Source organism: Podarcis bocagei, assembly GCF_964188305.1.
Source record: "Podarcis bocagei genome assembly, chromosome: 7".
Taxonomy (NCBI): Eukaryota; Metazoa; Chordata; class Lepidosauria; order Squamata; family Lacertidae; genus Podarcis; species Podarcis bocagei.
Window position 1 is genome coordinate 65173321 of NC_138132.1, and position 140488 is coordinate 65313808.

The 140488-nt window shown below is 47.1% G+C and overlaps 6 protein-coding genes across 18 annotated transcripts; 2 read left to right on the forward strand and 4 right to left on the reverse strand.

Moving 5' to 3' along the window:
- The first annotated feature begins 1080 nt into the window (after positions 1-1080).
- On the forward strand, positions 1081-9533 carry LOC308592493 (polyhomeotic-like protein 2). The gene is made up of 6 exons (XM_081204033.1): positions 1081-1709; positions 1825-1960; positions 2594-2708; positions 3380-3521; positions 4795-5086; positions 5664-9533. Exons 1-6 carry the CDS (start codon positions 1407-1409, stop codon positions 5816-5818), a joined length of 1143 nt encoding a protein of 380 aa, XP_081060159.1. The 5' UTR covers positions 1081-1406; the 3' UTR covers positions 5819-9533.
- Positions 8234-40223, reverse strand: ZNF362 (zinc finger protein 362). 11 transcript variants are annotated; one of them, XM_081204015.1, is made up of 9 exons: positions 39972-40070; positions 27958-28192; positions 19088-19151; positions 18036-18282; positions 15799-16123; positions 13697-13921; positions 12957-13035; positions 11881-12039; positions 8234-11315 (listed from the first exon to the last, which is right to left on the reverse strand). In XM_081204015.1, exons 3-9 carry the CDS (start codon positions 19148-19150, stop codon positions 11199-11201), a joined length of 1215 nt encoding a protein of 404 aa, XP_081060141.1. In that variant the 5' UTR covers position 19151; positions 27958-28192; positions 39972-40070; the 3' UTR covers positions 8234-11198. The 11 variants fall into 11 exon arrangements, with proteins under 11 accessions (XP_081060141.1, XP_081060139.1, XP_081060138.1 ...); XM_081204013.1 differs by lacking the exon at positions 39972-40070 and adding an exon at positions 39399-39573; XM_081204012.1 differs by lacking the exon at positions 39972-40070 and adding an exon at positions 37044-39368.
- An 11604-nt stretch (positions 40224-51827) lies between these two features.
- LRRC47 (leucine rich repeat containing 47) lies at positions 51828-58691 on the reverse strand. Its single transcript, XM_081199982.1, has 7 exons — positions 57978-58691; positions 56910-57365; positions 56184-56300; positions 55512-55627; positions 54447-54549; positions 53498-53587; positions 51828-53013 (listed from the first exon to the last, which is right to left on the reverse strand). The coding sequence occupies exons 1-7, from the start codon at positions 58674-58676 to the stop codon at positions 52777-52779; spliced, it is 1818 nt and encodes a 605-aa protein (XP_081056108.1). The 5' UTR covers positions 58677-58691; the 3' UTR covers positions 51828-52776.
- Positions 58692-60760: 2069 nt separating this feature from the next.
- CEP104 (centrosomal protein 104) lies at positions 60761-89988 on the reverse strand. Of its 2 annotated transcripts, none has more exons than XM_081199981.1 (22): positions 89833-89988; positions 87928-88058; positions 87494-87667; positions 86817-86955; positions 79138-79200; positions 78602-78678; positions 76556-76724; positions 75347-75505; positions 74779-75012; positions 73750-73953; positions 72853-73020; positions 72457-72630; positions 71892-72068; positions 71332-71538; positions 70503-70619; positions 69196-69232; positions 68243-68324; positions 67622-67730; positions 66421-66559; positions 66191-66258; positions 65264-65360; positions 60761-64926 (listed from the first exon to the last, which is right to left on the reverse strand). In XM_081199981.1, the coding sequence occupies exons 2-22, from the start codon at positions 88038-88040 to the stop codon at positions 64790-64792; spliced, it is 2844 nt and encodes a 947-aa protein (XP_081056107.1). In that variant the 5' UTR covers positions 88041-88058; positions 89833-89988; the 3' UTR covers positions 60761-64789. The 2 variants fall into 2 exon arrangements, with proteins under 2 accessions (XP_081056107.1, XP_081056106.1); XM_081199980.1 differs by having other exon boundaries at positions 89829-89984.
- Positions 89989-91188: 1200 nt separating this feature from the next.
- On the forward strand, positions 91189-106366 carry DFFB (DNA fragmentation factor subunit beta). The gene is made up of 7 exons (XM_081199983.1): positions 91189-91611; positions 92222-92348; positions 100263-100451; positions 101001-101080; positions 101628-101798; positions 105191-105291; positions 105652-106366. Exons 1-7 carry the CDS (start codon positions 91504-91506, stop codon positions 105869-105871), a joined length of 996 nt encoding a protein of 331 aa, XP_081056109.1. The 5' UTR covers positions 91189-91503; the 3' UTR covers positions 105872-106366.
- Positions 106367-107825: 1459 nt separating this feature from the next.
- LOC308590212 (UPF0688 protein C1orf174 homolog) lies at positions 107826-111191 on the reverse strand. Of its 2 annotated transcripts, none has more exons than XM_081199985.1 (3): positions 111017-111191; positions 109706-110194; positions 107826-108543 (listed from the first exon to the last, which is right to left on the reverse strand). In XM_081199985.1, exons 1-3 carry the CDS (start codon positions 111029-111031, stop codon positions 108433-108435), a joined length of 615 nt encoding a protein of 204 aa, XP_081056111.1. In that variant the 5' UTR covers positions 111032-111191; the 3' UTR covers positions 107826-108432. The 2 variants fall into 2 exon arrangements, with proteins under 2 accessions (XP_081056111.1, XP_081056110.1); XM_081199984.1 differs by lacking the exon at positions 111017-111191 and adding an exon at positions 110895-111016.
- Between the last annotated feature and the right edge of the window lie 29297 nt (positions 111192-140488).

Genomic DNA, 140488 nt, shown 5'->3' on the forward strand with positions numbered 1-140488 from the left:
CTCCCAGAACCAGTGCCCCCAGCTTAAAGCTCTTTTTTCTTTTAGAATGAAGAATACACACACACACATACACAATTTTCAAATTTACAAACAATCATCAAGGAAGCTGTGGCGTTTGCCCTCCTAGGTGTGTGACACCATACTGGGTTCATAGGGAAAGGGTTAACTAATTATAAAATGACTAACCAATGGGAACCCAGGGGGGCAGAGTTAACTGGGTATAAGGTTTAAGCACAGAGGGGTTTTTTTGGGGGGGGGGAGAGTTAGAGTTAGGGTGGAGAAGACAGTCTGGAGTTAGAAGAGACAGATAAGATAAGTCTGTGGGTTGGGCTAGTCTGGTGTGAGAGGGAGAGAATTTGTTAAGAGGAGTCAGTCAAACAGTTGAGATCATCAGTCAGAAGGTATTAGGAAGGTATAGGCCGGTAAAGAAACTAAAGTTAAGATAGTGACAAGAATATTATCGGAGAAACCATAAACTTGTTAATGTCTCTAAAATAAACTTGTTTTTTTTGGTTCACTTTTAACAACTGTCTAGTGTTTCACCAGAGAGTAACTGGTTGGTGGCATCGGGGAAGTGAGCACAGTGGTGGCACACGGATCAATAGACCGTTAAACGTTCGGGGACCCTGTGTGATCGCCACAGAAGCACATCAACAAACATAAATTCCCATGGACTCCCCCCCCCCCCCGCTTTGTGGGTCCTTAGATTAACTTTTTTTCCTCCTGCATCTTCTCTGTTAATCCAGTTCTATTAAATCTCCATTACAACCACAGTCCAACGTTTAACAAGTGTCATTCCAATCCTACTAATTATTTTAATTGTTTACAGTGATTTTTAAGGTAAATTATATATATTTCCCATTCCTGATTACAATTTTGGTCTTCCTGATTCCAGCTTAAAGCTAATTATTATTATTATTATTATTATTATTATTATTATTATTATTATTATTATTATTATTATACTCCACCCATCTGGATGGGTTTCCCCAGCCACTCTGGGCGACTCCTAACAGAATATGAAAAACATGATAAAACATCAAACATTAACATTTACATGGTTGGGGTGATGCAGGGGAGCCCAGGGTCCCTCCTCGCAATATAAAATCTTACCAAGTCCCAAGCGCATTTCAAGTGCTGTGATGCCACTTGAAGCAGCCGTGGCTTCCCCCAAATAATTAGAGGAGCCGTAGATTGTTACAGCTGCTGCAAGTTGTAGGGGAGACTCCCTTATCCTCCCCAGCTACAGATCCCAGAGTTCCCTGGGAAGAGCTATTGATTCTTAAACCACTCCAGGAATTGTAGCTCTGGGAGGGAAATACGGGGTCTTTGAACAATTCTTAACAAACGGCACATCCCAGGATTCTTGGGGGGGGGGGATTCAAGGTGGCACCGTAGCGCTTTAAATGTGTTGTGTGGAATGTGGCCTCCGAATGCGCTGTTCAGAGATTCCTGACCAGCCGGGCCAAATCCACCCACCCACAGCCCTGCGCTCCCATTTCTGGCGCTCTTGTTTCCAAGGTGCATATAGCCAAGCGTTTCTCCCGCTGCAGCTGTCAGTCGAGCGTCCGCCCTCCCCTCGTCCTGCGGGGCCAAGGCCACCCGCGTCTCCCTGGAAGAAGAGAAGGGGGAGGGGGCTGCCTTCCAAGCTGCCTTTCGCCGACTCCCTTGTCGAAGCACCTCCCTCGCCCATCTCTCCTTCGCTGGAGGTTTGTAGAACAGAGGTTTGGATGGCCGTCCGGCAGTGGCGATTCCAGGGGGTTGGACTAGATGACGCTCGGGGGGGTCCCCTTCCTGCTCGACGTGACTGTGGTTCTTTGCCAGGTGGGGCGCTCTTCGCTGCTGGTGGGGAGCCTCAAGCAGAAGTATGCCCAGGACCTCCTGGCCGAGAAACCCCAGCACCAGGACAACAACACAACCACCACCACCGACTCCGAAATGGAGGACCCCTATCTACAAGGTAGGCCCAGCGGAAAGCCTAGGTAAGCAGAGAGAGAGAGGGACCTGGAGCATGTGCAGAGTGCCTTTCACTTGCTCCCTCAAGGAGCGTTAGGGATTGATGGGGCAGCTTCCCAGCAGAGAGGTGTCATATCAAAACGTGCAGAAAAGCAGAACAAATATTTGGCACAACCCTCTTCTGCAAAGGTGGAGAACCTGTGGATGTTTCTGGGCTCATAAGATCACCAGAAGAGGCTGCTGGATGAGCCTGTTCTCACAGTGGCTGACCAGTTGCCCCCGGGGGAAGCCAGACTGGGAGAGTCCCTTGTCTAAAACCCTTGAGAAACGCTGCTGGTCTCTGCAGGCAATAGTTAGCTGGAGGGAGAAAGGGTCTGCAGTTCCTGACGTTCCTGTCATGGGAGCCACATCTGGTGGCCGCAGGTTCCGCAGGTACCTGGCTGGAAAAACAGCAATCGACTGCTGGGGGTTGGGCTAGATGACCCCTGGGGTCCCCATCCGGTTCTGCCATTCTGTGGTTAAGAGGTGCCTGATCCAGCAGGGCTTCTTAAATGTGGGTGCAAGGGTTTGGGGGGCTTTGCTGCCTTTTGTTGCTTTGAGGTGAGGGGTCCTAAAAAACTCTGCTCTCCTTCCCCAGAATCCAAAGACGACGGATCACCCCCGAAGCTGAAATGCGAGCTCTGCGGCCGCCTTGACTTTGCCTACAAGTTCAAGCGGTCAAAGCGGTTCTGCTCCATGGCCTGCGCAAAGAGGTACCTCCCTGGCAGAACCGTCTGCCTGCCCTTCTCCTTGAAGGGGCCGTAGCTCAGGGCAAAGCAGCCGCCTTGCTTGCGGAAGGTCCTGATAGCATCTCCAGGCTGGCAGCTCTAGGAATCTCCCCTCCCTGAAAACCCAGAGAGCCACTGCCAGCCAGAGTAGGCAGTGTTGAGCTAAATGAACCCAGGGTTTGACTCCATTATAAGGCGTATTCCCACGTTCCACAAATTTTGTGCTGGGTAGCAGCGGAGAAGCTTTTATATAGCTGATTACACACACACTGGGCTGCACTGCTTTTATCGTCTGTATTTTAACACATGGTTGCTTTTTATAGTGTTGTGGTGCTGTTTGGGTCTGATTACTTTCTAGAAATTATTAATATTATTAATTGGATTTAAATTCCATCCTATACCCGGAGTTTTCAGAGCTATTCACAGAACGAAATAAAAACATAAAAACCACAAAATATACCATCAAAATAAAAACAACAACCCAATAAAATACCCTGTATGTTTTTAAGCTTTTTGTATTTTGCCCAGTCTTGTTTTAATTTGCGAGTTGGTGGGGTGGGAGAAGGAGGGGTAGAAATAAAAACAATCATAATTAATAATACAAGGTTGGAATGTTGGCCACGCACAGGCTTTGACCTTCTCTCTCTCTCTCGCAGGTACAACGTGGGTTGCACAAAGCGTGTGGGGCTCTTCCACCCAGACCGCAGCAAGCTTCAGAAGCCCAACACACCTCCACACGGCCGGCGTCGGACCTGCAAGGGCTCCCTTACCCCTCTCAGCAAAGAGAACAAGAAGCAGGTAAGAGCCTTCTGGAGTTATCCAGGGGCAAGGAACTTTTTTGCACAGCGGAGGAGAAATTTGGGAGCATCAGGTATCACTTTGTGTCTCCCTCCAGTGCACCTGCCACAGGCCCAAGAGGAGCATAGTGCATGGTTTTATCTTCTTCCCCAGAGTCCTCAGTTTCCGACCTCTAAAATGGGCCCAATTGGGGTCCTGCATGGAGGAACTGCCACATTTAATCCCCTCCTCAAAACCCTGTGAAGTAGGTTAGGCTGAGAAAAGGCAGTGGCTAAGTGCCCAAGGCCACACCCAGGAATCTTTATCCATGACCAAGTGGGGATTTGAACCCGGGTCTCATGGGCCACTTTCCCATGTTATCCTCACAGCAAGTGACTGGCTAAGAGGGGAAGCTAAGAGGCAGTGACTGGCCCAATGAGCTTCATGACCAATGAGTAGGGGACTTAAACCTAGTTCTTTCCCAGGTCCTAGTCCTGCACCCTAACCATTACACCACACTGTCCCCCCGGAACATGATAACAAATTGTTTGCTACACATGCTTGGAAGAAGAGTTCTCAGCTGCAGAGTGGACATTTGCTTTCAGGCGGTGCTGGGTTCATTTGTAATGATAATTTCTTAACTAAATTTTAATAATTGAAAGATCTCAAGAGTCAACTTCAGGGGAAAGGTATTATTCGCTGCATGTTAATCTGCCCATAATTTATGCAGAGATCCAAGGGAAAGATTTCCTTGCTGATGTGTGGGAACAGGAATGCCCAGTTCAGTTTCTTCTGAGCTGTCTCAGAAGTTCTTTTTGCACAGTCTGCAAAAAAAAGATTACAAAAGGGAGACGATATTGCTAAAGCGGGGTTAGCCAATGGTTCCTCCCCTTTTTTTTTCATCTAATGTTGCTGATGTTCGTTAATATTATTACTGCATTCGCATTTTGGTATATTGTAGTGTAATTTCGAAAAATTTCTCAATTTTGTTGAATTAAGTAAATAATTCCCGTTGGGTTCTGAATAAACGCACAATGAATCGTTCCTGTTCTGTATTTTATTGTGTGGTTACCTTCCTCTCATAAGCTGTGCAGACTGCTATTCTATGATCTTGTGGAACCAAAGGGGGCAGTGGCTCCAAAGAAATTGAGGAGCTCAGGGAGTTAGCGCAGTAAACATACAGATGTTGTAACTGAGCCCTCCAGACAGCAGCTGCCGGCCAGAGGAGGCAACACTGGGCCGGATGGGGCAATAGCACAGCCTCCTAAAGTGGGGTGCTCCTCTGTGTTTGCAGGCGCCGGTATCGCTGCCTCCTGGCTCGGGACCCATTTCCGTCTCTGGGTCTCTGCAGCTGGCTCACGCGCAGGAGGACTCCAGCCGCTGCTCGGACAACTCCAGCTACGAAGAGCCCCTCTCACCCCTCTCGGCCAGCTCCTCCGCCTCCCGCCGGCGCCAGGGCGAGCGCGACATGGAGCTGCCCGATGTGCACGTCCGAGACCTGGTGGGCATTGGGCACCACTTCCTGCCCAGCGAGCCCACCAAGTGGAACGTGGAGGACGTCTACGAGTTCATTCGGTCCTTGCCCGGTAAGGATTGGGGCCTTCCGCCTGCCTGCTTAGGAAGGGAACCTTGGAGCGGTCCAAGTTGGGCAGAAATGAGCCTGCCCCCCTCTCTCCCAATTCTCTGGTCTGGTGGGAAGCCCAATATTTTCCGGTGTTGCTACTTTGAGGAGTTAAGTTTATGGATGGATTTGATTTGGTTACGGAAATATCCCAGGGGTCATTTAGCCCTAACTTCCCTGCATTGTGGGAACCACAGCTGAAGCATCGGCCATCCAACCTTGGCTTAGAAATCTCTAACCAAGGAGAGCTCACCAGCTTCCGAGGGAGTCTGTCCCACTGTTGGAACAGCTCTTGGCATTGAGAAGTTCTGACCGTTTTCTGGTGATGATTAAAAACATAATAAAACATTGAACATGGAAAACTCCCAACAGAGGGCTGTGTTTCAGAACTCCTCTAAAAGTTGTGCCATCCTTAATCTGCTTGACGTCAGATGATAGGGCGTTCCACAGGGAGGGCGCCACTGCTGAGAAGGCCCTCTGCCTGCTTCCCTGTATTATCACTTTCTCGCAGTGATGGGGCTTTTCCTCTCCCCCTGCCGCAGGTTGCCAGGAGATTGCGGAGGAGTTCCGGGCGCAAGAGATTGACGGCCAGGCCCTGCTTCTCCTGAAGGAGGACCACCTCATGAGCGCCATGAACATCAAACTGGGCCCAGCCCTCAAAATCTACGCCCGCATCTGTATGCTGAAAGACTCCTAGAGGCCTTCAGGCCAGGGCGGGTGGGAGGCCCGGCTGGCAAACGGATGCTTTCTTTCTCGGAGGCTGGGAGGGGCTGGGAACAAAATGGACTCTGCTTTCTTCTGCCTCCCACTCTTCACAATGCAACTCGAGCACAGAGGCAACACCCCCAGCCTCCCTCGACGATGGGAGGGGCACGGAGGGACCCCGACTCGGGTGGGATGTCCGTAAGCTAAAGCCGTTGCGGGGCTGTACATAAATATGTAGCATTAGCTTCCCCCCTGCAGCAATGGAGTCATGCAACCTTGTTTTTTTAGTGGTGGGGGCAAGGACCCTCTTCCTCACCCTGGAAGCTGCTTCTCCTGCGTCCCAGAGACCCCACCCCCCAGGATCGGACACACCTACTTGAAACCTCAAAAGCCAAACAGGACCATTGCCTTAAATTTTTTTGTAGGCGTGTGAGTGTGTGCGCGCGTGTGTGGTGCCGAGTAGTGCCCTCTCTGTTTTCTCCTCCCTCCCTGCACCCTTTCCTCTTCTGCTATATCTCTTCCCAAGGCACAGTGGGGGAAGCAGCTGCCCTGATAGATCTCCTGATTCCAGTGGGGGATCATGCAGGAGCAGAAGGGATCTCCGTCCAGTCTCGCGGGGGTGTATTGCTCCCCTCACACTTTGGTTTTTTTAAAACAATTTTTTTTAAAGGGGAGGAGTAAGTAGCCAAGCGCAAGTCGTGCAAACTGGCTGGCTGACATCCAGGACTACTGGGGAGGCCTCTATTCTGATTTGGGACCAGGTCTGCAGCTGCCTTAAAAATTTAAATAAAAGGCCCTTTTGGCTCCTGCCACAAACACCTCACCCCCCCCCCCATTCTCCCCCTCCCATAATATCAAGGCAGGGCAGGAGGAGCCGGCTCTCTCCCTGGAAGATGGGGCTGGCCTCAGGATTGTCGAGAGTGGGCGGGCTTTTTCCTCGGGTGATCAGGAACTGCGGGGAGTGGGATTGCAGCTGAGCTGCACCCCCCTGCCCCTTTTGACGGTTTGTGTGTGGTGCCCCCCTTCTTCGTGCTGGCCACTGTCCACAGCCTCTGGGCTGCAAGCAAAAGGACTTTCTACTGTTGCCCCCCCTCCTGTTTTTAATAAACACCTTTTGGAATTAAAAAAAAAAAGATGCCATGTATTTTAAAGGCTTCCTTGCTATGGGGCTGGGTGGCTGGGGGCAGGTCCCGGGACGTTTTAGCTTCCTAGGGCGGAGAACGTTCAGCTGGATTCTCCAGCTGAATCATAACATCAAAACGACAGAGAAATATGTTTCCTCGCTCTCTCCCAAGACGAGAACTTGCAAGGCGAAAAGAAAGGACTTCTTCATGCAACACGGAGTTCAACGGTGGAACTCACTGCCACAGGAAGCGGTGATGGCCACCGGCTTGGATGGCTTCAAGAGAAGATTGGAAAATTGCAGTTGGAGGCAGCCGTGCTTCTGAATAGCTGTTGCTGGAAGCCACAGATGGGGAGAGGGCTCTTGTTCACGATCCTGCTTGCAAGTTTGCCCACTGTTGAGAGCGGGATGCTGGCCTGATCCAGTTGGATTCACCTTGTGTTGACAAGACAGCATCCTCCTCACCTTGGGGCAGCAGTCTCTCTTAAGGAGCACTGGGGGATGTTATGTCTAACTGCCCTCCAGTGCCTGCTCCCTCAGCGTCGGGGAGTCTCATTGGCTTTTAATGCAGTTGGGATGAGAGGTGGTTCCTAAACTGCAATCTGAATCTTTTCCCCCTTCATATTTTTCATTTCCATCCCTTTTTCTCTCTGCAAGAAGCTCAAGGTTATGTACATGTTTTTCTGCCCTCACAAACAACCCTATGAGGTAGGAGATGCTGAGATGGGGCGAGTGGTTCAATGTCACCTGTGAGCTTCATGGCAGAGCCAGGAAACTATGGTTTCCAGGCACATGGCTGACACGAGTTCTTGCTAGAGCAGAAGTTTTCGGCTTGGTATTCTGACATTTGCAAAATGCATCCCATTCCCCCTCACTTCTCCAGAGTGACTTTCCTTCCATCTGCCACCCCCTCTGGCACACACAAGGCTTTTCCTCAGTTGCTCAAGCGTAATTTCTGTCACCTCAGGATGCTGAGAAGTTCTTAAAAGATGCTTGTTTCAGCAGTGGCTGGCAGGCAGGATGGCTACTTTTTCTACCTTCAGAGGCAGTTCCTGGGAATCACATGGGGAGAATTGCCTGTGGGAAATCTTCAAGCAGGACCTGAACGCATCTAGCTGACCACAGGGAGCTGGATTAAGTGGGCTTTCTGTAAATCTTTAGCAAAACCGAAGTACTTCACAATACATGTCTGGTGTCCCAAATGCTCACCAAGTATCCCTGTTCATCTCATTTTTTATTTAAAAAACCCTTAGTCAGAAGACTGGTACGCTTTCCAATCCAGCCCAAGGTTGCAAAGACGCTTTTATTATCTTTTTTCCACAACAGAGAAATACAAAGCAATTTTTTATTTATTTTTCCTTCTTTCCCCCATTTCATTTCAAAACAATGCAAATGGCGTTTGGCAGCGAGGCAGAAGTTGCCTCCTCTCACCAGTCCCGGATTCCACAATGCAAGACTTTTCTTTGAAGGGAAGGGGTGGGAGGGAGAGACCCTTTAAAAAAACTCTTTTAAAAATTCCTTTTTCAGTTATAAGGTAATGATAATAACTAAGGATCTAGCTAGATGTGGCCTGGGCTTCTTTATATAGAAAAAAGTTGTTAACATTATGCATAAGAGTCCTATTTACACAGTTATTAACATGCGGATCAAAAAAAGAGAGGCTACAATATTGAATATCATACAACAATTCAAAACCGACTGAAAAGGGAACAAGGTTTTGTTTTTTAAAAAAAGGAAAAGATCAAATCAAATACAAACAGTAAAAGAAACAACTGATAAAAAACAAAATTATATATTTTTAAGGCTTAAAAAGTTTATCTTAAAAAAAGTTCGTTTTTGTTTTTTAACGCAACTGAAGGGTACATAATATAGAGGTGGTTTTTAAGTCTTGTTGTTTGGGGAAGCTTTGTGGCCCATTTACCTTGCACTTTGAGAGAAACTGCCAAGAGAACTTAGTTTGAGGGAGGTGCAGCACCACCTCAGAAAGCTACTTTCTCTTTTTGTGATGGGAGCCTGGGGCGAGAGCAGTTGGCATCATGCCACAGTCCCTTCACAGCTATCCAAGGAGCCACAGAAGACCTTAAGAGCCAGAGAGGGTGCCATCCTGTTGGCGCTTTGAGCTGTTCTTCTTCACAGCACCCAGGAGGCCATGGCCCCTCCTCAGCCACTGGGGTGGCCACAGAGAGATGACCGGTTGACTCATGGCAGTGGGGGTGGAGAGAGAGCTGGAGCTGAAGCAGTCGGGGACACATGTAGCATCTGGGAAAACTGGAAATTGCCAAAACATAGCAAGTGAAAAAGAAGTCCCATTTGACAGGCTCCCCCCCCCCCCACCCAATCAAGGGAAACTGCAATGTTGTCCTCTGCTTCCAATCTTGGGTAGCAAATCTAGTGTAGCAATAAAGCTTTAAAAGGCGTTTTTCCCATTTGACAGGAATTGGAGGAAAACAGCCTTGCAGGAGACGAGTCGCAGAGGATCACACCACACTTTCTGTGTTTCTGCGGTTTGCAGATTTTCTGAACTCCATGGACCCTTCCACTCAATCAATGGGGCTTCCAGAGACTACTTGCTTAGGGGAGGTTTTTGTTTTTTGGGGGGGGCATTCTAGGAGGTGCTCAGTCCTCTGGGGTCACTAGGAAGCTGACCCCTCTCAAGGCAACAGAACGTGGCTTTGCAAGCAAACGAGCCCTTGGGAACCCCAGAATTCTCTGGAATACTGGTGTGGATTTTTTAAAAAAACTCTAAACCCCCTAGATCTTGGTGCAAGTGGATCAAACCCCCTCAAATGACAGCAACTGGAGAAGGATGACAATTCCACCTATTCTGCAAATACGTGCCTGCTATGGCCATGTTCAAATGGAAATTGGAATGAGCAACTTGCTTATGTTTCTATTCTGGGGCTAGGGAGGAACCTGTGCCCCCCCCACCCACCAATGCTGTGGGCACGCCCCGGGAGAACCATAGGTTCTTCCAGCCCTGCCAACCAGTGCTGGAGACCTCCTTGGAGAGGTTGCAAGGTGGTGCCTTGATCGGGCTTGAAGGGTAGGGCAGCCAGGATCAAGAACCACCCCCCACCTGTCTTCTGCCCCAAAACACCCTTGGGGCTTCGCTTCTGCCAGCTGACAGCCCTCTGCAAAGATGGGAGAAATGGACTGGCACATCTTGCTGTGGGTGAGCCGAATGGCGGCATTACCCAGGAGCAGGTCAATGCCCACCTTTACTCCCCACAGAAGAGACCCAGCCCTCCCCTACATCCCCTCCCCTCCTTTTCCATACAAGGAGAGAGCAGGGCTGGAGGCTACTCATACACAAAGATGGCGCTGCAGGTGGGCAAACTTTCACACGGTGCCTCAAGATTAAGGTGATGGGCAGACAAAGCCTTGTGTACTTCTGAATGGGCATAACACTGCCAGTCTCTTGCCATCTCCCCCCTTACTGCAGTGTGTCTCCTAACCATATTCCGAAGGTGCCCCCCTCATCTGTTTCTAGGACAACCCCCCACTCCCTTCCACCTCCTAACTGAAGGTGTGGCAAACCCCATAGCCTCTGAGCATTGATGTAATCCTTTGCACCAACACTGGTGCAATGGGCCCTGACCGTGTGATGTTGCAGCATCTGAGACTCCTCACCTCCCACTGTGCCCACCCTAGCCAAAGGCCACTCCTGGGGTGCCTGTCCCCACCCCACCCCGCAGCAATAACCTCACACTGCCCCATTTTTGGCCAAGGAGGTCCTGTAGCGGCTCCAGAGAAGAGTCCAGAAGGGGGCTGGCTTCCCATTATCTGCATTGCAAATTCCTGGCCCGTTGGGTGACAAATTTCCTATGTGAAATTAAAGTGGAACAGGGATTTTGGAGGGGAGAGAAGTGGGGATCCAAAATGAAAGAAGGGGGGGGCCTGTGGCTGGGGCAGAGGCTCTGTTACAGGGAAGGGAGAGGTGTGGACGTCTTCAAAGTGCTCTGGGATTGTCTTTGGCTGCCACCAACTTGGAACGAAAAATATCTTTCCCCTCCCCAGTCTCCCTGGCTGCCAACAGGGCTCCATCCAGTCTCTCTCTCTCTCTCTGTCCTGACTGGTGGCGGATGAGGATCACCCCATGGCAAGAGGGGCGCTGCGGAGCAGGGACCGTGGGTTGTTTGACCGTGATGCCAAGGTGTCCTTGTCTTTTGCTCCCCGCTTCTGGGATTCAAGAGGGGGTGGCTGCACGGGAGCGGGGCCAGGCCAGGGGGTGGAGGCTGCTCCCCGAGATTCAGATGAGCGAGATTCGGACAGGGATACTGGGAGACTCCGTCCTTTGAGGAGAGTGTTGACTCACTAGATGTTCAACCACCGTGTGTTTTGACATGTGCTTCATCAAATAGGTCTCCTGGAGAGGGAGAAAGGGAAGGTCAGTTTCGGGGAAGCAGGAAGCGGCTGCCCCCCCCCCCGTCTACGGTGACGTAGATTCATTTCAGCATGTCTGGGTCCTCCCTTCACCTCCACCCTGACCTGCTCCCACAGCATGATTTGGGGGAGATTGGGGAGCGGCCTGATCCACAGAGGGGATCTCCTGGCCCGTCACAGGGCAACTGGGGGAGAAACACCTCCACCCCGCAATCACCAAGCAGAAAACTAAAGTAAGCTGTGCACCCACACCCCACAATATCCCGACTTGAGTATTGTCCTCACAACTATGGAACCTGGATGGCTTTCAAAGAGGATTGGACCAATTCAAGGAGGACATAAAGCTATTGATGGCTACTCTGAAGCGTTTTCCTCCTCACAACAGCTCTGTGAGCTGGGTTAGTCCCAGAGCGGTCAACTGACCTCCCCCCCCCAAGGCCACCCCCAGTAGACTTCATGCCCAGTGCGTGAGGGGATTTGAACTCGTGTCTCTCTTGCACTCCCCACCTGCCTTGCTTCCTGCCCAGCCAACAGCCCCTGCTACTCACTGAAGTGTAGGCCCGCCCACACATGCTGCAGCAGTAGGCCTTGGCGTGCTTGATTGCGTGTGCCGAGAGGTGGATCTGGAGCGAGGCAGAGTCCGAGTAGGCCCGGTAGCAGTTTGGACACTTGTAGGGCTTGTCCTTGTTGTGTTGCCGTTGGTGAGACTGGGTGGGAAAGGGGCAGGAAGGAACAGGGGATTGACATGGCAGCCCTCAGAAGTCCACCTCGCCACCAACCAAGGTACCCCCTTGCAACTCTGAAGACCCAAGTCCTTCTACACTACTACTTTCACTGAGATCTCTGCAAAATCTTTTATCAAGCCCTCCTTGCTAAATCTGCAGTAGGGCAGTCAGATGAGACTTGCACCCTTTCACCCAGCTCAGATCAAGATGCCAACCTTGCGAAGTTGCTTAGGCTGAGAGATACCAGCTGGCCCCCAAGGTCACACCCAGTGACTTTCATGGCTGAGTGGGGGGAGGGATTTGAACCTGAGTCCGGCACTCTAACCACTATACCACATGGGTTCTGGGCTGTAGCGAACAAAAAAAAATCACCAGGAACTGACCTCAGGCATTTTGTCATTTTCCTCTGGAGTCTGTGACACAACTGCAACTTTTAAAATGTTGATGCCAATTTCATTTTACTCTGTGCTACATGCATACATAAAGCTATTACCTGCCTTTCACCCAAAGGTCCCAAAGCAGGTAATAATGTTCACTGGCTATTCAGCAATTACGTGGAGCCTCCGTCTTTAGAGGGAATAATACCTTTGAACCTCAGAAGCCGCAGGACAGACAAGAGGGCTCCCCCTCTCTCTCTGGGCCAAGCATTTGAGCCCCCAAAGGTGTCTGCTGTTGGAAGCAGAGGACTAGGTTAGATCAGCAGACCATCAAGACAATTTTTTTGGGTGCTTGCAGCATAAGATACATAAATATTCAACATAGGAAAACCTCAGTCCTGTCTTGCCACACAGGGCACCGAATAAATGCACCCCAATTATCTCTAACCCTCAAATGCTTTGACCCACTCTGGGACTTCCAATTCACCTGGCACATACCACCCGAATTCCCAACCGACTGACCTGGAGATTTGAGAGCTGTGTGAATGCCTTTTCACATCCGGCGTGAGGGCACTTGTAGGGTCTGTCTCCGGTGTGAATTCTGAAAGGCAGCAAGAGCGAACGCTGAGGTGTTTTCCGCCTCTCCTCCATTGCTTCACTTACCTGACTCAGTTCACAAACCGCCTCCCGCAAAATATCACACAGCAATTTCATATTAGGAAATGGTGAAATTAGTGGTTACAAATCAGGACGGTTTTGAAAGGTATGGGCCACCATCTTGATTCAAAATGGCGCCGAACTGTACCCAAACATGCACAGAACCTCGATCCTAGGGTCCTGTCCTGTCCTGTCCTAACGCATAGCAAAGAGGCAACTTTCCAAAATATGTAGTAGATACATAAAACAATTCCATGTCTACAGGCATATTTAAAACCGTTTCGTATATGTTAAAATCCCACCCTAACCAAGTTTGAGAAATGCTGGTTTAATCTATCAAGTAGGAAACAAATCTTGGAAAATGTGCACCGTTATGCGTCAATTTATTCTGATGTTGCTGGTCAAAGAAGTGGGGGTGGGGGTGTGTGCCATTTGACACACACTCACTCAAGCCATGAGGACTAAAGGCTTGCTTTTTTACTTAACCTTGTTCTTGTTAACGAAAAGGAGGATTTCCATTTTCTGGTGGCCATCTTTGCTTCCCATGCTCACCCAAAATGGCAACCCAGTCGACTGATCCCAGCGAGCATAAGCAGGTCCCTTACCTGGTGTGTTGCTGGAGGTGGGAAAGTTGGCGGAAGGATTTCTCGCAGTAGGAGCAGTGATAGGGCTTGACGCCCAGGTGGATGCGCAAATGCTGCGCCAGGTAGGAGGCGTTGGCGAAGGACTTGGAGCAGTGGGGGCACTTGTGGGGCTTGGCCTCTGTGTGGGACTTGGAGTGGATCTGCATCTCCGACTTGGTGAAGAAAGTGAGGGGGCAGACTTTACACCTGGAGACGGTCAAGGACAAGAAGGGGGGGGGGAGCATTTCAAAGTCACAATTCTGCATCAAAACATAGTCACTATCATCATTTATTTCTTAACGATGTCTTTAATGTCCTGCAGTGAGAGGCTCGGAGAGGATAACCCTTGGTGTCCTCTCCAATTCTGCCATTCCACGATATTCTCTCTCTCTCTCTCTCTCTCTCTCTCTCTCTCTCTCTCTCTATATATATATATATATATATATATATATATACACACACACAGTGGTACCTCGGGTTAAGTACTTAATTCGTTCTAGAGGTCTGTTCTTAACCTGAAACTGTTCTTAACCTGAAGCACCACTTTAGCTAATGGGGCCTCCCGCTGCCGCCGCACTGCCGGAGCACAATTTCTGTTCTTATCCTGAAGCAAAGTTCTTAACCTGAAGCACTATTTCTGGATTAGCGGAGTCTGTAACCTGAAGCATATGTAACCTGAAGCGAATGAAACCCGAGGTACCACTGTATATATATCAATATCGATATATATAGATATATATATCTTCTCCCAAGTTGGGATTCTAGCGTCAGAAAACATCATTATAAAATAGAAAGTATTTTTTTAAAAACCCAGTTAAAACACATCCATTAAAATACGCCAAAACACATTTAGAACCAGCAATAAAAATGTAAGCTGCCCTGACACATCAGCCTAGTGGCCAGCATCACCTGCTCCTTGGTTTCTAATGTCTGAGGCCTGAGCAGGAAAGTCTTGGCTCATTACTTCACTGTAGCCTACTCTGACTGGCAGCAGCTCCCTAGCAAGCACATCCAACAAGTTGCCGCTTTTGTGTACAGCTTTTGGGCTTCTCTGGAGCATTTCCTCTCCACACCATGGGTGGGAAGCTATTTCCGGCTCCATGGGTCAGACCATCGTCAGGATTGGTCAAATTTGAGAGGTCAGCCGCCCATCTGTCAATGATGCAGCATGTTACTGCATCACATGACTGAAAAGTGGCTGGCCCCACCCCCCCATCAAAAGCCCATTGGTGGGAGCGTCTCCTCCTGCTCACTGATTGGTCCATAGAGCTCAGTATTATCGACTCTGACTGAAAGCAGCTCTCCAGGCTTTTTTTCAGGCAGGGGACATTCCCAGCCCTCCCTGAAGATGCCATTGCGGATTGAACCCGGGGCCTTGTGCTCCGCCGCTGAGCTGTACCCATTCTCCTATCTCGAGTTTAAACTGGCACAGTCCAAGAACAGTGACCCTATTCCTGACATAATTTTTATTTGATTTCACAAGTATAAAATTGTAAAAAATAACCTAACACATATCCACAATTTAGAGATTCCTCTGAATCTCTGACTTCCCACCTTACCTTCCCCTCCAGGGGTTCTGTTATTAAAACTTTTCCACTGCATCTTTTTCTGCACTCCATTTTTTAAAATAACTTCATCATCTCCACAATACCCGCTACATTACAAGTGTTATTGCAATTCTGCTAATGTTTTCATCTGTTTACAGTGGTCTCCAAGATAAATCATACATTTCCCCCATTCCTTATTAAAGTTTTGGTCTTCTTGGTTCCTGAGCTTTCCGGTCTTCACCTGTTCATCCTTTGTATGTCATTCCAACATCAATCTATACATTTTCAACAGTAATTTTATATTGTTTGCTAACAGATCGTATTGAAACCTTCAGATTTCATAACTGAAAACCCCTCTTTTTATCCATTTTGAAGATATCATTGACCCTATTTCTGTACACAGAATCATAGAGTTGAAAGGGACCTCCAAGAGCAATCTAGTCCAGCTCCCCGCCATGCTAAGGGGCCTGAGGTCTCCCCACCCCACTCCCCCACCCACGCTGGCGGCAGAGTGTTAACCCCTTCCCTCCCACACACCTGTACGTCTTTCCCTCTTTGCCGATGTCGCCCGAAGCCAAGATGGGGTAGGGCACCACCAGGACGGGGGGCCCCGTGGGGTTCTCCGCCTTGATCTTCTTGCGGCCGCGCTCCGCCTTGGGTGCCCCCCCCAGCAGGCTGTGACCCTGAATGGTCTTGATGGAGTCCAAGAGCGGGGGGCTGGTGATCCCTGAGATGAGGGTGGGCGAAGAGGCAATGAGACGGCTCTGCGTGGTGGAGGTGGGGGTGGAGGGGGTGCTGGTGCCCGTCCCAGCGCTGGATTCCGAGGTGCTGACGGCCGTGGCGCGGGACCCCAGACCCAAACCTGGAAGACAGAAGCCAGGGGTGGAGGGAGAGGACAGCTTAAGACAAGCACCAGAACATGCCAGGAAGGCTGAGGGGGAAGGTTTTTGGCAACAGCTCAGAGCAGCAGTGGTTCATAAGCATTTGCCAGCATGTGGAGGCAGAGCGTAGCAATCGTGACTGGCAGCCACCCATGGCCCTCTCCTCCATGGATTTGTCTCTTTTGAAACCGTCCAGGTTAGTGGCCATCGCTCCCTCCTGTGGGAGGGAGTTCCGTAGTTCAACTGGCAGCCCTGTGTGGAAAAAGTCCTTTCTTTTCTCTGTTCTGAATCTTCCAACATTCAGATTCACCGGGTGTTCACATATTCTGGTCTTAGGAGAGAGCCGTCTCCTCTCACCGGTAAGGCACAAGCTTGAGCTTCTGAATACAGCATGATCGCATCTTACCCAAACCACTGGAGCAAACCCCCATGGCTAGCAGGTGGCAGGGAGGGAGAGAAAGAGAACATCCAGCACTCCCAGAACCAGTGCCCCCAGCTTAAAGCTCTTTTTTCTTTTAGAATGAAGAATACACACACACACATACACAATTTTCAAATTTACAAACAATCATCAAGGAAGCTGTGGCGTTTGCCCTCCTAGGTGTGTGACACCATACTGGGTTCATAGGGAAAGGGTTAACTAATTATAAAATGACTAACCAATGGGAACCCAGGGGGGCAGAGTTAACTGGGTATAAGGTTTAAGCACAGAGGGGTTTTTTTGGGGGGGGGGAGAGTTAGAGTTAGGGTGGAGAAGACAGTCTGGAGTTAGAAGAGACAGATAAGATAAGTCTGTGGGTTGGGCTAGTCTGGTGTGAGAGGGAGAGAATTTGTTAAGAGGAGTCAGTCAAACAGTTGAGATCATCAGTCAGAAGGTATTAGGAAGGTATAGGCCGGTAAAGAAACTAAAGTTAAGATAGTGACAAGAATATTATCGGAGAAACCATAAACTTGTTAATGTCTCTAAAATAAACTTGTTTTTTTTGGTTCACTTTTAACAACTGTCTAGTGTTTCACCAGAGAGTAACTGGTTGGTGGCATCGGGGAAGTGAGCACAGTGGTGGCACACGGATCAATAGACCGTTAAACGTTCGGGGACCCTGTGTGATCGCCACAGAAGCACATCAACAAACATAAATTCCCATGGACTCCCCCCCCCCCCGCTTTGTGGGTCCTTAGATTAACTTTTTTTCCTCCTGCATCTTCTCTGTTAATCCAGTTCTATTAAATCTCCATTACAACCACAGTCCAACGTTTAACAAGTGTCATTCCAATCCTACTAATTATTTTAATTGTTTACAGTGATTTTTAAGGTAAATTATATATATTTCCCATTCCTGATTACAATTTTGGTCTTCCTGATTCCAGCTTAAAGCTAATTATTATTATTATTATTATTATTATTATTATTATTATTATTATTATTATTATTATTATACTCCACCCATCTGGATGGGTTTCCCCAGCCACTCTGGGCGACTCCTAACAGAATATGAAAAACATGATAAAACATCAAACATTAAAAACCTCCCTGAACAGGGCTGCCGTCAGATGTCTTTTAAAAAACAGATAGTTTTTATTTCCTTGACAACTGATGGGAGGGCGTTCCACAGGGCGGGCGCCACTACCGAGAAGGCCCTCTGCCTTTGAAGCTCTCTGCCTTGCTTGCATTCAACTTGCAGGATTTCAACCAGCTGGCCTTCAACCATGTATGGTTGAAATGGCGCAAGTTAAATGAGAATAAGATGCGGTTGTGCCGTGTGTGTGTGTGTACACATAATATCACAAGCTGCTCAAAAAGCACACACTTGTTCTGGGCTTGCAGAAAATTCATTGCATGTGCACAAAGAGGCCTGGACATAGCTTCCCGGTGCCTGCTTGCCCCCGGCTTACCTGTGACGGTGCTGGTGGCTGGGCGAGCGTGCAGGGCCACGTCGGGCTGGGGGACCGCCTGAGGGTGCAACCCGGGGACCTGCTGCAGCTTGGGGATAGACATGATGGACTGGCTCCCCTCGGCAGGTGAGGGGGGCACCAGCAGAGGCTGCTGGGAAGACACGGAAGTCGGGGGCAGGTGTGGGGGCCGGATCTTCTCTGCCATGAGCTGCTCCTTGATCTTGTTGATGAGAACTAGATTGTCCAGCTGAAGGGGGAAGAACAAAAAGTTATCGACCAGCAAAGGGAGCAGTGTGCGCTTTTCTTGTGGACAAAGGTGTGGGCAAGCAGGTTAGGGCAAGTATGGAGAAGGGCTGCAGCTCAGTGGTTAGAGCACCGGCTTTGCATGCAAAAGGCCTCAAGTTCAATCTCGGCATCTTGAACCACAAGGAGTAAGCGTAGACAATAGGGATGAGGAAGAAATTCAGTTTGGGTTTTAAAGCAGATCTACCTAATTTGCACTTCTTTTTTTTTAAACATCTTTACTGAAAGTTCAAAAAGTACATAATTATATGTGCGCTAAACATGGTGAGACGTAAATAAAAGAGAGAGAAAGAAAGAGAACCCGTGTACCCAATTTTCACTTCTTGAAACAACATGTGGGCTGTAATGCAGGGACTTCTTTGAAATTCCCATTCCTCCAAATTTTGTTCTCCAACAAAAAACGTACAAAAATTGTATATATTAGTGAACAGAACACACAAAAATTCATTATATTGGAGAAAACTGCTTGCAAAAACGAGCAATTCGCATTAAAATGCTGGTGGATTTTCAGGAGGACTTCTTAAAAATAAATTTTCAGATGGATGCATGAATGATGTGAACTGAAGACTTGAAAAATGAAAAAACAGAAACCAACAAATCTGTTTATTCTTCCCAGACAATACTGAGCTAGACCAACCGAGGGGTCTGACACAGCATCAGGCAGCTTCCTATGCGCCTCTGAAGATTTGGGGGTATGTGTGGACTAGAAACTTTAGAAGACCTTGCATGTTTGGAGAACAGGTCCTTACCTGGCTGGGCATCGTGGGAGGGGGTGGCCAGAAGTAGGGGTTGTTAAAGCGCGGCTCCGCCATCCTGCGGGGAAAGCAAAAGAAGAGGGAGAGAGGTGGTTATGGTGGGTTAGGACTGGCCGTGGTGGCAAAAGACATCCTCACACCTCTGGGAAGGAAAACACATTCCCACTCCCGGCTCCCCAAATGACAGGCAACTCAATCCTAGCCTCAGGCGAGAGCCAAAGAGGGCGATGATCCAATCACAGAGGAGGAGTAATAAAATAAGAAAGGATTAAGTCATTCTTAACACTTTCATCACTTCACTAACTTGATTTGGGGGTCAAATACTCTCCAGTTTAGTCACAATTAAAAAAACACAGAGATTAATTTAACCATGACTCCCGGTTCATGTAATAAACACACACACACACACACACACACACACAGAGAGAGAGAGAGAGAGAGAGAGAGAGAGAGAGAGAGCCAAGCCCCTGCTACTATCCCCCTCACATTAACCCCTCCCCAGCTTCCCTTTCCAACCCTATGTAGCTACTAAGCTCGCTTTTCACTTTCCCAATCCCATTTTTTTGGTGTGGAAATCCCGGATTGTGATGCAGGACTACAAATCTGCAAGTGGTGGCTGCATGACTACAGCCTTACACTTTTATGCATATAGGAAGATAATGACATTGTATTCAGCATGATTGTTTATGGAGCACAACTAGACAGGGATGGTATTTGGGGTCCATAATGACCTTGTCTTGGTGCCATTCACAGACCCCTAATCCCTTCCTCATACATCTTCCCCTTCAGATCAAAAACTGCTAGGGTATGGTCTGAAGACACACTTCTTTCTGACCACTTTGCCTGGGTCAGGTCAGTGCCTAAATGGATGACCAGGTCCTCCCTTTCAGTCTATGATAGAAGAAAGGTGGGATATAAATGTGAGAAACTGATGATTTAATGGTTAAGGTCTCTTTACCTAATTGTTTCAACATAATTCTAGTCGGTGTCAAAAAGGCTGGGGCCATTTCAACCTCCAACGCGCCTTGAATCCACAGTCAATTCCCCCACCTCACCCCGGCACTCATCTCGCTTTATTGGCCGAGGGAGCCGGCGTACAGCTCCCGGGGTCATGTGGCCAGCATGACTAAGCCACTTCTGGTGAACCAGAGCAGAGCATGGAAACGCCGTTTACCTTCCCGCCAGAGCAGTGCCTACTTATCTACTTGCACTGTGACGTGCTTTTGAACTGCTAGGTTGGCAGGAGCAGGGACCAAGCAACAGAAGCTCACCCCGTTGCGGGGAGTCGAACCTCCGACCTTCTGATCGGCAAGCCCTAGGCTCTGTGGTTTAACCCACAGCACCACTCACTGTATTAAAAAAAAAAAAAGGGAGGCAGTATCAAACAATTAACCCCTTTACTGTAGGAAAAATATAGTGTTATAAAGCAGCACAGACTAGGAGAAATTGCTTTGCCACTTTTTATTTGACAGAATAATAGTATCTTAGGTTTGGAAGGGAGCCAGGGGTCATCTAGTCCAACCCCCTGAAATGCGGGAATCTCAGCTAAAGCATCCTTGGCAGAGGATTGTTTTTAAGCTATTTATAAACCCATATTATGTGGGAAGACAAAACTATGGTCTGGAGACTGTCAGTGGTCCAGGTGGTCCCCAAAAAATGACAAGGAAGGGCAAACATCTAAAGCTGAATCAACAGAAGCTTTAGGCTGCATTCCTATTCACACTTACCTGGGTGTAAGGCCCACCGGTCTCAATGGGGCTTACTTTTGAGTAGACATGTACAAGCTTGCCCTGCCAGTTAAATACATGGTGGGAAGCAATTCATTTTAATCTGGGAGAACAATTTTAAATCAGCAGGGTTAAAAATTAAGGACACACTCGCCTATTTATTCAAATTTTTGAGACTCTTCTGGACTGTGAATTGCTCCCACAATAGCGAATTGATAAGTACAGACAAAGTTGGTCTTTGCTTCTACAATGGATGGCAGCTTAAAAAATGTATTATTTAATTGTTTTTGTCCCAGGGTCTGTTTGAAGGCCCACAAGGCCACTCCTTTGCTAACGCTAATGGCTGGATGAGTGCCCCACCTAGGAACCACCTGGGATTTCGTGAAGGGAAGAAAGGTTGGATTTCAATGTAAGAAAATAGAGGCTATATAAAATTATCTTGCGGTTCCTTCAATAAATATTGTTCTTTACTATTTATAAATATCGTTCTTTACTGTTTATATATACACAGCTTGATAGTAAAAAATAAATAAATCCACAAACCTCAAAGCAGCTTAAAAAATATAAAACAATAAAATTATCACTAAGAAAAATGAACAACAATAATTGAAAACTTTTGAAGAGTTAAACAATAGACTAAAAAAACCAATTAAAACTCACACAAACTTTATAAAACATCTAGACAGGCTTGTCTAAACACAAATGTTTTTAGTAGCTGCCTGCCTGATCTCAATAGGCAGAGAGTTCCAAAGTGCAGGTGCCGCCACACTAAAAGACCAAGTTATTGCAAATGCAGAATAGATGTTATGCAGCACTTGTAACAGTTCCACCAATCGAAGCTGCTGAGTGGGTTCAAATGGGGGAAGGTGCTCTCCCCCCACCCCAAAAATGTCACCTGCACTGAGATTTGATAAGAAGCAGCATTCTTATTTAACAAGTGTATTGTCTGGAATTAAACCTTCTAAAAATGCTTTAGTTGGATGATTCTCTAACTAAGCCCCGCTACAGTGGTACCTCAGGTTACATATGCTTCAGGTTACATACACAGCGGCAGCGGGAGGCCCCATTAGCTAAAGTGGTGCTTCAGGTTAAGAACAGTTTCAGGTTAAGAACGGACCTCCGGAACAAATTAAGTTCTTAACCCGAGGTACCACTGTATTTCCAAATTGTGATAAGTGTGCTTGAGGAGGGGGTAACTTAGGAGAGGAAGGTGAGGCCAAGGAGTTGTGGGGGTTCTCAGGAATGGGGTGGGAATACTGGCTAATGGCTCCTTGGTTCCGTAACCCTCCTAGTAAGTTCCAAGTCAGCAAACGCAGACTGAAATCCCAGAGGCTCAGCCAGATTATTATTATTATTATTATTATTATTATTATTATTATTATTATTATTATTATATACTTCACCTCTGTATTCTAATAACAGTCATAAAGATACGCAACAGAAACCACATACAAGTTTAAAATGTGAGATACCGGCTAACTATTACAGAAAGATGTTTTCTTAAATTGCTCGCATAAGCCTGGCTGCGCCCATCAGTTTTCAGCAAACGTTGAAAGGTTAAAACAGACCACACACGCTAAATCTTGTTGTTCCACAGGCCTAGGCAGACGACACTAAAGGCTCAGTTTTGTGGCGCTGTCAAATGTGCCCAATGAACCCAGGAAATGACCTAGGATCCTCCTGCAGATGATCTCAGTGATCAAGTTGGGATATAAGGGTTCAGGCGATCCCTAGGTGCCCTGGACCCAAGTTGTTCAGGACTTTGTAAATAGCAAACACAACCCCAATTTCCCAGCATTTGAGTCCAAATAAATAAAACAAGGGCTTCCAGGAGCTGAATTATGCACCCAATTGCCACATCCCATCCTTGCAGGACAACGGTATGTCGAAACAAAACAAAACACACCTTTCTCTAAAGTGGGATACAATTACAGTGGTGCCCCGCAAGACGAACGCCTCGCAAGACGGAAAACCCGCTAGACGAAAGGGTTTTCCGTTTTGGAGGCGCTTCGCAAAATGAATTTCCCTATGGGCTTCCTTCGCAAGACGAAAGCCCATAGGGAAATCTCCGGGACAGTGGGGAAGCGCAGCGCTTCTTCCCCACTGTCCTCGGACCTCCTCCAAAGGCTGGCGGTGGGGCGGAAAGCCCTTCTCCCCGCGCCAGCCTTCGGAAGGCTCCTCCGAAGGCTGGCGGTAGAGCGGAAAGCCCTTCTCCCCGCGCCAGCCTTCGGAAGGCTCCTCCGAAGGCTGGCGGTGGGGCGGAAAGCCCTTCTCCCCGCGCCAGCCTTCGGAAGGCTCCTCCGAAGGCTGGCGGTGGGGCGGAAAGCCCTTCTCCCCGCGCCAGCCTTCGGAAGTTCTCCTCCGAAGGCTGGCGGTGGGGAGAAAAGCCCTTTTCCCCGCGCCAGCCTTCGGAAGGCTGCTCCGAAGGCTGGCGGTGGGGCGGAAAGCCCTTCTCCCCACGCCAGCCTTCGGATGGCTGTCCTGAAGACTTGCGGTGGGAGGAGGGTTTTCCTTCCCACCGCCAACATTCAGAATGCTGTTCTGAATGTTGGCGGTGGGGAGGAAAAACCCTCCTCCCACCGCAAGCCCCGGGAACAGAGGAGAAGCGCTGCGCCCCTTCCCCTCTGTTCCCGTACCTGTCCTGAAGGCTTGCAGTGGGGAGAAAAGCCCTTCTCCGCACCGCCAGCCTGGCAAGCGGTTTCCATAGGAACGCATTAATTGATTTTCAATGCATTCCTATGGGAAACCGTGCTTCGCAAGACGAAAAACTCGCAAGAAGAAAAAACTTGCAGAATGAATTAATTTCGTCTTGCGAGGCACCACTGTACACTGCAATGTGTGAACATGACAATCTAGTACCACACAGATACGCTTCTGAAGCTGGCCTGGAGATCCCTGTTGCATGCCTATGTCATCATCAACCATGGAAGCCTGTTGCTAGGCAGACTCAAACATTTAAAATAAAATAAGTAACCACGGCTGAGGGATGCTGCTAGTCTGGGGGCCAAACGCTGTAAATGTGTGGAGACTTTACAAAACGCTTAAAATAATAGGGTTGCCCACCCCTCCGAAAAAATGCAACCATGCCAACAAAGTCTATTTTTGTCCCTGCTCAACAGTACAGTTTTCGGCGACGCCCCTTTAACGCAAACACCACTAGTATTTTGTTTGGAAGGTAAAATGCGGCCTCTACTGTTCCAATCCATGTTTAAAACCCAGTCTGAAAGCATCTAGACGAGCCCCATGCTCTTCAGATGCTTTTGACTACAACTCCCATCAGCCCCAAAAGTATTGGGGGGGGTGTACCAGGCTGAGAAAGACAGGTTTGAGGGGGAGGGGTCACAGGACAGTAGTAGGGGATGAAGCTGACTGGGAAAAAGCAAGAGACCCTTTTATTCCAATGCGTTCATAGCCAGAGAGGCAAAATGGAAGATGCCACACTGCAGGAAGGCAACTCAAAGAGAAATTACGGGATAGCAGGAGCCATTTGGGACATATCCCACCCAGCAAAGCAATCAAAGTTAGCAATGGGTCTGGGGTTTCATGGCCCCTGTCCAACCTTGCCAACTGCAGAGCACCGCAAATGCCAGTCTGAAAATAAATTCTTAGAAAAGGTAGCACATGTTCATTGTATACATACATATGTATATGTGACTATACACACACACACAGAGATGCAAATTTTGGCCAACTTTCAAAAGGAGTGAGGACATCCCCAAATTCTGTCTCTTGCTGCAATGGTTTACTGTGGCGTGCCAACAGGAATTGTGGGCCCCCGACTTTAATTTGTTCTGGAAAACTAAGAAAACGCCTGCTGCCCTTTAAACAAAGATTTCTTTAAAGGTTTTTTAAAAATAAATAAATGGGAGGAGGACAGCAGATTCTGGGGACCCAGGTCACCCTGTCAAATTGCCTTCCCAGAGACCATCAATTTAGTCGTTTTATAGCTAGCAAAATACGGTAACTCTTCTAGGACAGAGGTTGTGGGCAGGCTACAGGCTTGCAGACTCTGATTTGTTCTTTGCTAGAATCTTGAGGGCTAGCAACCGGAGTCAGGTAGAAAAAAATAATAAACTGCTGCCATATTTTGAAGAGCAAAAAAGAGGACACATTTGCCAACTTCTACTTTTAACTATGGATTGCTATGACGAAGTTTACACGCCCATGAAAAAGAGGCCATATCCCGGAAAAAGAGGACATAGGGTAACATATAGCCTAAAACGTAAGGAATAAAGGTGCCTCTGAGAATGTGCCCAGCGCAGGAATTTGTGATCCAAGCTCACAAGTCCTTTCATCAAGTGAAGTGCAGTGGAAAAGTTCCCCAAGCACAACATTTATAAGTTTATTTATTTAGCCGGATTTATATACTGCTTGGTCATCAAAACTTCTAAACTGCTTACATTAAAATTCCAATTTCTAAGCTCAGTTAGGAACAATTGCAAATATAATATTAGACAAGCATGTCAGTTTCAACACATTTAGCTTTGTTTACTAAACACAAGCAAACCAGACCTGCTAAATTCAATCCCTGCCTAAGGCTGGGCATCAGAACATTTGGATTCTACTATTCTATCCGAGGCAAAATAAATAAATAATAAATAAAATACTCTCCTTTGCACAGGAAAACGTTCCAATTCCAAATTCTCCGCGGCAAAATGGAAAGAATAATAATCCAATGCAAGTTACTGTCATTCGCATAAAAAGCATTTCCAGAAATGTTTTTCCAGTTCAAAACCTTCCAAGAAAGTCTCACCTTCTACACGAAACCCACTATTTTTCAGTAGCCTAATTTAGGAGGTAGATAGCATGTGACCTGGCAGACCGACGGAGCGACATGGGGGTGGGGCGGGGCGAGATCTACAGCATCCTCTGATCTGAAGCAAGCAAGACCTAGCAATCATCTGGTTAAGTCCTGCCTTGAGGACCCTTACAGCCAAGGGGCCTCACAGTCAGGTCAGCAGATATATACACACATAAAGAAAGATGCAATACAAACCCATTTTAGCTCAGGCACTATGACCAGGCCTGGCACTAAAGCCCAGCACCCTTGGGCAGCTACTATGCCTCTCCTGCTCTCATAGGGCTGATTGCTCTCGCCCACTTTGTGCTGCAGGAATTTTCTTATCGGGGCAAAGGAATTCAGCGCTGAGTTTGGCAGTTTCCCACTCCAAAAATGAAAAGTGTCCGTATGACAATTTTATTACTGATCATTTACTTAAATCATTTCTGTCCATCTCTTCAGCCCCCAAAAGCTCTGAGAGTGACTTCACAAATGCAAAGCAATGTGTGCTCCATGCTTAGAGCACCTGCATTGCATGCAAGAACCCTCAGGTACAATCCCTAGTATTGGCAACCCCAGATCTACTAAACAGTGGTGCCTCGCAAGACGAAATTAATCCGTTCCGCGAGTCTCTTCGTCTAGCAGTTTTTTCGTCTTGCGAAGCAACCCTATTAGCAGCTTAGCGGATTAGCGGCTATTAGCGGTTTAGCGGCTATTAAAGGATTAGCGGCTAAAAGGCTATTAGCGGCTTAGCGGCTTAGAAAAAGGGGGGGAGCGAAAAAAAATCGGAACACTTGCAAGACGTTTTCGTCTTGCAAAGCAAGCCCATAGGGAAAACCGTCTTGCAAAGCAGCTCAAAAACGGAAAACCCTTTCGTCTAGCGGGTTTTCCGTCTTGCGAGGCATTCGTCTTGCGGGGCACCACTGTATTAATCCAATTTTTTTACTGCCGTGTAGTGGGAGACTGAACGCAGACCTGTTTGAGATCTTGACCTCCCAACTCTAAGGCTTAATACTGATGGACAAACCGGCAATCCATGTCCGAAAGAGTCGATCAGGTGGGGAAGCCACTACTTTTCAATAAACCTTGCATGCTTTTATTTTATATGCAATGTCGATAAAACGTGGTTACAGGCCTCCGAGGACACACGGCAACTTGTGGAATGATACCTTTGTTTGTGGAAATGACCTATAAGTGAAATGTAATTCAACAGACATTTGGTGCTTCTGTGCAAGGTGGGTAGTATTGTTGAATTTCAATAAGTGAGAACAGCTGGGAAAATAATCCACAATTTAATTAATTTATTTTTAAAAAGTGGGAGGGCTCAAACTGGGGATGAGATTGCCACTCACCCAGGTTCTAATCTTCCATGCTAACATCTACTAGCCACAATAACTGCACATAACCTCTAATTTGCGGAAATGTCCTTTAGAGGAAGGGCAGTAGATCAATGGTGGAACATCTGCAAAGGGCCCCCGGTCTTGTCCCCAAGAGCATCTCCAGGTAAGGTATGAGAATGCCCCCTGCCTGACACCTTGGAGAGCTACTTGCCAAGTCTGTGCGGACCATACTGAGCTAGGATGGACCGGTGATCTGACTTCCACATAAGACATCTTCCTATGTTCTACATTCCAATGCAGTTATACCTCTCGAATACCAAGATACTTTGGGAAGAAACTATCCCCTTCCTACTCTGCTTGAGATCTCCTAGAAAGGCACCTCGCTTTGCCACCACGGGAAACAGAATCCCGATGGATTCCCAATCTCGGTTCCCCCTTCAGGTGTCCTGCATCCCAGCTCCCATCAGCCCCTTGTCAGTGTGGCCACCACTGAGGAACAATGGGAGCTGCAGACCCAAAAGATCTGCAGGGTAGCGGAAATGCTGGACAAGTGAGCTCCTGGTCTCAGTTGGCAATGCAACAGCATATCTGCCAGGACTAAGGAAGGTATTTTCGGCCCACAAGGCCAGGGGCCAAATGCCAGGGTGGGCAGAGGCAAAAGAAGGCCAGACGACACGTGCAATGCTTACATTTTAGCCATGCAAAAAGCTGCAAGTTTCTTTGTAGCCCATCTCTCTGTCCAGGCAAGCACAGAGGCCGTTAGCAGAGTCCCTGCCAGGCAAAAGCACTTTGGAAGGGCATGAAGCAGGGCACAGGGAGAGTCCTGGGGGGCAGATCAAGAGGTGTGGAGGGCCACATTTGGCCCATGGGCTGGACTGAGAGGAAGGACTGCTTTTGGGGGCCTGTTATACCAGGGAGAGGAGTCGTTTTCAAGGTTCACGCAGCCAGGGCAGGTCAGGGCCCCGCTGCAGCTCTGCAAAAAGGGAAGACATTAGCAGCGCCGTGGTTCGTACTCACAGGCTGGCCTCGGAAGCCCGGTGGCCGCAGCTGCCCGAGGAGACGTGAAGATGGTGCTCCAGGCTGGCGGGCGGCAGACGGTCCCCCGCTGGTGCAGGCAGGTACGAGCACCAGTGCCCAGGGCTGGCCTGGGGGTTTCACAGGCCTTCGCCAGCTCCTACCCAACTGTTGTTAAAACAAGCTAGGGCCCCATGTGGGACTGCTCTGCTTTTGAGGCCCCCTCTGTCTCGCCTTGCTGAAATAAAGAGAAATAAATAAGATGTTTTGTTTTTCCCCCACGCAGAAATGGCAGGTTCGCCGATGGGAAGGGATGCACTGGCAAACACTGCCCAACCCCTGGAGAGAGAACCAAGCTGAGCTTTCGAGCTGTGGCTGGTCCTGTAAGCCCCACATAGCTCAATGGAACCTCCAAGTCCAGAGGCCTCTCAAGCCCTGGGGAGCAGCAAATCGTGGAGGGAAATTCCAGTCGGGACCACCTTTCTCTAGTTTTGCAACTGAGTTGTTTTGACTGCAGGAAAAGACTTGATTCGAAATAGCGCTTGTGTGTATAGAACTGATGAAGAAAAAATGAATGGCGAAGGAGCCCACAGTCTTGGGTAGTGCCAATTTGAAAGGCAATGTGGTGTAGTGGTTAGAGGTCTGAGTGATGGACTACGACCTGGGACAGACCAGGGTTCAAAGTCCCCCACTCAGCCATGAAGCTCAACTTGGGGTCCTGTCACTGTCTCTCAGCCCAAGTTACCTCACAGGGTTGTGGGGTAAAGGCAAATAATTTTTTTTGTGGGGGAGGGAGAACTGTGCATGCCAGTTCAAGCTGCTTAGAGAAACAGTGAGATATAAACACAACACAGTGGTACCTTGGGTTACATACGCTTCAGGTTACAGACTCCGCTAACCCAGAAATATTACCTCGGGTTAAGAACTTTGCTTCAGGATGAGAACAAAAATTGTGCAGCAACGGCCCCATTAGCTAAAGTGGTGCTTCAGGTTAAGAACAGTTTCAGGTTAAGAACGGACCTCCGGAACGAATTAAGTACGCAACCAGAGGTACCACTGTATATAAATAAAACTTGGAGCTGGCACCTGGAATGGCAGGGCATCAGAAAAAAATTATTGCTCAAAAATTTAAAAGACTAAGCACAAGATTGGAGAGCAACTGGAGAGGAAAAGCGGTGTGGGGGTGGCGCTTCTAAAAGGATTAAGTAACAAATTAAGCTCTCCTGTCACCTCTCTTGTGAAAGGGAGCCAATCCCTAGAGACTGAGCCTTGGCCTGGAACTACAAATGCTGCCAAACTTAGCTGTGGATGGCAGCCCTGGGCTGTATCCAACCAAATCCTACTTAGAAGGATTTCAATGAACCTAGGGCAGGAATGTCCATTCATTTCAGCGTGTCTACTCTGAGTAGGACTATCACTGGCTCTCCCACGTTCCAGCGTGCTATATCATGTGTATTCATCAGGCTGCCAGTCTCAGAGCCCCCCCCCCAATACAATGTCAGAATAGGGTAACCAAAAGCATCTAAGGGAGATGGAGCGACTCCCCCATGAAGAAATGCTGTAGCACTTGGGACTTTTTAGGTTACAGAAAAGGCGAGTGAGAGGCAGCACGATATTGTATTTTAGTGTTCTGTTGGAAGCTGCCCAGAGTGGCTGGGTAAACCCAGTCACATGGGCGGGGAATTAATAATAATAATAATAATAATAATAATAATAATAATACATTTATAAAATTAAATGTGGCATGGAGAGAGTGGATAGGGATTGGCCTGATCCAGCAGGCTCTTCTTAAGTTTGGATAATGCCAAAGCCGGCGCAACAGAGAATGTGCATCCTCAAAACGTGTCAGAAATTTTTCTGCAACAAACAGGTGCTGCAGTTGCACACAAGCCTAGCCAACAGGTGCCCCAACAGGAAACCTGGAAGCAGGAGCCAAGTACAAGAGCGCTCTTCCCTCCTGTATTCCGTGAACCCGCTGGATCAGGCCAATGGCCCATCTAGTCCAGCCTCCTGTTCTTACAGATGGCCCATTGGGAAGCTGGACATGAGTGCAACAGCACTCTGTCCCTCTGTGATTTCTAGAAAGTGGTATTCAGAGGCATGCTGCCTCCGACTATGAATGCAAAGCTTAGCCTTTCTGGCTAATAGGGTTGTTACTAATGAAAACGAACCCTAAACATTCAAGGAGGGGGGGAAACACACACAGGGCTACAGTCCCAAGCTACTGAAGCCCAGATTCTGGACTCTGCTTCTGGATCACTTGTACTGCATCAGGCATTCAAATAGCCACTGGCCTGGTAAAAATCAGCTCCATTTGGAGGAAACTTACAAAAACTGTTTTCTACTCTCTCCTTTCCTTTCTTCTAAAAATTATATTGAATATACAACTCAAAGAGAGAATGAGCATAATGCAAACACAAGAAAATCTACCATTCGAGACCCGAAGTCGCATGAATCTATTTTCACCAATTCGATGAACAGTTTGTCAAGGTTATGGAAACTGCCGAATCGTAAACCCTGCAAAATAAATTATTTCTAAGGATAGAAAGGTTTTCCCTCTTCCAGCAGAAGCAAAGCTTTACTTTACCAGCGCCATATCATCCTAGTCCACAAGGAGCCCCCTAGAACCTAATGCAACATCTGGAATGTTCAACCAGCTAGCAGGTCTTTTCCTTCTAGCTACAAATCACCGAGATAGATAGGTCTGGGCACGTGCGTGAGTCATTTTTAAGGTCTCAAACTGCACAGCTGCCTTCGGTTCCAGATGTTGGCACAGATCCAACCTGCCTGTAATAACGTCTCCATCCATCAGCATCTTCCTATTCTTTGAGATCTGCTGGTGTCCCCGCTTTGCATGATTTAAAACCAGGTGGGGTTCAAGCAGAGCTCTCTTGGTGGTGGCACCACAGCTGCGGAACCTGCTTCCCAGGGAGGCCACACACAGCTTCCACCGCATCTGAGGCTGCACCTTTGTAACTCCCTCCCAGTAGAGCTGTGCTGGGAGGCAACTCTCCAAGCTTTATGGAAGCTCCTTCATTGGCTTTCCCCTGAATGATATTCTGTCCCACTGACTGGATGGAGGCTGGAATATGGTGGTGCTATCTGTGTTCTGAGTCTGTTCTTATTGTCCTTCTGTTTTATTCTTAGGATTCCTTCCTGGTTTAAGTTACGCTAATTTTTCTTTTTACTTGTCTTTATTGTGATGAGATGCTTCAGGTGGTCTTCCCCCAGAGAAGGAACATATATTTAAAAATAAATAAATGCAAATAAATAAATAAAGCAAGCATCCGCATTCTAAACTGCACGGGGCTTTAAATTTTAGCGCACACACCTTGAGTTTGGTGGCATATTGGCAGCCAGGTGGAACTCCTTTAGAACTGGTGTGACACGTCCCTGGCAAGCAGGCCTGCTTAACAACCTATCTGCTGATTTTTGCCTTGGCTGCAGCTTCCGAGCCAAGCAGACAGCATTGCAAAAGTCCAACTTTGCAGTTCCCAGAGAATGGATCAAGTAGTTAAACAATGGCATGTGCTGCCCGAGCTGCGTCACCAATTTAGGCGGCTTCAAAGGCGTGGAGGTAGGTTTCAGAGAAATTAAGGGAGGGGGAAAAAGGCTGTCAATGGTGACTGTAAGCTTCCAGCAGGAGCAGCCTATCTGATCCACCAGAATTAGGCAGAATTACTCTGAAAGGCCCACCAGCCACCTCAGTTTACCCTGCTGAGGAACAGGTGGGCGAGCCTGGCGTAAAAATAGCTGCTGAGGCACTAGGTAGCAAAATGTATGTTCTCAGGGAATGCCAAAAGGCAGCCTATGGGTTGTTCCCTAGAGACTTCCTGTGCTCTCTTCTGAACCCTTCCAGTGACTTGGGCTTGATAGGGAAGCCCATCAGTCGGTTGCTAAGCAACCACTCCTTCTGTTAACTCACCCTAGGGCATAGATGAGGAACCTGAAGCACTCCAGATCCCATCACCTCTAGCAGTTGGTCCTGCCCTCTGGGGCTGATGGCAGCTGGAGGCCTACCACATCTGGAAGAAGCCCTCACAGGCTCCCCACCTCTGTGTCAGGCTGCTGAGGTGGCTGCCTCAGGCAAATCGGCTGGGATGTCAAGTAGTCAGCCCTTTGATTAATTAATTGCTGCCAGAGACAGGATTTCTGGGATTTTTCTGCCAGGTGTCTAAATAAACTCAATCTGCTCTGGGTACAAAGCACTTTGGGTGATGCCATAACTCAGAGTAGGCTCACTGCAATCGGGGAACTTTAGGTCACATCCACACCATTCCTTTAAAGCATAAGGATGCCACTTTGACCAATTCCTGGAGTTCCCTGGGAAGGACTGTTAAACCACAACCACAAAATAACTTGCAACCATAAAAATAAGATGGGTCCTAAAAATATTTGGTTTGCTTGAACAATGACTTATGGTCATTACAGAAGAGATGTGAAAGGCCCTCTCTCTTTTCCTTCCTACTATATGGCACCCCAAATATCCTCATGTCACCCCATCTATTTCTTCATCCTTCCAATTAAATGTCACTTTGCTGCATGATGCGCTGAAGAGGCCAACTTCTTTTCATTCCAAGCCTTGAAATGAACCCTGAAAAACAGCTTGCCTCTTCAGCACGTGCCAGGAAAATCGCAATAGGACCCATGCTTTCTAGGAAGGCCTTAGAGCCTACCAGAAACTGCACAGTGGGCCACTTTTAGCCCCAAACCCAACATTTTAAGAGAAACTACCCATTAGCAGGGAAACAACAGGGTTCCCAAACTTATATCCCCCCCCAAAAAAAATTTTAATGCATGGGTAGGCAAGATTTACTGAATGGGAGATGGGTGCTTAACTCAGATGTTGAGAAAGTTGATGCAAGTCTTAAATCTGCTTTTAGTCTTGTTATTTCAACTTTCTGAATATCTTCAATTCTTGCCACCAGTTTTTTTTTTTTAGTTATAGTTTTATTCTTTCATCTTTTCTGTAAACTGCTTTGAGGTTTTTCTTAAAAAAAATTGAGCAGCTGAATATCAAATACTAGAGACTAGCAACATTTAACTAGTCTTCCCTAGTCTGTATGATTTATGCCGGAATAACTTGCAACTAACTAAACATTTGAGCTGGAAATATGACCCTGCAATTATTATTATTCATTTATTGTTTTGTTTATTAATTTACTGTTTGTTTATTATTTATTAATTGAATTGAGTTGATTATTTATTTATTAAATTGAGTTGCCAAAGGCAACTCAAAGCAACTTCCAACCAAATAAACAAACAAAACCCCACAGATACATTAAAACCAAAACAAACAAACAAACAAACAAACAAATTAAACTAATACATTAAAAATACATTTAAAAACATTCTCCCACACTCTAAAAGGCCAGACTTATAGAAGACCAAAGGCCTGGCTAAAGAGGAAAGTTTTTGCCTGTTGCCTAAATTTATGTAACAAGAGCCTCCCCAGGGAGAGTATTCCTCAAATGAGGAGCCACCACCGAAAAGGCCCCTTCTCGTGTTGCCACTACCCGGATCTCCCATGGAAGGGCCACACGAAAGAGGGGGCTCAGATGACGTATGCAAGACCTGGTTTGGTTCATGTGGAAAGAGGTTGTCCTTAAGCTTCTGAACTGCTCCCAATCCTGTTCCTTAATTCTACAGCTGAGAATTAGCTGCTTTTGAATCTGTACACCAGGGATGGGGAGCCTGAATGCCCTCTGCATGTGCCTCCCTGGACTCCCAACTCCAATCAGTCCCAGTCAGCAATGGCCAGTGAGCTGCAGAAGAGGCAGCCTACAGCAAGCCAACACCTAAACCTCAGCCCCAACCGCAATACAGAGAGGATAATACCAGCCAGCCTTACAGGGCATTCATGTACCTAAAACTCCAGGATGCTGCAAACCCGCTAAGCATCATCATCACATTATTATCTCTATATATTGGGAGAGGGGCTCAAGCTTCAAACTTCATGAAAAGCAACGAAGTGGTTCGTTTTGAAACCAGCCCATAGCTACGCTCCCAAGGAGAGTGCATCAACGCAGACAGCTGTGTGGATCTGCGACATAGAATATTAGATGGGCGACAGGTGAGCCTGTTGGAATTTGGCTTCAGCAAGGCGGGCGAACAGATGCGGACCTGGGATCACAACCTTGATCAGCCAGGCAGCACAACTGCAATGCTACACAGAATTATACCCATGAAACTTCCATGAACTCAGAGGAGCTCACTTCGGACCACATTGCTCTAACTTGTAGGAGGACACATTTGAGGACAAGCCCACTGGAAGCTGGAACTGCATCGCTGGAAGGAACCACAAAGGTCATCTAGGCCAAACTCCTGCAATGCAGGAATCACAGCTGAAGAATCCCTGACTGAAGGTCACCCAACTTTGGCTTAAGAACTTCAAATGAAGGTGAGTCCACCACTTTCTGAGGGAGTCTGTTCTGCTGTTGAACACACCAGAAAGTTCTTCCTCATGTTTAGTCAGAATCTCCTTTCTCGTCATTTGAATCCACTGGTTTGGTTCCCACCCTCTGGAGCAGCAGAAAACAAGACTGCTCCATTTTTGATGTGACAGCCCTTCAGAGATTTGAAGATGACCATGTCGGTCTTCTCCAGGCTAAATATGCGTTCTTTAACGTCTAAACAGAAATGCAAACCATCTCCCAAGGTCTTGCCATTTAAACTGCGACCATGAATTAGGAGCACGGGAACCGGCGTATATACGGAGCCAGACAACTGGTTCACTTGGCTTAGTGTCTACACCAATTTCCAGTCGCTCTCCAGGATTTAAGGCAGGCGACAATCACAGCCCAACTTAGGGACGCCATTTGGGGACTGAACCCAGGGGCTTCTGCATAAAAAGCAGATGCTCTGCCTTTTGAGTATCTCCTCCATTATTTTCCTTATTCTTCCACCCGCTCTACACCAGCCTCCTCCAATCTGCTGCCCACCATATATTGTTGAACTCTTGCCACCACCAGCCAGCATGGCCAAATGGTCAGGGATGACAGGCACTGTGGCCCCAGATTTTTCAAAGGCTGGCACAGACTGGTCTATACTAATTGGTAGTAAAACTTGAAAGCCTCATTATCATCTCATCTATCTGCCAGAACCAGGAGGGTTCATCTGTTAACCCTGGCACTCCAGCAGACATCAGCGCTCTGAGAAAAAAAAGCCCAGAGCTAAGTTCTTTCCACTATTCCTGCTCCACTAAATATATGATCAAAGGGAGATCATCTGCGGATCCACCTTGTATGAGCAGCAAGGGAACCATGCAAGTGTCACATGCAGCTTTAGAAACTCAAGATATAGTATCTAATCGCCAAAGGCATCTTAAACCTAGGTTATGGTCATCACAACAGAATGTCCAGGCACCATTTTTCTCCATTGATGTTTGTGGTTGTTGTTATAATTATTATTATTAATTTCATTTCTATATCGCTTTATATTTTAATCAACAGCTCTCAAAAACACCTTCAAATCAAACGATGCAGAGTAAAACAAATCCAAGCTTCAAGGAAAACATTCCAGATCCTTCTCTAAGTGACCTTTTGCTTTCCTCAGTCACCAACCTGCCCCCCCCCCCCGAGAGCTCTACATGGTCGCAAGTGGACCTGCGCCTGAGGCAAAACGCACCTGGCTAATTTCGAACACTGGTTGCCCCCCCCCCAACCAAGATCCCCAACGAGGTTCTGGTCAGCCAAGATGTGGGCGAAGGGCCCTAAACCATGACCACTACCCCTCCTCCAGAGGGTGAAATGGCTGCTAGCCACAACAGCTACAGTGGTACCTCGCAAGACGAAAAGAATCCGTTCTGTGATTCTCTTCGTCTAGCGGTTTTTTCGTCTTGCGAAGCAAGCCCATTGAAGGATTAGCGGCTTAGCGCTATTAGAGCTGATCGGATCAGCTGATAAGCGGGTTAGCGCTATTAGCTGCTTTTAGCGGCTTATCTGCTGATTGGATCTGCTGATAAGCGGCTTAGAAAAAGGGGGGGGAGGGAAAAAACCAGTAGGAACTCACAAGACATTGTCGTCTTGCGAAGCAAGCCCATAGGAGATTCGTTTTGCGAAGCACCTCCAAAACGGAAAACTCTTTCGTCTAGCGAGTTTTCCGTCTTGCGAGGCATTCGTCTTGTGGGGCACCACTGTATCTTCATGGCTGGAGGCAGTAATGCTTCTGACTATCAGCTGCTGGAAGCCACAGGAGGGGAGAGTGCGCTTGTGCATGGGACCTGCTTGTGGGTTTCTGCACCTGAGTGGCCACTGTTTGAAGTGGATGTTGGACTAGATGGGCCACTGGCCTGATCCACTAGAGCTCTCCTCATGTTCTTATGTTTAAATGAAAGGAACAAACGTCTCCGGCTGGCCCACATGCGCTCGGTCAACAACAACCGTCCTGTACAAGAATGATGCTGGAGCTGTTTCCTTGCTCTCATGCGCAACCCAGTCGCCCTTTCCCACAAGCCTGTCTCCCGTGAGTTCGGTTTAATGGCCGTATTCGGCGTGGCAATGCGCTGCTGTTTACTACATTTGCCCTCATCGACTGGCGGTTTTAGTTCACACCATCAACCATCCTAAGCATCTCCCACCAGGAAGGGGAACGCACAAGAAGCATTTCCCTCAAAATAAGTTGCTTTGCCAAGGCCTCTCTGCTGGAGGAGGGGAACCAAGTGCCCTTTCCCACAGAATCTTCCAGCAAGAGGCAAGACAAAAGGCTCCACCGAAGCCTTGGTTGCTGGTCACTCTCTGGAGGGGAGGGGGTGTGTTTGGCCCCATGGACCATTTTTGTGAGGGAAAAGAGGATGGGTGGGGTGTGGAGGTTCTCCATGAGGGAGCCCATCTGGGTCAAGTTGGGAACAAGAGAAATAACAGCAAGCACACAGCATGCAAACCAAACATTTCTTGGCTTTCCTACCAGTGTTATACCGGTAAATGGTGGAAAAATTAAGCGTTGCACTGAACACCAGGTCCTTCATTCATTTCCCTACAAATATATCCACGACCAGGATTAGGCCCAATTTGTTCACGAACGCATCGTTTGATACATAAGGCCCTCATTCTTCCCGCACCCCAAAACCAGTTTTTCTAAGAATTACGAACCCAGGAGTCTACTTCTGTGCTTCTGCATGAGTCACTGTTTGGGATGCGACTCCTGACTGGAAGCCTGAGGTGGTTACCAATGCAGAGATGCAACAGCCAGCCTCCTTTAGAGTGTTGGTGATTTTGGTTTCCAGTATACACTGGGAATGATCCCCTCACACCAAATTATGAGACTTTGTAGAGTTGCCCATCCCCAGGAAGCAAGGCCTGAGTTGTAAATAATGCAGAGACACAACGAGCAACCTCCTCCCTGGAGATTCTCATTCTTAGCAGCACATTACCGGTTCTCCTGCAGTAGACACTTTGGGAATTGCTGGGGTATTCTTTTGGCTTCTCCCCATAATCACATAACTTTAAGCATCAGGTCTGTATTTGTTCATGAATACGTGGTCTGAACCCACAGCTCCTAAACATGAAGGAGGGCCCAGTTCTCAGAGATGGAGCCCCCTCCCCCAAAATACAACAGCAACATGAACACAGCCAAATGAACACAGAACAGGAAATACCAAGCCAATTCCTCTTGGGGTAAGGAGTCCAGTATTATCGAGAAGAGCTCTTTGTGACCCGAAAGCTTGCAAACTCATACAGCAACGTTAGTCGGCCTTGCTTGAGGAAGAGCCAAAACCACATCATCTCTATCACCGAGTCTTACCTGACCTTCTAAGTTCCTATTCTCTGCCACCGACAAAAGCAACCAATGTCTTAAGATGCCAAATGGATCAACTACATGCACACACCAGGGCTGTCTGAACCCCTCTCTCAGCAATGTCCAGTCCAGGATGGCCCAAAAACTTGTGTGCCGCCTCTTAAGAATGTCTCCACCTCTTCTAAGGCCTCTCTGCCGGCCCGCTTCAAGAACAGCCACCCAATCCAACCTAACCCAAGCCGGCATTTGGGGGTGGGTGGGTCAAATTGTGGCATTTTGGGTAGAAAGTCTCCAAAAGGCAAACTGCAAATATTATAACTGAACAAAAGGACGTGGAGTTATGCCTCACAGATCCATGCACAGGGCACCATTCCACTGGAGGAGCAATAAATAAAATTTTAAAAACCAGCACATTTCCCAACCACTGTAGCCACCTCCCCACTACCGTCCAAAAATAAATCCATGCTTGTCTTAGGACACATTGCTTCTAAGTCCAATGGCAAATGAGCCCACACAAGATTCGGCCACCAAACATCTTAAAATTTAAGTCTAGACCAAACACCACATATACAGGGAGACAAATGCACATGGAGACATTAAATAGAAATATACGCACATACATATAAAAGCTTATGTTTCTCTGAAACTGCACAGACCTTTCTCTACCGAACTGCAAAAGTGGGGTAGGGGGGTGGGGAGAGAGAGACAGGATCTCCAACATTTTTTTTAAGCTGCAGATTCCACACCAGGAGAAAATACCACATTCCAATTCAAACAGCTAATTTCCAAACTATTCCTCAGCAAACGTGGCATTTGCAAAAGCTGTTTTAAGAAAGCGAGCACAATACCCCATTAAAAGAAAAGGCATGTAGAAAAAAGAAAAGAACCAACAAATTCAGTTACAACCCACCCCCCACTCCTTAAATATTCCAAAAGGGGGAAAAAGGAAAGAAAACTGTACAACTCCGAGTAACTTGGGAGAGAGGGGGTGTCCTTTTTTATGCAATATTTTCATAGCCAACTTTCGCATAAGTTAACTTCAGATCTAAAAAAAATAAACAAACAGCCATTTCTTTTTCCCCCTCTCCCCTTAAATAAAAGTGCAATCGACACGCAATTCACAGTGCAAGAAGCAAAAACAACAGTGCAACATCCCAGACTCACACACACAAAAGCAAAGCAAGATTGCAACAACGCCAACCCCCCTCCCCAAAAAGCATAAAACCCCAGAACAAAGCAAAACACCCCTTTTCAGGTGCCCCCGGTTCCCCCCTGGGCTGCCTCTCCAACACTCTCAAGACAGTTTTTTTTTATTATTATTAAAATTTGCAGACAAAAGGGGAAACAAAAATGGCAGCCTCGCTTATTTTTAAAACAGAAACGGGGACGCCATATTCTGCAGATCTGCAAAAAAGGGAGAAATCGGAAGCTTCGCCTGGACTCCGAGAGGGGAAGAAGAGAGGAGGAAAAAAAAAATTTCAGGCAGCCGCAAAACTAGAAAGTCGGAGGGGGGAAAAACGGGAGGAAAAAAAATTAAGCTCCTTTTTGCCCTCGCCTTTATTTGCATTAAATCATTGTTGGCCGGAGATCTTTTTGCACCAAAGGGGTGTTTTGTTTTATTTATTTATTTAACGTAATATTCTTAATAATCTTTCCCTCTTTTGAATAGCCCGGCTTTTATTTATTAAAAAAAAAGACACTTCCTATACCAATACACATGCTCCGCTTGCAAATTGCAACCCAAGCCAGAGATCCGTCTGCAAAGGAAGAAAATGGGCACCCCCGTTTCGCTTCCTCTTCCTCGCCTCCTCCTCCTCCTCCTCCTCCATCTCCACCCGCCCAACCTTTAGTTACGTCGGGGGGGGGGGCGGAATAAGGAGGAGGAAGAGACGACCGGGGAAAGGGGGGGGACACACACCGGGAAGACAGTGCCCCCCCCGCACGATCTCCGGTGCAGACCTGCTGCAAATGCGCGCATCGAATTTGCAAACGCACCCTCTCCCCCCCACCCAATTCTTTCCCCCCCTTTGCAATCTTAGCCTGAAACTGACATGCATTTGCAGAAAGCCACGGAAGGAGAGGAAAAAAAGCATGCAGCGTTGCTACTGAGCTGCAACATTTGCAATCTAGCCCCTTCTCTCGCCCCCCCCCCACTCCACAAGTTTAACCCCACCACCCTCCAACCTCGCCAATCCTTGCTTGGAGCTGGCCTGGGAGAGCGCGTCCGCCTCTCTGCCCTTTCCTCCATAATAACAGAACACAGTAATCGGAAGAATACACACCTTCGATTGCAGAGGTTTTGGCAAACGTGGGGCGCTTTTAATGCAAATAGACATGAGGCGAGAGTATAGATATCTAGAGATAAAGACGGGTAATAATAGGAGGGGGGCAAAAAGGAGTGGGGTTTCTTTAAACACTCCCCCCCTCAAAAAAAAAAAAAAAGGACAACACTCCCTACCAGGGCGATCTTGGGAAGTTCAGTCTCTATAGCTTGGGCATTTTTTTTCCTCCCCCCCCCCCTCCCCGCCGAGTGCTTATAAAGCTCAGTTCAAATCTTCCGGGTCGGCCTGGAGTTCACTTCTGGTTTTTGCAACAACCCAAGCCAGCCAGCCGGAGGGTTGCTTTCTATGAGGTCCGAGCGAGCAGCAGAAGGGTTTTTCCTCTTGCGACCGATTCTTCTTTCCGCCTCCAAAAATAAAGCAAGTTTTCTTTAAAAAAGCATTTTTTAAAAAAAACCAGAAAACCTCCCTATTCTTTTTGATCGTGTTATTTTCTTTTCCCCTTTTTCCTGCAATCTTTTTTTTCTTTCTTCCTTGGTAGTTGTGTGCTAAAAGATTCACTTCTTGCGAGAGAGTTTCCAAAAGGGGCAGATCCAGAGGAGGCGAGGGAAATGGGGGAGGGAGTTTTGGAAAAGAAAACATTGGGGTGGGGTGCAGAGGGGGTTTGGTGGGTGGCGGAGGGGGGGTGTCTTGTGGGTTTGGCTGGCTGCAGAATGTGCCCAGACATTGCTTGCTAGGCACAGAACAAGAGATGGGCTGGCTTACGAGCCTGTTTCCTCTACCCACTGATTTTTATTTTATTTAAAAAGCAGATTCCTAATCATCTCCCCCCCCCAAACACAACCCCCAGCCCCAAAGTTGCCTTAGGCAACTTTGAATTTCCAATATAAATTCATAGGCACCTCCCTCGCAGGGGGAAAATAAAATAAAGGATGTGCTGGTTAATTCAGGAAGGCCCGTGGCCCTGGAATCCCTCTTTATCTGGGAGCAAGCACCACCGCAAAATCAGAAGCACGGAACTGTAGAGTTGAAAGGAGTCCCCAGGGGTCATCTAGTCCAACCCGCTGCAAATGCAGGAATCACACCTTTGAGTTGCTTTTGTTTCTAATAATATGCAAAGGCTACTGCTTGTCTAGCCAGGCTTCTACTCTGGATTTGGGGTAGATGGGAGGTAAATCCTGAACTCAGGACCAGGTCATGTGATGGGTGTCATCTGCAGCTCCACAGGGTGCCTGGCTCTGCTGTCCCCTAAAGAGCACTTTGCTCTGTAAGTGTGCCTACTCCGGATGAATGTTGTTTCGTCTAGATTAATATACAGTACCTCCTTTGATTCACAAGATCTCAGAGTGCTTCACAGGATTAAAAATACAAAGTAAAAAACCAGTAAATAAAGCAAAAGCAGAAACAGTAACCCCTGTCCCACAAACACATTTTTAAATAATGTAGAATATTTAATTGGCCTTACAAAAAAACACACAACAGAAATACAAAATATAAATTAACATATAACACCTAAGAACAATTTAAAACAACCTCAGCCTTCCCAAATAATTCAGTTTTTTCTGCCAGATGTTCTTGCTGTCAGCTGAGACTTAAGAATAAAATTGCCAGGCTGTTAATTTTGGAAATAATACGTCCCCTCTTGCCCCCCCCCAATGCTATGCCCCTGTTGGGAAGACCGTTCCATAGAGAGGGAGCCACCACTAACAAGGCCCTTTTGTTAAAACTCCAGCTGCCATCAGCCTCAGCCAGCATGGCCAATGGACAAGGATGATAGGAGATTTGGTCCAAGACCTGGGGGACACCAAATTGGGATTATACACAACCTCCATCAGCTGTATTTCACCTCTTCCTGCTTTGTATGGGTCATTTCAAAATGGCAACAAGTGTCACTGGCTTCTATGAGTGGGATCCTCTCACCTCTCTGGGTCCAGAAGTGGAATTGGGTGGGGTGGGGGACACCCAATGAGGACTGGCCCATTTAATTATTAGGTGTAGTGGTTAGCGTGTTGGACTAGGACCTGGGAGACGAGCTTCAAGTCCCTACTCAGCAATGAAGTTCACCAGGTGACCCTGGGACAATCACTGCCTGTCAGCCTAACCTACTGCACAGGGTTGTTGAGTTCCTTGAGCTCCTTACAGGAAAGACAGGACATAAGCAAGCAAGCAAATAATAAGAGAGCTCAATGAATGCCACCACCTTGAGCTGGCACCCAATTCATGCTCTACGTTCTCAACAGCCCTGCAAGGTAGGCCAGCATTATCATCCCCATGTAGTTGACGAGAGATCAATGTCTTGCACAGGAGTGCCTTGCAGATGTCATTGGGCTCCAGCTCTCATCAGCCCCAGAGTTGACTAACCCTGGTTCTTACCTCAAGGCTTCCCTAATCAGTTTGGAGCTGGGCCGAGTTTTGAACCCAGGACTTAAGTTCTTAGCTGCTGCTGCTACCTCACCAAGGAAGACTGCTGCTTCATTTGCCCCACACGCAGATGTGGAAGAGAAAACATCTCAGCACGTGCTTCTGCTCTGCCAGATGTGCGGCCTGTAATTACGCATCAGCGCACTCTATTTGTGCTGATAAATTGCCATATGACTACAGTAATGCACCATAAATTAATCCCAGGACAGGGAGTGAGAGAGAGTGACCAGACAAGCTTTACAAGCTCATCCCAGAGACCTCTGCCAAAAGAACAAGAAGGGACCAGGCTGGGAATGGGTGGTATCTCTCCGCCCGTCTCTCACCTAGGCTCAGAGTCAGACCAGTTGCAGGCGACAGCAGCCTCGCTGGATAGATCATTGGCTTTGTACCAATCAGCTCATTCTCCATAATGGAGAAACCCATGTTCAGGTTTGAAAACAATGTCTATCTCACTGTAGTCTCCATCTTATTACAGCTTCAGCTCACTCTAGCAGCAACCTCAGGTGATAAAGCAACAATAGGGCTGCTGCTAAAATGGACCCCCCTGAGAAACAAGAGGGAACGATCCACACACACAAACAGCTCAATGAGCACTGGGTGTTCTCAGTACCCAGAGAGTGCTAGCTATCAGCTGGAAAAAGAAAACAATCGGAAGGCAGGATGGAACGGTATCCGGGAAATGGGCATGGCCAGCCGGCCGGCTGGCTCCCTGGAGTATTATTGTCAGGAGGTGAAAATATACTGCAGCAATTCATCATGCCTTGGGGCACATCCACATCACATATTTATAGCAGCACCATGGCATTTTAACCAGTCGTGGCTTTCCCCAAAGAATTCTAGGAGCTGTAGTTTTGTTAAGGGTGCTGAGGGTTGCTGGGAGAAATCTCATTTCCCTCCGAGAGCTACAATTCTCAGAGAGGTTTAACTAGGGTTGCTATATTTCAATAAGTAAGAACCAGGACACCCCAAAAATTGTGTCCGGGTGGGAATTCTAGCTCTGTGAGATGAATAATGGTTTCCCCACAACTCTCAGTAAATACCCTTGACTGTTAAAGGAGTATAAGAGTGTGGCCAGTTTTCTCTTCCCTTTGTCCTTCATTTGGTTTTGGAAAAGCTTTGTCCCAACATTTTGCTGAAAGCTTTTTCCTTACTTTCCTTACTTTCAGCTTTCCTACTTAGCTGGGTGCTTTGTTCCTCATTCCCCCTCTGCAATAGTCTGGCTTGTGCCGAGCCAAAAGTCAGGAGGATAGCTGTTCTTTGGATTTTGGATTGACTCTCTCTGTATGTGATCGTCCCATAACCCGGTAGCGGCCGTTCAAAAGCAGCTGGGCAAGTTCTATCTTAGCATTGGAAAAGAGCTACTAATTTAATAATGGATGCTTGGTTGGAATGAGTCCTCATGGAAAACTGTCAAAGCAATTTGAAGTTTTCTTTTCATTTTTTTTAACCCACAAAGGTCAAGGATGTTTTTGAGAAAACAATGGCCTGTGTTTATTCAATACACTAGAAAGGGCAAGGCAACCATGAAACCACCAGCAGTTCATGGTAGCCTCTCAAACCATCTATTCAGATGAGAAAAACAATCTTCTGCAACCATTTAACACCCCAAAATGTAAACTATATTACTACTGACTCTATATGCATCTAATCTGAACGCATGGAGGGAGGGGGGGCGTGCCTTAGGGAAGCAATCTTACATGCATTTGTTCACTTGTACCTTTGCAACGATTATGAAAAACACAAAAACAAAAACTATTTTAGTATTTATAAAAAAGAAAGACACCTCGGCAATCTGTGTTGTACAAAGCAGCGGACAGTACATTGCAAGGGGATTTCTCATTTCTGCACATGAAAATAGGCACCTGCGCACGAGAGACAGGGTGAACATAAGACCACCAGAAGAGCCTGCTGGATCAGGCCAGGGGCCCATCTAGTCCAGCCTCCTGTTGTCACAGTGGCTGACCGGATGCGTCCTGTGGGTGTGAGTTCCATAGTTTAACAATGTACCCTCTTTAGAGATGTAAATGTTTAGGGAGGCAGCTGAACCTTGACGTATGGGACCAGCTCTCACGGAGAGCATTCTAACAAGGGATGGACAAAAGGCCCAAACGAGGACCATGATCTACCAGGGACAAGGGCCTCCAGAATAGGGACAGCGTGTAGGGTTATGAAAGATGTGGAATAACAATAGGCAAACAGTCAGCTGTATTCTGCAGACACATGCAGCGTATCTTAAAACCACAAGAGGGAGCCAAAGCATAAGAAAATAAATCTGTGGGAATATTAGTCTGTAAGGAGATTTGTAAGATCACATCTTTGTTTTGTGTGGGTTGGTGTGCCTCTCTCTGTGTGTGTTCCCTACGTGCACATCTTTCAGAAGGTTTGGGAGGAAAATTCAGCTGGTTTGAACGCTGCAAGGGTGGCAGTGACAATCTGCATTTCCCCTTGCCTAAAGGAACACCACAGAGGGGCTTGGCTGATGTCACTAGGAAGGGAATTCCAAAGTGTAACACAGGCTTCCTCAAACTCAACCCTCCAGATGTTTTTTTGGCCTACAACTCCCATGATCCCTAGCTAGCAGGACCAGTGGTCAGGGATGATGGGAATTGTAGTCTCAAAACATCTGGAGGGCCGAGTTTGAGGAAGCCTGGTGTAATGCCTGAGTCCTGAGGGCCAGCTAGAGAAGTCTGGAGGGCCGCATTCAGCCTGTGTGCCCAAGTTTCTCCACGTCTGTCCAAGAGGGTGTTACCCTCCTCCAACTTTGGTTTCAAGAGAGACTCGACACACAACAATTGTCCCGCCATCTCATCAAAATACAACTCAGCAGCAGGGCAAATTTATTTATTTGGAGAGGGGGTTTTGTGTGGTAAATCTGCTGTTTAGCCCCACCCCCAAAAGTTCCCATACAATAAATTAGAAACAAGATGGTCCCTGCCCACAGGCTCACAGTCTAAAGGACACGACAGAAAATGAAAGAAGGAAGGAGGAGAGCATAAGAAAAGCGAAGCAAACGTGGGCACCAATTCTTAAAGTTGGTTTCTTAGAATGGCCAGCTGTTATGGAAAGAGTTTGAGGACAACAGGAGCCCAGTGGAGATGATTTTAGCGGCTTTCTATGAGGTACTGTGGCCAGTGGCGTAGCGTGGGGGGTGCAGGGGGGCCGGCCGCACTGGGCGCAACATCTGGGGGTTAGGGTTAGGGGGCGCAAATCCATGGATTAGGGGGCGCAAATTACTTGCCTTGCCCCGGGTGCTGACAACCCACGCTACGCCACTGACTGTGGCCCTGCATCTAAAAAGTGATCTCTGTTACTAGAGAAAAAGCTGCCTCTATTCCTATCACTGAAATGTATCTGCTTGGAAAGCTGCAGTCTCCAGGAACTCTGCAGAACACAAGAAGAGTCTGCTGGATCGGACCAATGGCCCAACAGATCCAGCAGCCTGCTCTCACAGCGGCACCCAGATACCCCAATGGGAAGCCCGGAAGCAGGACCCAAATACAAGAGCCCTCTCCCCTCCTGTGGTTTGCAGAAACTAGTATTCAGAGGCATGGCTGCTTCTGACTGTAGAGGCAGAGCAGAGCCATCATGGCTAGTAGCCATCGACAGCCTTTTCCTCCGCCAGGAATTTGTCCAATCCTCTTTTAAAGCCATCCAAGGAGGTGGCCATCCTTGCCTCTTGTGGGAGGGAGTTCCACGGTTTAACTGCGCACTGTGTGGAAAATTACTTTCTTTTCTCTGCCCTGAATCACCTGCCATCATTCAGTTTATAAGAACGTAAGACTGAGTGGATCAGACGGATGGCCCATTTACCTCAGCCTCCTCTTCTCGCAATGGCAGACCAAATACCTCCCCCAAGCAGGACTGAGCGCGAGAGCAACTCTCCCCTCCACAACACAGTATTAACAGACCCTCCAAGTGTCCCTGTTTTCCCCTGGATTTACAGAAGTCACCCTGGTTTCTAATTTGATCCCAGAATGTCCTCCTTTTCCTTTGGACGTCTCTATTTTCAACAGAGAAATGCTGGAGAGTATGGAGTCGAGGCAAGGAGATAAGTAACTATACAACCTTTAGTAGACATCCAAAGGTAGCCCTGTAGAGGGAGGTTTTTTTTAATGTTTAATGTTTTTATGTATGTTGGAAGCCGCTCAGAGTGGCTGGGGCAACCCAGTCCGGTAGGCGGGGTACAAATAATAAAATTAGTATTAGTATGGAATAGGGTGTTCCCGTTTTCATTGCAGAAATGTAGGAGGGTATGTACTAATAGCTGCTGCTCCCCAGAAAAAAGGTAAAAACTGGGGCACATTAACCAGGATCTGCTGAAGCATTGCTTCTGCCTCCTTCCCTGACTGCTTCCTCCAGAGGTGCAGTTGAAGAGATTGGGAATGGAAAAGAGGCGGTGTGTGTGTGTGTGTGTGTAAATGTTCCTGCCTTTAACCAGCTTCCAAAGAGGAGCGAATTCTGTGTGTTTCTGATAGGAGGGCCCCAGCCCTGCCAAAATAAACAGGAGGGGAGAGCTTGGCCGCCGTCCAAGAGTAGCAAGGGGCCCTCCGAGCTGCCGAGCCTCGGATGTCGTGCGGGCAGAGCGCGAGAGGAGTCCTCTGGGCAAAGCTTTGAAAACCGGCCCAGGAATGCGCCTGCCACAGGGCTCCCACAGCACAGCTGCGCGGCGTGTTTAGATAGCATCCTTCGCGCCACTGGAATGTCGGGGCAGGGAGCTAGCAGGGTGGGTTGCTGCCCTCTGCGAGGGGAGCACAGATCTGCCCCCACCAAAAGCACAGAAAGTGAGAGGCGGCCTTCTTTCGAAAGCTGGATGCAAACTTTTGAGTTATACTGGATTCTGCAGGCAGAGGTGTACAACATAGGGAGTTGCCTTATCCTGATCTGGCCCTGGAGTGTTCAACCTGACAGATTTAGGCTAGAAAGCTTTTCTGGTCTCTGATACTATTTTGACTGGAGCTGCCATAAATTTCACCTAGGTCCTTCTGCACTTCACTGTTTCCTGGTTTTTTTGAACCACCTCTTTAGAGACATAGGTTCTCACGTTCACCTTGGATGCAGCAGATCCTGACTTTTAAATGTGAGTTGCTGTCTGTATCACCTTTGGTCACAGAATCTTAGCTGGAAGGGGTTCCCAAGGGTCATCCAGTCCAACCCCCTGCAATGCAAAAATCACAGCTAAAGAATAGCCACCCAAACTTTAGAAATCTCAAACAGAGGAGAGTCCACCACCTTCTCAGGCAGTCCATTCCACTGTCAAACTGTTCTTACTGTCAGGCAGTTCTTCCTAATGTTTTGGGGTTATTTTATAATATTGTTTTATAAAATCTTTAAATATTTTAAAAGCCAGTCCCACCCATACAGGGCAAAGAGCTCTCTCTTTCTCTCTGACTCTCCCTCTCCCCCCCCTCTCCCTGAGATATTGTTTCCAAGAGAAATCCCTCTGTTCGTTCTACAAATTGATGTCAACAATCAATCAAATTGATAATCAATCACTGTTCAGCTGAGCATGATCAGCAGGCGCAAAGAGTTGTTTGGAAAAAAAGTTACAGCCAGTCAATGGAAGGAGGAGACTTACAGTATGTTACAGTGTAAATTCTGTCATTCAGGGCTTTCAAGCATTTCACACACACCATAACTTCCTGCAATCCTTACAATGACCCTGAAAGGTAGGTCACTATTATTCCCATACTGTACATGTAGCGTGGGGGAACTGAAGCTGAGAGGAAGTGACATGTGTTGCCAGCAGAGGCAAATTTCAAACGAGGGGGTTATCCATACACATCTCAGCCTAGACAATGCTAAAATAAAGAGAAACCTAACCAAACAACAACCACCACCCCAAAACTCGTCCAGCTGCATTTGAAGCAGTGAGGGTGTGAGGCGACGGAACAGGACTTCTGGAGCAAACTGAGTGAGAGAAAAAGTTTAAGCATGCCTCCAAAGTCAGTTTGCTGCTTGGAGGCCAAGTCTGGCCCCGGGGGATCAAGGTGGAGAACAGTGCCTCTCCCCAGCTTCAGTCCCCCTGGTAGATGATTTTGATGGAGGTGTCCGCCTCTGCTTCCTGCTTGACGCTGCAGCTCAGCGTTGAGAAGAGACAGTGATTCACTTCTTCCAGCCAGTCCAAGATGCGCTGCTCGGTCTCAGGGTCAAGCTGAGGAGGCCTATCCCGAGAAGAGAGACAGTCCGGCTCTTCTTCTGCCTCCGACGCCCGATCTCTCCGAGGCTCTTGTGGGCCGTGGGCCGTGTGGGGCGGCCCGGTTCCTCTGCGCCCGAGGCCTTCCCCAAGCAGGAGCAGCTGCCCTCCCCACACATAGGGTGCAGAGTGCCGCCCACTGGGCAACGGAGGCAAGAGGAGGCTCTGAGAGAGAGCGCCATGTCCAGGGACTCTTCTCACGTGATGGGAAGGAGCAGAAGAACCATTCCGTGCTCCTGGACTCAGCCTGGCAGGCTTGCTGCTGTGGCTTTTCCTTTCCTCTGCCCAGGCCTGGAAGGGCAGCGGTGGCTGTCGAGAAGGCCCTGGTGCCAGCAGCCCGCGGGCAAGGGGGGCACGCAGGCCCCGCCGCGACCCAGAGGCCAAAGACCTCCCTGCGATGGAGGCCGAGAGGCGATGGTCTCCTCCTCCTCGTGGCTTTGCCATCCACCTCCTGGCGCCTCTTCTCTCACCTTCTCTTTCGTTACAGAGCCTTGGAAAGGGAGAGAACGAACTCCACAAAAAAGCTCGCCTTGTCGTTCAGCTAAGGCTTCTCTTTTTTTCTCCGGATCACCCCAAGTGGGAAGATGTATCCCCTGGAAATCCCAAGCTCCAATAAACCGAGGTGGGGGACTTTCCCCGGCAATGCAGACACTCCGCAGGACCTTGTCGAGTTACAGGACTCTTGTGTGGTCTACGGCTGAAAAACGACACTGGCAACTGACAAGGCTGAGTCTTTCATTATGCAGAGATCGGCTGCATGGTTTTCTCGGTAACAAAAGTCCCCGTTCGCTCCAGGGAGGAGGAGGAAAATGCCTCGTTGCCAGCAGATCACACTTGAGTATTCCAGCAACGAGGACGGCAACGTGTACAGGACGGTCACCCTCCAAATTTGGCTGCCTAATTTGCAGCCGTACATCAAGTAGAAAAAACAAACAACAAACCAAGCTAGCGCAAGGGAAATTGCTGGATTAGGTGGGGCAATCAGATTCTTATTTTAATGATGTGGAAGTCTGCCCTGGTCAGACCCCACCTGGAGTCCTGTGTCCAGTTCTGGGCACCACAGTTTAAGGATACTGACAAGCTAAATGTGTGCAGATGTGGGTTGACCAAGGTCATAAAGGTGTCTAGAAACCACGCCTTATGAGGAATGCTTGAGGGAGTTGGGTATGTTTAGCCCGGAAAAGAAAATACTGAGAGGTGATGTGAAAACCATCTTCAAATATCTGAAGGGCTGCCCCATGGTAGCTTGTTCCCTGCTGCTTCAGAGGGGATGGCCCAAACCAATGGGTTCTAATGACAAGAGATTCCCACGAAACCTTAGGGAGAACTTTCTGCCAGTAAAAAGTGCTCTACGGTGGAACGGATGACTTTGGCAGGTGGTGGACTCTTCTACACTGGAGGTTCCTTAACTGAGGCTGGATGGCCATTTGTCAGGGATTCTTTAGCTGTGATTTCCACATGGGAGGGAGCAGGACTTGATGCTCAATGGGCTCCCTTGCATCCTTAGTCGTTGATTCAGGGATCTCTAGTATTCTTAAGCAAAAACTTCAAAACAATCCTATTAAGCCTGCCCTTATTTAGAGATCCTGAACCTTTGACTCTTGAATGTTATTGACCATAGGCTTTCAGGAGGCAGGGGCCGTTGGTGGAGAGAAGAAAGACCACACAAGATCCCGTATATACATGCACCAGGGTGGGCCGGCTTCAGGAGAGGCTGGAAACTGCTCTCTGTTAATATTAGGCTAATTTCTTTCCTCTCCCCCCTGACCCTCAAGGGGCCCGTGAAAAATCTTTTGAAGGTCCTCTGGAAATCTCACTTACATAAACATTCGCTGGGAACGCGTTAAATGCTCTAGTTTAATGGACCTCTCATTCTCCCACCCCAACACAAATCCTGGTTTTATTTTTAAATGGATCAAATTGCCATTCTGATGCCCTCCCTCAAACTACCAGCTATGCAGAAATCACGACCTTAAGAATAGCCGAACGCCTTAAGAGAGTGATGGGGAGCCTATGCCCATCCACAAAACTTTGTTGAACTTCACTGAACCCCGCTGGGGTTGATGGTAGTTAAGGGTTTCCCATCAGTCTTGAAAATATGGGAGCATCCTCCATTGCTAAACCAAATTCTGATTACAGCACGGTCCTTCAGCTTAATTTGGAGCCGAGTTCATCTCAACCCAGCGTAAGAAAGCTTGACACAGGGTCCAATGTGGAACGCCACACTTTTTTCTCTGGCTCTTGGGTCTTTCCCTAGAGACGCACCTATACAGGCTCTGCTTTGCACCCTCTGTGAGCGTTTTTGCCTTGCTGAAATGCCCTTAAATTCTGGGGATGATGATTAATTACATTTGCACCTCACCTTTTTCTCCAAGGAGCTCAAGGCGGATTACATAGTTCTCCCCATACTGTTCTCACAACCACCCTGTGAAGTAGTTAGGGCTGAGTGCAAATGGCTGGCCCAAGATCACCCAGCAAGCTTCATGTCTGAGTGGGGATTTTAACCCCCGTCTTCCAGGCCCTTGTCTGATATTCTAACACCATGCCACACTGGCTCAAAGCTTCTTACTTGCCTGGAGGATAGAGAGGGGCATAGAAACAAGCTTACTGTGCAAAGTCATGCCTGTTGCTCCACCCACTTTTGACCGTGGCCCTGGCCACTGCTGGCAATGTGGCCCCCAGAAGTCTGCTTGAAGAAGAATGTGGCCCTCAAGAGTGAGAAAGATTCATGGCCCCAAAGTAGCATGGACAGGCACTTCTTCTGGCAGGGCTCAGGTTACTCTCCTGAGGTTGTGGACTCTCCTTTCTTGGAGGTTTTCAAGCAGAGGTTGGATAGCCACCTGACATGCATTCTTTAGCCGAGATGCCTGCATTGCAGGGAATTGGATTAGATGGCCCTTGGGGTCCCTTCCAACTCTACAATTCTAAGATTCTACGAAGACAGCCAGCCCAGAAGGAAAGTTTAAGGGGGCTGGGTCAGAAATTAACAGCCACTGCTGCCTCTATCCCCACTCTTATTATGCATCTGAGTAAGATGATGGCATCCCCCGTCCCCAATGAAAACGAGCACAACTCAGCTTGATTACAGATCCATGATAAACACACTGGGAAGGGACTAGCGCCACAGAGTGGGTATGCGATATTACTGTGAAAACTGTTACGGTGTGACATGAAAAAAAATCTGATCAGGCCCTTTGGAGGAAAAGTTCAGCATAAACTGAAATAATGAATGGAAGTTCACACACTTGTCATTTTCTCCTTTATTTGTACTCTTTCCCCCCCGCATCACTGGCTGTTACATTTCCCAGTTCGTCCATGCAGTCAATGAAGGCTAGAAACTTGGACCACGATACAGGCCTTTTAGGCACAACCAGAGGGGTGGTGTACATGGTCCTGCGTTATTACCAACTTTTTGTTGCCCCTGTGGAGAGCAGCTCATGGCTCTTCCCAATGGCAAACCACTGACTTTGAAAGAAGCGTCAGTTTCAAAAACCGAGTTTTCTACGTGGCACGAGGGAGGAAGGGTGGGGTAGATGCTCCCCAACACACACAAGTCTGCAGGCCTGTTTGTATGGCTTCATGCTACTCTGCTGGCAAGATGTGAAGAAAAGCCAGCGTGGCATAAACTGAGAAAAACAGTTTGGGTGTCAGTGCAACCTCTCACATACTCTGCAAGACACCTGAGTGTCATGGGGAGAAGAGGACTTCAGAGAGCAGCAGCAGCACCACCACCACCCAGGTCAAGGTTACAAAGCAGGCTTCAGAGTCTGAAGCAATAGCAGGCCACATCTGTATTGCTAGAAAGCACAACACCTGATTAACAGTGGTGGAGGCAGGTGAGGGTGGGTGTGTCTCTCACACCCACAAAGCTTCCTACCTGGCCCCGATGCCCAATTATGCAGAGATGATAGAGTACCATTATGTCACGTGGATATTAGTGTGTCTCATTAAAATAAATATGATCCTGCACCTTTATTCAAGAGATCCGTGTGGATCCCTGGCTTGGGTAGAAGGTCTTTGAGTCTCTCTCGAGATCACAAAAACCCTGCTTTTAGCTGTCAACCAAGCCCTCTCCAAAGCACAGCATTGGATTTCTGGCTGACGAGTTAAAGAAACGATAAAATCCTGCAAGGGGAGGCTGCTCACAAAGGCTGTCTAGCGTGCCCCACAACAGGGAAAGGAAACCAAAGGCGCTTAATGAATCACCGTCATGAGGGACGAGACCATACTGAAATCAGTTTTTGATGGATAAAGGACTTTTAAGTTCCCGTCCTTGTCCACGACCCGAACCTGTTCCAAAACGAGAGGGAGGGTCTTGGAAATGCCTTCAAGCCTTGAATTCTCATGCCCGGCAGTGTCGTTTGATTCGTGATCTGAATCCAGGTCTTCGCCTGTATTCTCTGAAGTGGATCTGTTCAGCTCCGCCATTTTCTGTGGTGAAGGAATGAAGATTGCAACATAGAGAGTTACTCAAGAGATATGGCAATGTTCTCCCCAGCTCAGAACCTGAGGTTTCCCTTCAGTTATTATGGGACTGGAGGCCCAGGAGACAACATGACGCTGCTATGAATCCAGAATGCAGCATTTTAGGGTAAAGGCGGGCAGAAGATGCTAAAATGGAAAGTGGAGGGATATGAGAAGGCAGACTTCAAAACACAAGGAGGGGTGTGTGTGTGTGTCCTGCATGGACAACTAGGTACAGGTCCTGGGTGCAAGAGCTGCATATGTAAAGGCCACAGACCTGATGGACAGTGGCTGAAGAGAACCACAAAGAGGTGATTTGATTTTGCACATTGGGCTTTGCTTTTAAACCGTGAATCCCGTAACTGCCTCCAATAGATAAATCAGGACCCTGCAAGTGTGAAGTGTGGGTGCAAAATGAGGAGGAGAGGGCAGAAGCAGAGGGACTCCTTACTAAAATGAGGGTGTCCATCACATCCTTGCACGTCTGCAGGCTTGTGGCACTTGTCACTTCCAGAAGCACATCAGAGGTGGTTTTCCCAAGCTTAAAAAGAAGAAGAAAGGGAAATGCCAGATGGAACTGAGCTACGAAGGACAGCATCATGGAGTATCATTTTAGGTCAGTAACATTCACAGACACACAGTCAAAATAATTACAGGTGCCAGTTCTCTCTCTTTTGGTGGTTACTAACCCCCCTCCCTGGCAAATGTAGGTAAAAGTGATTTTTTGAAAGGCATGCTGTAGATTGAGAACCTTCTTGAAATTCAGCTTGCGGGGGGGGGGGATACTTTGTGAGAAAACAACTTTTGCAGAGTTAAGCCTGTGTTAACTTCCAAATTACAGAATATGCCATTTTATGGAGGATGAGGTTGTCACTGGCTACCAACCGCACTGACTAAGCTCTCCTTCCACTGTCAAGAGGCAGGATGACTCTGAATACCAGGTGCTGGGAATCGCAGCACTTAAGTCCTGCTTGTGGGCTTCCCAGAGGCATCCGGCTGGCCAATGTGAGAAAAGGATGCTGCTGGACTAGATAAACCACTGGCCTGATTCTGTAGGCATCTTCTTAGGTTCAGAAAAGCATACACCACTGTAACATGGGCACCTAATTCTTTTTAGGGTGGAACAGTGTCTGGAAGCAGATCTGCATTTGAAATTCCAGGGATGCGACAGGCAGTGGAGAAGCAGTAGGTGGGAGAGCCTGACCACCACTTTTCCTCTTGCAACAGCCCCTGCTCCTTCCCTCCGTAGCACAACAAGCACTTCACCCAAAACCTCAACTGGGAAGTATGAAGAGGGGGGAAGCAAACCCATCGCACCTCCCCAATTTATGTAGATCACAGAACAGACTTTTCCTAGAAAATGTACAGCCTGGCCCGCAATCAAGTCACAGCATCTGTACCTTTGTCTTCTCGCTGTTTGTGATTGGCGGGAAAGAAATCACAGCACCTTCGTTGTCAATCAGGCAGGGGTAATTCTCTTTCCCATCCAGTAACTGGAGGTACCTGATCAAGGGTAGAATAAGAAAATGGAAGCTACTTAGGGGATGGGGAGAGGAAGTGCAAATACACGTTAGGTTTAAAAATAAGAATTGCTTCTGACTCAATGTATTCTTATTTTTTTAAAAAAAAACACAGCTCTGTGAAGACACAGACAAGAAACCTCTGAAGATCAGTTGCTGGGAATCGCAAGTGGGGAGAGTGTCATGGAATTCTACTTAATATTGATCCATAGCAGAACTCTGACGTAGAGTTAGCAAAGAAAAAAACTTAAACACATTGCAGGATTAAAAAAATAGACCAGAGGCAATTAATATTTCATCCAGCAGAGCTTTACTGCTACTGAAGGCAAATGAGCATAATGGTCACAAATCCAAAACATTCAGGACTGGCACTGTCCAGTTGCAGCCTAGTAACACTATAGCATACAATGTACAGAACACCACATCAGAAGGAAAATAAAGAAAAAACAGAACCAATTTAAGCCAGCTGTACTCAGCTTCTCTGAAGGTATAAGCCAAATATCATGAACCTTCTGCTTGTTTCTTTCACACAGAGAAGCTTCCAGAACACTCTTGAATTAATAGGAAAGATCTCTACACATCAGATCAATACTTTCTGTAGTAAGAAATGCAAAATGAGAGTGCCGCTTACTGGCTTCTCAAAGGAATTTGGCTGGATGCTGTGAGAACAGGACGCTGGACCAGATGAGATTTTGGGAGCCCTTTCAGCTATAGCATAGGACATTAGTGATTTAAATAAAATAAAGAATGAAAAGAAAGGACTTTTCGGGGAGCCTTCTTGGGGGAGGGAGTTCCAAAGACACAGACCTCCTGCTCCCGCTCCAAACCATCCTGATTGTTCTGAGGACGCTTCCTGCTTCCCTTCCCCATGGACCCCTCCTGGCTCTTGCCTGCCCTCTGTGCAAGATTTCAAGGGCTGTGCTCTGCTTTAAGGTGCAGACTTACTTGTGCAGTCCGGATATATTCTGCCTCCTCTTCTGCTTCCGCTGCTCCTCGGCCTCCGACTGCAGCTGACGGAGGAGGTCCTTGGCCTTGATTTCCTTCCGGCCCAAGGGGATGATCTGCAACATGGATGCAAGGCCAGAAGTGTCTTGGAGTCAGTTTCTGTTGTTATTATTAATGATATATATCCCACCTTTTTCCCAGACTGGGACTCAATGCACCTTACAGGTAATAATTCAAAAACACAGATTAAAAACATAGTCATTAAAGAATTACAACAGTATAAAAGCAGATCTATTAAAATACAGATAGTAAAAAGAGCACAGCACTATTTAAAAGTTATTTCGTTAAAAAATACACTCTGTTCCCAAACAGTTGGAATAAGAAAGTCTTCAATAGCTGGTGGGAGGATGCCAAGGAGGGAGCCAGTTTAGCTACTCTTGGATGAGAGTTCCAAACCCTGGGAGCAGCCACTAAGAAGGCACTCTCCCGTGCCCCAATAAGCCTGCTTGTAAGGGTGGCAGGACTGAGAGAACATCTCCCCTGAAGATCTCAGAGGCTGGGCAGGTTTGTCTTTCAGATAACCATCATGCACAACAGCACCAGTTGCCTGCTGCTGTCCCTTTGTGGGGTATCATTCTGAAAGGCTTTCTAATCTTCGTGTTGTCAGCCTACCTTCAATTCATCTGGCGGCCGAACGTCGTAGAGAAGAGGACCTTTCACAAGCTGCAGGTCATGTGTGGCGATGGTGGCTGCTGTTCGCTTCTCGCAGATGTCCTCGTGGAGTTTGGTCTGAAGTGTAAGATGTGTCATTAAAACAAGGCTGTGCTGAAGAGTCACAACAACAGGCTTAACTTTAAGGAGTGTGTTAACAACAACAACAATTTTATCATCAGTACTCTGCCCATCTGACTGGGTTGCCCCAGCCACTCTAGACAGCTTCCAACATATAAAAGCAAATAGAACATTACACATTAAAAAGCTTCCCTAGACAGGGCTGCCTTCAGGTGTCTTCTAAAGGTTATATAGTTACTCAAATCCTTGACATCTGATGGAAAGGCATTCCACAGAGTGTAACAATCTGGCCCTTTCTCCTCTACCACACTGAGGGCAGACAAGGACCCCCAGGATCTACTTCTTTCTGATCAGGGGAGCCATACATCCTTAACTGTCCTGTGCTAGTGGGAGGCAAAGTTACCACCCGCATGCCTGGGCTTGGAGATGCCCCTTTTGCTTTCCCTTCCACCATGCTCAAAGTAGGGCTACCCCCCATTTCAGTTCTGAGAGGGAGGTTTATCTTTACTTGGGGAAACCTAATCTACAACTAACTGAATCAAAGGACATCCCCCTCTGAAGCTGGGCCATGCCCAGAAGCAAGTGGTATCGTCTTTCGAACCTTACCTGAACTGAAAGAAACCTCTTCAAAGCATTGCCGGGCTTGAAGTTCATGCCTTTCACTACACAGCACACAATATAGGGGCGGACGTCTTTGACACCAGGGCTGGCTTTCACAACCAATGGAGCTGGATTCTCAGAGATATGGAGAACTTTCACTAGCAGCTTCTGGGTTTCTTCCACCTCATCCTCTGCATCACTGCCTTTTTTCTTGTTTTTATCTCTCTTTTTCTTCCTCATCTCCTCCTTCTCAGCACCATCCTGCTTGCCTTTTCCTTTGCCGCCCCCTCGACCCCCGACACGCAAATATTCCAGGATAGATTTTGTTTGGCAACCATTTACCATCTTCTCAAGCCGTTTGTCTTTGAGGGCATTTCCTTTTAAATTGACTTCCTTCAGCTTAGGGCAGTCAGCCAACTCCACAGGGATTTCCGATAATTTGTTGTTGGAAACATCCAAAGTCTAGGGGGAAAAAGTATATTAAGTGGTTGTCTTCTAATTCAGACACTGGAAGAGTTATTTCAAGTTCTGTCTACTGACGGACAACAATGAAAAACATTTTGTGTATCAATAAAAACTCCCGAGCCAATGTGAGTACAGAAGCTGCCATACCAAATCAGACCATTGGTCCATCAAGCTCAACACTGTCTACATTGGCTGGCAGCAGCTCTCTGGTTTCAGACCCGAGACCTTTCGAGTGCAAAGTAGATCTGCCAATGAGCCCATTCCCTGCTCTGATCATTTGCTTTTCCGTATATTGCAGAAACCTCAGCGCTATTCATGCATTCATAATAGGGCTCCACACCCATTCCTGACAACCTCTGGATTTTTATGTGTGAATGGCAGCAGCAAAACAAGCAGTGCTCTGGGATGGACCATTTTCATCATCAACATCTCAAGAAACATTGATGTCTTGAACAGTCATCATTTTTCATGCATGCTGAATTATGTCTTGCATTGTTACTGTATATTAAGAGTTGCTTTTATTTGTAAGACTTTTTTTTTTTGCTTTCCATCATTATTCCTAGTGTTTAATTACAAAAGCAGAAACTGGGAAGCACCGAGGGCTTTTACCTTGAGGCAGGCCAGGCGGGAGATGTTGGGGCTCAGCTCCTCCAACTCGTTGCCCGCCGCCTCCAGGGTGCCCAGCAGTGCTAAAGGGGCGGCGCGGCGGGAGTCACCTCCGTCGTCCGTGGGAAGCAGCCCCCCGGGTAGGGAGCGCAGGCGGTTCCCGCCTAGGAGCAGCTCCTGGAGGGCCGGAGCGGAGCGAGCCAGGCCGGGCCCCATTTCGCGAAGGCGGTTGCGGCGGAGGTTGAGGAGGCGTAGCTCAGGCAGGGCGGCAGGGGAGCCCTTCTTGGCGGCCGCCACTACTACCTGGGGCTCCCCGGTCCCGCCGAGCTCCGCCGGCAGCTCCTCCAGGCCGTTGCCGGAGAGGTCGAGGGTGCGCAGCGTGGCCGGCAAGAGGCGCCCGGCCTGGGTCAGCCCTGACGGGCCCAGCGCACAGCCGGGAAGCGCCAGCGTCTGCAGCCCCGTCAGGAGCCCCAGGACCGGCCCCGGCTCACGCAGCGCCGCGCAGCCGCCCCCGCGCACCTCCAGCGACCGCAGCGCCGCCCCCAGGGAGCCCAGAGCCCGCGGAAAGCGGCCCCCAGCGGCCTGCACACGCCGCTCCAGGGCGGCGCCCGACTCCAGGCTCAGCTCCCGCCGGCCGGACTCTGTCACCTCCGGCCAGTCCTCGTCTTCCCCTCCCGCCACTGCTACCGCCGCCGCCGCCATCTTTCTCTCGGCTGGGCACAGCCGCTTCCGCTTCCGGCGTCAACCGCGCTTCCGGTCCAAGATGCGCTTCCGCTTCCTGTGCCGTCAATAGTGGAAAAAATGGAAAATGGCGAGATGTCCTATATAGTCTTATAAAGTGGGCGCAGAAAAGGGGACGGACGCGTGTGTGGCGAATATGGGTGATATCCTTAAAAAAGATTTGATGGTAATTTTAAATTTATTTCCTGCCCTTCAGCAGGCCCCAGCGCGTTACGTTTTCAAATGTCGAATTTAGAAGTAAAAATATTACATGAAAAGCATGTAGATAAGCGACATTCAGTTGCCGCTTCTGTTTCTCATTTGCATGGTAATAAAATGAAGAGGCCGCTCTAGCCCAATATCCAACTTTCATGGTATCTTTATGGTTGTCTGCATACCGTAGGTTGCCCCTCACCGGATGTAAACCGCCCTGTACTAAAAACTCTATGGCTGTCAATTGAACGGAAACGGTGCGACTTAAAGGCAATCATATCGGGCTTCCTGCATTTCCTTTTATGTTTGGTTGAAATTACCCGAGGAGCTGATTTGCAATTGCCATAACAATCAATTTAAATTAACCCTGTTTTTTAAAAATAGTTGAAAAAAATCATTCATTTAAAAGTGCCATAAGCACATTCTATGATTCTCTATATGGTGGTTTGTCCATATAGATATGGTCCGAGTGGTCTGCGTACTCTGAAGAAATGTCTGCCGAATGGTGGCTATCTGAACTGCCTCCCTGATGCATGCAGGGCCCAATTCAAAGTGCAGGTGATGAAACAACGGTTCAATAAGCCTGGATGTATCTTTTTAAAAGCCTTCAGGCCCATGTCCCACTATGTCAGGGATTGGGCAGCTATGGCCATCCAGATGTTGCTCCATTCCAGCTCACTCCAGCCTGATCACAGAGATACCAGTGATCCAAGTTGTAGTCCAATCTCTGGAAGACCACAGGAACACAGGAGGCTGCCTTATGCCAAGCCAGATAGCTTGTCCATTGCACATAGTTTTTGCTCTGCCTGGCAAAGGTTCTCTGGGATCTCCAGACAAGGATCTCTGGTTCCCAAACCTTTTGTCCTACCCATCCATTCCATCTTTTGAAAGTTGATGGGTGTTTCATCCGACCACTTAGCAAACTTTTGCTGTTGAGGTACACATCAAAGCACATGCATACATGTTATAAAGTTTACACCCAACTAATATTTTAACAACTAGTCTTGCCTTTCTAATGGAACAGATGCACCCCTTTTTAATGGACGAGAAACTCAGTTCTATAATGTACTATATGGGAGCAGATATTACCTTTCAGTTAACTCCATCCTGTGAAACCCTTACCAGCACATAGCTATCTGTGGCCAATATAATAATATAATAATGAAACTGGAAGCGTTGGCTAGATTGCATCCAATGAAAAACACAAATGCAGCTGACAGAATTTGACCAATAAAAACTATGTAATATACAAGTGATACCATTTAAAAAGCTGCAGATTTTTCATCTGGCTTAAAAACAAATATGTTTTTTCCTTAAGTGTTGGCATCATTGTCAAAAATCAGTGCCATATCAGTAGTCCTTATTAGCTTGAAATTTTGGCCCTGATCAACACAGCCTTGATCTTTGTTGTCCAGTACAATAAATCAAGTGCTGAGCCAAACACCAATGTTCTCGAATGTTTGCAAGTTTGTTGTGGACCACCTGATATCATCAAAGGTCCACAGACCACCTCTGCACTACCTGATCTGCACTATGCTATAGACTTCAACATCAGCTGAAAATGCTGCCCAAAGCTTCTATGCACAAATCAGACCCACGAGGCTAAGCAGAATTCTTAGCTGCTCTTCTCTGTGGAATTCCCTTCCTCTGGAGATCCACCCAAATCTGAGCTTGTGTGCCTTTTCTTTAAACAGTCCAATTTTTAATATTTTTATTATAGAATTGGGTTATGGTGGCAAGGACAGGGCAGAGCATAACCAGTACCAAATCTTTGGAATGGTGGACTACATATAGAACACGATAAACACAGAAATAAAGATATATTTCAAAAAGAGAGAAATAATCACTGCCACTCCTTGTTGAAATATAGACCTTTATTATCAGAGCAGTACAAACCTGTGTGCAAGTTGATGTAACAAAAGGAGTGCAAAACTCTGGAATCAGGCCTGCTATCCAGCAATTTGCTCATTTCCTACAAAACCATACTGCATGGCTAAGTTGCAACATGGCAAGCTATCCAACTTAAGTCTTGAAAACCCCAACTGAAGACGTGTTGGCGCCAGCTCCCTTAGATGAGCCTCTGACTGGAGACTGGCTTGGTGGGGAGTTGCAACAAACCTTTGCCCCAGATTGGGGAATCTGAAGGGCAAGCGCACGTCTTGTGCACCTAAAGATATCCTGCGTTGGAAGTTTTCTCCTGCAAACACGTTTCCCTCCTTAGAGGTAACTCGGTTATTTCTAGCCAAGGTCACCAAGATCCTGTGATTACACAGGAAGGTGTACAGGAAGGCATGTTAATGCAGGAAAAGGGATGACACTCAGGGGTAAAAAACCAGGGGTATTTAATCTGTATCCCACTGGCTGTTCTCCCAACCCCACCCCTCCACTGGCTTTTTTTACCTGTTATATGCAAAACAGGTCTGGTTTGGGTCAAATCAGTGAACGGGGGTTCTAGGTGGGCTCCTCGGCTGCTTCTCTCCTGCCCCAGTATTCCTGTTCTTCAGCAGACAAAAGGGTTGGGAACTTGCGTTTGCCAATGTAACTTCTTGTTCTGCCCTAAACAAGCCAAAGGACAATCCAGGCCTTTGTTTGGGGGAACATCCACCTCCCCCCCCTTCTGTGTTTCCATCTGCCCCTTTCAGCAGCAGCTCATGTGCATCATGACCCACAGCATCGTATCTGTGGCCTGGGATGGGCCAGGGCTGAGGGCTTCAAGAGGTTCCAGTACAAGGCCTGACTTATGGTAGCTTCTGGGGGGATGGAACAGGGTTGAGAGGGGCTCGGATAAGGAGGTGGAACGTGCAGGGCACGTTCCGCAGCTGTTACAGTGGCCCCCCAGACCCCACTTAAGTGGGCAGGAGAGAGCTTTTCTACGCAACTCACTCAGTGGGTGTGTGTGGAGTGATAAATACACCAACCTGTGCCTTACTCTTACTTGATGTGCTTGTGAGTAGATAAAGGGAATGCTGTGTGTGTGCGCCCATAGGCATGTTTGATTTGTGCCAGAAAGCGTGCAAGTGCTTAATGCCCACTTATGCTCCTCGTAGCACAGCACAACCATCTAAAATTGGAAGTGTCCCACCCCAATCAAAAGCCTTTCCTCCGCTGTGCTAGGTTTGCTGCCCTACCTGCGAGGACTAGAAAAGGAAGGCTAAAGCGAGTCTTTTGCAGAAGGAAAGGAATGAAAGCTCCCTAAGAAAAGCCCTGCTGAATCAGCCCAAGGGGTCCATCTAGCTTAGCGCCCACCAGATGCTTTCTAGGAGCCCCTAAGCAGGGCTAGAAGGGCAGCAGGGTCGCTTTCCCCACTGCCCAGTCTCTAGCTCTTTTAAAATTATTTTTTAATAAAGAGGTATGTTACATCTGCATATACACTGAGCCAGGGGCAGTGCATCCTGTTTCACCGCTTGAGGCAAAATGGGAAATGCTGCCTGACCCTGCTGTTGCCGCCACTATACCTGCTCCTGCCACTGCTCGCTGTGCCACCAGTATGTCTCCTACTGCATCTGTCACTGGCAGAGAAACAGCACTGCCATTGGCACTGATTTCAGGCAAGATCACACTGATTCAGGGTGAGATATTGCCCCAAATAGATGTGATCTTGCCTGAAATGGGCAGTGCTTCTCTGCTGCTGGCAGAGGTGGTAGGACACTGCTTTGGGGGCTTCTGCTGCCTAAGGCAGCGGCCTCATTCTGCCTAATGGCTGGCGGGCTCTGCACAGAGTTTCCACCTGACTATCTCTATTTTTTAAAAAGCCATCTAAGCTGGTGATCTCTAGACTCCTTCTTTCACCTCCATAATCCCTCTAGTCTACACAGTTGCGAGGCCGTAAAAAATAAGAAAAGGTTAACGTTCACAAGGGGTCATAGTAGCAGTTATGCCCTCTGTATCTGGCTACCTTTTCTTTCTGCTTGCTGAAGAGTTTGCACAATTCAAAATCCTGCAGATCAGACATTACACATCTTATAAGAACATGCAGAACAAGTTTGATAATGCTGTCCTTTCAGAAGATCCTTTAAAGTGAAGGATGGGATGGCAACTAAACCCTTTCATGACTTGATTAACATTCCTGAGGTTGTTAAGGATTTTCATTAACCTGATCCAGTGGTTTTCAAACTTTTCCATTACATGCGAATTTCTTTCCCATTAATGGATGCATTGTTTTATCATCCAAAGTGTTATGCTATCCTCTCTGAGGGAGGGCAACCTCCTATAGAGGTTGGAAAATCCCCGTTTGGGAACACAAGGCTGATATATTATTTAGATCTGCAAGAACTGCAACCACCTGTCAGTTCTCATTTCCAGAGTGCTTTGCACATAGCGAAGATTCTGGGTTCTCCCCTCCCCCCTATTGCTTCATAACATAATGTGCTGTGCCCACACATGTGCTGGGTTACTAGAACTGCCTCTTGAGCTCTAGAGAAGGGGATTCTGGTCTGCCCCATCTTTTCAAGCAGAACATGATCAAATAGGTCAAATGGGACAGCTCTGGTTGGACCTCAGTAGTTTAGACTGCAGGTAGGGGAATTAAATGCTTTGAAAATGAAAACATCCCAAGGATTCCAGGGATGGGGAGCCTGTGGACCTCCAAACGTTGTGGGCTGGGGCTGATGGGAGCTGGAGTCCCACAACCTCTGGGGTTGTACCCAAAGTGCGTCCCGTTGATGTTTATTGGCATAACTCACTGCTTTCAGTGGGTCTACTCTGAGTAGAACTAGGTTGGATACAACCGTTGGAGGGCCACCAGCTGTCCATCCATGATGTATGCAGAAACTCTAGTATGTCAAGGAGAAGGCCAGGTGAGAGCCCTTTCCTCTGACATTGGAGAGGTTTCTTTTTTTAACAAAGTATGCAAGCATTTAAGCATGCAATTCCCACTCCTACCCCCCACTTGAAAGATGAAATGGAACAGGCAGCCAAAAGCTGTACCCCCCCAGACCACCCAAATGGCACAAACTGGTTCTTAGGCCAATATTTATTGGCCCCTGCAGTTCTCTCATATGTGCATTTGGAGGTGATGGTGGATCAGCAAAACTTTCTAGAAAATAGGGTGAGGAATGTACCTTTCAACCAGACAGGAAGAGGGCAGAAAGGCCTATGGTTGGCAGCCCGGCTGCCTAGTTTGTGGGGCTTAAATCTGTGCGTTTCTTTTGTATCTGATTATGAACAAGGAACAGGCATGGCCTTCCTAGGGTGCCTCAGGTGGTAGGTTTTTTTTGGGGGGGCCCAATAAGAGCAGCAGAGTGGGAGACAGACACATCAGACTTATGGGGGGAACATCTCCTGCAGAAACCCCACAGAATCCAGTGGGGAATCTGCAAGAGCAGCAGGAGACGCAACAGATCCTAATGTGTAGAACACACCTCATGAGCAAATGCTTCAGGCTGAGCCTAGACTGTAAGTCACTGCCTAGAGAAATTCTTATGAGAACTAGGTAGGGCTAGGAGAACTAGGAGAAAGACTGGCATGGCAAATCCCACCAAATTCAGACAACCCATGTAACATAAGAACCCACCTCCTTGTGCCTGGGCCTGTAGTGCAAGGAGAAAGTGACCCAGAAACTAGAGGGTGTAAGAAGGCTTAGACAAGGCTTCCTCTTTCCCCTGCTTTTGTGCTGCAAGAGATCACAGTCAAGGAGTGAGCACCCACCAGATGGAGTTTTTGATGTGCAACTTCTCCACCTGTGTGGACAATCCCCAGGGAAGAGAGGACCAACCTATCGGAGCCAAACAATCATACAGAGACGCGATTGGCTTATAACTGTGCCACTTGGGGAAGGAGAGGAGTGTGAGGCAAGGTACCGCCGCTATCTGCAAGCAGAATCTTAGAGCGAGATACGTAAAGTGCAGCCGGTTGCGGAGCCAAAAGGAAAGAAGAGATCCGCGTCATCGCTTTGCATACGTTCTGCCAGTGCTTTTATTCATGCCTCCTCGTGGGGTGGGGATCTTGCTGCCAACCGATGGGGAGCGAAGCTTCATGCCCGTCGGCCCGGATCGATTGAGAGGTGCTCCGACAGGCCTGCCTGAAAATTTGGGGTGGGGGAGAAGAGTGTTTGAGTTTAGACAGAGACAAAAGCAGGCACCGTTGCAGGATACGCCTCGTTCACAATGCACTCTCGTTCATGCCTGTGGGGCTGAGTGTACAACCCCAGGTTCCCCAGGTGAGTGTGGAGATGTGTCTCCCACACAAAACATACACACATCCTTAGAGTCTCAGCTTCCCACGGTTTTTTTTTACAAAAGGGACACCTGTAGGTGTCCGGATGCTGGAAGAAAGCTGCCTCGTGCTCTGGAGAGGCAAACAGACACCACCCTGCTGCCTAAGCATCATCTGTGTGAAACCAACAATGGAGGCTGTACCGGCAACTGGCTGCATTGGCATGCTCTTGTTCAAGGACTGGGCCCGTCTCAGGTTCATGCGGCAGCCGTCTTTGCCCATGAGGTGCACCTTCCAGGCCTATGGGGAAAGGAAGGAGGGGAGAAGGTCAAAAAGGGATCAGGTCTTTCACACAGATAATGAAATCAAGCAGGCTGGGGGTAGGGAAGAGATGCAGCACGTAAGGTGAAGAACCTGGAAAAAAGAGCCTGCTGGATGAAACCAAAGGGGCATCCAGCCTAGCACCAATCAGATGTCTCTGGGAAATGGATAGACAGGGAGTAAATGCAATAGCCTCCCCACACCCAGGTAATTGGGACTGCATTGTGTCTAATATTGGTCAAAGGGCATGGTCATAATGACTAGGGGTCATTGACTGCCTTAGTCTTCTCTATGAGTCTACCCCACCTTTATAGCCAGGAAAGTTAGGGTCCATCTCTGCATCTTCTGGCAGCCAACACCACCGTCTAACTGTGAACTGTGTGAAAGAGTTGGGGTCCCTGCTTTCTGCTATGCTGCTCTCGTGACATCTACCTCTGGCCCACCTTGCAGGGTGGTTGGGAAGATAAAAGGGGGCCGGGAGAGAACCACCTATGGGGAAAGGGCAGGATCAAACGGACACAAATCAAGCAGCTGGAGCCAAATAGGAAGATGAATTCATCCCAGAGAGATGCTATAGCTGCATCGAGAGCACTTCTGTGGAGCTGCCCACTATGCTTGTTTCACACTGCCTTGCTGCTGTGCCAAGCTGCTAATACAACAAGACAGGCAAGGTGCTATGCAATTCTAGCTGGGTGAGCCGGACTTCATCTGGTCAACCAAGATTGGAGGATAACCCTTCTTGTAAGGTCAACCCTTCCTTTCCCTCTCTTTAAGCAGTGACTGGCCAAGTTAAGGGCGATGGCTCTCACCTCCTCTCCTGGCGTGAAATTCTCATGGCACAACGGACAGTGATTGGCCACTTTTTCAGGCTTGGCAGCTGGAAAGAGGAGAAAGCAGAGAGATGTCATTGCAGACCGCATGTCCCAATCTCATGCTGGCTTCGGCTGATGGGAGTCCAAAATGTCTGGAGGGGGCCTGGTTGGCGGAGGCCGCTGTGCCTGCTCCCTGCCAGCCCACCCAGAGCCCCGCTCTTCCTTACGATTGCAGGCCTTTCCCTTGACATGCCGAGGCAGCTCGTCCTTCGGCAGGGCTTCGCAGCAGCGCAGACACTTGTCAAAGTTGTCCTTTTTGTCGCACTCTGTCAGCAGGTGCTCCGTCAGGCTGGCAATCTCAACCACCTGGAAGGGGACCGTCCACAGTCTGAGGCAAGAGCCAAATGTTTCTCTCTCTCTCTTTTTAAAATTTTACTTATAATTTTCAGATTTATACATTTCAATAATTTCACAGTCATTTTAACATTTCAAAACTTGGCTTCCTTCCCTCTCTTTCTGTGGTTCCCTAAATTTATTTTTAATATCTTCTGCATACAGTATCCAAATTAACTTAATTTGTTCATTTATTCATCTACTTTAAAAATATACTCTTATTAAATTGCAGCTTATTACAATAATCTTGCCAATGTTCTTATCTGTTTACAATTTATCTGTAAAGATTCAATAAACCATTTCCATTCTTTTAAAGGAGTTTGTTATCTTGATTTCTTATTTTTCCAGTAAGTTTCGCCATTTCTGCATATTCCATAAGTTTTTTGTATCCATTCTTCTTTTGCTGGGACATCTACCATTTTGGGGCAAGTAACATTCTTGCCATTGTAGTAGCATACATAAATAAGTTTCTAAACAGTTTGGGTAGTTCTGTCCCTATAATTCCCTAAAGAGCCAAATGTTTCTCATGCCAAAGCCCTAATTGTCAGCACCTGGGATTAAGGGTGCAAGTGTGGATCGGCAGGAGCTCAGCCCTTTCACACCCTGCCACCCAATCACATCTCTGGTCTGGATGCCACGCCTTCTGCTGTTGTACAGAAGAGAGAGAGAGAGTGTGTGCGTGCATGGGCTGGAGTGGACCCACATTCTATGGGATGAACTCAGATACAGGATCAGAGGTTGCTCACCTTTCTGGGCCAGTAAGCACATTTTGGAGTTTTGAGAATGTGCTGCAGGCCCCAGTCCCAAAACAACTGCAGGACAGGGGCATGGCATGACACAAAATGACTGCCACATCTAGAGCAGCAAAGATAGACAGGACCACAACATGCTGCACCAAAGGGGAGCCATGTCTCTCTCCAACCTTTCTCAGATCTCTGGGCTGCTACTGCAGGGCTCACCAACACAGTCCCTGCTGTGGCACACATCCAAGGTCCCCTCAAAAATGCACAACGCGTGTTCGTGGCGGGGGCTCACCTGTTTGCAGAACTCGCACCTTGTCAGCATTGGGCAATGTTTCCAGTAGTGGAGATCCAGGCCTTCCTCCGTGAAGGATTCGTCTCTCTCCCCACAGAAGATGCAGAGGCTGGAGTTGGGGAAGAGCAACGAGGGGAGAGGTCAAGGCAGAGGGATTGAAGGGCCTCCTGCACCCTGGTTTGCTTTAGAATGAGGGACTCGGGGCACATCTATGTCCTGCATATCCCACTCTGTGGTCAAATCTCTCTTCCTACCGCTGTGTTAAGGAGGCACCTGCAGGGTGATTTATGGCAAAGAATGCAAACTGGACAAGCTAATGCATTGGCAGTCGGCCTATACAAATGCAAATGACTTTTGTCTAATGTACAATGAACACAGGATTTGAATCTGGGGTGCAGAATATAAAGAGGGATGCAGGGCCACCACTAGTTCTGCTGAGAAGACAGGTTTCTCCTTCAGTCTCATCACTTGGCAGCGGCCGTTCCATTAGGCTGCAGCAGAGGAGGGAAGCAGGGCAAAGAACTTTAAAAAAAATCCGGCCAAAAGACGGGCAGTTCTGACTTATTCAGCCCAATTTATCTGTTCTGGAACTAACTGCTCACCGATATTTTTCTTACTTACTTGTCGAGGTAATTTGCAACTGAAGTGTGATCATCTGGAGTGTCTGCTTTTGGAGGCTGTGGGGCTTTTTTCAAGAACTCGGCTTAAAAAGAAGGAAATAAAGGGAAGGTGGAGGGAAAGAAAAAAGAAATGAAATGAAATGAACCAGTGTTGAAATATATTTCCTGGTGAAAAAGGGCACTTTGTGGGGAGGGGTTAGCGGAGGATGCATTAGGACAGCCTTTCCCAACCCAGGGTTCCCAGATGTTGTTGGACTACAATTCCCATCATCCTTGACAAACTGGGCCATGCTGGATGAGGCCGATGGGAGTCCAGCGACATCTGGAAACCCAAGGTTGCAAAAGGCTAGCTTAGGGCATCCCTCACAGCAGTGCACCTGGTGGGAGGGTGTGTGTGTCACATCTTCTAAGCACTGCAGAGTGCAATGTATTTTATTGCTGGGAAGAATACAACACATTCATCAGCCTTGCCCACTATTGTTGAAGGCAGAAGGGCACTTGCTGGCAGATGAGAGAATATGCCACGTTGGAAAAGGAGAAAGTGAAATGAGCCTCCAATGTTGCAGCAATAGCCTTCTCCTTTCTACAGAGGGCAAACAAGGCAGTATCTGTGCAAAAGGATAAAGTAAGAATAAAATAAAAGTTGCTTGTATGGAAGGCAGGAATTTCACCTGCTCCTGAGTTAACTGAGTGAGGAATTTGGATGTCCCCACCCTCTTCCTTAGAATACACCACACAGACTACAATAATTTGGAATTCTGTTCCATCACTTAAAATAACTTGTAACTAATGTGTATCCCCATTAAGATCTGTTTACTGAACTCATAGCTTTCTGACTTCTTCTGACCCACGGCAATCCAAGACTCAAGATGAATTGAATATGCAGTTTTACAAATACGATTTATAAAAGGCATGTACTATGAGAGGATATTGGGTTTTAAAAAAAGTGCCTACCTTGAGCCTTGGACTTCTGAAAATCATTCTCTTTCTCCTGAAGAAGAAAAGTAGAATAAATTAAAAACAAAAATGTAAACGGAATCACAGTACATTCTTGCACTTGTTTATACAGAAGCCAGCCTAAAGTTCAGGGAAACTTGCTCCCAGGTAAGTGCTTATGCAGGAGGGAAGCTTGATGTTGTTGGGACTCCACCTCCCATCAATCTCAGCCAGCATGGCCAGGCATGATGGGAGCTGGACTCCAGAAACATCTGGAGCATCACAGATCAGTCCCCTCTCTCCAGCCGAAATCCTTTTCTTTGTTCAGCAACCGAGGAATTGAAGAAGAAATCTGGTTAATAACAATGAATTAAATAGAAGGAGAAGGAAGTGGCTGAAGCCATAGCAGAAGTCCAATGTCTGACAGTTGGCATATCTAGTAAAAGACATGTTCCTAAATGCAGAAAGCCACAGGCTCAGTCCCTGCCCTTTCCAGCCACAAAAGATATTAAATAACAAATCCCTCTGCTTGAGACCACAAAGAGCTATTGCTGTCGTGAGGCAGAGTTTGATTCAGGAATGGGTTTGCATGGAACCCTTCGCTAAAACAGAGGAAAAACCTTCGTTTCCACAGCACTTTGCACTTGACTTTCTTGGGATGTTGGGTGATTGGCAGGTGTGCGGCCCTGCCCAAGTGTCATTTTTTTTGCCCACAAGGCTGATCCTGATAAGGATGGTGGCCTGTGGAGTCAAAAAGGTTCCCTACCCCAGGTCTATACCAACTGACAGTGGCTCTCCAGGGTTTCAGACGGGGGTCTTTCCCAGCCCTACTTGGGCATATTGAGGAATGACCTTCTGCATGCAATTCACTTGGGCTTCAGTTCTTCCCCAAAGTTAAAAAATGGAAACCACTGGATAAGAATGTTTTGGGCTAGCCTTGTCTGGCTCAGTTTAAGGAAGCATGATGTTACTCATTCGAGGCTTCCAAACATCTCAGTGATGCAACAATCCTGGAGGAGAGAGGTTGTTATATTTTTGAACTTGAAGTTGTAGGATATTCAGTTTTTAAATGTTTGATGTTTTGTTGTGTTTTTATATATGCTGTGTGCCACCAACCAGCTTCCAGTAGTACATGAGGCACCACAAAAGCAGCTTGACTAGGAGGGACAGTGGTACGCATGCACATTCAGTCTCCAATGGTGGAAGACTTACACTATTTCAAAAGGCAGGGAGAAAGAATGAAAGAAACGTTCTATGACTTCCTTCTATCCGTAAGGATAAAGCAACGGAAGAGCATTTTAAGACCCTTGGTGGCCATCACATACCTTTACAGCCTGAGCTTCCGTCTGCATGTCCTTCAGAGCTGCCAGCTGACCTTGCAACACTTTGATCTCGTCTTTCTTTTGCTTTTCAGCTTCATCGGTAGCCGTCTTTCTCTGCGCCTGTCAAAACACACACAGTTGAAGGTTGCTGGGTTTGGGGCCCGAGTCACCAACAACACTGGCCTGATTGTCTTCTGGAACTAGGATTCTGCGAGTTCTCAGCTTACACAGCATCAAAATAAGAAAAGGAGGAACATTGAGTAAAGACAGGGACAACGTCTGAATGCACCTGTCTACCAACCTGCAGAATTTACTCAGTCAGAGAGCAGAGGCAGAAGCCAATGGTGACATGGCCACAAGATGAAAGCTGCTGCCTTCAAGGCTGTTTTCCAAGAGGGATTTGACAAATTCATGGAGAACAGGCTGTTTAGCTCCGAGGGAGTATACCTATGGATACCTGGCATCACCAACGAACAGTGGGAGCAGGAGGCCTGCTTTCTCTATGGCTTGCTACCTGGAGACATCTGGTTGGTCATTGTGGATGCTGAACCAGATGGCATTTTGGTCTGATCCAGCAAGGGTCACTTCGCCTTCCTGATGGGTTGAGCCTGACACACAGAAGAACGTAACAGCTTGCTGGATCAGCCAGTGGCCCATCTAGTCCAACATCCTGTTCTCACAGGGGCCAACCTGTAGGAAACTGGCAAGCAGGATCCTGGCACAAGTGCTCTCTCCCTTCCTGTGGTTTTCAGCAACTGGCCATTGTTTTCCTGCCTCAGTCAGCACAGCCTCTATGAAAACCACAAGACCTGAAAAAAGTTGCATTTCTTACCCTTATTTCAGCTTCTGTGAGTTTGCCGTCTATTTTAGCAAACCCATCAAAAAGCGTCTTGTACAGAATGTTCTTGCGTGTGTTGGCATCATCAGGAGGAAGGTAATCCAGGATGACGGCTCGGTGCTGCCGATACATATCCAGGATGATCCGGAGGGCTGTTTCCCGGACCTCATATACTCGATGCTCCAGAGCTCCCGTTGCAAACTAAGGGTGAAGAAAACATGCAATCGTTTTTTGAGTCTTATGGAGGTGGTTTAAGTGTACATTTGATGTCCTGAAAAACAAACGGGGAAAAATGGGTTCTACAGGTTTCCTGTGTGTTAGAAAAAAGCTGGCTGTGCAGGGTGCTAGTGGCTAATGCCTGCAACATCGACAACACACCTCCCACCTCCAAAGAAGTTTTTCTAAGTGATTTTACTGAGAAAGAAGGAGAGTGGGGTATGGATGTATAAGCACAATTGCAGAGTTTGTGCTGCACCTAGAGCAGGTGGCTTCATTAGGAATGTAGGAAGCCGTCTTAGACAGATTCAGAAACCACTGGAAGCTCAGCTCCCTACCCGCATGACGTTATCGACAGTAAAACCGGTGTTATCCGTCCCCAGGTCTTTCAGCAAGCGTTCCACTAATTCCACCTGGCTCATTGCAAGATGTGTAGGGGAATTTGGCTTCACAGGCTGCACCAGGTGAGCAGGTATAATCTGAAGAGGCTTCACTTCGTTACAGAGGGCCATTTCCTGGGGGGAGATGGAGAAGACATGGCACACTCGGGTCAGCGGTTAATGTGTGGCCCATAAAGGCACGACTCAGCAAAACAGAACTGCCCTCCCAAGCCCTGCAAGATTCAGCAGTGGTTTGAGCCTTACAGGTTTTACTTCAGAACTACACAAAGAAGAGGAGTACTTAGTAGTGACATAGATACACACAGTTGTTCCATACCTGTCAGCAATCATGCCACAGAATTCAGCACTAACTTGCAGCTTCCAGATCATGTGCAAGTGAAGCCCCGCAGAGAGCGCATTGCAGTAATGCAGTTGAAGTGATCAGTGCATGAACCTTGAATGTCATGTGTTCAGGCAAACACTTGCATGCAACTGCAAGTCTTTGTGTATTGACTAGACTGACCTGGATGAAGTTGGCAGCTGCTACACGAAGGCGGGCAGAGGAGTCCCCCGTCCTGGAGAGAAGGTTGGGAAAGGTCCTTTCCACACAGTAAGTGGTCTCTTGCTTCCCTAGTTTATGCTTGGGGATGTACTGCGTGATGATCATCTTTAGGAGCTTTAAGGAAGCTTGAAAAACCTACCAGAAGGAAACCATCAAGGTGGTTAAAATAGGAACTGTGGTCAAGAGGGAGAGAAATTTTGATTGCATGGGGCTGCTGCGTGTGGAAATCTTTACAACCATGTGAAACTGGGAGTCACTGGACCCTGCCGCTTTGTTCTCCCACATTCTCATTTAGAAGATATAGAAGAGGGCATTCACAGGGATGTTAGACCCGCCCCCCCACCCGATATTGCTCACCGAGGAGACTATGTCTTTTATGGCTCTCACTATGAGGAAGATGGCGCCCCGAAGGAGGTTCTTCAGGTCTTCCTTTGGCGTGTTTGTGGATACTTCCGTCATCTTTTTGTATATGGCGAGCAACGAGTCTTCGCGGTAGGACCATGTCTTGGAATAGGCCCCTGCAACCTGGCAAAAGGGGAATGTTCAGGAGCTGGAACAGCCCAGATCTGCACAAAAGCCGACACTTGTCATTCTTTCATCAGGAAGAGCCTGGCCAGTACTGCTGCAGGGGAGAGATGGCTGGAGCCACCAGGGGCAAGTGATTCCACCTGCCTTGCCCCACTCCCCTGCCTAGAACCCTTTAAAGGAGGCGCTGCTGTTTAAGTTATTATTCTTGCTCTCCATTTATGTTTTTTTTGGAATTACTCTGCTGCCTTTATGGCAGGAAAATGAACACATGTTAACGCTTCTGAAATGTTACGATTTAGTTTGATTTTTATGGTATTGCACTATATTTTGACTGGTAGGTTTGCATTTGCATTTATATTGCTTGTGAGCTCCCTTGGGATGTCTTTCTCGGCCGAAAGGCAGCATATAAATAAATAAATATCACATGCTGGCATGGCATGCTGAGGAGCAAAACCCAGGATGAGTTTATGCAGCTAGGAGCAGAGTTGACTCTCAGTGCCACCCCCCAGGTTGCCTGTATCGGGCTGGAAAGAGCCCCAGAGGCCAGACCAAGAGGCCTGGGTAGCTGATTTTGGCTCAAATAGGAACAATTTTCAATTCAATTTTCTTTGTACCATCTGCACCACTTATCCAGGGCTCTATCCTGCAATGTGCAAGGGTACTCTTTATACATGAAAGTAATGTGTTTGCCCTGCCATTACTAAGCAACGTTTACGAGGTCTTTACCAGGCCTTCCCCAAACACTTCAATGGCTGAGCTGGCCTCCCTCAACGCTTTCTCGGTCAGTGGCTCTGGCTCCCCGACGACGCCACTTCTTGGGGTGTCCCCAGGGTCCTCCTCGTTCATCTCAGGGTCCAAGTAGGGAAAGCCTTCCTCCTGCTGCTTACGAATAGTCGGGAGGGGCCTCTCATCGTAAGGTAAGAATTCAACCTAGCAAGAGAGATAGAGAAAGAAAGACAACGCTGTTTTTTAAAAAGTACTAGCTCCGTATTGTATACACTGACTGGCAGCAGCTCTCCAGTCTTTCAGGCAGGGGACATTCCAAGCCCTACTTGATGCCATTGAGGACTGAGCCTGGGGCTTTCTGCATGCAGAGCAGATGCTCCGTCACTCAGCTGTAGCCCTTCACTTGCTTCACTAGCCATGGGAGAACTAGTACAAAAATGGTGATCTGCTGCAACATCCCCCTTGCAAAAAAATGTTGGAAAATTGGGTCCAATTCAGGAAACGGGGTTAAGACAGATAGAGTGAGGGACCTCCAGCTTCCCAGACTTTCCCTGTACCTTCATCTCTATGCTGACTTCTCTATTGCTTTGTTATTTGAACTCATACATCTTAGGTTGCTTCCTGTTTTGCAACTTCCTCCTCACCCTGTTCTCTCAGACCTCAAGACGAGAAGTCACTTAGACCTATCCTCTGAAAACAAAGGACCAAGCATGGCTGCCTTTGCCTTCTCTAGGATGATAAACTTTTCTACCCAAGCTACGTACTTCCTACAATTCCTGTGTTATTTTTCTGACTCTGAAGGCATCACTGCACCTCAATTGGGAAGCATTCAGCAGCCCAAAGGGATCCCCAGCCTTAGATGGTTTACAGAAACTGCAACCAATGAGCCCAGCTGAACTGAAAGCAGGCACAATTGCTCTCTGCCCTCAGAACAAAGCAGGAAGGCAAAAAAGAGACCACAGAAATATCCAGTGTCAGCTGTGTGCAGAAGGGCGTTAATCTGCAGGACACATGGAAAACTAGGCTTACGTTGATCTTTGGAAAAGCCTCGGTGGAGATGGGGGCCTGGGCAGCGGGAGGAGAGATGGCCTGAGCTGCAGCGGGCTCTGGAGAAGGAGCTTCTGGTGGCTTTTCAGGAGGAGGTGGCTCAGGACTCTCCGCTTCAGTTTTGTCCCACCGGGGTGAAAGCAGAGGCCTTTTCTGCTGGGGAGAAGTGGTGGGATAAGCCACAGGTTCCAGAGGCAAGTCGGGAGGCCGCCGGATCTGAGAGAACGAGAGAGAGAAGAAAAGTGCATCAAGAGAGATTTTGCCATGCAGCAATTGTGGGAGACACTTCCAGATGTCCTGGGATGATAACTCACCCCATCATTCCTGGCCACTGGTCATGGGAGCTGGGAGTCCAACAGTATCTGGGGCCATCCCTGTTATATCGCATCTCAACATACAGTAAAGCTTTGCTGCAATGGGAGCTGACTTCAGTGATGGCTCCTCTATACCCTAATCCCAAACCTCCCTCAATACTTCTGAACTGCATGGCAGGAAGAGCTGGGCAAGGTCAATCTCGTCCCTGTCGTGTCCTGCCAGGGACGTTGCTCACCAACAGATCTGGGTCGAGGAGATTGTGCAGCTCCAGCTGCTGGTACACTTTGAGGCGGTACTCCTCCATCTGCTGCTTCTTCTGCTTGGCGAGGTCATAGTCCTCCCGCTCGACGGCGCAGCGCTTCTCCACTTCGTAGCGGCCCAGCCGCTCGCCAACCTGGAAGAAGGGGGAGCTCAGAGGTCACTGCTAGAGCCTGGAATGGAACAATGGGCTTGCAAATTCTCTGCAGTGGACACAGCTTATCCCAAAGCCAAGAAGAGACAAGGAACCTTCTTCTCTTACTGTCATGCTGGTGTTAAGAGAGAGCTGGCGGGCTCTTTTGTAGTTTCCTTCAGATACATCTTTTTGGTCCCTCCATGCTTGAAAAAAAGAGTCAGCTCCCTAAACAGAAATAATATCCTTCTCTCCTAGATTTGATATTTCAGATCTTTAGAGCGAAAAGAAGGAAATGTCCCCATCTTGAAAATCCTTCCGGAGGAATGTTCTCAAACTCCAGGTTGCATCCTGCATTAAGTCAGAGTAGACCTGCTGGAATGAATGGATATGACAAACTTAGGTCCATTAGTTTCAAGGGGTCTTCTATGAGTAGGATGAATGAAGGCCCCTTGAAACTAATGGACCTAAGTTGGTAATATCCATTCATTCCAACAGGTCTACTCTGATTTAATGCAACTCTGTTTCTTGGCCTACCTTCCAAGGAGGCTGAAACTCCTAGCACAGGAAGGTTCTGGGGCATAATTGCCTCTTCATCCCTCCTGCATAAACTCTACAGGTGAAGGAAAAATGCTTTTTTAAAGAGGAAGAAATGAATGTGGAGGGCCTGAGGGGAAAAGGGCTCTTGTTTGGCTGTTGCTTTTATTAGTTTATGGGTGCTGCGTCTAAACAAGGAGGGCAAAGAGCCCAGTGGAACCAACTGATTTATTTTTGGCAGAGGTGAGGAACCTTTGGTTCCTCCAGAGGTTGTTGGGCTCCAACTGCCATCAGCCCTGGTCAGCATGGCCAATGGTCAGGGTTGAGGACGGGAGTTGTGCAACAACTTCTGCTGGGCCACTTGTGCTCTTCATCAGGCACAGGGTGCGCAATCCTCAGCGAGCAGGGAAATGTGTGTGATTACGAGTAACTGCTGACACTCCGCAAAAACCTCTGCTGCAAATAATCAAATCAGTTGGCTGTGTGTGGCCCTTCCCTACCGTGCTCTGGCCCTACCTTCTGCAGGTCTGCAATAGCTTGCTTGAGTTTCTTGGCATGGTCGTAATGCTCCTGGCGCACTGCTTCGTGCTTTTTCTCATCCAGCTTGCGGATTATCTGCGCCACCTCAGGATCTTGGTACATGTCAAAAGCCAGGTCATCCAGTGGTGAAATCAAATCTGGCTTCCTGGGAAGGAGATAACAGGGGCTTAGGGGAGCTGTTTAAGACACAGGATTTTATTTTATTTTTTTATTTGCAAGGGGATGGGGGAAATGAAATTCTGGCTGATAGCTAGGACACAGTGTAAGGCAGCTTCCTATGTTTCCGAGCCAGACCACTGGTCCTTCACTGACTGACAGAGGCTCTCCCAGGATTCAGGCAATAAGTTTCTTCCAGCCCGACCTGGAGTTGATGGGTTATTATTTATATATTTTAAAATGTATTTATGTACTGTTAAATCATAAAAGGGGACGCAGGTGGCGCTGTGGGTTAAACCACAGTGCCTAGGACTTGCCGATCAGAAGGTCGGCAGTTCGAATCCCTGCAACGGGGTGAGCTCCCGTTGCTTGGTCCCAGCTCCTGCCAACCTAGCAGTTCGAAAGCACAAAGTGCAAGTAGATAAATAGGTGCTGCTCCAGCGGGAAGGTACCGTAAATTTCGCTCCAAAACACGCACTTTTTTGCTCCGAGAAAGTAAGGGAAAATGCCTGTGCGTGTTAAGGAGCGAATGCACGGATCAGAGCCATGGCTGCCGTCAGTCAGGCAAAGCGGGAGCCACTTACACGCTCTACGAGGCTCTCACTTTGCTTTCTTTAAAGCGACCTGGAGCCAGGAAGGAGGGAGGGAAGGAGAGCCATAGCAGCAAAGCCGGCAGCAGCCGCTTACACGGGAGGAGGGAGAGACGCTAGCAAAGGTCTGCGCGCTCTCTAAACAGAGCAATGAGGCTGCAGAGAGACGGCAGGAAAGATAAAATTTAAGCAACCAGCAGCAAAATAAAACCAACCTCGAGCTCTGAGCCACGCAGTGAAAACCAGGAAGTAAAAAAAAGGGCTGGGGAGGGCATGAGGGAGAGGGGAAAACTTCGCAAATCCCCCGCGTCTCAGCTGATCGGCTGGGATGGAGCAGCTTGTTTTCAGGCAGGATAGATTTGAGCAATGTCTGGGTCCTAGTGCCCCTACCGCTTTTTTGTGCTCCATTCTATGGCGAATCCCCTGGATTCCAAGTCCTCCTCACTTGCTCAAATCTATTCCGCCTCAAAACAAGGAGCGGAAGGAAAAGGCTGCAAACTGTTAAATGGAAAAAAAAACCGAGGCACAGGGCAAATACCTTAAGTATACCTTTAAAGCAACAGTGCTCTTTCCCTCCCTCCTCCCCGCGGAAAAGCTCCTTGTCCCTTGAGTTCTTTTCCTTCCCTCCCCACTTAAAACATGGTTACAAAGCACGGATCCACATGGATCCTCAGGATTTTTGCATTGGGCTACCCCAAACTCACTGTCAGATCACATGTCTGTGGCCACAGCATGAACCATAAAAATCATACATCCACTGTTTCATTTAGAATATTTTTTCCTCGTTTTCCTCCTCTAAAAACTACATGCGTGTTATGGTCAGATGCGTGTTATAGAGCGAAAAATACGGTAAATGGCGTTTCCGTGTGCTGCTCTGGTTCGCCAGAAGCGGCTTAGTCATGCTGGCCACATGACCCGGAAGCTGTCTGCGGACAAACGCTGGCTCCCTCGGCCAATAAAGCGAGATGAGCGCCGCAAGCCCAGAGTCGGTCACGACTGGACCTAATGGTCAGGGGTCCCTTTACCCTTTAATCATAAAAAAAATCAAAGTGGTTTAAAACATTAAAAAGATTAAAACCAAACAATAAAAGCATTTAAAAAAGCTAGAACAACTTAAAAGCAAAAAGAAGTTTTTTTAAAAAACAAGCATCAATAAACCATTGTGGAAGGATGAACTCTTTTCTGCCTGAAGAGGCCTGGCAGAATAGAAAAGCTTTCAACTTGAACTTGGGACCTTCTGCTGTACTACTGAGCTGTGGCTCTTCCTCATCCTTACCCGGTGTATGTTCCATCCAAGGCCGAGTCATCTGGGTTGTTCCCAAGGTAATGGTCGATCAGCTTCTCTCTAGAAGACTTCGGAAAGATAAAAGTCAGGGGGCATCCCACAAATCACAATCGAGCCTACATCCAGGAATGGCAAGTGGTACCCTTTTAACACTATGTATGATATAATTAGATCCTATATACATATATTCTATTAATCTTTACTTTTTTAAAATTATTGCTTTTTCCTATGTTTTTAGCTGTTTCTACTTCAGCTGTAAGCTGCCTTGAATCCCTGTCCATAGGCTCTCTCTCATTTGCTTTCGTTAAATGAATAACGAGAGGAGGAACCTATCAGGTTGCGATTCCCAGCAACCAATCCTGATCTGAGGTGTACCACGGTTTTGCTCTTTGTCTGAACCAGCAGACTACAGCTTTCACCCGCCTTCTAAAAACCAGGACCGGAAAGGCATTATGACTGAACCACCCCCCTAACCAAAGGTAAAGGTGGTCCAGGGTTTCCCTCAGCTCATTACTTCATAAACTTACATGATTAGTGTCATTGCTGGCATCTGCAGGCTCTCCAATGATATTTATTGCTACAAGAGCAACCTAAAAGGAAAAGGAAAAATGGGCAGGCTTCCTTCTATGCCTTTTAAAAGAAGTGAAATTCTGCAGCAGGGAAAGCTCAGTGCTGTGACATAAATAATCAATGCAAATTGGGCCTGTTCCTGCTATTTTTACCTATTTTGCACATTTTTGTCTGGTTTTGCAATAGGGCAAAGAGCCCCACTCCTGGAAGATAGCAATCTGGTTTAAATGGCTCAGCTCTACCTACTCAGGCTGGCAGCAGGGGGTCTTTGCTAGCCCTACCTGAAAATATTGGTGAATTGAAACTGGGACCTTCTGCATGGAAAGCAGATGCTCCAACGCTGAGCTACAGTGCCATCTCCACCCCCAACCTCTTGAAAACTTATTCATCCAACCCCTGGGTCCTAAGATTCCTTTAGGACAGGGCTGGGGAATCTGTGGCCTGACAGATGTTGCTGGATAATAATCACTGGCCACAACCTCAGAATCTCTGGATCGAGCACACTGCATTTCCAGCACCCTTGATTCTGAGAAGCAAGGGTGCTGGAGATGTAGAAATGCCTTCTTTCATTCTTCCTCAAACTATCAGAATTCCTAAAGCGTTTTCAATTTTTGTTCCTCATTCGCTAAAAGTCATTTCTTTCTCCCCCAATGCATTCTCCAGTGTATTGAGCTGATGTTATTACAGTTCCTTTCTCATCTTTTTGCGAAGCTTACATCCATGTCCGTCAACAATAGAACTGTACACAATAAAAGCATACGCCCTGCTGGTGAGAGATAATCTAGACAAAAGGGAGGCTGAGTGCTATTGTGTGTTTTATTTACAGTCATACCTTGGGTTACAGAAGCTTCGGGTTGTGTGATTTCGGGTTACTTCCGAGTTTCGGTGCTTGCGCATGCGTAGAAGCGCTAAATTGTGCTTTACGCATAAGTGCCGAATCGTGACCCGCATGTGCGCAGAAGCGCTGCTGCGGGTTGCGAATGCTGTGGGTTGCGAATGTGCTTCCCGCATGGATCATGTTTGCAACCTGAGCATTCACCGTATTGCCATGGATTTGAATAGTGAAATAGCACCATCATGCTTTTTCATAATGATACAGATGGATAGCCGTGTTGGTCTGCCATAGTCAAAATAAAAAAATTCTTTCCTGTAGCACCTTAAAGACCAACTAAGTTAGTTCTTGGTATAAGCTTTCGTGTGCATGCAAGAAATACATTTTTTGGACACTACTATAAAAATACAGGATGGACGCATAGACACCACCTTATACCGTAAACCAACTGACCGACAAACATATCTACATGCCTCTAGCTACCATCCCAAACATACCAAACAGTCCATTGTATATAGCCAGGCACTACGTTACAGCCGCATCTGTTCCAATTCTACAGACAGAGACTCTCACCTAAGAGATCTACAGCAAACCTTTTCAGAACTAAAATACCCAGCAGATGAAGTTAGACAACAGATCAACAGAGCCAGACTGATACCCAGAGAGAACTTGCTGCAAGACAGACCCAAAAAAGAAAATAACAGAACACCACTAGTCATCACATACAGCTCCCAAGTTAAAACAGTTCAACGCATCATCAGAGATCTACAACCTCTCCTGGACAATGACAGTTCTCTTTCTCAAGCTCTGGGAGGAAGACCTTTCATTGCCTACAGACAGCCACCCAATCTTATCATGGAACCTTTGGAGTGTCAGGCATAGCCCTACTGGCTTTAGCCCATACGTAGCAGAGTTTTCCTGCACAGCGAGGAAGCTAGTTGCGGCAGTAATGACTAGTCAGCTAGACTCAGAAGAACTATTTACAGGATTTATTAAAAGGAAAAATAAAACCAGCAGAGTTTCTGCATACAAATAAAAGCAAAATAAACCCTCTCTTTCTCTCTCTCAAAACCATACACAGCACTTCTAACTCCTAACACACCTCACACCAAACTGTGCTAGCAATCCCTAGATAACAGAGTTGAGTGCTGCTCGTTAACCAATCAGAGTGAGTAGTTTCTAGGTCAAGCAGACCTGGGCTTTCTGCCAAGAGTAAATTGACACCAGCTGGAGTTAATTGGTGAAGCTAGAATCTGCAAGTTTCTCACGAGAACCAATTAACAGAAACTGAAACCGAAACTGAACACCCCCTCACAGATTCTGCTGAACAATTAACACCAAATACACCTATGTAGGAGATTATTTTTCCAGCAAACCTAAACCCTTGCACATTCGCTTGTTCTTTATCTTTGCCAATGGTTTAGTTAACACATCTGCTACATTTTCTTCACTTGACACATAAGTACAGGTGATTACATTGTCTTGTACACAGCAACGTACATTTTGGTATTTTACAGAGATATGTTTTGAACGCGATTTGAAACCCTCTGTTTTACTTAATGTTATACAAGCTTGATTATCAATGTAAACTTGTACTGGTTCTCCACAATTTACATTTAAATCTGCCAACAAATGCTTGAAATAAATCACCTCGTTGCACAATTCACTCAATGCGGCGTACTCTGATTCCGTTGATGACACACTTACAACGTCTTGCTTGCGTGACCGCCAGCTGATTAAAGCTCCACCGACCATTATGACTAGTCCTGTGACAGATTTTCTATCTGGCAAATTTCCCCAGTCACTATCACAGTAGCAACTCAACATTTCGTCCTCTGAAGAATTTAATTGTAACATATAGCCAATTGTCTGTTTGAGATATCTCAGAACTTGTTTTACCCCTTTCCAGGCATTTAGTGTGGGTTTTGAGACCAATCTACTTAATATGCCTACTGCATAGCTAATATCAGGTCTGGACCACTGTGCTATATACAATAAACTTCCAATTACAGAGTGATATACATCAGGATGTTCAAATTCAGGACTCTCATCTATATGAAGTGTTTTTATGAAACCTGGATCCATAGGCACCGCTGCCCCTTTGCAATCCTGCATCCTGTATGTAGTCAGTAGTTGTTTAACTTTGTTCTGCTGACTAATTAGGCAGCTGCCATCTTGGGCCCAGCACACTTCCAACCCTAGATATGTCCTAACCGGGCCTAAGTCTTTTGCACACCCACCTGCAGCATACAATCTTTGCCCCCTCAGGCGCTGCCACTGGTGTAAAAACCTTGTGCTCATTCAGAGAGGACATCTCTTCCTCCATTGCCTGTTTCCAGCGCTCTGCCTCCTCTTTTGGTAACTTTAACACCTCCTGAAAACTCTTGGGTTCTGCACTTACACTAAACACATTTGCAGTATCTGGGGAAAAACGCACCGGAGGCACTCCTTTGTTTTGTCTTTTAGATCTTCTGGGAGAAAATTTTTCTTCTGACCCACTTTCCTCCTCAGAACTACGACCTCTCTTTTGTTGCTTAGCAACTGGTCTTCCACTTTCTTGAGAGCTCTTATCTGAACTTTCCTCCCCCTCAGACTCTGACTCCCTGTGTCTACCTTCAGAGTCATGAAGCTCCTGGGAAGGTTCAAACCAAACCTCAGTATTGGCATGTAGTCTCTCCCAGCCACTATGTTCACAAAAACTGGCATTCCTGGAGATCACAATGCCATTTGTCCCTTCAGCAAAGCGGAAACCTTTTCCCAGCTCCTGGTAACCCACAAACACTAACTGTTTGGTCTTAGGATCTCCCTTCTTCCTCATTTGTTTCGGAATTAATACCCAGGCTTTTGATCCAAACACATGCAAATGGTCAATTTTAGGTTTTTTCTGAAACAATTTAAAGTACGGGGTTGTACCTATTGTTTGATGAAAGAGCCTATTTTGGAGATAACACGCGGTGAGCATGCTCTCCCCCCAATAAGACATGGGCAAATCAGCATCATCAAGCATGGCAAACATCATCTCTTGTAAAGATCTGTTTTTTCGCTCTGCAACGCCATTCTCCTCAGGGGAAAAAACGTTCGTTTTTCTATGCCCAATGCCACGCTTTTGTAACCAATCTTTAAAGGCATTTGACATAAATTCGCCACCTCTGTCCGTCTGAATCCTTCTGAGTTTAATGGACAGAAATCTTTCCACAGATGCCACCCAGCCTTTAAACTTAGTGAACACGTCACCCTTATTCTTCATGGGAAAAACCCAAGAATAACGCGTGGCGTCATCCACAATTGTTAGTGAAAAACGCGATCCACCCCTGCTTACAGCAAATGGACCAATTACATCCATGTGAACCAGCTGTAGCGGTGACTCACTAACTCTGTCACTTCTGGGGTAAGAGACTCTGTGGGTTTTAACCTTTTTACAAACATTACAATCAAGGTACTTGTTACAACTCTTTAAATTACCCCCATCAGCCAATTCAGACATTTTTAGTACACTTTTCCAGCAAGCATGCCCCATTTTCCTATGCAATAAGTGCACACAGTTGTCATGTATAGCTTTGTTATTCACTGCAGGCTGAGATTTACTGACTACTGCTGCAACTTGAGATCCTGCTTTAAGCCAAAACAAGCCTCCCTCTGACTTAGCAGTGCCTAAAATCTCACCAGCCTTCTTAATAATGCAACTGTCTCCTTCAAAATGCACTTTAAACCCAGCTTTTAGCAAACAATCTACAGACATCAGATTGCTCCTTAATGACGGCACACAAAGTACATTTTGCAGGCACTCACGAAGACAAGGAACAAAAACTGCACCCCCCGAAATCACTTCGGAAGTACTTCCGTCTGCTAGAGCCACCTGGCTGCGCTGTGCTGAGTTCTTGGAAACAAACAATTCATCTGAATTCACGATGTGGCGAGACGCTCCCGAATCGACCACCCAGACCGCTTGTTTCTCATCAGCAATCTTGACCTCGCCGGTCACCAGCTGAGCCGACTGTTTTCGTTTGAAGAATTTCTTTTTACGCTGCTGCTGCTGCTGATCTCGTCTCTGCTCCTGCACCGGCAACTGAGACTTGACCAACTCCGGACATTGTCGTTTTAGATGCGCTGAAGACCCACATCGGAAACAACGCCTAACAGCAAACGCTGACTCCTCACCAGTACGCTGCTCTTGCTCCACCTCTGGCACGGCATGAGAACTCCTTCCAAACCGCCCACCTGTAGAAGCCTCTGCAGCCACCGACCTTTCTTGCCTCTTCTGCCATTCTTCAATCAAACGCCCAGTAACGTAACTGACTGATAAATCACGCTCCTGTATGCCTTCTAGAGACAAAACTAAATTATCCCAGCTTTCCGGGAGAGAACTCAAAATAATAGCCACCTTCTCCTGCTGGTCTAATGCACAGTCTCTTTCCTGTAGCGCAGTAAACTTTAACTGTAAACTGTGTAGGTGTTCCTGCATTGTAACCCCAGGCTGTAACATTGCCTTGTACAATGCCTTGCGAACGAACAGCTTGGAAACCGCTGTCTCACGCACATGGAGTTCTTTAAGTGCTTGCCACACACCTCTAGCTGTCTTGATTCCCCTCACATACGGCAACTGGGAATCTTCCAGCCCCAAGACAATTGTGGCCCTTGCTCTTTGGTCTTTATCGAGGTCTTCATCATCAGGCTTCGCAGGAAACTTACTCACCACTTGCCAGAGACGATCCCTCTGCAGCACTGCCTGCATGCGTTCCGACCACAGCAAGTAATTGGAGTCATTCAGACGCTCAAAAGCCATCTGACCTGGTTGTGAGGTCATCTTGAGAGCGATGTCCCTGGAACCCGGAACCAGCTACTCACGACCACCGAGAGAGAAAACAGGAACCACAGCACCCAGCACTCACACGCTGCAGCTGTTGTCCTTGTGTCCACTGCGTCACCAGCTCACCACGGTCAGGAACCAGCCAGAGAACAACAACTTCTGGAACTACTGGAACCAACGCCGTTGATGCTGACACCACCGCAACTCAGGCTGGCAGTACAATGCCCATAACCTCATGGAACCTTTGGAGTGTCAGGCATAGCCCTACTGGCTTTAGCCCATACGTAGCAGAGTTTTCCTGCACAGCGAGGAAGCTAGTTGTGGCAGTAATGACTAGTCAGCTAGACTCAGAAGAACTATTTACAGGATTTATTAAAAGGAAAAATAAAACCAGCAGAGTTTCTGCATACAAATAAAAGCAAAATAAACCCTCTCTTTCTCTCTCTCAAAACCATACACAGCACTTCTAACTCCTAACACACCTCACACCAAACTGTGCTAGCAATCCCTAGATAACAGAGTTGAGTGCTGCTCGTTAACCAATCAGAGTGAGTAGTTTCTAGGTCAAGCAGACCTGGGCTTTCTGCCAAGAGTAAATTGACACCAGCTGGAGTTAATTGGTGAAGCTAGAATCTGCAAGTTTCTCACGAGAACCAATTAACAGAAACTGAAACCGAAACTGAACATCTTAAACAACTCCTAACCCACAATAATACTACAACCAGACTTAACACGGACACTGGCACCAGAGCCTGCAATAAACCCAGATGCCAACTTTGCTGCCACATACACCCGGACAACACCATTACTGGCCCCAACAACATCACACATACCATCTCGGGACTATTTAATTGCTCATCGTCTAACATTGTGTATGCCATCAAATGCCAACAGTGTCCTTCAGCTCTCTATATTGGACAAACAGGCCAAACCTTACGCCAAAGAATAAACGGACATAAATCTGACATCAAGAATCACAAAACAGAGAAACCAGTAGGAGAACACTTCAATCTCCCAGGACATTCTATACAAGATCTCAAAGTAGCTGTTTTACTACAAAGGAATTTCAGAAATAGACTGGAAAGAGAAGCTGCTGAATTGCAACTCATTACCAAACTTAAAACAATGGAGAGACCTGGTCTGAACAGAGACATTGGATTCTTATCTCATTATACATGACTAAACCATTTCTCACCTTCCCACCCCTTGCCTTTTCCTGTAAGACCTATTACAGTCGTTAAGAGTCGTCAACAGGCTCATCAGGCTCATCTCAGCTATCTGCCAATCTCCGATTCCCACCACCCTTCTGAGTAATACCCCTCCCCACCTTCTCTATATATAGAAGGATCTGGCAACTTCTGTTTCAGTGTATCTGAAGAAGTGTGCATGCACACGAAAGCTTATACCAAGAACTAACTTAGTTGGTCTTTAAGGTGCTACAGGAAGGAATTTTTTTATTTTCATAATGATGACACTGAACTCCTAAAATCTGAAGAGAAGTCCTGAGTCCTTTGAAAGTCTGGCTGCCAGTATTTTAAAAACTAATTCTGCAAAAGTTGCCATCTCAGGTGTTGTGACCTCATGTGATCCTCCACACTGAAGACCTCATCACAGATTTTGGAGTGGGCAACAGGCAGGTGGGGTTTCCCATGCAATTCTGCGGACGTTTACTCAAAAATAAACCCCACTGTATTCAATGGGGTTTACTTCCAGGTAAGTGTGCAAGGCAGTGCACTTTTAGTCAGACAACACTCAATGGGTCAAGCATTGTCTTGCTGAAAAGAGGTTGGGTGGAGGCCTTGCATGAGGGCAAGCATTAGCCATGAGAGCTGTGCAGAAAAGCTGGGATCTGCAAACAAAACAGCAATTGGCTCCCAAACAGAGAAATCGAAACCTCACAGCTACTTCAAAAGCTGTGCCTTCCTTGGGTAGAGATTCATTTTTCAGAAAGACGAGTAAAACATGAAGTACCCCCTCGGCCTTTTGGTTCATTTTACCTGACTGTACAGGTTGTACCTATTGACATAGTTTTTGTGGAACGTCAACTTTAGGTATTGGCCAACAGCATCTACGTAGACCGATTTCAGTTCTCGCGCCTTGTAGCCAGTTTTCTCATTATTTGAGAGAGACACGTAACTGCGAGGGGTGGGCGGAGAAAAAAAAAGACAATATTATACGTGATCACAGTGATCACATTTAAAACATCAAGGACAGACATCCTGGTACTGACATGTGCATTGTGCGCCCCAAAATAAAAACACGGCGAGTCCAAGACTTTATTCTCTGAATAAAGGTGTGCCTGAAATGAACAGCAGCAGAAAACAAGCTTGCTCTGTATGGTACAGCCCTTCTAGAAAGGCTTATTATCCTGAATCCAGATGCCCCCCCCCGACACCTGCCCTGTGATCAGAACCCTAAAACCAAGAGTGAAGAAAATGGAACTAACTTGCTTGAACTTGTGTGTGCTTCCACGGGGTAACTTGGGATGTGTAAGAAACATTGATCCCCTGAATGGATGTGGCTTATTAGAAAACCCTGTAAGAATCCACGCAGTGTCCCTGCTGCTTCTGCCCAGTAGAAGCTCACCAGCTCCTCTACCTTAAGAAACAACTTGCTTGCCCCAAGCAAACAAGGAACTGAGCCTTGGCTCATCTTGCAGAGAAGGGAGACTTACCCGAGCCTTCGGAACCTCTCTGATTTGTATGGTGCAAAATATTCAGGCAGGTTCTCGCTGATGTAGAATTCAATCTTGCTAGAAATCATGTACTGGTGAGCCAGCAACTGCAGTTTTCGAATCCTACATCGCTCCACCATCTGAAGGACGATTTCTTGGGGATACTGGCAGAGCCTGGAATGAAAGAAACGTCCCAAGCGCTTCAGCACCCCAAGCCAAAGTTCTTATGTTCCCGGCTCCTAAGTAATCGTTCCCTTCCCCCCATGCAGCTCAACTGTGATGGACAGAAACTACGCTCTTAAAATCAAAGGCGAGGGCCTCAGGATTCTAGCAAGGCCCCATCTAGAGGTGCCAGGGAAACTGCATGCAACCCACAAGCCTGACAATGCTAAACCTGGCAAAGTGCTTCCTAAAATTTCTGTCACTTACAGTACCTTGGTGACCTCCAGCCATTGATGGTTGGGGCGTGGACCATCAGTTCTTTTGCACTGAAGCCATCCTCATGCCCTGATGAACTTACAACAATAAACCCAATCTTGTGCGGCATCCTGCCCTCTTGAACTAACTGGAAAAAAGAAAGATGCTTTATAATTATATGTATTTTTGCATGGCACGGAGAAAGTGGTTAGATTCCCCCGCCCTCCTTCTCCCGTAGCACTAGAACTCAGGAGCATCCAATGAAGCTGAATGCTGGAAAATTCAGGTCAGATCAAAGAAAAGTTATTCACACATTGCGTAGTTACAAACTACGGAGCTTGCTTCCACAGGAGGCAGAGGTAGCCACTGACTTGTGGGTGGATTTGAAATATAAGATAAAACTTACAGAGGAGAAGTCTACGAAATATTATGAATGGCTACTAGGCATTAGGGCTATGCTTTTCTGTCACTGTCAGAGGCACCATGCCTCTGAACCCTAGCTGCTAGAAACCACAGGAGAGTGCTCTTGTGCTTGATCCTGCTTGCAGGTTTCTTACAGTTATCTGTGAGATCAGGATGCTGGACTAGATGAGTCATTGGCCTGATCCAGCAGGCTCTTCTTATTTTCTTAAAAATAATTCAACATTCTTTTAGGGTAAGACATGCAAAATTATGGATTTTTAACAACTGAAGTTTGAGATTATATTCTGCAAGTTAAGAATGCAAGAGCACCACTGCCAGATGAGACCAAAGGTCCACATGGTCAAGCACTTTGGCCAACCAGTTGCCTCTCAGAATCCCAGAAGCACAAGACAAGCTTGCAGGCTATTAGGAAGCATCAGGCTAGCCAATTTGGGCAGTGGGATGCTGAGTTAGGTGAGCCTTTGCTCTGACTCGGCAAGGTTCGTCTTACATTCTTATGAATGTTTAGATAAACTAATAAAGGATACAGCATAGTCAACTGACCCTCAAAGCCAGATCTTGTGGGTAGACAATTCCATGGGCTAACAATGTAAAACCTGAATATGTTTTAAAAGAAAAAGTTCCTCAGGGGTACAAAATGTGGCTTCTGGATTTCCAGATTGATTGACAATAACTTGCCATGCAGCACAGATGATAAACATCTGTGACCTCCCCCAGATATTGTTCCATCACCTTGGTCATGTTGACTGCTGGGAGTCCAACAGCATCTGGGGAGCCACAGGCTCTTATATGACTTGTTCACCCAGTATATGTGTATCGTAAGTTCTTAATCACTGTTGCACCTGTGAGCTGCATTTTGCATTTCTGGGAGGCAAATAATGTTGAAACATGCCAGGAAGGCATAAACCATGAGGCAGTGTGGCGTAGTGGCCAGAGTGTCAGGCTAGGACCTGGGAGAGACCAGGATTCAAATCTCCACACTTGGCCATGAAGCTTCCAGGGTAACCTTGGTGAGGGAGGAGGCAGTTGCTGCCTTTCAGCCTAACCCACCTCACAAGGCTGCTGTGGGAATAGCAGGGGGGGGGGGGAAGGAGACCCATAAGCCCGGGTTCAAATCCCCACTCATTTATTGGCTGTGCATGAAGCTCCCTGGATGTTGCCCTGGGCACTTAGCCACTGCCTCTCAGCCTAGCCTACCTCGCAGGGTTGTTGTGGGGACTAAATGAGGAGGGGGAAAACTTTGAGCTCCTTGGAGGGAAAAAATGTGGGATATAAATGCAATGAAATAAATATATAAATGCCCACGCACATTTCACCCCCAAACCTCTATTATGGTCGCCTCCCACCCCCACCCCCACCTAAGGATGAGGGAGGGGCCGACACCTTCCTCCCCCTCCCCCAAAGGGAGGGGCCTCTAAGGGGAACAAGAAGCGCGGCCTTCCCTCCCCACCCCTCTTCGCTTTGTCTCTTTCTTTCTCTCTTCCATTCTTCCTACCTACTTTATTCCGGCTCCATCACTAGGGCCACTGCTCTCCTAGCAACCACTTGGACGCTACTGCGCAGGCGCGAGCCGAGCGGCGGGGCGGAGACTAAAAAGAGATCAAGGCTATCCGAGGAAGCCGACGCGCCAAACGGAAGTTCCGGTGAAAAACAATGGCACGCGGCCATTGGGCTCGCCAGCAAGCGCGGTCTCGCTCTCTTTAGCGCGGCGGCGCTCTGCCCTTTCGCCTCTCTACTGCTTCGCACCCTTTCCGCCCCTGCGCTGTTAGGTAGAGGAAGGTGCTGCGGGAACACAGAAATAATAATAATAATAATAAACAAATCAGTTATGGTAATGTACTCATTTTATTTATTTAGAACCATTTATATCCCGCTATTTATTTATTTTTTAATCGAATTTCTAAGGGTGTACACAGTCTAACGATCAACACACGCACACATTCACACATACACGAAAGGCTTGTTTTGGAGACACTCCTTGCTTCAGAGCAAGGACTCAGGCTAAAGCAAATACTGTATACTATTCTAGCAGAAGACCGCCTGATTATTCCCCCCCACCTTTTGCTGGAGAGGAAGGAATGGGGAGAAATCAAGCCCCAGATACTACGTAAGGAAAGTAACATTTCCAGTGGCAGCAAATTTAAATAGAAACCAACTATCGATATCAAATTAATAGGGACCTGAGCTATTAGCTGTCTGCTCTTAAACCTGCTCAATTTTATACATGCTTCTCAAGCAGCAGCAATGATATTCTTTGAGACATTTTAAGAGCAAAGCATGCTCTCTAGTGCTTTGGTATGGGTGTTCGTTGTCAACATAGAAACAAAAAAAGAGAGAGCCTGCTGGATCAAGTCAGTGGCCCCTCTTGTCCAGCACTTGTCATCACAGGGGCCAACTCCCATCTGATGTTGACACTTGACCTTTACACCAGCCTCCCCCTCCTCCTTTGCCCTCTAGGGAAGAATGATACTCATACACTGGACAGTCAATGCATTACTTCTCAGGCTGATCTAACTCACGGGGTTGTTGTGTGAACAACAAAAAAATGTAGTGGTGATGGGGGACCTACAATAAATATTTTCTGACTTTGGGATGAAGTAACTCATAAGGAGCCTCCATAACCCAGCCCGCGCATTGAATTTAAAAGCTCCGAGAAAGTATACTTGGCAGTACGACTCTAATATTTTCTATCTCTATGACCAGCTGGGGGCGGAGCTTTTGATCATGCCCAAAATACATTTCCACGCATGCGTTGAAGGGCTGAACCACTCCTTCAGCTAACATGGCGAAAGCTTGCGGCAAAGGAGTGAGCATGCGCATTGCGAATGACCAAGCCCGGCCGTTTTTATTGAGGCGGGAAAGACCCTTTTGCGCATGCGGCTTAAAGAAAACGAATAAAACAGATTTGTCATCTTAGATAAGGAAGTACTGTATTTGGTGCTAAGGTAGCATTGTCCTCAAAGTAGACAATTAACCATTTCCTTAAACCTTTTCTTATCGGTCGCGGATCGATGTTGACCAATAAAAATAATCTCCTATTCCTTTAAGGGAGGACAGAGGCGGGTCCTAACGCTTGACAAGCACTTATCTCGACTAATCAGAGCCCCGCTCCTTTCGGGGCCGAGACCCGGAAGGCAGGACCTGTGGGTTCGAGCCCCGCCTGCGGCGCGATGGCACCCAAAGCGTTCAAAATCCGTAGCCTCGGCAGCGATCGAAAATTCGGAGTGGCGGCAAGAAGCCTGAAGGAGTTGCTCTCCAAGGCCTGCGCCTTCCTGCAGGTGCAGTTGAAGTGGTTGGGTATGCAGCGGGCTTTAGGACCGCCGCGGAAATCAAGTGCAAGCAGCGGCCCCTGCTGGCGCCGCTGAGCAACTGCAGGTGCTCAAGTTGCTTGTTAATAGAATCCCAGAACTGGAGTTGGAAGGGAATCCGAGCGTCATATAGTCCAGCTCCCTTCTTTAATCCAGTGAAGCGGGGTAGTTTTTCCCAAACTTGGGTCTCCACAGTTTTTGGACTACAACTCCCATCATCCCTAGCTAGCAGGACCAGTGGTCAGGGACGATGGGAATTGTAGTCCCCAAAAGCCAGGGACCCAAGTTTGGGAAACACTGGTTTAGAGCAAGCAAACTGATTTAGGGTGGCATCTGAACAAAACCCCAGTGCTCTGGCTTGGATGAGGCCACCTCCTTGCGGAAGCTAAGCAGGTTGGGGACTGAGGACTGGATGGGAGTCCACATACACTCCACCTTGGGTTCTATGGCGGACGAAAGGCGGGATATAAATATAAGAAAAGAATAAAAGTTGGTCTGGGGAGAGGGCTGGCTGGGGAATCTTCCTGTGTCTTGTGACGGCTGCCCTGACTCCATGTGCCTTGTGTCACCTTCCCAACAGCTCCCTTACACTGACTGCCGGCTGTGCTTATATGAGGACGGCACAGAGGTGACGGAAGGGTATTTTCAGCATATTCCAGATCATTCGGAACTCATCTTGCTACCCCCAGGAGAGAGCTGGCATGGCTGTGAGTAGGACAGGGAGTTTTGTTCTATTCCTCCGCCTGAAAACATCCACCGACCTCATGCATTTTGAGTGTATGCACATAACTGTGATAGGAATTTTATGGTCTTAGATATATGGTAATGTTCATAACTGCACATACATAAATCAACACAGGAAGACCATCCTGGAACCATTTTGATTCCTAAACTGACCAAATGCTTTCTCTGCAAGGTTAACCTAAAAAAGCCTCCCCATTGTCTCAAGGATATGTCTGTTTGAATAAGGTGTGAGCCTGTGACCTGGCCCAGGAAATAAGTATTTTAGCACTACAAAAGAATGGCCAGGCTCCCCAGAAAATCCAATCAAGTAACCTGCTAGACAGGAGATAAACAAGGACAAGAGAAAAACAACATTTAAATTTCTGTGATGTAGGTGGGATGTATCTGAGGGGTGGTCTTAGGTTACACCCCTTCTGTGATGTATGCATAATGTTTCTGGGGGTGGTCCTGATCTAGAGAAGGGGAATTTCAAAAGTCTTTATAAGGCCTTGCAGGCTATTGTTCTGGGTCCTCTTCCTCTCCTGCGTGTGAGGGGAGTACCCTGTTGCAACAGATCAATAAAGATCAAGCTTACTAGCTGCTTTGCTTCTCAATATTCTCTGGTTGGCCTCTGTTATTTTCTCCTACCAATAGGGAACCTATGTAAGGACTCTATATGGGCTCTTGGATACCCCATAAGGGAAAAGGGCATATTTTTATTTACAACAGATGGCGACCACGCACGAAGGGACTTTTGGTTACCCGGATTCTGGAAGCGAGGAAGGACTGGTTATCCAGCGCGCACCAGGCAGTTTGCCAGGAGGAATGGCCAGTCTTCCATCGGTCCCAGGGTCTGGCAATAACTTGGAGTTCAGCGAGGCTAACCAGGGGAAGCAAAGCTTGATCAGGCCGGCCTTAAACAACCAGTCAAGAGATCCCAGAATCACCAGGACAGCGCTTGCGAAGTGAGTATGAGTAGGAAAAATGGGTAGTGGGGTGGGATTCTGCAAACCACAGCAAACCTATACTTCTCAAATCCTTACTTCTTTCCTCACTTTAACTCTTGAAAAAAATTGCCTTCTACTCCTTTCTGTCCCCTCGATCTCAACACCAGCCTTAGCCCTTCGGAGTATGCCCAGGCAAAGGTTGTGTGTGATTTCTTCCACTTAACTCTGTATGCCAACCTATTCCTTCGGAGTTTTGCCCAGAAAGGTTGTGCAATTTCTTCTGCACTGAAAACTATAATTCCCAAAACTATAACTCCCAGGTGTAGCCGCACCTCTGCCATGGCGATCTTTGTTAGAGATGACCTGTGAGCGGAGAAAGCAAGGGCACCTGATTCCTTTCCTTCTTTGTCATTTCTGAGTCTCAATCTGGCATTGCAAGTGTGCAAGCGTTCAGTAGGGACTCTGAGTTAGATTGTAAAAGGCAGGGAGGTTGCTGTGAGTTGTAGAATAGAGATTTGTCCAAGTATCCCCAGGTTTTTTCCCTTGGATCCCCAAGTTTTCCCCTCGGAGATTTGTCCAGGTATCCCCAAGTTTTCCCTTGGATCCCCAAGTTTTCCCCTCGGAGATTTGTCCAGGTTTCCCCAAGTTTTCCCTTGGATCCCCAAGTTTTCCCCTCTGAGATTTGTCCAGGTTTCCCCAAGTTTTCCCCTCTGATCCCCAGGTTTTTCCCATCGGAGATTTGTCCAGGTATCCCCAAGTTTTTTCCCAGGTATCCCCAAGTTTTTTTTTGTCCAGGTTTCCCCTTTTCCGGACCCTTCGGAGTTTTGCCCAGGTCCAAAACCCTTTTAATTGAAAATGGGTGCACCTCAGTCAAAAGAAAAATAGTCCCCAGACCCCTGGCGTGAAAGAAGCCCAGTTGGTGCTTACTTCCCGCCTGGACTCTGACAGTCCCCTTCAATTTGTGTTTAAGAAACGTTTTTCCTGTGTTTAAATTGTACTTAGGTAACATCCAGCAGCTGCTTATCTTAAATGTGCCATCTAAAATAAAAATGCAAGCTTGCTCCAAATTCTAAATCTAAGGAAGCCATGTTGAGCCTTATCAATCTTAAAGCAAGACAAAATGGAGAATGGAGTGTGCAAATGTTTGTTATTTGAGAGAGGCTCTAAAAGAGTTTTCCTCCCAAGTGGTAAAATCCTGTATACGTGCTACTTGTGTTCTGAAAGGGGAATTACCCCACCTCCTTCCTCTAGTTTAAGTGAGGAGGGCGATTTAAGTCTAATGGTAAATGTTTTGTTGTAACTTTTGAGTTTGCAAGTATACCTGTGTTCCAGTCTAAGTTAACCTAATGTTTCTGCTGCAAAAGCCTAGTTGAGCCAACTGCTCTCTCAAGCTAAGATGCAGTGTATGTATTTCATTAAGCATATGCCTATGAAAGTATGGTGTTCCTTCTAAGAAAAATATCTGAGTCCAGTTTTAACTTTGATCTGGTTGGACAGAAGAGTTATTGTAAGGCTCCTGGTATCAGTCTCTATAAGACGTCCTGGCCTCTTTTCTTAGAAAATGCCCCCCCTTGTTTCATTCTGTCTCTTTCAGGGTTTTTTCCCCTTCTCCTTCTTATTCTGTGCCAGGTAAATTTACTCCCGAGTAAGCTTCCTTTAAAGGAAACTGCAAAGGGGGGGGGCATAGATTAGGCTTACTATTCCTCTGCAAGTTCAGGAAAAATTGTTCACTCTTGTATTCCTTTTAAATCAAATCTATGGCTGTTTAAACTATGCTTTATAAGAGATCCTCTCCCTATCTTAGGAAAAATGTTCACTTCAGTCTTTAAAGATAATTTATCTAGGAACTTTCACTCTTTAGTCTAAGGAAGTAAACACTCACTCAAACTAACTTCAAGATCTGCTAAAAGGGTTGGGTACTTTTATTTTCCTCTTCCTTAGTACATGATAGGCGCATGGCTTGTGATCTCTTCTCCAGTTGTGTCTGTGTACATAAGTATGTGTGTGTCTCTCTGGTAGTACAAATCTTGCTATGAACCCTGTATTTTAGGGTTGGACTAGATGACCCCAGGTCCCTTTCAACTTTCCCAATTTGTGGCTGATGAGTTGAAATCCAGCCCAGATTTGCTCTTTGTTTTTAAAGGTGAGAGGTGAATGTGTGTGTTTCTGGTAGTACAAATCTTGCTATGAACCCTGTATTTTAGGGTTGGACCAGATGACCCCTGGTCCCTTTCAACTTTCCCAATTTGTGGCTGATGTGTTGAAAATCAGCCCAGATTTGCTCAAATCTTGCTATGAAACCTGTATTTTAGGGTTGGACTAGATGACCCCAGGTCCCTTTCAACTTTCCCAATTTGTGGCTGATGAGTTGAAATTCAGCCCAGATTTGCTCTTTGTTTTTTTAAAAGGTGAGAGGTAAAAGCCATGATGTTTTGAAGCACAACTGGTAATATCAAGCATTTGAGTGATTACAGTATTTATCATTTTGTCTACTATTTTTTTTTAATCAAACTTAAAAGTCAATTCAAAGTTTAAGCACATACAAATGAATAATCAAGTACAATTAGCCTTGGCCATTCCTGTAAATTAAGGCGCAGAAAATAATAATATTAATAATAATGATAATAATTTTTTGTCTGCAAATGGTAAGGCTGAAATGGCTGAGAATGTTAAAAAAAAAAAATAATAATAATCCTATGAATTCTAACTCTGGCCATTTTTACTCATAAATAAGAGAGCGGTTGATTGTTCCGCGAATGGCCAGAGGGATATTAGCCCTTTCCTGTACATAAAGGAAGCAGTCTCAGTTTGCTTGGGCTGAAATTGCTAGCTTTGGTGAATACTTAAATTGCTGAGTTTCTCTTTTTGGTTCAAAATCAAACCCTGTTTTCAAAATCTACTCCTTACCCTTCCTTTCCCTTATTCAAATGGTAATTTAGCCAAAGGATGCAACATTTTCAATAGTATAAAAGGTTTGCTGAGGCATGAACTCTGCACATGCACAGAGGATAGATCAGCTTACAAAAGAGAGAGAGAGAGAAAGGAGGGGGGAGAGAGAAGGTTTGGAGAGCCTGAAACCTATACAAATTTCCTTATGTAAAATTTGGAACCATTGAGGGAAATCACCCTTAATGTCTTGCCCCAGGGGCTAACAAAAGGTTCGCCTCCCAATGGAATTTAAATTTTATAAGTTTTTGTTTTTTTGTGTGTGTGTTTTTTTTTTGGTGTGTGTGTGTGTGTATGCCTATGCATTTTAGGAACAGCACTTCCTGACAGACCTCTCACATGAAATAATTTTCCCTTTTAACAGAGTGTCCTTTCTTTTCTCCCACAGCACAAATGATAATGAGGGGATGCAAACAGTGATTTAAATACTCTATAAAAAGTAATTGCATTTGTTTCTCTTTTGTCTTTCTTCCCTAAAAGCCAAACAGCAACTTTCTTTCTGTTCTGTGAAACAAGTCTGAATCCCTGCTGTATTAGTGACCTCTATCTCTTTGTGCCTTTGACATTTTTTTTTAAGTTACAAATAATCTGTTTTCATTTATTTAATCAGTTTCTCCATGATGTCTATGAAGTTAATCGAAGCACAACCAAACATTGTTTGTGGAATGGTATTTGTTTACCTTTTTGCCTGAGCATTTCTTATTAATTCTGTCATTTTGGCTAGTGCAAATTACTTGCACAACTTTAAAATTGCCATTCATTTTTTTATTGGTATTAACTCATTTCCCAGTATTCCGCTATTAACATTACAGCTGATGTCACATCAAGAAACACTTTTATTTTCATTTGGGATGTTAGAATGCCAAAACAGATTACTTCAGGTTACTTATTAATTGTGTGTCTTAGCATTTATTTATTTTTGGTTCCTCATAGCTCATTTTGTGTGTTTGTGTTTTACTTTGGGGACATGTTCATCACATGTTGAAAGTCAGTCTCATGAAGTTCTTTTATTGGATAGCACATGGTGAATTTTAAGTTTTCCCCATTGTTTTCCCATTTTTTTTTCCAGTCCAGTAGTAATATGTGTGGTTTTGATAATATCTTTGTACTATTTAATAATAGTTATTTTCTGAATCTGATGTCTTTGTGTCAAGTCTGTTTTCATCTAACTGGTAATCTAATTTTTTGCTTTCTTTTGTATTTTTTAACCTTTGTATTTTTTTTCAGTCTAGTAGTAATCTGCGTGGTTTTGATAATATATTTAATAATAGGTCTTTTCTGAATCTGATGTCTTTGTGTCAAGTCCATTTTCATCTAACTGGTAATCTAATTTTTTGCTTTCTTTTTATTTTTTAACCTTTCTTGTATTTTTACAGTTCTCTTTCTCTACATGTGGAGTAATTTTTTATTTGATAATATGAAAAGAACAACAACAACAAAAAATTAAGTGAAGGAAGCAAACAAACTTAGCAGATAATAACAGTAATTATGTGGATTGAAATAAATAAAATGCTTAATATGCTAAGATTTGTTATTTGCAGCTTCCCATGGAAACTGGAGGACATCCTTTTTGCCTTTTGCCTCTTTCTTGTCTAACTGTGTTTTTAAGTCTCCCCAAAACCCTGCCCCCTTACAGGATATCACTTCTACAGATGTACAATGATGAAAAGCAGCAACAACCCCTTCGCCATCACAAGACCTGCAACGCCAGAGTTTTCAAAGTGCCCACAGCTATCTCTTTCAAAGGATATAGACTGACGGGGGGGGGGGGGCTGACAAAGGGGGGAGGAGTTGAATTGCAAGGACATTTTTTTCACTTGAACCTCAAGCCTCTGCTCCAGGATTCAAAAGATACATACGTAAAAGATCACAATTGTGTCAAGATATGCAACAGATATTTAATTATTTTGTTTTGTATTATGTGTTATTATGTAAGAATGTTGAAATGTGTCTGACAGTGTGAATTCCACAAAGGGGGGCAATTTATTGTGCGTAACTGTTTTTATATTTAATGTCTTATTGCTTACACACCAATGGAGAATTCTCATGCATTTTATACTTTCTAATAGCTCACACTATTGTGTAGTCCAATGTTTAGATCAATTTATAACCACATTGTTCCACCTGGCACTCTGCCAACTTTCCCTATCCATTTTAATATGTGTTAAACCTCTTTTTGCCAATGACAAACTTCTGGATCCATAAAACACCAGGTACATGAAGGTGGATATGCTTTGGTTTAGCAGGAATGATCCCTTATAGACTTAAATTGACTTATTTGGACAACTGCCCTTGTTAAGAATGGTTTTCTTTTAACAGATTGGTTTGAAGAGTTGAGAACCATGGGGCAAGATAAATTCAAATTGGACTCAGTTTGAATTGGGCAAGTGTATCCAGGCTGCAATTAGCTTTTTGGTCCTTTAAGTGCAAGTGAGCAACTTCTCATGAGCCCAAGACCACAGCCTATAATAAAATCCCATAGCTAAAGGCCAAGGCGAAGACCTCTCCCTCACGAGATGCCCAAAACCTGTGCCAGCTATGGTGAATGCCAGGCGACATGGTTAAATGAAAGCCCTGAGGGGATTCAACAGACAAGATGTGTTGCTGTAGCACTATGTCAGTGTGAGACCACAGAAGAGCTACCTTGACACCTGAGAACACTAAAATGGCGGGGGGGAAGCAAACTGCACTTTTCAGTCATTAGTGGACCTTACCTTCCTGCTAGGTGTAAAGCATAGAACACTATTGAGTAAATGGTCTCTCCCAAAGTGTTAGAATGCCACAAGTAATTTAGTAGCAAAACGCAACATGTGTTATATATTCATACAAAGACATCCATTTACAACATACGATGTTATTATTTGTGGGGCAAAAATTTTTAAGAAAAATTCTAGCCCCAAAGGGGGGAATAATGTGATAGGAATTTTATGGTCTTAGATATATGGTAATGTTCATAACTGCACATACATAAATCAACACAGGAAGACCATCCTGGAACCATTTTGATTCCTAAACTGACCAAATGCTTTCTCTGCAAGGTTAACCTAAAAAAGCCTCCCCATTGTCTCAAGGATATGTCTGTTTGAATAAGGTGTGAGCCTGTGACCTGGCCCAGGAAATAAGTATTTTAGCACTACAAAAGAATGGCCAGGCTCCCCAGAAAATCCAATCAAGTAACCTGCTAGACAGGAGATAAACAAGGACAAGAGAAAAACAACATTTAAATTTCTGTGATGTAGGTGGGATGTATCTGAGGGGTGGTCTTAGGTTACACCCCTTCTGTGATGTATGCATAATGTTTCTGGGGGTGGTCCTGATCTAGAGAAGGGGAATTTCAAAAGTCTTTATAAGGCCTTGCAGGCTATTGTTCTGGGTCCTCTTCCTCTCCTGCGTGTGAGGGGAGTACCCTGTTGCAACAGATCAATAAAGATCAAGCTTACTAGCTGCTTTGCTTCTCAATATTCTCTGGTTGGCCTCTGTTATTTTCTCCTACCAATAGGGAACCTATGTAAGGACTCTATATGGGCTCTTGGATACCCCATAAGGGAAAAGGGCATATTTTTATTTACAACATAACCCAGCCAACAAATATCACATAGCGTTGTATGAAATTAATAAATTATGAAATAATATTGTTAACTGGGAAATTTCTGTTGTTGGTGAGCATGGACATTTTCTATGAAGTAGAATTTTTCTCTTTCTTCCCTTCCTTTCATGAATTACTGTAATTAGTCGCACCACAAATATAACCATGTTGACTCGGATAAATCTAGGTTTGATGCATTCAGATTAGTCAGATATTGCAAATGCTTTGAATGCTTGAGAGCTTTTTGAAAACGTTAAGCGTTTCATTATTGCTGTTAATACTGATTAAAAATTAATGCTAATTACTGATTATTTTCACAACCATTAATAATAATGTAAAATATTATCTTGATTAAAGCAGGAACAAGCAACCCCAAATAATTTTGCACACACCCTCCCCCCACTCTAACAACCTTGCAGATGTGAGCGAGATCCAGCGGTTTCTTGATGCCTTTTCCAGCCGAACGGACGATGTTATTCGCGCAGCGCAGGGGCTGCTCTCTGATGAGGAAGCCCCCAAGAGACGGAAGCTGCTGGCTGACCTCATTCAGACTCTCAGTGAAAATATTTCAGGGGAAAGCAGAGAGGAAGATGGGAGATGGTTCGAAGGTGAGCTCTGCCTCGGTGCCGACACGCCCCTTAAGGAGGGTTGTATTCTTATTCTTTGCTAAACATTACACTTTTCATATAATCAGAGATTGGGAGGCAGCCCCAAGGGTCATCTAGCTCAACCCCCTGCGATGCAAGAATCACAGCTAAAGAATCCCTGACAGATGGCAACCCAAACTCTCTTTAAAAACCTCCAAGGAAGGAGAGTCTACTACCTTGCAAGGGAGTCGATGTTTCATTTTGGGTGTGTCCAAAACCCCTTGGAAGAGGAAGCCCAACACAAAGCATTGATTCCTGCACACCTCTCAATCTCAGCTCATGCAGAGATAGTGACATGATCTTGAGCCAAAGGCTGAAATACTCAGGCCTGGAATACATAATCTGGGACTCTAACCACTGCACCACACTGCCTGTACAGGAGTAAGATCAAATAGGGGTTCTTCGCCCCACACCTTGGGTATTAAAAAGGCTTCAGAACTGCTTTCAGAAGAAGGGCCTGTTTTATAGATGTGGGTAGAAGGTTAATGGGGTTTCCCCCCTCTCTCCTAGGGGTTGAATCTCGCTTTAAGACGAAGTCCAGTTACATGCGCTACAGCTGCGAGAGCAGGATCCGAGGTTACATGAAAGAGGTAATGCATGTTTGATGCAGCCCATAGTTCACCTTTTAGATGCATCAGTTATCACAGGGAGGGCCATATGGAAGAAACTAGTAAAAGTTTCAAAGGTCATATTTAAACAGTATTATAATGATTAAAAATGGGAAGTTGCTGGGGAGTTACACAGTAGGGGACCCTACTGGACACAGGACTGTCTGATTACACACATAAATATTTAAAATCACAAGTCTGAGGGGGTCTTATGTGGCACAAAAATATTTTTTTTAATGATTTTGGGGGCAGAGGGGTTAGCTACCCGTCTTACACTTTCATCTGCATTTTTCTTTTAGTCAGTGGATTCCACTCAGCTTAGTTGTACTTAGAGCAGCCTCAGTGTAGTGAATGAACATGACTAAACTGGACCCATTCATTTCAATCGGTCACCTCTGAGTAAAACTTAGTTGAATACCACCCAATGCATTTGTGAGCCACCTTGAAGACCCATTGAGCCAAACCATAGGGTACGAATCCTCAAATACACAAAAAAGCCACAGCTTGCTTTGTTTCATTTTAAATAAAGGTCGGCAACTATGCTTCCGCACTCCACCCGGCCGTCCAAGCTAAATTCAAAGAGATTGCGGAAGAGATGCTGTTGAAATTAAAGTCAGAGAGGTACAATGGCTGTTATTTTGACAGAAGAGAAGACAAGAAGGTCTGCCTTTGCACGCCAGAAGGCTGGTTCTCTTGTCAAGTAAGTTTCAAACTAGTTTCTGGTGTTGCAAAACTGTGTGTCCGTATCCGGTTGTCTTAAAAAAAAGAGAGTTCTAACAGACACAGGGCAGGGATGGGGAACATTTTCCAGGCAGAGGGCCACATTCCCTCCTAAGTTACCTTTGGGGGGCCGTATACAGTGGTACCCCGCAAGACGAATGCCTCGCAAGACGGAAAACCCGCAAGACGAAAGGGTTTTCTGTTTTGGAGGCGCTTCGCAAGACGAATTTCCCTATGGGCTTGCATCGCAAGACGAAAGCCCATAGGGAAATGCTGGCGGTCAGGAGCAAAGACTTTCGCCCACAGCCGGCCTTCAGAAGAGGACCTCTTCTGAAGGCCGGCGGGGGGCAAAAGTCTTTGCTCCCCCCCGCCTGCCTCCCCCCCCCCCGCCTGCCCCGGGCGATCTTAAAATGCTGGCGGGCGGGAGCGAAGCGTTCGCTGCCGACCCCCAGCATTTTAAAATCTCCCCGTGTCCTGGGAAGATTTTAAAATGCTGGGGGTCGGGAGCGAAGCGCTGCAGACCCCCAGCATTTTAAAATCTCCCCGTGTCCTGGGAAGATTTTAAAATGCTGGGGGTCGGGAGCGAAGCGCTGCAGACCCCCAGCATTTTAAAATCTCCCCGTGTCCTGGGAAGATTTTAAAATGCTGGGGGTCAGGAGCGAAGCGCTGCCGACCCCCAGCATTTTAAAACCTCCCCGGGACACGGGGAGATTTTAAAATGCTGGGGGTCGGCAGCGCTTCGCTCCCGACCCCCAGCATTTTAAAACGCTGTTCCGAAGTGGGGAGGGGGGGTGGGAACACCTGGCCCCGCCGCCCCACTTCGGAAAGCTCTTCCGAAGTGGGGAGGGGGGGCGGGAACACCTGGCCCCGCCGCCCCACTTCGGAAAGCTCTTCCGAAGTGGGGAGGGGGGGCGGGGACACCTGGCCCCGCCGCCCCAATTCGGAAAGCTCTTCCGAAGTGGGGCGGGGGGGCGGGGACACCTGGCCCCGCCGCCCCACTTCGGAAAGCTCTTCCGAAGTGGGGCGGGGGGGCGGGGACACCTGGCCCCGCCGCCCCACTTCGGAAAGCTCTTCCGAAGTGGGGCGGGGGGGCGGGGACACCTGGCCCCGCCGCCCCACTTCGGAAAGCTCTTCCGAAGTGGGGCGGGGGGGCGGGAACACCTGGCCCCGCCGCCCCACTTCGGAAAGCTCTTCCGAAGTGGGGCGGGGGGGCGGGGACACCTGGCCCCGCCGCCCCACTTCGGAAAGCTGTTCCGAAGTGGGGCGGGGGGGCGGGGACACCTGGCCCCGCCGCCCCACTTCGGAAAGCTCTTCCGAAGTGGGGAGGGGGGGCGGGAACACCTGGCCCCGCTGCCTCACTTCGGAAAGCTGTTCCGAAGTGGGGCGGGGGGCGGGAACACCTTCTGAAGGCGGGCAGGGGGCGAAAGTCTTTGTCCCCCCTGCCTGCCTTCCCAGGGGCTTTTAAATCGCCCCGGACAGCGGAGAAGTCCTCCGCTGTCCGGAGCGATTTTAAAATGCCGCCCGCCAGCATTTTAAGATAGCCCCGCACAGCGGAGAAGTCCTCCGCTGTCCCAGGGTTTTTTAAAATGCTGGGGGTGGGAAGAAAAGCCCTTGTCCCCTCCCCCCAGCCTTCAGAAGAGGTCCGGGGACAGACTGTCCCCGGACCTGGCCTGAAGGTGGTTTCCCTAGGAACGCATTAATTGATTTTCAATGCATTCCTATGGGAAACCGTGCATCGCAAGACGAAAAAACCGCAAGACGAAGAGAATTGCGGAACGAATTAATTTCGTCTTGCGAGGCACCACTGTACTAGTAGGTCAGACTTCCCCTTTCCCCCAGGCAAGCAAGAGGCCTTATCACAGTTCAAGGACACAGTTCAGCCAGACAAAAACACCCAAGGAAGGTGCAGAGCAGAAATCAGGGGGCCAGATTGAGAGGCTTGGAGGGCCACATGTTCTCCACTCCAATATAGAGTTCCAAACCATCCAAGAAAAACACTGGCCACCAACAGCCAGGGGTTCTGACCTCTGGGCCAGCTGCCTAGACTTCTGATGAGGTCAGCAGATTCACCCGCATGTTCAAGCCATACCCCTTAAGGACCCCTTTTCACAGGTTCTGGTGGGCTTCAGACCCCCATGTCTGGGGGAAATGAGGTCCTAGTTCTTTGGGGTCCAAGGCAGGGACAGGCAAGGATGGTGTTTCAGAAGCAGCAACTGAAACAGTTCAGAAGAGTGGGAAGGGAATCCATGGCGGGCAAGAGGTGAACCTCCAATGGCAGCAGCGTGAGTGGGACAGAGATGGAGACAGAGCAGGCGCCACCCTTGGAAGGAATCTCTCTTCAGCCTCTGATTGAAACCTGGCCTCCGAGCTTCCCTTTGTAGGGCTGGACAGAGCTGGATAGGCCCTTGCAGTGTCCCACCTGGCTTAGTTCTCAATTGCATTTCTTAGAGCAGAGGTTTAAAACTTTTTCGAGTCCACAGCTCCCTCGATCACCGACATTCTTTCTGTGGCAACCCTGTGGGGCTCAGAAGCCCAGTTATGTCTCCCCTTGCCTGCAGAGCTGGCAGCCTCTCATGCTTTTTCAAACATCCCTCCCTTGTGGAAATTCCCCTTGGTCTCCTCCTCTCTTCTTGGGAGTCCTCCGGGCAGCTGCCGTCACTGTGCCTGGTCTCTTAGCTGTCCCCTCAAAGAGAGGTACCTCCTCACACTGCCCCACAGGGGCCTGGGACTTGTCTGTCCATTCCCAACAGCAAGGGCTGGCGGATTGGCTGGGTGGGCTCCCTCACCTGCTTGCTTGCTTGCTCCAAGGCCCCAGAGGCACCATTCACCTGTGGAACTTGTAGCCAGGGCTGCTGCAACAAGCAGCTGTGCAAGCCTTTGGGAGGCAGAGATGTGAGAGGGCACCAGGAGGGAGGGAAGGGGTTCAGAAGCCAGTGTTACCTGTGGTACCCCTGAGCATCATTCAAGGCACCCCAGGGTGCCAAAGCACAATGATTGAAAACCACTGCCTTAGGGTTTAGGACTCAGGAGACCAGGGTTCAGATTCCTCCACTCGGCCTCAAAGCTTGCCGAGAGTTGCTGCCTCTCAGCCTAACCTGCTCCACAAGGGCACAGGAGGGAGCTGTGATCCTCATTCCATGACACCCTGTCCCCTTGCAGAGATTTATTTAAACTTGTTTATTTTTATGTAAATTTATGTATTCCCTTTTCCCCATGAACTCTCAGCTTCGGTTTTTATTTGGTTTGATGTTTTTATTATGTTTTTGGATATGCTGTAAGCTGCCCAGAGTGGCTGGGGAAACCCAGCCAGATGGACAGGGTATAAATAATAACATTACTGTATTATTCTTTCATGCTGTCGTCTTTCCTCAGGGCCCTTTTGATGCAGAAAACTGCCCTAGCCAACACTCTATCAATCCGTATGGGAACAAAGAGAGCAGAGTCCTCTTTAGCACCTGGAACCTTGACCATGTGTAGGTACAAGTGCAATATCTGAACGGGCATTTCCTGCTGTTTTGGAAAGGCAAAAGGCACCGGAAGGCAGACTTGATTTTTTCTTAGTTTGGGGTTGGACAACCTATTCCAGCCCAGGGACTGTGTTGCTAAGCAGGCAGCCTTCTGGGGGCCACATTACAATGCTGGGTGGGGCAATGGGTGTTACTTTAAAATGAACTTGAAAAGCAACAGCCCTGAGATTCAGGACTCAGAATTCTGCCACTTCCCCTGGGTTTGCACAGAACTTGCACTGCCCTGGGCCCCCAGGAAACATTTGTTTCCAAGTTCTGAAAAGGGCTCTAGATATTAACATCCATAGGGCTTGCTTTCTGTTTCAGAATCGAGAAGAAGCGGACGGTCCTCCCGACGTTAGCAGAAGCTGTAAAGGGTCGAGACGGTAGGGAAGTGAACTGGGAGTACTTCTACCAGCTGCTGTTTACCGTCCATAATCTGAAACTGGTGCACATTGCCTGCCACAAGAAAGCCTACCACAACCTCAGCTGTGACAAGAGCAAGATCTACCGAAAACGGAAAGGGGTCCACAAGATCCGGAAGTGACCCCCCCTCCATTTGCCAAGGGACTGACTTCTAAGTTGTGGGTTGATGTAACTTTTTCCTGAGCACTTGGGTGGGTGGTCTGGCAGACGAGCCTTTATTTTGTGGAGTCCCAATGCCTTCTTGGCCCTTGACCTCAGTTCCACGTGCCCGTCTCCATCAGGAGGAAGGGCACACATTTTTGAACTCTCAAATGCTGGCGACTCCATTGATTTCCCTGATGTGGGTGCCTATTGGCCAGGGCCCATGCCGTCACCCAAGTCAAACAATGGATTCTTCTTCACATCCTATGGGGATTTTGCAATGTTTAAATGGAAGGCTCACTGTTTACCTATATGAGTACTCGTGTGGCAGAAGTTCCACCATGCAAAGCACGGGGAAGCTCTAAATCAAGTAGTAGAAACAGAAAATGGCTTCACTGCCTTATGTTTTCTGTGCCATTTTCAGCCTGGCTTATCCTGCATACTGCAGAACGGAACATGAAAAATAAGAAACCAATCACATATGCTGGAATCCTTCATTTCAAGCCCAGAGCCTGTAAAACCCTGATTTTATTTCTGTAGCATATCTAGCTCTCCTGTCTAGTCCTAAGCATGTCTGTTCAGAAACAAGTCCTACACATTTAGGACAACTGTATGCTCCCCCCACACCAACTTCCCCTTCACGCCAAGCCCTATTACCTCTTCAGCTTCCGAACCTCCTCCTCCCAGTCTTCTTCCTCATTGTTGTCCCACCAATCCCCTGCCTCTCAGCCTTCTTCCCTTGGGGATTCCCCAGCTGGTTCCTCCCACTATTCCTCTGTGTCCAACAAGTACATGAGACCAGGACACAAGGAGTGTATCACATGCAAAATGTTGGTTGCTAGCCACGCAAATAGAAAGGAGGACAGGGATTAATGCAATGAGCACTGTGATGTCACACAGACAACTGGTTCTCTAAGCAGTGTGGGATAATGCTTAGAGCGACCGGGGTCAAAATCCCCACTTGGCCCCTCTGGCTGACCTTGGGCCAGTCGCTGCCTCTCAGGCTAACCTACCTCACAAGGCTGTTGTGGAGATTGAATAAGGAGGGGGAGAACCATGTACACCACCTCAAGCTCTTTGGAGAAGAATCTGGGCTATAAACACAGTAAATAAAATACCTCCCAATTACTTTCGGGGGGGGGGGCGTGCAGGAAACAGGTGGTTTCCTTTCAATTTGACTCTAAATCAGGGGAGGATACCCTAAAGCCCTCCAAATGTTGAGACCCCAGCTCCCAATTTAGCTTGTTTGTACAACCAATTGTCAAGTATGCTTTGAGTCCAGGAACGTCTGGAGGGATGCAGGTTAGCCTAACTTACTATAAAGAGCTAGGCAGATTAGTGGAGGAAAGGATTATCAGCTGTAATTAGCTAAGGCGACCAAGAGGAGCTAAACTGTGAGAATGCCGTCGTTTCCAGATGCCCATTTGGAGGCACCCAACTTGCTGCTGTAAGACGTTTGAACAGAGCAGCCTTCCCCAGCCTGTTGCCCTCTAACTGTTGGACTACAACTCCCATCATCCCTGATCCCTTGCTGGGTGGTTACTGGGAATTTATAGAGCCCACAACATCTGGAAGGCTGGATTAGATGACACATCTATTATCCACCAGGGCTCTTCTACTATTTCTCAAAATCCTCTGCAACAGTCTAGGCTTCTGTGGCAGATCAACTGGGGTAGAAGCTTCCTTGAGGTAGAAAATTTGGTAACACCCCCCTCGCTGCCCCGCTTAGCCCTGTGGCTCCTCAATTTCTGCACCGCTCCTCCATGCTGTGTTTTCCTCATGTGCAATAAAAATTAAATAAAATCCTGCCAACACAAATAACACTGTCATTTGGGAACTATCCGACAGTCTTCTGTTCATTAAGAGCAACAAAATCCAGAGAGCAGATTTCTCTTCTCTGGCATCAGCCGCTTTGCAACATGAACTAACACAACTTAAGGGCTCTATAAATCGTTTTTAATTAGTTCTCTACTAAGCTTCTGCCGTTCCAGGCCGCTGCCTCGCAACCTGGGTGATCAGCAGTGCAAGAAATACTGTAGGCAAAGTGGATCATTACCTCTTTGGAAAAGGAGGCTGGAGGGGATAGTCATTCATACTGGAGCTAGCATCTCTCACTGTGCCCGAGAGATCCTGCAAACCCTCCTCCCAAGCTTGCTGGTGCGACCCCTGAGGTCTAAGAGCCTGCAGGAAGTTGCGAAGTGACCCCACAACTCCCACCTTCCAAGCTTGCATTCTCACAGGAATCAAGATACTGACTTGTTTCCCCCACACATGCTGCTTCTGGGAACTCTTTGCTCTTCTCCCCTTCTGGGAGTCAGGAGTTGTTCGTAACAAGTGCTGTCAAAACTTTCTGCTGACTTTCTGCCTTTGCCTCGCACGCAGTCTGTGACTTTGCCTCCAACATCTTAACTGGGAGGGTTAACTTTTTCAGAAAAGAAGATGCACTTCTCTAGAAGATGCAACAACGGTGGTGAGATGCACATTTGCGTCAGGGAAAAAGAAATGGCAGCTACTGAAGGTGACCGGGTCAGTGCTCGGTGCTCAAGCGACTTCTTCCTTTTCATCGTCGTCATCGTCCTTGGCTATGAAGTGTCCCTTTCTCAGCTCTCGCCTGCTGGCAGACACCCGGGAGAGAGGATGGGCTGGGAGGTCCTAGGAAAGGAACAAGCCAAGAGCAGACTTAATGCATGGGCCAAGGTTGCTTCAGACAGACCACTCGGGGCTCTGTGTGACTCCAGCTCCCATCAGCCTCAGCTAGCATGGGATCATGGGAACTGTAGTCCAACAGCATCAGGAAGGTACCATGTTATTCCTAGAATGCATGAACACCCAGGACAACTGATTAGACATGTAAAGTTTCTGGAAATTGTGAAGCTGTGGAAAAGAACTGTTCCCCCTCCATTCTCTCCCTCCCTGGGAAATTTGGGGGGGGGGGGAGGGAATTGAAAAAATATGCATTTTTTTAGCACCCTTAATGGATCAAAAGTCACTTTGTTACTTTAGGAACATAAAATGTCTTAAAATATATAAATTGGTTTGCCATTAAATTATCATGTTTGATATACTAAAAATGCAATTTATTCAGTCAATGATTACAAATTGAATTTACTTTTTAATTTCCTGAGAAAAATAAAAGTTAGAAATGGAGCTACAAGCTGCTGAACTGCAAAGAAACTCTTTGGCATCTCTTTCATTCTGCTGGTTTATGAGAACCAGGCAAATAAAAACAAAAACTTGATAAATCAACAACATTTATAGTAAAACAAGAAAATAATTATCTATTCTTGGTTGTATTCAGCTATGTCATAGTCATGAGTAGATCCACTGAAATTAATTAACCTAAGATAACCATTCAATGGAACTACTTTGAGTAGGACTAGCATTGAACACCACTTTATGTCTCCCTCAGCCCTTCAGTGTCAAACAGACATAAAACATTCATTTCCATCAAAAAAGGGAGCAGTTAAGTGAATGACAGGTGGGCAACCTCACCCATACTTAAAATTTAGCTCATGAGACTAGATCCTAATAAGGAGCCAAAAAGCTCCCCTACCCAAATTTATTAGTTGTCTCAGAAGTCCTACAAAGACATATATTTTGGGCACCCTTGAAATTATTAGCTGTGATGACCATGTGACTGTTTTTAAATGTTTTTATTTTTTAAAATTGTTTTTCTTTCTCTGGTTTCTTATGGGCAGGATATACGTTTAATAAAATAATAATAAATAATAATAATACGAGAGCTTCCTAAATGAGTGAGATTTGGGTTGCAGCCATAACCCCAAGCTTCCTTCTGCTGACCCCCTTCCCCTACCTGCATAAACGCCACACTGCCAAAGAATCGGTCTACTGGCAGTGGCTGGTTGCTGTCCTCATTCAAGAAAATGCTGTTGTCCAACTTGAAGCCTTGACTCAGCACCTCTGGCTCCATCTCAGAGTCATCCGACAACTGAGCTCCACAGCTCTCCTCTTCCTCTTCTTCTTCCTCATTCTCTTCCTCCACATTCTGGACACGGGGCTGGAAGAGGGCTTTGCCATCCGTACCTGGCGCTGATGGCTTCACTTCAGCCTCCAGCATCTCTTCAGCCATCTGAGGAACCTCCTTCCCTTCGCTTTGCAGCATCATCTTGAGGTGCGGAAACTTCACGCCTGAGGCGGCTTTATCGGCTGTCTCTTTTGGGAAGAGAAGGTGGCTGGTGCTCGCACAGAAATTGGCTCCTTGTATCTCCCGTTTGGCCAGGCTTTTCTTTTCACATTTTAGCTTCTTTGAAGGACGTTTGTCAGTTGCTTTGCGTGAAGGACCCTGTTTGAAAAAAAAAAGCAAAGCCAGAGACTCAAACCTCCACATCAAATTGATGATAAACAGAAAAATGAGTTTCAGTTAGCCCCAGAACAGAGATAGGAAACTATTACTGAACTCTCAGGCTCAAATCCCACCCAGCTCAGCAATGATGCTCACCGGGTAATTCTGGGCCAGTCCCTCTCAGCCTTGTAGGGTTGTTGAGAGGATGAAAGGAGAGAGAATTCCATATGCCCCTCAGAGCAATTTGGAAGGAATGATGGGATATCAATGACAAAACAATTTTTTTCTTACTAACCATCATCTCTACAAAGAAATCTAAGATTCTGCAAAGCAAATATAACAGATCTATCTATCCAAGTTAAGCCCATATGAAAATCCTGAAATCTTATTAGAATGGAGTGGTGGACTTAAAGAGACAGCAACACAATAATTGGACTTGGACGCCATAAGGCCTGGGTTCAAATTCCCCTTCAGCCACTGACACTCCGGCTGATCTTGAGCCATTTTCTCTTGGTCAAGCCTACCTCACAGGGGTGTTGTGAGAACCCTTCATTGGGAGAGGGGTCACCCATGTGATCACCTTGAGATATTTAGGGAAACGATGCAATAAGAACACATGAAACAAAACCTGTGTATTACTAACCCGGCGACCAATTCACACAAACACGTGACAATTATTTGCATAAATTAGCATACGCACAACGGGCAGCCCTCTATGGTGAAGCATCCCTAACGGCCACCGCCAACCTGCAACTATTTAAATGTATCTATATATTAGCATATGCAAATCAGGGTGGAGCAGAACCTCCACCTTCGACTCACACTCCCGGCCCGCATGGAGAAGAAGGTCTGTCCGCAACCAGGTCAGGTCTGCCAGGCACCATCACCAACTTCCGGCGGCACGCAGAGCTACTTCCGCAACCTCCCCGCAGGGAAAACAGCCAATCAAGATCAATATTCGGGCTCCTTCGGAAGTCACGGCCGCTATTTTATTCTGTGCGCTACGTCACTCCGCCCCCAGGAAAGCGAGATCATCGCCATCTTTGTTTAGGGCAGCGTTGCTCAGAGACAAAAATCAAGCGTCTCCAGTCTTTTCTGTGTTTCACCCCACTCAGAACTTATAGAGATGCCGCCTTACCCTCGCCGTCCGTCTTTCTTTTACTACTATTAACGACGAAACCAGGACTTCAGGAAGTCACACTGAGGAAAGAACGGACATCTTTTTCGAGGGCAACCGTGATGTCTGGTGACGATACAGGAAACACAGAGCCACAAAAAGTATAGAGAGACACGATCTGAATCTCACGTTTCACAAAGACCCCTTTCTAGCCCGCTAGTGAGAAATCCTAGGTTTTAGGCTAGGTGTGCTATAAGAATTCTAAGGTCCCACATATAAAACAAGCATTCATAAATGTACGAGGCAAACACATACGTACATAAGTATATAAGGCACGTGTCTGAAATAGTACAGGAGAACAATCCTGGAGTCATTTTGACTCTCCCAAACCATTTTGACTCTCACAGTAACCTCAAATATTTCTCTGCAAGGAGGATGGAAATGGGAAAGCCTCTCCATTGTCTTTTGCTTACCTGTCTTAAGGGCATATGTCTGTATGAATAGGGTGAGCCTGTGACCTGGATTCAGGAACTAAAGTATTTACCATCACAAAAGAATGGGCTGTCCAGGTAATGCCTGACTATTATCCGGTATTCAGTGACTATTATCATGTATTCTGGCAGACAGGATTTTTGTTGTAGACCGCCTGTTTCTGTGATGTATGCATGGTTTTTTTGGGGGTGGTCTCTGGCTACAGGGTGGGCAACTTCAAAAGTCTATATAAGGGCTTGCACGCCATTGTTCTGGGTCCCTCCTGCCTCCTGCATGTGGGAGTGAGCACCCTGTTGCAACAGTTAATAAAGATCAAGCTTACTAGCTGCTTTACTTCTCAGTATTCTCTGGCTGGCCTCTGTTATTTTCTCCTTCCGATAGGGCAGTGTTTTTCAACCTTTTTTGGGCAAAGGCACACTTGTTTCATGAAAAAAATCACGAGGCACACCACCACTGTGTGCGGAGAGGGAGATGTCAGAGCCCCGCTGCTCTCTATGGGGAATTGGATGAGAGCAGACCGCCTGTCCGCTCTCATCCGATCCCATCCGATCTGATCCCCACCCAGGACGGATGGGAAATAGGGTGGACACAGTCCGGCGCCCGCCTAGTGGGCGAAAAGTTGACTTTTTTTTTTAAACCTTAGGCTTATTTTTACTCATGACAATATTTGTTAAAAATATTACATCTGCCTTTGAGAAGAGAGAGTATCATATTTTTATAATGTGGAAAAATAAACTCTACAGACATCCCAAATTGGCACACAGGTGCTTTAAAATAACATCCTCTCACAGGATAATTCCAAAGGGGTGCTTTGCTCCCGCCCTGTTTACCCAATTATTCTTTAAACACACTGGACTGCATGAATGGGTATAAGACGAGAATACCTAAAAACAGTAAAATGTTTATTTTCTTAGAAAAAAAAGGGATTCAAACTGATTGTGGTCACAACGTCCATCTGTTTAACCTTGAAGTCCCCCCCCGCGCGCTCTCCTTCCTTGGCGCCTCTCGCTCCCCGGAGAGGCCGCCCAGCGCGGGGCTCTCGCCGTCTGCCTGCCTGGCTGCCTGCGAGCTCGGCGGGCAGCGCCTCCGTCCGCAGCGCCCGCCTCGCGGCTCTCGAGTGGCGCTCGCCTGGGAGGACACGCCGGAGCCTGGGAGCTTCTTCCTCCGCCCCCCGGAGCCGGAGCGCCGCTTGGAGCGCCGAGGAAGGAGAGCGCGCCGGGGGGGGACTTCAAGGTTAAACAGATGAGAGCCGCGAGGCGGGCGCTGCAGATGGAGGCGCTGCCCGCCGAGCTCGCAGGCAGCCAGGTAGGCAGACGGCGAGAGCCCCACGCTGGGCGGCCTCTCCTCGCCGCGGCGGCGGCACACCAGGCAACATCTCACGGCACACTAGTGTGCCGCGGAACAGTGGTTGAAAAACACTGCGATAGGGAACCTACTTAAGGACTCTATATGGGCTCTTGGATACCCAATAAGGGAAAAGGAGCAGTTTTTTTCTGATAATAGGTGGGATGAAGCAGCAGGTGCCCTCTCCTTCCAGAACAAAAAATAATCGCAGAGCACCTGCTTGGCATGCAGAAGGTTATCCCCAAAGGCATCTTCAGTTAGGGCTGGGAGAGAACCCTTCCTGAAACCCTGGAGAACTGCTGCCAGCCAGTGTAGGCAATACTGAGCTAGACAGGGCAATGATCTGACTCAGTATAAGAAGTCACAAATGCCTGGTTCTTCCCTGTACTTGTTTAGCACTTCCGTTTCCATGTTTTCTCAGCCATGGATATTTGTTGCTATTCTGCTATTTGCTGTCCACCCACTTGGCATACTGCCTCTCCCTCTTTTTTTGTAGGGGACCATATTCTGGAATTAAAATGATCCAATTGTTCTGCATGAACAACTGCTCCTTGGTTACATAGGTTAAATATCTTGTGTAACTAAGGAGAGCATATAGAAAGGAGAAAAGGCTCCTGTGTCTTCAGCTCTGAAGAGGGAATATTGGCAGGTGAACCTTCTCATGTCACAGTACTGTAGGGAGGTAGCTGCATCTGTAGAAATTCTTCCTCTAGCTTTTAAACACACAATAGCCTTTGCTGGCCTCATTTGCAGCTTGCTACCCTCCACAGTGGTTGGCGCTGTGGGTTAAACCACAGAGTCTAGGGCAGAAGGTCTGCGGTTCAAATCCCCACTACGGGGTGAGCTCCTATTTCTCAGTCCCTGCTCCTGCTAACCTAGCAGTTTGAAAGCACGTCAAAGTGCAAGAAGATACCACTCCGGCAGGAAGGTAAACGGTGTTTCCGTGCATTGCTCTGGTTCGCCAGAAGCGGCTTAGTCATGCTGGCCACATGACCCAGAAGCTGTATGCCGGCTCCCTCGGCCAATAAAGTGAGATGAGCGCTGCAACCCCAGAGTCAGTCACGACTGGACCTAATGGTCAGGGGTCCCTTTACCTTTACTCTCCACAGTTAATACCAAGCCTAACAAGAAAGGAAAAACAAACGAACACATAAAGCTGCTTTAAAAAAACCCCAAAAACCTGAGTTAGGCCATTGGCTCAGCAAACCCAATTTTGTTTACTCTGACTGGCAGACAGAGTTCAAGGAAAGACAGACATTCTAGTTAGGCAAAAACATTCAAATAGGCCAGTTTGGAGATATCAATGTTGTGCAGGTTGAAGAGACTGGATGCATAAAAACTCACCCCTCTTGGAAATAAACATTGTCCAGACCCATAAAAATATTTAACTTTGACACACAGAACTTTCTTGAAAATCCACAAGCATCAAAGATACACCCAAAATATCCATACAGTCTCTTGTGCTGTCTAGCACAGCTCAGCATCATAGAATGGGTAATATTTTTTATGTTTTTATATATGCTGGAAGCCGCCAAAAATGGCTGGGGCAACCCAGTCAGATGGGCGGTGTACAAATAATAAAATTGTTGTTGTTAAATATGAAATAATCCAAACAGACCTATAAGAAAAGGTCTCTCTCTTTCAGCATCCATTTTGCCTGGAGCTGTTTTCCTGGAGAGCTTCATTTACACCTTCACAGAGTTTCAGAGAGACCAAAGAACCAGCCACAACCCTTAAAACATGGTGAATTTGTAACACGCAGGAAACTGCTGTGGGGGGGGGGGACACACACCATGTCAGCAAAACTCTTTTAGCCATTCTCATTTCAGTGTGAGTTAAACCAATTATACTTAACAGGCCATGGAGCAGGGCTGTGGAGAAGGGGTTGAGAAAACTCTGGGCTGGATGTTTCCCACGCTGAGCAAAACTTCTTCAAATGGAACAAGAAAATGTGCCTCCAATTTGGCTCTCTGAAGTTTCAGAAACAGCAATTTGACTACTGTACAGTAATTTAAGAACACGGTGCGTGTGTTTGTGCATCTCTAACCTGAAAAAAAAACCCAGTGTTTTCCAAACTCTCAGCCACTTGGTGGCAACCTTCGCCAGGGAATGATGTAGTTCCAATTGATAAAACGGCAGAGAGTCAAATTTCCGTACCTGCGTCTGTCTATGCAGGACCCCTCCCAATTCAGGAAAAGCCTGTGTCTAGTTTTGGCCAAACTAGGTCAGCTTGTGGATATTTTGTAGTCATGAGTGGCTTGCAGGATGGATTGCACAAGGTGCTTGTCAGATCCCAAAGGTCCCAGAATTAGGACTGATGAAGGTGTGACACCCAGATGTCTGTGATCAGCTCTCCCTTCTGGTTTTATTTAAAAAAAACATTTTAAATAATAATGGGCTGTAGCCTGCAAAGCTTTACTCAGAGTGGACCCATTGGAATAAATGGACCTACATTAGTCACGTCTGTTAATTTCAATAGGTCTGCTCTGAAAAGGGCTAACAACCTAAGAAGAGCTTGCTCGGTCGGGCCAAAAGAGGGCTCATGTTGTCCAGCATCCTTTTCTCACAGTGGCCAGTCAGATGCCCCAGAGAGAAACCAGCAAGGGCACTCTTCTCTCCTGTGCTTTCTAGCAGCTGGCATGCAGAGAAGCATTGCTGCCTCCAACAGTGGAGGCTGAGCATGGCTATCATGGCTAGTAGCCATGGATAGATAGTCTTCTCCTTAATGGATTTGTCCAATGCTCTTCTAAAGCCATCTGAGTTGGGGAGCCATCACTGCCTCCTGTGGGAGCGAGTTCCATGGTTTACCTTTGTGCTTGCGTGAATGAATACTTTCTCCTATTTGCCCTGAATTGTCCAACATCCAGCTTCAGTTGGATGGCCCTGAATTCTGGTTGTATGAGAGAGGGACAGAAACTTTCTCTATCCTCTTTCTCATACCATGCATAGCTATATAAGCTTCTATCACATCACTTCTTAATCTCCGCTAAGAATTCCCAAACACTGCAATCTTTCATAGGGGATTTGTACATTTGATCTGGGAACGTACCCAGTCTGTCATCCTGGAGAGCCATGGCTGCAAGTTCATCCAATAGTGAACTAGATGGACCAACAGTTGACTCATTATAAGGCAACTTCTCCTGCTCCTGAGTACATCCCTGTAGGCCAGAGGTTTTCAACCAGTGGGGTGCCTTGAATGGTGGTCAGGGTGCCATGGGCGACACTGGCCTCTGTCCCATCCCCCCCCCCCGATGGCGTCTCACATCTCTGCCTCCCAAAGGCTTGCAAAGCTGTTTATTGCAGCAGCCTTGGCTATAAGCTCCGCAGGTGAATGGTGCCTCTGAGAGGCACCTCTCTTTGGGGCGAGGGGGGAGAGACCAGGGATGGCAGCAGCAGCTGCCTGGAGGACTCCCAGGGAGAAGGGAGAGGAAGCTGAGGGAATATTCCACAAGTGAGGGTGTTCGAAAAAGGGTGAGAGGCTGCCAGCTCTGCAGGCAAGGGGAGACATAACTGGGCTCCTGAGCCCCACAGCAGTGCTGCAGAAAGAATGTAGTTGGTCAAGGGACCCATGGACTCAAAAAGGTCGAAAACCTCTGCTGTAGGCCAAATAACAGCTCCACAGTGGGTGGGAGTGGGTTAAGGGGAGGGGGGAGAGATTTCACTCCTGTTCCCGCAGCACCGTCATCTTGAGTTGACCTCCCACCAACTGCTTTCGGTTTCTTATCTTATTTTTAAACACGGGAGATTCAATCAATGATGTCATGACGTTACATCTAGCATGGCCCTCAAGAGACGTCTTGATGCAGCAGGGTTTAAAATAGTTTCCATTATCTTCTAATTACAGGAGTATAAAAGGCAGCAATTGTGTGTTGTGGGAGCGTGCTGTACCAGGATGAGGATGCCTGCACCCCAGTTGAAATGGAAAAGAAGAATGTGTGCAGCCCTTAAATCTCTGTGAGGTGAGAGACTCCAGGGATCGCAGGTTTGGTTTTCTTGGAATGAAGGTCAGTGGAGACTGTGGTGTCTTTAGCATATATGGTTTTATTTACACATCTGCACAACCTGAGCATAAGTTGGTGGGGCTCGCAGCAGTAGTGCACCATCAGATCTTGCTTCTCTATTAGTCACAGCTTTGGATCCAGCACGAAGCAAGCATGTTCAAGGTGTCTCCAGCTTCCAGCCTTCTTGCAGCTCAGCTGACACCCCCCCTCTCTTTGGTTATGCTAATCACGGTACTTGACTACTCAGCCACCATTCCCTCAACAAGGGAACTGGTTTGGCAGGCTTGCTCTCATGCCTTCTACCCCAACAGATCCTTGATCCCAAGAATCGGAAGGCACTTGGCATCATCCAGACTAGCCCCCAACAAACTCACAGCAATACAGTGTGTGGCAATGACAGCAGGCGGTTGAAGCATCCGGTCAGGCCACTGTGAGAATGGGATAGTGGACTAAATCGGCCACTGGCCCTTATCAAGCAGGGCTTTTCTAACTGGGTTTTGAAAGATAAACCTCCAAGAGGTGGACCCAGGTCAGCTGGAGCCAAGACACAAGGAGCTGGGTGAGGGGTAGAGCCAGGATGGAATCCGGGGAGAAGGAGGAGCCAAGGTACCAATGGGTCACGTTGTGGGTGGAGCCAGGCAGAATCCGGTGGTTCTTGGGTGGAGTTTTGCCCGAACACTGCTTGACTGAAAGGGTCGATTTATACTAGTTAGACAAGTGAAATTCAGCAGGGTTAGTAACCCAAATCACAAGCTTTTTCAAGGTGAGAGAGGGAGAAGCAAGTCTTGTATCGACTAGGCTCTTCCATTGGATTTGACCAAGGCCCGACACAAGCAAAAAAGGTCCTTCTTCATGAAGCGCATAGCCAAACTCTGGAACTCTCTCCCACAGGAAGCAGTGATGGCCAACAACTCAGCTAACTTTAAAAGAGGGTTAGACAAATTCATGGAGGATAAAGCTATTCATGGCTACAAGCCATGATGGTTCTGCTCTGCCTCTAGGGTCAGAAGCAGCAATGCTTCTGAATACCAGTTGCTGGAAGCCACAGAGCAGAGAAGAGAGCTCTTGTGCTCAAATCCTATTTGCAGTTTTCCCATTGAGGCATCTAGTTGGCCATTGTGAGAACAGGTTGCTGGATTGCATGGGCTCCCTTTGGCCTGATCCAGCAGGCTCTTTCTGATGTTTTTATGTTCACATGCCAAGACTGCTGTAGGCCTGTGTGGTCTTCATTTTAAGGCCTCCTGGAAAATCATCATCATCTGGCGTCACACCCACAGTTCAAAGCAAACCTTGGCAGGGTGCAAATGGAAGGATGAAGCATCACATGGGTCCTTGCTGCGCATGCACAATGCATTTAGATGCATGTGCATGGGGCACAATGTGCAAAAAGGGGATGCACTTGCACCACTGCTATTTTTAGAAGAAGGATAACTGTCGGCGCCTGCCTCTTCCCTCTGTTATTACATATTGCTGAAGCATCTTATCTGTCTGCCATCTTCGTTTGCTCTGCAGCAGCCCATCCTCTGCTGGTCAAAAAGCCAATGTGGCTTTCATGCAGTTAAAGGCAGAGCAGGAAAACACCCCACAATACATTACCTATTGTTCAAAGGCGGCTGTGCGCTTCCTGCATGGTCTCCTAGGGGCTCCTCCGGGCAAGCTGTTTGTTAAGCATTCATCCCGATCTGCTCGCAGAAAGCTGACACAGAGGTTATACAAGGTCTGCCCTGTTCGTATGTAGAGTTTAAATGCGGCAGGGAAAGTTAACTTTAGTTAAACGAATCCTTGCTTGGAGCATGCTTTTGGTTGAAAGGCATTCAGATGGAGACTTGGTATGAAGTCAGAAAGCATGTGTTTATTAATAGAAGACCATTCCCTGATAGGAAAGATATTTGTAGTCCTAGATAACTATCTAGCGGCATAGAATCATAGAACTGAAGTTCTGGAAGGGGTAACTAAGGGCCTTCTAGTCCAGGGGTCGGCAAACTAAGGCCCGGGGGCCGGATGTGGCCCACTGGGCTCGTTAATCAGGCCTGCAAACCTTGCGGACCCTGCCACCCGCTCGGTCAGTCCCCGTGCTAAACCGGCGCGGTGTGGAGGCCTCGCTGCGCGGGGACTGACTTTCGTGACACTGTCGCGGCTTCGGATTGGCTGCAGGAAACTCCTGCAGCCAATCTGAAGCCGCGGACACCTCTGGGTGAGTGGCGACGCTGGCACAGCTTCAGATTGGCCACAGGAAGCTCCTATCTGAAGCCAATCTGAAGCTGTGGACACCTCTGGGAGATGCCCCTTCCTAACCACTGAGGCGGCCACATATGGCCAAGAGCTGAGCGGGAGGAAGAGGCGGCGGTGGGGAGGCTGCGTCCGCTGCCCAGGCCAACGGCATGGGCTCTGTGCCCTGTGGACTCCTGGCTGAGGCAGAGGACGATGACGACACTGCCGAAGACGAGGCGGTGTTGGAGGCTGTGGTGTGAGTGGCGGCGGGGCGGGGGGTTCCTTTTGGGACAGGGGGTCCTTTCAGGAGGGGGTGCTTTTGGGAGAGGGTGGGTCCGGCCCCCCACAAGGTCTGAGGGACAGTGGACCGGCCCCCTCCTGAAAAGGTTTGCTGACCTCTGCTCTAGTCCAATCCCCTGCAATGCAGGAATGCAACCATGACTGGCCCTTTGTTCCCAGAGGCTAAATCCAAAATGGCATCTTGCCTCGAGGTCCAGAGAAAGCACAAGGGGCAGGGAGTTGTAAACAGGATGCAACCCAACATCCATCTACAGCAAAGTGGGAGACTCTTTGTGCTGCACCATGATGTTGTGGCTGATGGACACAGATGCTCCTTATCCTATCTGGGAATAGAGATCTGAGCAAGAACACAAGAAGAGCCTGCTGGATCAGGCCAATGGCCCATCTAGTCTATTATCCTGTTCTCACAGTGGCTGAACTTGATGCCCCAGTGTGAAACCAGCAAGCTGTATTTGAGCACAAGAGCCCTCTCCCCTCCTGCAGTTTCCAGGAACTGGTATTCAGAATGTGATGGGATGATGAGCTGCTTGTGCGTAAAATCCTAGCCCCTCAGAGTTTGCTCAAGTCCGCAAACCTCTGTCTGTGACGGAGCACCTCAAACATGGCTCCGTCAGTCACTTGCAGATTCCGACAGTGGTTGCTTTCGGAATCGCTTCCTACATAAAAGCTCCTTAACGGAAACACGTCTTCTGGACTCACGGCGTGACAGTTTCCGGCGAGGAGTGGGTGTCCCTATGGGAGGTCCAGAAACCTCCCCACTGTTCTCGCTGGAAGTGTCTCTGAGCCATCCCTCCTGCTCACTTTCCCTCAGAGACCCTCCTCTCCCCCTGCTGGTTCCCTCTTCAGCTGCTGAGTCTCTCCCAACCTCCGTGAGCCCTTCCACCACCTGTCCTTCCGATGGCAGTTCCCTGACACAGAAGCATTGTTGTCTCTAACTGTGGAGACAGAGCCTAGCCATCCTGACTAGCAACCATCAATAGCTCTCTCCACCACGAAGTTGTCTAGTCCTGTTTTTAAACCATCCAAGAATTGCACGGGCAGCGGTTGTCTTTTGCCGGGATCTCTTTCGGGTCTCTTGTGCTCCCAGGCCCATAACTGTGTCACATTTATAGCATTGTCAAATCTGCCACCTTCATTCTTAGGGGAAAAAAAAATAAGAGAAGGACCAGCACTCTCTTGTGGAACTAGGACACACCACAAGCTGCTATCATAGCTGTCAACATTTTCCTTTTTTTAAGGGAAATTCCCTTATTCCGAATAGGATTCCTTGCAAGAAAAGGAAAAGTTGACAGCTATGACTGGTATGGTTGTTGTTCTTGTTGTTTTAAGAAAAAAAAAGTGGGTTGCTTCTAAACTTGGAATTCAAGTTTAGGTTTAAATCATGCTTTACAAGGAGTAAGATCAGCCAGGGCAGGGCATAGTAGAATAGGCTGGTGGTGAGAGATTTCACAACCCTATCTTCCTCCAATTGTTTCCCTGCTAAACATCTAGGAACTGCCCTCTGTCTTTTAGATGCTGCAAGACTTTGCTGTCTTTGCTGCAACAGACTAAGGCAGCTACCCCTCTAGAGATTTAAAAAAATAACAATATTGCACAGTCCTAGAATCATAGAGTTGGAAGGGACCATGAGGGTCAACTGCTCCAACTCCCTGCAATGCAAGAATATGCAGCTGTCCCATATGGGGACTGAACATGCAACCTTTGTGTTATCAGCACCATGCTCTGACCCACTGATCCAGCTCTATAATTAAGAATATTTGTGGAAGTTTAAAAAGAGTCTCCTGAAAATTTGACTCCTTCGTTAACTGAAGCTGCAGTAGAGTGAAATTGTTGCAAGGGGCTTGGGCATGATCTAGCAGCTAGGTATTGGCATGGTGCTTAAAGGAGTGACATCTGGTTTTTTTGGGGGGGGTTTTGGCCACTCAAGCGCTTCATTTTCCTTGCAAACAGAATAAAGCCCCATGCCTGAAACTTCTACAAAATTCACAAATGCTGACCTAGAGAGTAAACTACTTCCATAAACTGAAAGTCTCTTCATAAACACGTTGCATTATTTAGTGTGATTTCTTTGGGGAGTTGAATATATATATATATATATATATATATATATATATATATATATATATAGTACCCTGGCTTTGTGTAAATGTATCTGTCTGGTGCACACAACATGACGATGACTGAAGTCATTTTTTTTACAGGAGTCTCATTAAAGATAGATGGGCGATGTTGATTTTGGCAAGCTTAAAACTACTTAAGCCCCTGTACCGGAATGAATATTTGATGCTTACATTTATTAAATTCCACCCCCACCCCCCAACATCAAATTGACACGAAATGCATATAGATCTTTTCCAAGCCAAGGTTGGGGTAGGCAGAAGGGAGTGAGGGGATGGGGTCTGCTAGGAGATTATTTAAAGGTGACGAAAAGGATGATATAAGGGTGGCATGAGTGGTGACGTTTATAAGCACAGGAAGTGGATTACGATAAGTTTTTTCCTCCTCTGTCTCTCAGTCTCTCTCTTTCTCTAAGTGCAAGAAACCAGAGTCAATGACTGAAGCAGAGCAGCGAGGTCAAGGGGGGTAGAGAGGGACTTCCCTATGCAGAAAGTTTGCAGCGTTTAGGGCTTTTTATTTTAGAGAGAAGGCAAGTCAGAGGCCACACGGTAGAAGTTTATGTATTTCTCCATGGCATAGAGAAAGTGGACAGAGAAATGTTTCTCTCTCAAAACACTAGTACTTGTGGACATCCAATGGAAGATGTGGGACAGAAAAGAGAAAAGTACTTTTTTGTGCAATGCATAGTTCAACTTTGGAACTCCCTCACACCCTGGCCATCCAGATGCCTCTTCTGAGAAAGTGTCGATAGTCTTCTCCTTCGTGAATTTCTCTAATCCTCTTTTAAAGCCGTCCAAGTTGGTGGCCATCACGGCCTCTTGTGGGAGGGAGTTCCACAGTTTAACTACACACTGTTTCCTAGGGGAAGTACTTTATTTTGTCTGACCTCCTGAATATTCTAACATTCAGGTTTATTGGATGTCCTAGAGTTCTAGTGTGATGAGTGCCGGAGATAAATTTCTCTCTCTCCACTCTCTCAATGCCATGCGTAATTTTATAAACGTCTATGATCTTACTCATCTTTTCTCTAAACTTAAAAAGCCCCAAATGCGGCAATGTTTTCTTTATCGGAGTGTCATTCCACCTGCAGATCTCCAAACGCTACTTTGGGCCTCACCCTGACTGTTATTGACAGGCTGCCCGGGGTCCTTCCTGCTATCTAAAGAGGCAGGGAACGGAAAACACCAGCAGGAACTGGCAAGTCTCCGAGATTTCCTCCCTGGTGTCACCTCCTGTTTGGTGTGAAAACGCCAGGGGGAGGCTTTTGACATTTCAAGTGTGTTCTCCAATGCGACGGGCTTGCCTGCCTTAGGCTAGCTGAGGAAATCTTGCCTACAGATGTCCAATTATCACTGCAACATCTACTCATGATACTGTAGCAGCGCGGCTTTCGTGTGCCCGCCAGATGAAACCTGGCAGGTGCTGCTTGCAACAGCCCAGTTCTTACAATTGGAGGGCTGGGGTGGGTCACCACTTCTTCCAGCCCAGGGTTGCTCACTCACCCCCTTCAGAAACAGCAGCGCAGTGCACATTTTTCAGGGGCTGCTATGGGAGCCAAATTAATTGGATCTACCCTATTTTTCGCTCTATAAGATGCACCAGACCACAAGATGCACCTAGTTTTTGGAGGAGGAAAACAAGAAAAAAATAATAATTCTGAATCTCAGAAGCCAGAACAGCAAGAGGGATCGCTGTGCAGTGAAAGCAGCAATCCCTCTTGCTGTTCTGGCTTCTGTGATAGCTGCGCAGCCTGCATTCGCTCCATAAGACGCACACACATTTCCCCTTACTTTTTAGGAGGGAAAAAGTGAGTCTTATAGAGCAAAAAATAAGGTAAGTGTCAGAGGGCCTAAGCATCTCTGGCAGGGTGGACTGTTGCAGACAGTGCTTCCCCCCCTAAAAAAATGTTTAGGGTACTCTCATTTTCCTACTCATATTGAAATAGTGCCCCTCAATGAGGCCAAACTTAGATTCACAAAATGTTTAGGGGTATGCGTCCCCCCAGAAAAAAGCACTGGTTGCAGATATTAATATTGCACAGTTTTGAATAGACTGGAAGCTGAAGAACTGACTCCTTTTGGAAGAAATCATTGCCCAGGCCCATAAAAATATTATTCAAACTTTTACTAGGCAGAACTCTTCAGAAACAGAACATAAGCACCAAAGATACATCCCAAAATATCCATACAATGTATTGTGCAGCCCAGCACAGGCTCAGCATCTTAGAAAATATGAAATAACCCAAACAGATTTAGAAGCAGAGGTCTGTCTCTCCCCACAGCCTGCATTGGCCTTAGGCTGTTTACTGTCCCTTCAGGAGAGCTTCATTTACATCCATGTAGTTTGGGAAACAAAGACTCAAAGGCAACTCCCTTCAAAATGGTGATTTGCATCTCTACACCTTCATCATATGATCAAAGGTTCACTCTTAGCACAGAGTAGAAAACCATCAACAGGTAATCACTAATCCATTAAGGAGCTCAGAGTCCTATAGGAAAAACTTTATTGTTGTTGTTTAGTCGTGTCCGACTCTTCGACTCTTCGTGACCCCATGGACCAGAGCACACCAGGCACTCCTGTCTTCCACTGCCTCCCGCAGTTTGGTCTAACTCATGCTGGTAGCTTCGAGAACACTGTCCAACCATCTCATCCTCTGTCGTCCCTTCTCCTTGTGCCCTCAATCTTTCCCAACATCAGGGTCTTTTCCAGGGAGTCTTCTCTTCTCACGAGGTGGCCAAAGTATTGGAGCCTCATCCTCACGATCTGTCCTTCCAGTGAGCACTCAGGGCTGATTTCCTTAAGAATGGATAGGTTGGATCTTCTTGCAGTCCATGGGACTCTCAAGAGTCTCCTCCAACACCATAATTCAAAAGCATTGATTCTTTGGCGATCAGCCTTCTTTATGGTCCAGCTCTCCCTTCCATACATCACTACTGGGAAAACCATAGCTTTAACTATACGGACCTTTGTTGGCAAGCTGATGTCTCTGCTTTTTAAGATGCTGTCTACCGTGGAAAAACTCCAATTTTAGCAATGCACATTTAGCCATTTCCCATTTCCAACCTTCATCAACACATACACTTTCTGTTTCTGTGTCAAATAAATCAATAGGCTTAACATGGAGGTCCAGACACCAGCTGTCTCTGATTATAAGGTGGTGTCAGTGCTAGTGGTACTAAGGGAAGAGGTCCAGTGGTGAAGGGAAAGGGGCTTCTGGTGCCTGGAAACCAAGCTTCTCATGGAAAAACAGGTCCCTGCAGCAGTAGATGGAGGGAGGCCAAGGACACGTGGGTCTTCCACAGCACCATTGGTGGATGGTGGGTGCATAAAAAGTTTTAGGATAGGTGGGATCAGGCAGCAGCCTCTCCTCCTCCCTGCCTGCTCTCCAGCAACCGTTACAAGCTGCCCAAGGGAGGAGGCCAGCAGCAACAGCCATGGAGAGGCAATGGGATGCTCCTTTGCAGCCGCCACTTCCACACCTCGGGACAAGTGCCAGCTCACCCTCTCCTTCCTGAGGTTGGTGGCACTGGCTTGGGAAATAGGGACATTCCGGGATCAAACCAGAAGCCGGGATGGCTTTTGTAATTCCAGGACTGGCCCTGGAAAATAGGGGCCCTTGGGGGGGGGTAACACTATGAATTGCATAGAGGGGGTGGCACGAATAGAGCAGGTGGAATGTGTGTTTGACTTGGTAGCAAGGTGTGTGGTTTTGAATGTATTTTTTGAGGTACAGTGGTACCTCGGGTTACAGACATTTCAGGTTACAAACTCCGCTAACCCGGAAGTAGTAACTTGGGTTGAGAACTTTGCCCCCGGATAAGAACGGAAATCATGTGCCGGCGGCAAAAGTGGTACCTCAGGTTAAGAATGGTTTCAGGTTAAGAACGGACCTCCGGAACGAATTAAGTTCGTAACCTGAGGTACCACTGTATGCTTTTATTGCCTATGATGTTTGAATTCTTAATAAAGCATTCAATAACCAAACCCTTGATCAGCACAATCTTCTTCTACTACCACTATTAATGGGACAATTGCTCTATCCAGAAGAGCTCTTCCTGGCCAATGCAGCCTTGCCAATAGGAGAATTGTCAGAATGTTTTCCAGCTTTTCCAACTTGCTCCTTCCTTCCTTCCTTCCTTCCTTCCTTCCTTCCTTCCTTCCTTCCTTCCTTCCTTCCTTCCTTCCTTCCTTCCTTCCTTCTTTCCTTCCTTCCCACTCTCCATCCCTAATTAACTGCTGCACACCAGCTTAATAGCGTAGTGCAAAATTCAGAGGTAATAAAAGGGGGAGGAAGTCCCTGGGTGGGTGTGGCGCTGTGCTTCTTTGTTTTGGTTCTGGCATTTTGTTTGAATCCTGTAATGAATAATTTATATAAAAGCTTTATTGGAGCCTGGAGTCACCCAATAAATGTTCCAGGAGAACATGTGCCGATATTTCAATGTTAATACCTCTCCAGTGGATTCCTTTGACAGGCCCTAGACCAGAATGCGGCCGCGACGTCCCTTATTTATGCACGATACCATCAGCTCGCTGCTATTTGCATTGTGCCACCCCCCCCATCCCTAAACCTCTCAATGAGTTGTTAGGATGTTGGAATCAGAATGTGCCAAGCGTAGCCAGAGGATGGTGGTTGCCTCGGCTGCCAAACCAGAAGGGAGATTGTTGCCAGGATCCTGCGATTTCAGGATGAAGCCTGGGCACAGGACAGAAGCTTGGTATGTGTGTGTGTGTGGAGAGCAATGGGTGTCAGCGGTACTCAAGCTTGTAAGTAGAGAAGGCACACAGTTGTCTGTTAGGTCAGGCAGATGTCTCCCAACTAAATTAAAATGAGAGGCACACTGAAATGTCAATTTTGGCTTCTATCAATTTCTTGTTGTTCCATTCTTAAGTTCACATCTCCACATCAGTTATTGTTTTTATCTCCTGCAGATTCATCCACATTTGAGTGGAATTTCCTCCTAATATACGTAAGAAGCATTTTCCCTAATATAATGCAATCTTATATGTTATTTTCACTAATATAGGTATTTATATGCACAGTATACCCCAGTATATGCATTTTTGGACACATTACTTGGCGTCACAAAATTCAGAGACATGCGACTGCATTTCAGTTATTATATTGTCTCAGAAAATGTAAATTTGGCATATCCATCTTAAAATACGAACTCTTTATCACTGAGTCACACTTCCCTCCCTCCCAAAAAAAGTTTAAGGTAAAGGTAAAGGGACCCCGGACCATTAGGTCCAGTCGTGGCCGACTCTGGGGTTGCAGAGCTCATCTCGCTTTATTGGCCGAGGGAGCCAGTGTACAGCTTCCGGGTCATGTGGCCAGCATGACTAAGCCGCTTCTGGCAAACCAGAGCAGCGCACGGAAACGCCGTTTACTCAGGTGATTATTTTAGGTGATTTTTTTCACGGGGGAGGTGAGGCTAGCCCGAAGGGTTGTTTTTTCATATGTGGTGGACTTGTAAAAAAATCAAGACTTTTCGGAAATGATACACAATAAATTGAAAAAAGATGTTTAAAATAGTCATACTCCCAAAGCCTGAAGCATTTCTTTGGGGAACAATAGGGACAGAGGTCCAAAAAAAAAAAAGTTGGTTAAAATTTTTAAGTATGCGACCACTGCAGCCAGAATATTGTATGGAGATGGCAAAATTGACAGCAAAAATAAGAGACCCAAAAGATGAAATACTTGTGGAAGAGTGGAGACTCTTTTTTTTTTTAAAAAAAGATATTTATTAAAAGTTTTTAAGATATAACAAGAAAAAAGAAAAATAAACATACAAAATAAAAAACAGTTAAAAACACACATTAATTTTCAATAACATAACTTCCATACACATATTTCCTCGGACCTCCTCATACCTCCCTTCTTTGTATTCCAGTTCGATTTGTTAGTTCAGCAAATCCTTACCATTAAACTTTTACCCATTTGTAAAACCATTAATTTTACAATGTTTCTGTAAGTAGTCTTTGAATTTCTTCCAGTCTTCTTTCACCGACTCTTCTCCCTGGTCTCGGATTCTGCCAGTCATTTCTGCCAATTCCATGTAGTCAATCACCTTCATCTGCCATAGTGGAGACTCTTTTAGGATTATCTGATTCTTAGAACACAAGAAGAGCCTGCTGGATCAGGCCAATGGCCCATCTGTCCTCACAGTTGGCCGACAAAGTGCCCATTATAGGAAACCCACAAGCAGGACCCATCAATAAGAGCCCCCCCCTCTTGTGACTTCCAGCAACTGGTAGTCAGAAGCATTTACTGGCTCCGACCACACAGAGACACACTGATCACTCTCCTTTGAGGCGTCTCTATCACAGGTGAGCGAATGTTTCCGTTTCATCCAATGCAAAATCGGGGCCGAATCACCCACTCCTGGCAAAAAGGTATTTGGTAGGAGAGGGGACCAAAGGCAGGAGCAGAAATTATGCAAAGATGCTGCAGCAGGTATACTGTGATCACATGAGAACATTAAAAAAGCAACAATAAACCAGCAACCTTATTTCCCATAGTCCTCTGGCTCATCTCTCGTGGAGTGCCTGGTAAACAGTTTGCTAAGTCCACCCCCTTCATTAGCTCCAACCAGAAGTTAATTCAGGGATGGAGGACCTCTGAGCCCCTTTCATTCGGCAAAACGAGGGCTCACGTTCCCCTGGGGCGCCCTGTCAGTATCTCGACAGTCTCATGCTGGCCACTCTGTGCAACCGCAGCCAACTCCTGGGGGAGGGGCGCGCTTATCTTCTTAATTAGCTAAAAACGAATCCATCCAATCTGATCCCCGAGGCGAATCTCCCGAGATTAATTACTTTCTCCCCAGTGCTTGCCTCCTGCCTCTCGGATGCCATGTCCCCATCAGCTTCAGAGAGACAAACCTTGGAAGCATCGGTTCCTTCCAGTAATGTGGGCGGGTGGGCGGGGGGAGGAAGGTATGGCAAGAAAGAGGCAGTAGAAAGGAATCCACTCCCCCGCCTCATTTGTTTCATTCATTTCCAATGTTTATAGACTGCTTTTTTGCCACAGGTGCCGCCCCTGTCCAGCAAGTGGTTCAGGCAAGAATCCATAAGGCAATCCATCAGTTGAAATGATACAGTGTTTTAAACGAAGTTGCAGGTTAAAAAAAAAAAGCACATTCAACACATAGGCATAGTAGAGTTTCCTAAAAAATTACTGCTGGTTGTCATGTGATTCCTGCGTTGTGGCGGGGGGGGGGGTTTGGACTAGATGACCCTTGGGGTGCCCTCCAACTCTACAATTCTAGGAGTCTGTGAAAGAAAAATGCTTCAAAATAAAACAAGTGATATTTGTACCTCTCTAGGAATGAAATCTGGAACTCTCTAGCTTTCTCCATAATCCGGCGCATGTTTGCAATTTGATCTCTGGTTCCTCTGCCCCTTTGAAATCCAGCTTGCAATTCTGGGAGTTCTTGGTCCACATACTGCTTAAGCCTGCCTTGTAGAATTTTAAGCATAACCTTGCTAGCGTGTGAAATACAACAACAAGGAATGAAATCAGTGCTGTCAAAAGTGTGGGGAAAACTCCGCACAGAAAAAAAGTTAACCTATTGCAAAATTATTCACAATGTCCCCAGCTCATCCTCCCAGAAAGAGCCTGCTGCTCAGTCTGGTTCAGAGTCATTGCTTCTGCCTCCTCTGTTGCCCAGGTCACGGATATGCCAGTATAGGTGTGAACAGGTAGCTCAGGTCCAGCCCTGCAGAACAAGTTCCAGTTTGCTTTCTCCGTCCAAAGTGCAGCCCCATTTTCCTTGCTGAAGTTGTGCCCACTCCATTCCCATATAATGGGACTCAATAGGCCAGGGGTCAGCAAACTTTTTCAGCAGGGAGCCGGTCCACTGTCCCTCAGACCTTGTGGGAGGCCGGACTAGATTTTGGGGGGAAATGAACGAATTCCTATGCCCCACAAATAACCCAGAGATGCATTTTAAATAAAAGGACACATTCTACTCATGTAAAAACACCAGGCAGGCCCCACAAATAACCCAGAGATGCATTTTAAATAAAAGGACACGTTCTACTCATGTAAAAACACCAGGCAGGCCCCACAAATAACCCAGAGATGCATTTTAAATAAAAGGACACATTCTACTCATGTAAAAACACCAGGCAGGCCCCACAAATAACCCAGAGATGCATTTTAAATAAAAGGACACGTTCTACTCATGTAAAAACACCAGGCAGGCCCCACAAATAACCCAGAGATGCATTTTAAATAAAAGGACACATTCTACTCATGTAAAAACATGCTGATTCCTGGACTGTCTGGGGGCCAGATTTAAAAGGTGATTGGGCTGGATTTGGCCCCCGGGCCTTAGTTTGCCTACCCATGCAATAGGCTTGTGGGATCAACATCTTAGCCATGAAGAGCAGCTGTTAGGCCTTTAAACCTTATTCTGCCTATGTATTGTTATAAACCCCCTAAACCCTAGAAATGAATAAATGGCAGGAATTCGATTATTTGGGATGTGAATGGTGAAATACAAGCTGCAGAGGAATTCCTGAGCTAGCCTATACAAAACGACCCTGCCCCCCAGGGGTGCAATGGGTCAGTATGCCTGTCTATTAACCAGAAGGTTGCTGGTTCGAGCCCACCCAGGGATGGCTGTGGGCAGGATTTCTGCATTGCATTGGGTTGAACTGGATGACTCTCAGTGTCCCTTCCAACTCTACAATTCTAGGATGATTCTAGGATAACCTGGCCAAGCTAGGGCCATTAAGAAACAACACCGGGTCATTGAGGGCCATTGGCAATGCAAGAGAGCTGTCTTCCCACTTTGCCCTGAGGTGTGATCAGAGACTGGTGGTTTGGAAGGTTGCCAGGCTAACTGGGTGTGAGGTGACAGGAAAAGAGGATTTATAGTCAAGTGTGCTGGGAGGAAGGGGCAAAGAACAGAGACAGGGATTCATCTTAGGCTGGAGGCCGGCTGGGAGAGAAGCCTTGGACTCCAGCACTGCACTGCTGTAGGGGACAAGCAAGCCCCTCTTGAAATGACTGTACTGCAAGATCTGGACTCCCTCTATGCAGACTGAGGGTGCCAATATGTGAATAAATCATATTTCTTAAAGCAATGACAGTCTTTGCTGTGCCTTCAATTCTCCTGGAACCCCCTGGAATCTCGCTGCTGCTCAGCAGAGAGTGGGGATGGAGCCCAACTTTTGTAACAGCATCCTGCTGATTTGAGCATCACTCCCCTCTGCCTCAGATTTTTGATTTTCTTCCCTAGCTGACTCTCACCTTTGCACTTCTCCAAACCTCAGGTTTTCATTATGCAAGTGGCTTCCTCTCAGTGGCCCAGCTTGGCACTCACCACCTAAGTTCAGTGCTAGAAGGACCAATAAACACAAATGTCTGATGAGACAACCTGTGATCACAGTTCAAAAGTGTATGCCAGCCACTGCCAAGTGCATCAGGCTATCAGGCATTTTTGGTGGGCTATCCAGCCTCGGTATTCACCTTTGCCCATTTAACACCTTACAGATGCCTCCAGGTGGTTGAGGGAGTTGGGGAAGTTTAGCCTGGAGAGGAGCAGACTGAGAGGTGATGCGAGAGCCATCTTCAAATATCTGATGGGCTGCCACATGGAAGATGGAGGAAGCTTGTTTTCTGCTGCTCCAGAGGGTATGACCCGAAGCAATGAATTCAAATGAAAGGAAAGGGGATTCTGATTGAACATTAGGAAGAACATTGTTCTGGCTCCCACCCTCTGACAAAAGACCCAGACTCTTGGCTCGGGAAATCCCAAAACTTTTATTAAAGGAAACAATACACATACATCCTCAGCATCAGCTCAGAGCACTGGTGACATGACTCACAAGATACAGTGGCAGAGACTAGGACCCATGGCTAGATATAAGCAGAGAAGATGTCTCAACACTTGATACACTCCTCCCACCTTACTTTTAAAGCAATGGGGCTGAGCCCACCACTCTCATACTTCTCCTCCAAGACAGAAGGCTATCAATAGTTATGAGCCATAATGGCTATGCTCTACCTCTACTGTTTGAGGCAATAAGCCTCTGAATGTTGGTGATGGAGAATGTCTTGCTTGTCATCTTCCCAACCTCTCTCTCTCTCTCTCTCTCTCTCTCTCTCTCTCTCTCTCTCTCATATAAGGCTAGAACTTGTGGACACCCAACAAGGCTGAATGTTGGAAGAGTCAGGACAAATAAAATACTTTTCCATATAGAGCATAGTTAAAACTATAGAACTTGCTCCCACACAAGCCATGGATGGCCACCAACTTGGATGGCTTTGATACAGGATTAGACCAATTAATGGAGGACAAGGCTGTCCATGGCTCTGCCCTCACAGTTGGACGCAGCAATCCTTTTGAGTACCAGTTTCTGGGAACCACAGGAGGGGAGTGTTTCTTGTGCTCAGTTCCTGCTTGTTGGTTTCCCACAGGCATCTGGTCAGACCCTGCAAGCACAGAATGCTGGATCAGATGGACCATTGGCCTGATCTCCTTAAGCTCTTATGAAGGGGTTTGCACCAAATAAGGTGAGTGTGATGGAACTATCTCCATGCCTCTACTAGGAGCGGGTCTGCTTTGACCCAGACATGATTGATGACATGTCCCTATATGAGTTTTGGACTCATAAGCAGAAGATTAAGGTGACTGTAGCCATCTACAACTGAAAAACACACACTCTCTCTTCATTTTTTCCATGCCCAACTTCAGTTGCAGTAGCTAGCAATTTCAAGGCAAAATTGTTGAACAATCAGAGTAATTTCTTTTGACATTCAATTGCTCGGCATCTTCTTCCCTGTCAGTTTGTTTGGAGTTGGGTCTTGAGCAGAGGGCAGAGAGAACTCACTTTATTGGCTTGGATTTTTTTTTGGCAGGGGTTTCTTATTATTTGAAGGATTTATACCTTGCCCTCCAAGAAAATGAACAGAAACTCTACAGGAAAGCCAGTTGTCATCCCACATGTCAAGTCTATGCAATGGTCAGGCTGTCGGTCATCAGTTTCTTTGATCCAGAGAAAGGTGGGTCTCACCCTCCCACGCTACTAAAAAGTCTGTGAAGGAAATGGTGGCAGTAACCTGAGTGTGGATACTAGCAATTAAATATATGCATCTGTTTCAATGGGAAACAGCTTTGTGATGGTATGTGGGTTTGAAACACACAGTTTTAGACCTTCCCACCACCCAGTACTGGAATGTGGCCCTGGGAACTGTGGTAACGTTGGCCCTCAGCCCCCAAAGTGTTCGCTTACCCCTGCCTTATCTTCTTATACACATAAAAATCTAAGCCTGTTGTCATGCTGCAGTGTGTGTGGCTGCCAGCAGGTGGCAATGGCGATTCCAGCATGATAACAGGGTGGTAGGTGACCCAGGCAAACTGCTTTGTGAAGCACCTTCCCCACTTCATTAAATGCGGCTGCAGGGAGGTTTAATGGGGGGGGGGGGCGAGGGAGACGTGCTTCAGAAAACTGCTTTCTGAAGTGCATGTTCCTCCTTTTGAAGAAGGTGGGGGTCTGGGGTGAGCTGTGAGTGGAGGTGCCTGGGGCAACTATGTGGAGAGGCGTGGGGTGAGGTGTGAGGGGATAGGCAAGGAGCTGGGTGAGGTGTAAGGGGAGGGGAGTTTGGACAGGTGTAAAGGTAGGTGGGGGAAGGGGCAAATGAGTTTGTGGGTAGTTGGGGATGGTGAGAGGAGCAAGCAGGGGTAGCAGCCCCTAGTAGGATCATAAGATCTTAGCTCATGTCCAGGGTGCTTCTGGACCTCAAATTAAGACCCATACAACAACAAAAAAATATTTAGAACTTACTGGACTCCAGTACGCTTGTTTATGAAAATACTATGTAAGACATCTAGCTGCTGGAGATGTGATAAGGCTAATGGCTCCCTAAAACATATGTTTGTACAATGTCCTAGATTTAAAAAATCTGGCAGAAGGCAATAGAGGCAATCAACAAGACTGTATGGAACAATCTTAAATTTGCAGAGGAAAATACCCTTTTGAATTATATACCCAACACATGGAATCCAACAAAGGGACAATATGAATGGATTCTCCGCAACCTTATTACAGCAAAAAAGACTGTTACTGATGAACTGGAAAAATAAAAATGCAGTTCCCTTTAATGATTGGATTGAAGATATCTACAAATTTGCTACACATGATCAAGTCGTGTACAGACGTGGACTTGCCATGGACAAATGTAACGATATTTGGAATTCATTTTTATAAACTCTCTATTAGATTAAGGTCTGGTTAACTACAATAACATATTTCCCACCCATTTTTCTGTAATGTAAACAATACCTTCTTTTTTTGGATCTGTTTTGTTTTCTGCATGGGTACTATTTCTTGTTTCTTTTTCATGTCTTATCTTACACCAAGCACTTGTAATGTTGTATCCTCCCCCCCATGAAGAATAGGAAATAAGAGAGATCTTAGCCCATGTCACTGAGGGGCAACGAGGGAAGGTCTGTCTGCCTCAACCCTTTGCAACTTTAGGGCAGGGGTGGCTAACCTTTGGCTCTGAACATGATGTTGTTGGACTCTGGCTCCTACCATTGCTGACCATTGGGCCTGCTGGCTAGGGCAGATGGGAATTGGAGTCCAGCAGCTGCTAGAGGGCCAGAGGTTGCCCACCCCAGCATCAGAACAACTCTTTTTAGCCACTGCAGAAAGAGGCATCATTGCTACTACCACCAAATCCCTAACCGCGTGTTGATACAGATTGCCCCATTCACTCTGAAGTCGTCTTTGCCACTATAAAGAAGCAGCTTATATTATAAAGCAAACCACGAAAGTGAAGATTCTTGGGACTCCGGCCAGCTTTGTGGCATATCTGAATGTGTGGGTGAGGCTGCTGACAGGTCAGGCAGCAGTAACCTTGCCTGCTTTGTTTCAAATATTTATGTTATCAATATATTAAAAACAAAAACCCTCCAAAATGCAGGAATCCCTGTCTTTGGGTTACATTCCTTACTGCTCCTGCAATGAAAGATGAGATAATTAAAAAAACCGACAGCTTTAGCCGGAGTGTTATTCACTAGCCGATAGCAAGAACACGGTTGCTGGGTATTTTGTTGTTGTTCGGAGAGGGAGAGCGATGGAAACAGCTTTGGGGAAGCCGCAAAGGATTCTGGGACGTATTCTAGGCAGCACCCTGGACAGGAAATCTGAGCCAGGAATGAGCTGGTTGAGGGACAAAATTCTTGCTCAAGGCACAGGGGCTGACACCAGTGTTTGACACTGTCAGGTAAGTACCAGGGCCCTGGGGCCCCCTGATGCTGACGCCACTTCATTTTGTTTTATTTTTATGTGGTGGAAGCGAAGAGGAGAAGCACAGGGAGGGGTAGTTGTTGAAGCTGCCTTCTCCATTCCTGCATTGCAGGGGGTTGGACTAGATGACGACTTGGGTTTCTTCCAACCCTGCAGTTCTACAATTCTATTATTCTTCCCTGCTAACTTATCTGGGTCTGATCCCCAGTGTGGCTGCGTTCTGTTGGGGCTCAGATTTCTTGCAGAGCCAAGACGGTGGCAGGTTCCGTCACAGAATCATAGAACTGGGAGGGACACAAAGGGTCTTCTACTCCAACTCCCTGCAAAGCAGTTTCATCTTCAACAAAAGGAAGAGAATTGGTGCTCTTTGCAGTGCCACCGGCCACCTGTCCCCAAAGCTTGTAAAATTAATTGGGACCCATCTAGCTGGGCAGTGTTTGAGGGGGAGCTCAAGGGCACTTTTATTCAGGGCCCTTTTGAACTGACGCCGTCCCTGGGACTCCATGCTCTTAGATTCAGATATCTGGAGGGCTGTCACTCAGAAGATGGAACAAACAGGTTCTCTGTTGCTCCCGAAGTAGGACTAGGACCAATGGTGGAAACTGGGGAGGAAGCAAAGTTTGCGGCTCAACACTGGGAGAAACGTCCCAATGGAAACAGCTCTTTGATAGTGAGACAGATTGCCTTGGCAGCTGAAGGGCCCCCCTTCACTGGCAGGTACAAAAACATAGGCTGGACACAGTCATCTGTCAGGGATGCTGCAGTTGTGTTCTGTACTGAGCAGGGGTGGGGTTCACACTAGATGACACATGAGATACACACCTAATCCTATGAGTCATGCCTTGTTGTCAGTAGAAGCAGGGATTTCTGGGAATACAAATGCACATCAGAAGGAGGCTCACTGCTTCAGGAACACACTTTGAGGTCCCTTTTTGGCCTCTATTCAAGTGTAAGCGAGGGCCAGCCCTCTGGCTGCCAGACTTTTGGACTAAGGGGAAGATGAGCCTCAACTTACCTACTACTAAAAATGGAGCAAATGGAGGGTGTAACCTGGGTGCAGATACTAACAAATATAAGTCTCCGTTTCAGTGGGAAACATCTTTGAGCCTGTGTGACAGCGTGTGGGTTTCACACACCCAGTTTTAGGTCCGGCCCTCACCCAGCATTGGAATGTGGCCCCTGACAGCTTCTCACAGGGTGTGGTTTAACAATCAACCCTTATCCCCAGGGAACTCTGGGAACTGTAGTTCTGGGAGCAGACTAGCCACTTCCTAACAACTCTCAGCACCCTTAACAAACTATAACTCCTAGAATAATTTGGGGGAAGCCATGACTGTTGAAAGTGCATTAAATGCATGGTGTGAATGTGGCCTAATCTGACAGACAAAGACAAAATCCACCACTGGAAAACGTCTGGGAATATTCCCCATGCAAATTGCCAACAATTAGCTTTACTAGGTAATTGCTGACCTGCAGATTGGCAGGTGCTCCCTCCTCACCACCCGCATCTTCCAGCCTTGCGCTCGGTTGTTGTTTAACCGATCAGCTGGGCACAATTCACCCCGCCACCCTTCATATTCATACTCTCCCGTTTCCCAGTTTTGAAGCTTTGCATGGATCAAAAGGATCACCTCAGGCATTGCTCCAGGCAAGCCCAGAGCAGGAATGGGAAAAGCCTGCGGCGCCCCCCCTCAGAGGCCTTTGCAGCAGGGGCTGCTGGGAACATTTACCACACTTTGCTGGTTTCCTGCTCAGGGTTCACTAGGCTTGAGCATGAGTCAAAACTGATAACGCCCGTACCCAGGTAGATTTCCCGTTCAGCAAACTTTATACTTGCAGCCACGATATCTGTTTTGACACGGAGGCCTGCAGTGTGTGTGTGTGTGTGTGTGTGTGTGTGTGTGTGTGTGTGTGTGTGTGTTCCTGTTGTATCAACTGCTCATTTGTAATTTCTTCAATTGGGGATGAGGGAGTTCTAGGATAGCAGCCCAGGCCTCAGCAAGTCTACCTGCCTCTCTCACCTTTTTGCAGCTTGAGGGCCTCATTCTTTCATAGGCAGCCTTCAGGGGGCCACATGCTACTGGTGGGTGGAAACAATGGCCAAAGTGAGACACAACATTGAGTGTGTTTTTTAACTTAGTTATGGCATCCCGGGCACACGCAAGTCAGAGTTTTCTCCACACAGATGTCCCACAAGACAAGGAAGGAGGCAGGATTGTAGCTGAGGTCAGGCAAAAGAGCTCGAGGAAGTTGTGGAGCAGGGCCAGCCAGGAGATGTGACCTGGTGAGAGGCAAGGTGTGTGTCTGAGAGTCCTAAGACGTCTCTCTGGTTTCTTGCAAAGCTTAGCTATACAGAGACGTAGAGAGCCAGAAACTATATTTGCTGCGAGTTCTCCAAGATCTGCTTCTCAGGATGCCTGCCAATTCTTGGGGTGGGGTATTTTTGTTGGGGGTCAAGATTTCGTGGAATTGTACCGTTGGAAGGGACCACAAAGGCCATCTATCCCAACCCCCAGCAAAGCAGGAATCACAGCTAAAGGATCCCTGGCAAATGGCCACCCAACCGCAGCTTAAAAACCTTAAAATCCACCAGCTTCTGAGGGAGTCTGCTCCACTGTGAAACAGCTCTAACTGTAAGAAAGTTCTTCCTGATGTTAATTGGATTCTCATTCCTTGTCATTTGAACCCATTACTTCAGGTCCTATGGTCTGGCAGCAGAAAACAAGCTTGCTCCATTTAATTTTGGAGATGTTAATTTTGCTGTTACTGATATTAACCCCCCCGCCATATCTTTATGTTGAGATTTATTATGGTTTACAAAGGGATTGTGAAATTGTGTTGTTTACATTCTGAGATGCTTTTATTTATTCCTTATTACTATTTTTGTTATGTTTTCGTAACCATGTAAAGCTTTTCATGTTGCAAGCCGCATTGAGTGTGGTTTTACCTATGGAAAGGTAGCATACAAATAAATGATGATATAGTTTGCCCTTCCAGGAGACAATAATGCAGCAATGGAACAAAAAAATAGGTACATCTTGTGGGCCAGGTTCAAGCAACCCAGCACACCAGTGGATGCCAGCACACGGACCCCCACAAGCACAATGGGGCTTCCCCCCAATTCTGCTCTGGAGGGTTAGGAGAGCCCTCCAGATGGGGGGATTTTTCCACCAGGCAAGAGGAAATACTTGCATTGACAAAACAATCTTAATAGTGCAGTGTTGAATTCCTCCCATGATTTCCTCGAGTTCCACTTTCCTCAGTCTGGGAAACAGTTGCTCCCTCAGACATCAAGCACAGCTGAAAAGTTCTCTCAAAGAAAATAAGATATGAGTGAGAGGATGTAAGCTCCTCACCTATGAAGGACAATTACTCTCTTTCACTTGGAGGGTGGGTGGGTGGAAGAAATACCATCTCAAATGCCTCTTCATGCCAGCAGAACCCTTGAATTATGCTCCTCTCCTGGCCATAAAAGACACATGTAATATTCACCCGTCACGACTCAGGTCCTCGGGATCTGCTGCCAAGGTGTGAAGTTGTTTCACAGACATTCGGCAGCATCTTCAAGTCTCCGTATCCACGAAACCGACTCTGTATTCATCCGAAGACGCCAAATAGCCACCGGGAAGAATCACATCTGCTTGGTGTGAGGCTGTTGAAATTATCCGGAGGGGCTGAAGCTTTTGCAGACATGGCGTTCTCTGGCTGCAGAGCACGAAATTGGCAAAACTTCCTTTTAAGAAGAAGCACTTTGTTTCTCTTCCTGTCATTCCAACAGCATGGGCTGGGGCAAGGAGTGTGGGGGTGTGTGCTCCTTGCAGCAGGGCCTGTGCATGTAACCCCCCTGCTTGGTTATCTGAGGAAACGGAAAGTCACCCCAGAGAGCCATCAGTCAACACTGTGCTAATATGATAGGTCACAGCAGTGCACAGAACAGGTGCACTTCCAGAGCGTCAGTTTTCTGGGAGGGTTTCAAACGCATATTGTAACTTTAGGTTTTAAAGTGAGTGGAAGCAACAAATCCACTTGTTTAAAAATAAGAAGAGCCTGCTGGATCAGGCCAATGGCTCATTTAGTCTGGCATCCCGTTCTCACTGTGGCTGACCAGATGCCCCAATGGGAAACCCCCAAGCAGGACCTGAGCACAGGAGCACTCTCCCCTCCTGCAAGAATTTATGGGCGATGCTAGAGAGCGAGATTTCAGCCAAGACTTATATGTGACTGTCAGCACTCAAGCCTGTAGCAGGCCCTGAAGCTGGGGGATATCGTGGTGGTGGTGGTGATGAAGACTTTATTCAGCCTATGCAACACTACCCTACTCTGACCAAAGCAAGAAGGGAGCTGCATAGAGACCACTCAAGGGCCCTAAATAGACTAGAATGGGTCATACTGGACTGCCTGATCCATATAAAGGCTTTGACCTTTAAAGCCCTAAATGGCCTCAGCCCAGTATACCTGAAGGAGCGTCTCCACCCCCATCGTTCTGCCTGGATACTGAAGTTCAGCACTGAGGGCCTTCTGGTGGTTCCCTTGCTGCGGGAAGTGAAGTTACAGGGAACCAGGCAGAGGGCCTTCTTGGTAGTGGCGCCCACCCTGTGGAACGCCTTCCCACCAGATGTCAAAGAGATAAACAACTACCTGACATTTAGAAAACATCTGAAAGCAGCCCTGTTTAGGGAAGTTTTTAATGTGTGACATTTTAATGTATTTTTAATCTTTGTTGGAAGCCGCCCAGAGTGGCTGGGGAAACCCAGCTAGATGGGCAGGGTATAAACAAACAAACAAACAAACAAACAAACAAACAAACAGACAAACAAACAAACAAACAAACAAACTTACTGGCTAGTCTGAGGAAGGATGAAACTCTATGTTATGACCTTGACTCTGAGGGCCCCACCATGCCCAGAGGAGGACTCGGATGGAGTTCAGAGCACTTTCATTGCAGGGGAAGCCACAGTACCTTCTGCTGTGCCTCTTGGCTAGGAAATGATTCCCAACCACCATCGCTGAGACACAAAGGACGAGTCCCTAGCAGTCCCTCCAACTATGAGTCCTTGCAGAAGCCCAAAGTCTCAGAATCGGGGCCCTTTAAGGAACACAGCTGGCTCTCCCAAGGAGGTGGAGCCTAATGCAGCCCAGGCCTCACCTGCCTTTATATGGGCTCAGATGGCTTCAGGCCCCTGCTGAAGAAGCATCATCTTCCCATGGCCTAGCCAGCAGGACCCACTGACACTGTCCAAGGTCCTGATTCTTTTTGACATAGAAAGCTGCCTTATACTGAGTCCCTCTAGCTCAGTGTTTTCTAGGCTGACTGGCATCCTTCCTTACAGGGATCCTTCTTTAGCCCTACCTGAAAATGCTGCTGGGGGTTGAACCTAGGACCTTCTGTATGCAAAGCAGATGCTCTGTCACTGAGCTACGGCCCATTTCCTCTGTGAGCCTCAAGTCCCA

What these genes read in the sequence shown, in the direction of transcription:
- CEP104 (XM_081199981.1), bottom strand. Translation starts at nt 88,040, where the DNA reads ATGCCGCACAAGATTGGGTTTATTGTTGTAAGTTCATCAGGGCATGAG. An exon ending in TAAAAGACATAGTCTCCTCG is followed by an intron (nt 72,631 to 72,852) that starts GTGAGCAATATC and finishes TCCTTCTGGTAG; the next exon opens with GTTTTTCAAGCTTCCTTAAA. An exon ending in GGTGCGAGTTCTGCAAACAG is followed by an intron (nt 66,560 to 67,621) that starts GTGAGCCCCCGC and finishes GTCCCCTTCCAG; the next exon opens with GTGGTTGAGATTGCCAGCCT.
- DFFB (XM_081199983.1), top strand. Translation starts at nt 91,504, where the DNA reads ATGGCACCCAAAGCGTTCAAAATCCGTAGCCTCGGCAGCGATCGAAAA. An exon ending in AGGCCTGCGCCTTCCTGCAG is followed by an intron (nt 91,612 to 92,221) that starts GTGCAGTTGAAG and finishes CCTTCCCAACAG; the next exon opens with CTCCCTTACACTGACTGCCG. An exon ending in ACCTGGAACCTTGACCATGT is followed by an intron (nt 105,292 to 105,651) that starts GTAGGTACAAGT and finishes TTTCTGTTTCAG; the next exon opens with AATCGAGAAGAAGCGGACGG.
- LRRC47 (XM_081199982.1), bottom strand. Translation starts at nt 58,676, where the DNA reads ATGGCGGCGGCGGCGGTAGCAGTGGCGGGAGGGGAAGACGAGGACTGG. An exon ending in CAAACAGCGAGAAGACAAAG is followed by an intron (nt 53,588 to 54,446) that starts GTACAGATGCTG and finishes CTTCTTTTTAAG; the next exon opens with CTTGGGAAAACCACCTCTGA. An exon ending in TGATGGACACCCTCATTTTA is followed by an intron (nt 53,014 to 53,497) that starts GTAAGGAGTCCC and finishes CCTTCACCACAG; the next exon opens with AAAATGGCGGAGCTGAACAG.
- ZNF362 (XM_081204007.1), bottom strand. Translation starts at nt 31,482, where the DNA reads ATGCCATTGTTTAACTACTTGATCCATTCTCTGGGAACTGCAAAGTTG. An exon ending in AATATGCCACCAAACTCAAG is followed by an intron (nt 19,152 to 31,285) that starts GTGTGTGCGCTA and finishes CTTTCCCCGCAG; the next exon opens with GATGGCGGAGCCGCGCTTTA. An exon ending in AAAGAGGGAAAGACGTACAG is followed by an intron (nt 13,922 to 15,798) that starts GTGTGTGGGAGG and finishes GACCGTCTCCAG; the next exon opens with GTGTAAAGTCTGCCCCCTCA.
- LOC308592493 (XM_081204033.1), top strand. Translation starts at nt 1,407, where the DNA reads ATGTGTTGTGTGGAATGTGGCCTCCGAATGCGCTGTTCAGAGATTCCT. An exon ending in CCATCTCTCCTTCGCTGGAG is followed by an intron (nt 1,710 to 1,824) that starts GTTTGTAGAACA and finishes GTTCTTTGCCAG; the next exon opens with GTGGGGCGCTCTTCGCTGCT. An exon ending in GTTCATTCGGTCCTTGCCCG is followed by an intron (nt 5,087 to 5,663) that starts GTAAGGATTGGG and finishes CCCCTGCCGCAG; the next exon opens with GTTGCCAGGAGATTGCGGAG.
- LOC308590212 (XM_081199984.1), bottom strand. Translation starts at nt 110,921, where the DNA reads ATGCTTCACCATAGAGGGCTGCCCGTT. An exon ending in ACCATAGAGGGCTGCCCGTT is followed by an intron (nt 110,195 to 110,894) that starts GTGCGTATGCTA and finishes TTTTTCAAACAG; the next exon opens with GGTCCTTCACGCAAAGCAAC. An exon ending in GCAGTGTGGCGTTTATGCAG is followed by an intron (nt 108,544 to 109,705) that starts GTAGGGGAAGGG and finishes TTCCTTTCCTAG; the next exon opens with GACCTCCCAGCCCATCCTCT.